This window comes from Carex rostrata, chromosome 29, assembly GCF_964058835.1.
Source record: "Carex rostrata chromosome 29, lpCarRost1.2, whole genome shotgun sequence".
NCBI classification, from domain to species: domain Eukaryota; kingdom Viridiplantae; phylum Streptophyta; class Magnoliopsida; order Poales; family Cyperaceae; genus Carex; species Carex rostrata.
Window position 1 is genome coordinate 6772920 of NC_135946.1, and position 108997 is coordinate 6881916.

Genomic DNA, 108997 nt, shown 5'->3' on the forward strand with positions numbered 1-108997 from the left:
ACTCTTGTACTATTTTACTCTTGTGATTATATATAAACTATAAAAGATTATATATTATATTAGAGCAAAACTAAATTTTGATTTGCTCATCAAGAGAGGTTGGTGAGCACACCTCCAAAAGATTATTGGATTGACTTCAAACTACGAATCCAAACTGTTGAAATTCATGTACTTCGTGAGTGATGCATGTACATGCAAAAATTTTAAAATTTCGAATCCATTTAGTATATGATCAAGCGGTCAAAAGAATGATGAAACATAAATAGATAAAACAATTTAAATTATAACTTATAAAATTTGCATTGTTTTGACCGCTTGACTACGTGCTAAATGAGTCTAAAACTTTAAAAATTTTGCACGTACATGCATCACTCACGAAGTACATGGATTTTAACAATTTGGATTCGTAATTCAAAGTTAATCGGATAATTTTTTAGAGGTGTTCTCATCAACCTCTCTTAGTAAGCACATCAGACGCTAGCTTTGCTAGTTTTGGTGAGCACGAGGTGTGTTCATTAATTGTTTTGACGCTAGTTTTGCTCATTATATAATTATAGGTAGGCATCTCGCCTGTGACATGACTTAAAATACTAATTGCCCATCATGTATTTAATAAGTCAACTAAACTAAATAATTAGGCTCAAAGATTTAACTAAAATGTGTTCTTGTCCTCATTTGTTTTATAAATTGGGCCAAGTTGGGTTAAAAAAAAATAATAATACCTTAAAAATTGATCTTCTTATTTCTTAAACTATTTTTTTAAGTTTATTGTAATGAATATTTCAATTTACAGTTAATGACCAAAAGCACTCCTTAATTAATTATGAGAGTACAAAAAAAAAATTGTATTGCATATCACAGCTGAAATGAATTGTAATGTTATGCTTTGTTTATATGTCAAGTGGTTTCCTTAAAATTAATTCACTTATTAATTACAACATCTTTTTTAGTTTTAAAATTATAATTTTCTTATATATAACTAGTGTATTAAATTTAATATAATTTAGAAACTAATTGATTGAGTTAATTGGTTTCTTATATATAACTATGTACGTATAACTACTGGCTATACATAGCTAGCTTGCAGTAACCCTCCACTCCAAAAAGTCTTTGTCCAATAATTTTTTTTCTTTCTAAAACACTTGTTGATTTATGTGTTTTATTGGATGGGCTTGTGGGCTTTAGTTTTGTATGTGTTTTAGGCCTCTCTATTTTTTCATGTGCATTTATCTGTTTTTTTTTTTTTTTTTTGAACTCCTAATAAATAATCAACTAATATTTGCATGACTCAGAAAGGACTAAATCATTCACTTTTCATTCGCACCATGCAAATTAAAATGTCAATAAATATACAGTAGTTTCTTAATACTGTTATGACTTTTTTTAGCATTGACTTCTTTTCTTCTTTGCGAATCGCCTCTTGTCTTCTTGTCTTCTTGTCCACCTCCATCACCACCACCGCGGCTCGACCACAACGTTTCATGTCACCACCTCCTACAGCTTCATTCGTTGTGGTCTCGCATATAACCATGGTATCACAGTCTATACCAGCAAGAACAGGTACAGTTCCGACGAAAACCGTACCGCTCGCCTCTAGGGTTTGATCCGTATTTGATCCATCACAACTTTTGACAAAAACAACTTGTACAAGTTCTCTTTTTTTTTCTTTTTTTTTTTTTAGAAAAACAACTTGTAGAAGTACCCGTCACAACTTAGTTAGAAGTACCGTCCAGTACGACAATAGACCAAAAAAAGAGTAGAGAATTAAAAAAGAAAAAATATATATGAATGATAAATTGAAATATAATTGCATTATATTCATTAGTTGTGCGTTTACATGTAAAATTTATAACTTATCGAATTTGTTTAGCATCAAATTAAGCGGTCAAATGTGCGAGTTTTTATGTTAATTTTAATACATTCATTTTTTAATATTTTTACCACTTGATTTGATACTAAAATAATTCAAAAATATAAAAAATTTGCATGTAAACACATCACTCATAAAGTAGAATCGGCTTGAACGGTTTGAATTAGTCGTTTGAAGTATATTTAATCAATTTTGAAATTAATCTCATATGATACCGATGTCATACTAGCTGAATTCTATATTGTATCGTGTCTCGAAATTATATATATATAGAGAGAGATGGGCTACGGTACATTGTAATGTATATGCATTTTTGTACATTGGACTATAAATTACCGGATTCAAAATCCAAATAACCGATCCAAACTGTTCATCTTGTTCTCCAAATTAATATGTGTTTGGAGACCAAATTTTACATTTAAAATTTTTTTTTTTTACTATTTTTTAGATTGATTGAAAATCGTTATTTTTTTTAATGATCCAGATTTGTCTGAAAACAACTATTTTCAATAAATCTAAAAAATAATAAATAAATTTTAAAAAATGTAAAATTTGGTCTTCAAACACATTGATATGAAGAACAAGATGAACGGTTTGGATCGGTTATTTGAACTTTAAATCCAGTGATTTATAGTCCAATGTACAAAAATACTTATATATACATTACAATGTACCGTAACTCATCTCTCTCTTTATATATATAATACTGTCCCCAAACATCAGCGGAGCGAGGGCATCCACAGACATATAATTTCATAATTTTATTTTTAGTCAAGTATTTTCTTATAATTTTTATTTGTAAGAGTATTGTTTTAGATGTATATTTAAAAAAATAATTTCTGGTGTTATTTACACAAAGTATTGTTTTTAAAACAGACTAAAGTTATATTTTAAATTGACACACGAAATATATAAGACAATTTTATATTTAGAAAAACACAGTACGTCTGAATAGTAAACGGAAAAATTCGAACATACCACTAAAAATAATAAATCAATCTGAAGTCAATTAAGAGCCATGTAATACTCATGTACAGATTCAGAATTTCAATAATAAAATTCTATTTTCAGTTCATCATTTCTCTTATTTCATTATCTTGAGACATAAAAATCAAATTCGCTCGCTCAGTTTGATCCACATACAAACTCATTATAAGTTTGGTCTAATTCACTCTTTAGCAACTCGTTGCCACCCTAAACTGTGTAACGAATCAAATTTGAATTCGGATCCCCTAAAGTAACGGAAAAATTGAGTTTTGATCTCGAGTTCTTGACCGATCTGCTCCACCACGGGATCCGGACTCAACAAATTTTCAGTACAGTCTACAAATTTGATCGAATTAGTAATAGTAACAGCAAAACTTATCACCAGTTTTGGGCCATATTTAATTATGATTAAGAAATTAGATAAACCAACTAGTAGGGTTCTCTGAAATTTTAGCTGAAAGACATCCTAGAAAGAGGCAATTATTAAAAAAAAAAAAAAAAAAAAAAAAACCTTGTTTCTTTATATTCCTTTTCTCCTGAAGCAATTAATCTAATATGTTATACCAAACAAAAATATGACTTTTGTGCATAATTGAAAAGACTAATTCGAAAATACCATAAAATAAGGTGTCCAAATTTCACTATGAAGTCAAGAGAAATTCAGCTTAATTTTTACACATTGCATTGCATGATATATATTTTTCGAAAACAAAAGAACAAAGAAAAGATTGAAGTTACCCCCACAATCCAGAAGCGAGAAACGCAGAGGGGACAACCCAAGCAGTCGGAAAAGGTACTGTAAAAGATTCTCCTCACTTTACGATTTCAGATTAACTTCTAATCGCTTTGAGATTCGAGGTAGATTCGGGGACAGTATTATTTGGCTTTGAGATTCGTGCCAAGTTAAAAAACGGTCCAGATCAACTAGCTGTAAGAGATTCTCTATTACGGTACCGAGGAGGATGTGATTCCAAGCAGCCTACACACACAATCGCCGCAACACATCCTTTTAATATCTAAATTGTTTTGGCCCAGCTGCTGTGATTAAATCAGGGCCGTTATTTCTATATCGCACTCTGAGTCTCAGGTACCTGACTACCTGGGCTGGGGAAGATGCGTATTCGGCGATCGAATCCAATTGCTCTCTCAACTCTCAACTCTCAACTCTCAACTCTGATTGATTTTATTTATATCTAATTCTTCTATCTATTAATTATTAATTTAGAGATGAGATGGAGATGGAGATGAAGATGAAGATGAAGATGAATTTAGGAGGCGGCGACAGCGCGGTGGTGTTCCGTGTGCTGTGCCCAGTGGACCGCATAGAAGCGGTGAGTCGTCTCTTAGTCGGAGGCACCGGCATCCGCTTCGACTGCGCCTCCGCCTCGCCTTTCCCTTCCGACAGGGTCCTCCTCATCTCTTCGTCTTCTTCTTCCTCCTCCTCGGCCCATTCACAGGCCCATTCCCAGGCCCAATCTGCTCTTCTCAACGTTTTTGACCGCATCGTCTTGCCATCTGCTCACCAATACCACCACCACCACCACCACCAGGTCATCTGTCGCTTGCTCTCTCCCACTTCTCAAATTGGCTGCATCCAAAGCATGCCCAAGGCCATCACCACCTTTGACCGCCTCCGTCAAGACACCGGCGCTCACATTCAAGTCTTTGCCAAGGATCGTGCCTTTCCTGCATTCACCGGCTCCTCCCAAGAGCTTCTCACTGTATGTAAATGTTACTTTGCATCCATCCATCCATCCATCTTCTTTCAATTTTATATTTTAATACTAAATAAATAAAATCTTGCATTGCATGACAGATCAGCGGCACCTTCACTGCTGTCAGGAATGCACTGCTAGCTGTCTCCACCTTCCTCCTAGATATCGCCGCCTCTGCTGCTGAAACCACAACACAAATGATCCTTCCTTCTCAATACCTCCCTTTTCTAACTGCCAATGATGCTTCCGACCTCTCTCACATCAAACAGGTACCTAACCAACTCAATCTTCCTTCTTCTTGTATCTTTTGGTGTTCAGTTTTACATATTGGGGATAACTTTAGCCTATGTTCTGTGAATTCAAGGAACAACTAGACAGCCTCATTTGTGTCTTAATGTCTAATGTCTGGAAACTAACTAACTAACTGTAAGCCATTGTCAGGTGACCATTAATTACATGAGATCTCCTCTCTAGTAATTAACCTCTCTGTTTAAACCACATTCAGATGTCAGGTGCAAATCTGACTGTTGAAGAACCAAAAGCCGGTGAAACAACAGGAAAGGTGATTATTTTGGGAACAGCTGAGCAAACAAAGACTGCACAGAGTCTTCTTCACGGCCTCATTTTCTGTGGTGTTTTCAACCCATCTTGAATCAACTGATTTTGTGTTACTTTTTTCTAAAGGTATGATAGTAGTGTTGTATGTTGTACTGTACATTATATGTATGGCCTGGCCTGTGCTCTCTCTCTCTCTACTCTTAATTAGGTTAGAAACTTTTGGTCCAATGTAGACTAGTGTATACATTTGTTGTAGTATCTATTGAACCCTTTCTTAATTTGTATTTCAGAGGTTCAGTCTTATGTAGAACAAAACATCAATTCCTCCAGTGGAGTTTCAAAAAATTTGAAATGCTACCGATATTGGTTGAAGATGTTATTAAAGGGTTTATGTAACTAGTATGATTTATGACAATGTTAAAACATCAAAAGAAAAAGAAAAAGAAAAAGGCATGCACAATTATTATTAGTTAAAACATCATAGTGATATCTACAGATATAGGGAAATTTAATAAATATCTTCATCTCATAGCCTTTTCCAACACTAATAAGTAATAACGCTACTGATAGAGTCATACACGTACAATATATATCGCTTTTACTGGTGGTCACATCTAATTTGTATTTTGTTTGTTTTGTTATATTGTGGGGTGGATTCTTATCCATCCAATGGCATGGTTATCAAATTGTATTGCTGTAACTCTTTTGTCTCTCTCTGCCGGAGTCCACTCCATCTTCTTTTCCCTCCTTTAATTAATTACGGTCAAGTCTTCTCGTTTGTCAACTGACAAGGAGGGGAGGGGCTTGTTTATAATTTATAATTTAATGCTGGTACATCTTTATATGGCGAGTGGTGACAATAACCCAAATTGGTTCTAGTAATCAATATATCCATTCCCTTAATCCCATTTGTTAGTGGCTTGACAGAAGTACGTTATCTCAAGTTAATTTCACATGGCCTTTTTTAATTTGAACTTGATCTAGCAAACCCCATTATTTTTATAGTACTAGCTAGGAGGATTGCGGTGCTGTATTATCTTAATTGAAACAATTAATAAAAAAACACAGGGACTTCACTTCACTCTGCAAATAAAGACATCTATCTCAATGGAAGAGACGAAGCATGCATGCAAGTTAAAAGTACATTACATCTAACTTCTTAATGAACAATTAAGAAAGGAAATTGAAGGTAATCATTATTCCATCCAGAAATGCATGTAAACGATAAATCCTATTCCATTGACAAATGCATGTAAATGATTCAAGTTTCATGCACCGAGACTTGTGCCGCATGCACCTTTGCATTTCCACCGGGGTTATTCTGAAACCTCACAATGCTAAACATCCCCATGTCGACTCCATCGGGCACGGTTGCCTCACCTTGCACGGCCATTTCTGCAAGAATCTTCCCTACTGCAGGGCCCATCTTGAACCCATGCCCCGAAAACCCACCGGCTACCACCACGTCCATCCCGAACTCTCCTCCCAAGAAATCAATGATAAAATCGCCATCTGGTGTCATGGAGTACATGCATGCCTGTGTCATGACGGGTCCATTATTGGCCTCGACATGCACAGGCATGAACTTGCTGATCCATTGCGCAACGGGATCCGCCAGTGTATTTGCACTGGGTTCCTTTGAGGACCCCACCTGCCAGTCTCTATGGTTAGGATCGCATGGGATTCCTCCGTGCATGGCAATTTTGATGAGGTTGGGGTACTCTATGCAAGGGGTGCCGTAGATGTAGGGGCCCCCATAACTCGCGAAAGTGGGGAAACCGGCAGTTGCCGTGAGCTCCCCTTCGTGCCCCTCTCTGATCTTCCAATAGCATATCAGAGTGTGCACCGGCTCTATTGGCAGCTCTATTCCGCTTACTGACCGGACTAATTTGTGGGTCCATGCGCCAGTCGTGATAATAACTTTTTTGCCATAAATCACCTCCCCGCGGGCAGTAAGCACCTGAACAGCCTCTGATGCTGCTTCCTTCTTTATGCCAGTGACCTCTGTACGGTCTTTGATAACTGCTCCGTGCTGTGCTGCCAGTGACTGGAACATTGCAACTGACTTGGTGGGGTTCAATACACCTGCATGTACATGCATATTTAGATTTTCACTAATTAAGGACATAACGTACTCTAAGTAATTAAATTGATGTATTGGCACTATATATGTGTGTATATATTCATACCTCCAAGTGGAGTTTCCAGAGCTGTCCATCCATCGGTCTCTGGCAAATCGAACACACCGGAGAACCTCTCCTTCAAGCTCTTCTTGTCCAACAAAGTGTGCTCGGTTGAACTTGAATTATCAATGCAAGATTTGAAACTCAGATCAGACAGTGGCCCCATATCAAGGTGAGGTGTAGGAGTGAGCACGGTGTACCCAGCCTCAGACTCAGCAGAGAGAAAGAGAGATCTAGAGAGAGAGACTAGAGGTGGGTACAAGGACTCCGGGTAGGTAAGCCGGGTTGTGCGAGAGTGGCCATGAGATGAACCGAGTGAATGGAGGAGATCAAACTGTTCCAAGAGAAGAGTCTTTTGGTTGAGTTTGGAGAGGTGGTACGCCGCACAGCTACCCATAATACCGGCACCGATCACAATCACATCGAAGTAACTGGAATTGTCCATTTTGATTTGTTTTTGAGCTAGTCTCTCTCTCCCTCCCTGCTAGTACTACTTGGGATGTTGATGTACTATTCTCAAAGCCAAAGGTATCTCTAACTAGAGCTATTCATCAAGTCATATGTTTGTTTTTCCCTTGTGGAGAGATATATATAACCCCAAAATACAGTTTTGGTTCTTTTATTGAAAACTGCTACAATCCAACCTTCATCTCTTTCTCTTTGTGTGGGGGTTTGTGTGGTTGAGTTTCTTTAATTTGGAGGTGTCCGTAACCGTGTCGCTCGCTCTCTCTCTTTCTCTCTGACAAACCATTTTTAGAGTACTAGCTAGTGGAATCACCTGAAACCTCCTTTTGCATTGAGAGTTGATATAGATTTGATCAACTTGCATGCATTGCCACAATGCCACATGCTAAGTCTGAGATCTGACTGACGTATTGCATCTTTAAATTAATATGACAGCAACTTGTCTTTTTTTATGGCAGTTATATGACAACATCTTTAATTATACAACTACCATTAATTAATTTAGAGAATATATAATTGCAACTTTTTTAACAGACTATTGGAGACTACATATATATATATAAATAGTTATTGTGTAATTACATGCACTGGTATATATATATATATATATATATATATATTAGGAATGTACAATTGATGAATTCATGTGCAAGTTTCATTTATTGGATCTTTGGATTCAAAGTAAACTTGATTTGCAAAAATTTCAAAGAGTATATACTGATGATAAAATGGTCCCTTTTTTCTGTTGTGTCCTTTTCAATTAAACAAGGGTTGATACAGGATATTGCATCCCCACTAGCTGCCAGTACTGTCAACATATGATATGGATCAGATTTTGATTCAATCCTGATATGATTTGAATCTGAACCATCAAAATTTTACTTATGAATTCATATTCAATAAATTAAATTTAGAGGATTTAAATGTGAATTGTATCCATTATTTTAGCAAATTTAAAATAAATTGAAATTATATTTGAAATGTTTCGGATAAAATGTTTAAAATATTGCAAATTACATTCATGACATGAATGAACATAAGAGTAGAACTAGGGTGTTCTTAAGTTCATTAAGTCCTTTCGTGAACTCAAATCTAAAATCTGTCAAATCGGCTTCAAATGATGAATCCGAACCGTCGAAACCCGCCTATCTTACGATTGATGCGTTTACATGTGAAAATTTTAAACATTCAAATTAATTTAGTATAAAGTAAAGCGGTCAAAATTAGAAGGTTAATAAATTAATTTTAATACATTTATTTTTTGAATGTCTTTTGACTACTTGACTCTATGCAAAATTAATTTTTTTTACATGTAGACGCATCACTCGTAAAGTAGGCGGATTCCAACGGTTCAAATTCGTCGTTTAAAGTCGATTCGATGGATTTTAAACTTGAGTTCATCAAGGAATTTGGTGAACTTAAGAATACCCTAGTTCTACTTTGAACATAATTGTTTTGTATTATATAATTGCAAAGTAAGAGCATGAATGGTGCCATGCGAATAAAATATAAAAGAGTACGTATAAAAGAATACTATATTATTACTCAAATTAATATAAAATGTATGATCATCATGTGATTATATATTATATTTAGACATGACATGTGCACTCTTGTACTATTTTACTCTTGTGATTATATATAAACTATAAAAGATTATATATTATATTAGAGCAAAAATAAAGTGTGTTGTGCTCATTAAGAGGGGTTGGTGAGCACACCTTCAAAAGACTATCGGATTGATTTTGAACCATGAATCCAAACCGTTGAAATTCATATACTTCGTGAGTGATACATGTACATGCAAAATTTTTAAAATTTCGAATCCATTTAGTACATGGTCAAGTGGTCAAAAGAATGATGTAAAATAAATACTTAAAACAATTTAAATTATAACTTATAAAATGTTCATTTTTTTGACCACTTGACTATGTGCTAAATGGATTTGAAAATTTAAAATTTTTGCATGTATATCCATCACTCACGAAGTACATTGATTTCAACGTTTGGATTCGTAGTTCGAAGTCAATCTGATAACTTTTTGGAGGTGTGCTCATCAACCTCTGTTGGTGAGCTCAGACGCTAGTTTTGCTCATAAATAATTATATCTAGGCATCTCGCCTGTGACATGACTTAAAATACTAATTGCACCTCATGTATTTAATAAGTCAGCTAAACCAAATAATTAGGCTCAAAGATTTAACTAAAATGCGTTCTTGTCCTCTTTTGTTTTATAAATTGGACCAAGCTGGGTTTTAAAAAAAAAAACCTTAAAAATTGATCTTCTTATTTCTTAAACTATTTTTTTTAAAGTTTATTGTAATGAATATTTCAATTTAGGGTTAATGAGCAAAAGCACTCCTTAATTATGAGAGTAAACAGAATTTTATTGCATATCACAGCTGAAATGAATTGTAATGTTATGTTTTGTTTATATGTTAAGTGGTTTCCTTAAAATTAATTCACTTATTAATTACAACATCTTTTTTACTTATAAAATTATAATTTTCTTATATATAACTAGTGTATAAATTTAATATAATTTAGAAACTAATTGATTGAGTTAATTGGTTTCTTATATATATATATAGATAGAGAGAGAGTTAGGCTGGGTGCTATGGATAGCATAGAGGCCTCTATGCTACGGCTCAATATTCGAGTTTTCAAAATCCAAACGGTCGATCCGAACCGTTCATCTTATTCTCCATATTAATATCTGCTTGGAGACCAAATTTTACATTTTTCTGAATTTTTTTACTATTTATTAAGTATTTTACAAAATTGTTAATCCAACGGTGGCTGCACAAAACAGTAAAACCGTTGGATTAGCGATTTTCAAAGTGGCTTAATAAATAGTAAAAAAATTTAGAAAATTATAAAATTTGGTTTCCAAGCAGATATTAATATGGAGAATAAGATGAACGGTTCGGATCGACCGTTTGGATTTTGAAAACTTGAATATTGAGCTGTAGCACGGGAGGCCACTATGCTATCCATAGCACCCCAGCCTAACTCTATATATATATATATATATATATATATATAACTATTGAGGAGTATGGCTAATATAACATCAGTGTCATTTCAGTCTATATAACACCAACTCCAAAACCTATCAAATTGAGTTAAAATGGTGAATCCAAACCGTTCAAACCGATCTACTTTATTAGTTGTGCGTTTATATGTAAAATTTATAAGTTTTTGAGTTTACTTGGTATCAAGTCAAGTGGTCAAACGTGTGAGTTTTTAAGTTAATTTTAATACATTCATTTTTCAATTTTTCCGCTGCTTGATTTGATACTAAAATAATTCGAAAATATAAAAAGTTTGCATGTAAACCCATCGCTCATAAAAGTAAATTGGTTTGAACGGTTTGAATTCACCATTTGAACTCAATTTGATAGATTTTGGTGTTAGTGTTATATAGACTGAAATAATACTGATGTTATATTAGCCATACTCACTATTGAGTTAATTGGTTTCTTATATATAATTATATATGTATAACTACTGGCTATAGATAGCTAGCTTGCAGTAACCCTCCGCTTCAAAAAGTCTTTGTTAGATTATATATATTGTTTTTATTTCCAAAACACTTGTTGATTGATGTGTTTGTTTTATTGGATGGGCTTGGGGGCTTTTGTTTTGTATGTGTTTTCGACCTCTCTATATCTTTATGTGCATTTATATATTTTTTTTAACTCCTAATAAACAATCAACTAATACCGATTTTTTTATATATATCCAAAACTTCAATCAAATTACAAAAAATAACCGATGCACCGTTGAAATTCGATTTTTACCCAATCCGGTTATCCAATAACCGGAATTTATAGAAATGTCCGGTTAACCACTCCCCGGACTCAAAATGCACAAATCCGGTTAATGGTTAACCGGATTTGTGCATTTTGCCTTTTTTTTTTTTTTTTTTTTTTTTTTTTTTTTGAAAACAGAAATTGTTTATTTTTTTTATTTTTTGTATTAAAATATTAGAAATATTGAATATATTTCTTTGAAAACAGATATAATACAATATAATTTGATTTATTAGAAAGACTGCAACAAATAACCCGGATCAATATTTTTCAGATCCGATTTTTCGCGGCTGTAAGAAAAATTAATATATTTCTTTATGTGTTATTGGAAAAAAATAAAAATAATTAGATTCCGAGTTATTGATCCCGGTTCAAAAGTCACTTCTAAGTAATTCAGAAAATATTGTGACCTTTCTAGTACATTTAATTAATAAAAAGTTGTATCTATTTTTGAAAAAAATCAAAAACTTTAATTTATTTAATTATTGTTTTTCAAAAAGAATTCTCAAAATAGATACAACTTTTTATTAATTAAATGTACTAGAAAGGTCACAATATTTTCTGGATTACCTAGAAGTGACTTTTGAACCGGGATCAATAACTCGGAATCTAATTATTTTTATTTTTTTCCAATAACACATAAAGAAATATATTAATTTTTCTTACAGCCGCGAAAAATCGGATCTGAAAAATATTGATCCGGGTTATTTGTTGCAGTCTTTCTAATAAATCAAATTATATTGTATTATATCTGTTTTCAAAGAAATATATTCAATATTTCTAATATTTTAATACAAAAAATACAAAATTTCTGTTTTCAAAAAAAAAAAAAGAAAAAAAAAAGAAGGCAAAATGCACAAATCCGGTTAACTGATCGCGTGAAAGCGCAACGCAAGTTTCGGTACGCTTGGGAGCGTACCTTTTAAACCGCGGTTACACCTTCCGATTAGGGTTGCAAGTGCACAACCCTATCGAGGAGTATAATCGGGTATCGATCCACAGGGACGGTTTCTTTATCTAGAATTTTACTTAGCTTAGCTAAAGACTAGAAGTGAGAAAAAGAGATTTTGGTGTTTAATTTTCCTAAGGAATCAACTCAAGCAATCACACAATGATATAGAATAGTAAATGTGCAAGAAAAGGTATAAACTGTGTTTTGATTTGGGATAAAAGGTGTTTCAAGGGTTTCAGACTTCATCTCTGATTTGCCTCTAGTGGTACGGCCCTTACCAAGTTGGTACGGCCAGGCCGCACCAACCTGGTATGACCAAGCCGTATGGGGCTTGGTACGGGTAGGCCGCACCACTCTTGTAAGGGCCGTACTGGTTTACCAGAACAGAGCTTACAAGTTCGAGTTGATGCATTTCTTGCTGGTACCTCGTATTAAACTCTTGATAAAGGTTCAATTGACCATACCCAAGGTTCCTAAACCTCAACTCTCGTGTGTTGGTTCAAGATCTAAGTTTTGGATTCAATTCTTTACCTTCTAGGGTTTCTAAACCTCAACTCTCGTGTTTTGGTCCAGATCCTCTAGTTGATTGATTGGAGATCTAAGGTAACCTCTAATCTGTCGATTAGAGGAGAATTCAACCTTTCGGCTTCAATTCGATCAAGTCTACCTAAAGGGATTGGTTTGGTTGAGAGAAGGCAATGGTCACATGACCTTGTTAGGGTTGATCTACCACTATAGGCACACCACATGCAATCACAGAAACACAAAGCAATCAAGACAAGCAAATTCACAATCAATTCAATCACAAGAGTTCATACAAGATCCAAATCAAGAAAAGCAACACAAATCAAGAAAATCCATCTACAAACCCTAGAAACGAAAGTCTACTACTCACAAGTCATGGATCTGTCCAGATATACAAGAAAAGAGATAGAGAAAGTCATGAAAGAACTAGATTGAAGATCGGGAATGGAGAAGGTGTAGATCCGTCGATTCTCGCCTCTTCCTCTTCCTTGATCTTCTCTTCTTGCTCCTTTGCTCTCTTTCTCTCTTTCACTGAGCTCTCAATCTGGAATAAAGTGGGATCCTCGAAAATGGAGAGATCCCCCGCTATATATAGCCTCTGCCAAGATTTGAATTCTGTCAGGCGGCACCTATGTACGGCCCGTACCAATTTGGTACGGCCAGGCCGTACAAGGTGGGAAGAAGGCTGAAACGGCTAAGTTTGGTACAGGCCGTACCAAGTTTGGTAAGGGCCGTACCAAGGTGTCCAAAAACGCCGTTTCTTCGTGTATTTTGCTCCAATCCTGCAGAAAACAAACAAACTCTCAGCAGTACCAAATTCTAAGAATATATCAATGAAATGCACATGGTTTTGACAATTTGGAACATGGATTTGGTATGAAATCAAGTCAAATATAGGCTAAATATGCGAGGTATCAAATTCCCCCAAGCTAAACCTTTGCTTGCCCTCAAGCAAACAGATTCAAACTTGGGTTTGAGGCTAGACTACTAAACCTAAATGCTATTACAAATCTAATTGTAAAAACTTACGTGAATCTGCTATGGTTAAGAATTTCTAGAATCATTTCAGTTGTAACTTGGACATTTCTTTATAAACCTTAATTCACTCCACCAATTGGTCAATTGGACTTCATATTTTGAGATGCTTTTAATGATTGTAAAGACTACATAATTAGGTTTGATCGAAACAATTTTATTCTTTTACCGAGCCTATGCTTTTATTCATATTGATTTTCAACTTCCCCCAAGCTTGAAACAAACTCAGGCAAGAAAATTGCGAACAATGTGTGTTGGTATATGCAAAAATTATTATTATTATTTTTTTTTTTTTTTTTTTTTTTGTTAATTAAAAAAATTTATTTTGGGAGACGAGCTCAAAGGCGCCCAATAGGACTTATTGCCAGTACTCTTATTTTCTCCATCTTTTTTTTTTTTTGTTTTTTTTTTGTTTTTTTTAGACAAGCAAATACCATGAATACACACATCCATTGGTATTCATTCATACCAACGGATATTCCAAAATTTCTCAATTGAACATCTCAATTCCTAAAAACATATTTTCAGTTTATTCAAATAATTTTGCTCGATGCAATTCTAAATTTTTCATCTTTTTCAATCATTAAAAACATCTCAACGTAAGCAGTTCAATAACCAATCATGGGTTAGTTCCAATTCATTCAGGGCTATCCTAATTACAACCAGAAATGTTTCAAAGTTACTCTAAATTCTAACAGTTCACGCAAATTTTCACCTAATAATGCAAGAAAATACGAAAAAAATACAAGTAAAAATAACGATAAAGTAAACATGACCTACATGCAAATGTCTCCCCCCCCAAGCATGTCCTGAGCATTGTCCTCAATGCTTCAAGACATAAAGATAAAGAAAATGTAACAGCTCGGGTAAAGGAAAACGAACCTGAGAAGTCTAGGGTGGTGGTGGGTCAGGCCAGTGACCGTGGTCCATGAAGAAACGCCAGTCAGTCATCTGTCGCTCCATACGCTGAATACTCAGGGCCTGCTGAGCGACATCGGCCCGAATATCGAAAATAGCGTCCCCCTGAGCGGCCTGCGTCCCCGGCAACGGCGCCAAAAACTTGATCGCGTGAAAGCGCAACGCAAGTTTCGGTACGCTTGGGAGCGTACCTTTTAAACCGCGGTTACACCTTCCGATTAGGGTTGCAAGTGCACAACCCTATCGAGGAGTATAATCGGGTATCGATCCACAGGGACGGTTTCTTTATCTAGAATTTTACTTAGCTTAGCTAAAGACTAGAAGTGAGAAAAAGGGATTTTGGTGTTTAATTTTCCTAAGGAATCAACTCAAGCAATCACACAATGATATAGAATAGTAAATGTGCAAGAAAAGGTATAAACTGTGTTTTGATTTGGGATAAAAGGTGTTTCAAGGGTTTCAGACTTCATCTCTGATTTGCCTCTAGTGGTACGGCCCTTACCAAGTTGGTACGGCCAGGCCGCACCAACCTGGTATGACCAAGCCGTATGGGGCTTGGTACGGGTAGGCCGCACCACTCTTGTAAGGGCCGTACTGGTTTACCAGAACAGAGCTTACAAGTTCGAGTTGATGCATTTCTTGCTGGTACCTCGTATTAAACTCTTGATAAAGGTTCAATTGACCATACCCAAGGTTCCTAAACCTCAACTCTCGTGTGTTGGTTCAAGATCTAAGTTTTGGATTCAATTCTTTACCTTCTAGGGTTTCTAAACCTCAACTCTCGTGTTTTGGTCCAGATCCTCTAGTTGATTGATTGGAGATCTAAGGTAACCTCTAATCTGTCGATTAGAGGAGAATTCAACCTTTCGGCTTCAATTCGATCAAGTCTACCTAAAGGGATTGGTTTGGTTGAGAGAAGGCAATGGTCACATGACCTTGTTAGGGTTGATCTACCACTATAGGCACACCACATGCAATCACAGAAACACAAAGCAATCAAGACAAGCAAATTCACAATCAATTCAATCACAAGAGTTCATACAAGATCCAAATCAAGAAAAGCAACACAAATCAAGAAAATCCATCTACAAACCCTAGAAACGAAAGTCTACTACTCACAAGTCATGGATCTGTCCAGATATACAAGAAAAGAGATAGAGAAAGTCATGAAAGAACTAGATTGAAGATCGGGAATGGAGAAGGTGTAGATCCGTCGATTCTCGCCTCTTCCTCTTCCTTGATCTTCTCTTCTTGCTCCTTTGCTCTCTTTCTCTCTTTCACTGAGCTCTCAATCTGGAATAAAGTGGGATCCTCGAAAATGGAGAGATCCCCCGCTATATATAGCCTCTGCCAAGATTTGAATTCTGTCAGGCGGCACCTATGTACGGCCCGTACCAATTTGGTACGGCCAGGCCGTACAAGGTGGGAAGAAGGCTGAAACGGCTAAGTTTGGTACAGGTCGTACCAAGTTTGGTAAGGGCCGTACCAAGGTGTCCAAAAACGCCGTTTCTTCGTGTATTTTGCTCCAATCTTGCAGAAAACAAACAAACTCTCAGCAGTACCAAATTCTAAGAATATATCAATGAAATGCACATGGTTTTGACAATTTGGAACATGGATTTGGTATGAAATCAAGTCAAATATAGGCTAAATATGCGAGGTATCATTAACCATTAACCGGATTTGTGCATTTTGAGTCCGGGGAGTGGTTAACCGGACATTTCTATAAATTCCGGTTATTGGATAACCGGATTGGGTAAAAATCGAATTTCAACGGTGCATCGGTTATTTTTTGTAATTTGATTGAAGTTTTGGATATATATAAAAAAATCGGCAACTAATATTTGCGTGATTAAAAAGGACTAAATCATTCATTTTTCATTCGTACCATGCAAATTAAAATGTCAATAGATATACAGTAGTTTCTTAATATTGTTCTCACTTATAATATATATGTTAGATAGAAAAAAACTAAAGATGCCAAGTGCTCAAAACTGTCAAATAAATAAATATTTATTTGCTTCATATCAAATATATAGTTTTCATGTTTAAAAATTAGGATAATATGAGATATTGGAGGCATACCAATTTATTAGATCAGGAGGGATATTATTGGTGTTCATCCTCTCCATGAATCAATCTATTGTATGACATAAAATTTTATTTTTATCTGTATTTGTTTCGACGAATGCGTAAAGAAATAAAATGTAGAACTGTACATAAAAACACCTGAAGCAACACATGCCCATCCAACAACTCTAACTCTTATATACCGTAAATTTACCAAATATTTACTATTAGTTCATGTAGATTATAATGATATATGATTTTTATTTAAAAAAAAAACAATCTGCCTTTGAATCTTTTAGAGGTTATAAAATATACTGAGTAGATATTTGTAAATGAATAAATATTATTAAAACAAATATTTTCAAAACTTCATCCTACTTCTCAATCTATATTATAGGCACTGACAAAATATCAACACTGGGTGAAATTTTTTCTAAAAGAAATCAAGACTATCCAACATGTTTAAGAAACTTTAGAAAAAAAAATGAAGAACATCTGAAAGCAAAATTTAAAAGTTTTTCAACAAACAATATTGGAAGTACTCTGTGAACAAAGCTGATTTCCAGACAATTTTTCCACGAGACATTATGTACTCTTTAAAATATCTTGATAGTCTATATGAGAAATACTTGGTGTACTATCAATATATCAATATATCAGTATAATCTTATACTTAGGGTAAATATATTCTATTGACCTCAACAACCGAAAAATTACAAATAATATCAAATAATATCAACAGAGAGAAAAACCTTGGACTTAGGTTAAAATGTACAAAAAAAAAAATGTAAAAAAGCTACCAAAATATACTATAATAATGCTAAATTTGAACTACACCTGATCAATTAAATCGAAAACCGAACTTTTCCAGTTCTGTTAAGAATCAAATAAACAAGACCCAATGAACACCCCCAAGGTATTTAGTAATGCTTGATACAATTGGTATGTCATGACTTTTTTTTTAAAATGTGCTGAATTTTTGTGATTGAAGGAGAGCAAAGGCGACATATGCAATTGCGACGGCTGTTATTGAATCGAAGAACTCGACAACAGAGAATAAAATAAAATTGTAGAACATATTTATTTATAAAATACTCACATGGCATTCCGATCACTGTATGTGGGATATCTTTATACGTATTGATTGGTGTAGTTATTGTGCAGATTTACTGATATAAGATTGACTGTTAATACAATAATAAATAAACTAATAAACTAAAAATGTGTGTGTGTATATCACCACTCAAACAAATATAAAATGTATGATTATCATGTAATTATATAGACATGATATGTGCACTTTGTACTATTTTAATTACTCTTCTGAAATATTAATTACAAGTCATGTATTTACTAAGTCAACTAACTAATTAAAAGTCTGAAAGATTTAACTAAAACGTGGTCTTATTTTGTCCGCTTTTGTTTTATAAACTGGACCAAGTCAACTATATAACTAATCGAAGAATGCGTTTGCGTTTGCGTTTGCGTTTGCGTTTGGGTTTAGAAAAGGTTAATACCTTCAAAATGGGTATTGTTACTTTTTAAAGTCTATTGTAATGCAATTTAATTAGCTGTTGGGTTAAATGTTAAACTTGTAGCCATTTTCAATGAATCGAGGATCTTTTAGATAATAGAAATTAAATCAACTCTTCTTCTTAGGGCTGCAAATGGATTGGATAATATCCGATCGTATCCGGATCTGTATCTGACAATTAGATTAATATCTCTGCAAATATATATATGGATATGATTTTCAATTTTAATTATCTGTATCCGAATAGTAGATATATAGTATATAGTTTAATATATATTATAAAAATATTTATGTATAAATTTACAGATATTCGATATCCAACCCGTATCCATACGTATCTATTTAATATCCGATCCGTATTTGTATCTAAAAAATAAAAGCAGATACGAGCCATTTTAGTTCTCTTTTTTTTTTTAACCGAATTGTCATTTCGGTTCCAGCCATTTTCACAGATTTCGAGAAAAAATACGTTGAAAAATTATAGAAATGTCTCGGACCGAATTGCTATTTCGGTTCTTATAATTTTTGTAAAAGAAATAATAATAATATGTTGGTTTCATAAAAATCTTTTTTCTAATTATGGTTTATAAAAAAAAAAAATCGTCTTAGACCTCTCTATTTTTTATTTTGACCTGTATGTTTTATTATTATTATTTACTCCTGATAAATAATCAGCTTATGTTTGCGTGATTTGGAAAGGAGTGAATCATTCATTTTTTTAATGTGTATTATGCAAATTAAAATGTCAATAAATACACAGTGGTTTTTTATTATATCCTCACTTACAACATCTGAAAAATATGTTGCACAAAAAAAGAAAAGAAGTATATTAACTGCTCAAAACCCCCACATCAATATAAATATTTATTTGTTTTAGATCAAAATATATAGTGACCATTTCTAAAAAATTTAATTATTATAAAATATCAGAGAAATATTAATTAATTAGGTCCTACTACTCGTAAAGTTGGTCTTCATTTATAGTGGTAAGTGTAGACATATATAAATAACATACCAAGGTTCATCTCTTGCAAGAATATATTATTTGATATTTATTTTAGTTGGAGAAAAATTAATTGTAACTATTTATCAATTATATTTATAATATATCAAAAAGACTTCATAAGCAGAACGTACGTACGGCAACGATTGCATTTTATAGCGGACAGGAGTCACAGGACACGAAGGGGTCAGAGAGAGATAGAATGGGTCGATTCTGACCCACTGCATTGTTTGGATGTTGAATGTTGATATTTTGAAGCTTAAAAACGAAAAATATAAAATATAAAATATAAAATATAAAATATAAAATATAAAATATAAAATATAAAATATAAAATATAAAATATAAAATATAGGAATCGCCTCGGTGCGCTTTATCTCCGCCATCTAAAACTAAAACCCTCGTCTTTCATATTTGATCCATGGAGACTGTATCATCACCGTCGCGCTCTCTTCTGCCGGAGCTGTTGGGTCCCACTCGCTCTCCTCCCACCGTCACTCTCAGCCTCAATCGGAATCGCCGCCCCGTCTTCTTCCCCGCCGCCATCACCACCACCACCACCTCTTCTTCTTCTTCTTCTTCTTCTTCTTCCTCCTCTTCCCCCATTCGACCTCCGAGGAGACCCGTTCTTCTTCAGGCGCTTCCAAATGGATCCTCCAGTCAGTCTGGTGCTGGTGCTGATTCTCCTGATTTCTCTCTCCCAATTAATATTCAGGTTCTTCTCTTCTCTTCTCTTCTCTTTGATTATCCTTTCCATTGCACTACTTTTTCTGAGTATTTGTGGCAACTTCAAATTTACTCTTAGGTATCCAACCCCAATCTGGCATCAACTGAGAGTATGGATCAGAGCACACATGTCAGCACCGGCTTGAGCGGGTCACGTGCTGGATTGTTCAGAACACCCATATCAGGTGGGGTTCACAGCGCCACGTCAGTACATGATTTACCACCTCCAGCACTCGCTGTGCGAAACTTAATGGAACAGGTGATGCAATTGCAAATGCTATTATATACTTATAGTTATTTTTCTGATGCAACTGCAACTGTAACTGTAACTGTAACTGATATATATTTTTCGATGAACCAACCAGGCTCGATTTGCACACCTGTCAACCACAATGTCAAAGATGCACCATCGTAGAGCGGGCTATCCATTTGGTTCACTTGTCGACTTTGCATCTGATTCAATTGGCCGTAAGTTCCCTTCAATCTTCTACTCTTCATAGTTTAGTTTAATAAAAAGTTTCACATCAACCCCTCCAAAAGTTTATTATTTGTTTTTGCTCCTGTGAGGTGTTGCTTGGGGTTTACTCGTGCAACCATGCAATTCCTTATCTTCTCTACTGGTTCATGTTTCCAATATTACTGAAAAACTCAATCTAATAAAAAGGCAATGTAAAAGTCACCTATAGCAATGATATGTGATAATAACATGAATCTGATGTATATATATTTTTGTTTATTGTCAATAGATCCAATATTCTCACTATCACCGCTAGCAATTCACACGAGAAATCTATTGGCTGATCCCAGATGTACGCTTGTCGTCCAAGTATGTTAGCTTTAGTGGTTTTATCAGTCTCATCAAAGAAACCGGGAAAATTTATTCATCTTTCTAACTTGTTTAATTTTTCTCAGATTCCTGGATGGAGTGGATTATCAAATGCACGTGTCACAATTTTTGGTGATGTCGTGCCTCTCCCAGCTGAGCAGCAGGTATGTTTTTGTGTACTTCACTATTGCTGTCTGCCTGTCTCTCTTTATTTAAGGTTATGGTGATATTAATCCTCTGATAACTCAGATAATGTAATAAAAATTAATATGAAAACTCAGGATTGGGCACGGCAACAGTATATAGCGAAGCACCAGCAGTGGGCTTCCCAACAATGGGGCAATTTTTACTATTACCGCATGCAAACCATCGGGTAAGGGAAATTACAGCGTGTGAATCCAATTTTTTAGTACTTTCATTTGGTATAGAGTTATTGAGAGAGGGAGAAATGCTTATGATTTTGTTGTGATTTCGTCCTGTACAGGTCATATATGAACGGTTTATTGTGATTATTATGGTGCTTTGATTTTTTTTCTTTTCACCTTCTAATCCTGTCCGAAATGAACTCTGAAATTTTCAATACTGGATTTAAATTTTGTTGAAATGAAAGTATACAAATGGAAATATGATGGAACACAAAAAGCATGGTCATTGGATCCCTCTATTTCAGATCTTTGCTACTACTGTATGTCATATGTCATGCATGCTAACGAGTAGGACATATTTATTTAGTTATATATAATAATCGCATAGTTTTGATTTGTTATTAATTTTGAGAATGCAGTGATATCTATTTTATTGGGGGGTTTGGTACGGTGGCATGGGTAGATGTGAAGGCGTATGAGACCACTTGTCCTGACAAGATAGCTGCTACTGGAGGCGAGCAAAATCTCAAGGTAACTACTTGTGCAACAAACTTTGGTATCATTATCTGGTTTTTTATCTCTATTATTGGACTATAACCTAAAATGACACCAGTCCATGAATCCTGAGTAGATGAAGGGTGTTTTTGTAAAGTTTCCTTTTTGTTTTATTGGATATAGGAGCTGAATGCAATGTTTTCAAAGCCACTAAAAGAGCTGTTGTCGGCTGAAGTAGAGATTGATGATGCGGCTCTTATATCGGTTGATAGTAAAGGCACTGATATTCGTGTCAGACAAGGTGCTCAGGTAATGATATCTTCATACTATTTCTTCTCCAACATGTTATTATATTTTTTTTGGGGAATTTTTCTTGTGTTCCCCTCAAAATTTTTGAAATTATGAATTTCATAATTACCCCTGTAAATTTTCAATACTCACAAATTTACCCAATTTCTTACCTTTTTATATTACAACTCATTTTGAAATTTATAAAGTGCCCATGTTACCTCTTATTAACAAATAAAAATTATGTCATCTGTGTAAGACAAATGTTTAGCCTTCTAATGAACCGGTTGTGAGGCAAATCAAATGGTTCGTTTTTTATTTATTTATGACGTGCACACAAGCTTATACCCAAATGTTACTATGTATGTGTCAGAAGTATAGAAATGAGCTATTTGCTCTCGAAGACTGACCAAATAGAAGATGGAACATTTTTCTTACACAAACTACATACTTATTTTTAATAAAGGGTAAAATGGCAACTTTGTAAATTTAAAATGAGTATTAATGAAAAAACCAATAAATTGAGTACATGTGTGAGTTTACACAAGTTTAAAGGGGTAAATATGATATTATGAATTTTAGAGGGGGGAGCAAGTTATTTTTGCCTGTAGCTGTTTTCAACTAACGAGGTATATTTTGTATTGCAGTTTAATATCCAGAGGCTGTCATTTGAAGTGGAGCATGCAGTCGACACCCTTGAAGAAGCAAAAAAGGCACTTGAGAAAATAATTAAGAAAGGCTCTAAACCAAAACCGCAGAAATAATCCAAAGTCAAGTAACTTTTAGTGGAAGTTATCTTGTTTTATCAAATCAAATTAACTTTCAGAGAAGGAGAATAAAAGATATGGTAGGAGGACATGTAATAAAAGATTTAAGTAGTTTTCCTCAAAAAAAGAAAAGAAAAAGATTCAAGTAGTTGCTTGTTTTCTTTTTGGATTCTGGTAAGGGACAGGGACATGACGTGTACTGAGATAAAATGTTGTGTATTAGATTAGTATGCTTGATTATTATTATTATTTTTTTTTTTCTGTGGAAGGAAGGAGGTTTTTCTTTAATTTTAGTATCTGATTGAAATTATTGTTTGCACATTTAGTACGTGGGTTTTTATTTTTTAATTTTTAATTTTTGAGAATAGCAGCACATTTGGTACGTGTGAAGGGAGATAAGAATGGTGATGCGTTGGCGCGTGAGGAGCAGCGACGAAAGACACTAAGAGTAAGACAGAGAGCATTTTGTTTCTACAGTAGCGCGTTTTGAATTAAAGTGTGGGGCGCTCGTTCTCTTCTCCTCCCTTTCCCTAGACAGAGAGATTCCCGAAACAGCGTACGGTTATTTAAATATTATATATTTTATATCATATCTCCTACATAACAGAGACAGAACATAACCCTTCCTACCATCTCCTACAAAACCTTAAATATTTCATACCAGAGATAGAGAGAGAGAGAGAGAGAGAGAGAGAGAGAGAGAGAGAGAGAAAGAGGGAAAGATCGATATCAGTTACCGTTCAAAACAAAATCAAAACAAGGAAGAAAGAACAAAGAAAAGAAAGAGATCAATCGTTGCGTTTGAAAAGGCGCTCCAAATTTAGGAGAAAACATGGTAAGTATTTTCCATTATTTCTTCTCAACAGAAATTGGTCACTAAAATTCCTTCCATTTCGTATTCAAAATTGTTACCAATGGATAAAGGAATTGATTCCGCCCAAAAGTGTGATTTCATAGTTGGACCCACCCCATCATTCTTTTCTTTTTCCCCCTTTAATAATTTTGCATTGGGACGCCTTTATTGTGTAGATAAATTAGTTGGTATCTTGAAAAGGTCATAGACAGTATATATAATAATCGCTTTCTCTTTGTGGATGCCACGCATGCATCTCTTTCTTTCTTTCTCACTAGATACTTTCTTTCGGCAAATATGATCCACAAATTAATTAAGACAGGTTTTCAAATTTGAAATTGTAAATCAATCATTTTTTTTTTCTTTTTTAAGAAAATATTTTGGTGGTAAGTAGTAATATTTTAATCCATAGGGATGCGAGAGAAGTGTGGGTTACGCGTGGCTTCATTTGTAAGTTTGGACATATATATATGTATAGGGATCGGATGACATCCTTCTTTGGTGACATCGGATGACACCATGTATTTTCAAAGTCTAAACGGTCGATCCAAACCGTTCAACTTAATAGATATGTTAAAATGTGCTTGTAGATCAAATTTTATATTTTTCTGAATTTTTTTACTATTTAGTAAGATGGGTACAAAAATTCAATGATCTGAATATAGCGATTTTGTTAAATACTTAATAAATTGTAAAAAAATTTCAAAAAATGTAAAATTTGATCTGCAAGCACATTTTAACATATCCATCAAGTTGAACGGTTTGGATCAACCGTTTGGACTTTAAAAACTTTGAAAATGCACGATGTTATTCGATGTCACCAAAAAAGGGTGTCATCCGATCCCTCCTCTCTCTATATATATATATATAGAGTTAGGCTGGGGTGTTATGGATAGCATAGTGGCCTCTATGCTACGGCTCAATATTCGAGTTTTCAAAATCCAAACCGTTCATCTTATTCTCCATATTAATATCTGCTTGGAGACCAAATTTTACATTTTTCTGAATTTTTTTACTATTTATTAAGTATTTTACAAAATTGTTGATCCAACGGTGACTGCACAAAACAGTAAAACCGTTGGATTAGCGATTTTCAAAGTGGCTTAATAAATAGTAAAAAAAATTCAGAAAATTATAAAATTTGGTCTCCAAGCAGATATTAATATGGAGAAAAGATGAACGGTTCGGATCGACCGTTTGGATTTTGAAAACTCGAATATTGAGCCGTAGCATAGAGGCCACTATGCTATCCATAGCATCCCAGCCTAACTCTATATCTATATATATATATATATATATATATATACATAGGACTTGGCTATGGTGCTATGGGTAGCTAAGAGGCCTCCCGTGCTACGGCTCAATATTCGACTTTTCAAAATTCTAACGGTCGATCCGAACCGTTCATCTTGTTATCCATATTAATATGTGCTTGGAGACCAAATTTTCCATTTTTTGGAAATTTTTTACTATTTTTTTAGATTTATTGAAAATCGCTGTTTTTCAGACAAATCTGGACCATAAAAAACAGCGATATTCAATAAATCTAAAAAAATAGTAAAAAATTTCCAAAAAATGTAAAATTTGGTCTCCAAACACATATTAATATGGAGAACAAGATGAACGGTTCGGATCGACCGTTAGAATTTTGAAAAGTCGAATATTGAGCCGTAGCACGGGAGGCCTCTTAGCTACCCATAGCATATTAGCCAAATCCTATATATATATATATATATATATATATATAGTATGGCTAACGCGCTTCCTCTAGCATATGGGCCGAAATGCTTCCGGTGGAAATTTAAAATTTCAAAATCCAAAAAGTCGATCTGAACCGTTCATCTTCTTCTCCATATTAATATATGCTTGGAGACCAAATTTTACATTTTTCTGAAATTTTTTACTATTTATTAAGCCACTTTGAAAATTGCTGATCCAACGGTGACTTACCAAACAGTAAAAATCAGAAGCTACCGTTGGATCAGCGATTTTCAAAATGACTTAATAAATAGTAAAAAATTTCAGAAAAATGTAAAATTTGGTCTCCAAGCAGATATTAATATGGAGAAGAAGATGAACGGTTCATATCGACTTTTTGGATTTTGAAATTTCAACTTTCCACCGGAAGCATTTCGGCCCATATGCTAGAGGAAGCGCGTTAGCCGTACTATATATATATATATATATATATATATATATATATATATATATATATTTGAATAAAACAAACCCCATTTGGCATAAGTTGATTGTGACATGTGAACTCTTTCTTTTTTCTAATCTAATCTACACTAATATAATATTTTTGTTTTCTTCATTTTAATTCTAACATGTAATTAATTAGGTGACGCAATGTATTTTAATTTTGTTTATTCTTCAAGACTTGTACAGTTGTACTCTAGCTAGCAGCTGAATACATCATTCCATTATTTTCCTTTCTGATGGTCACACACACACACACACACACACTAGGACTGAGGTATGCATCATGCATGCATTCTGTATATATATTTATATTATATACATATATAATTAATCTGAAACTTGGTTATGACAAATTAATGGGGGGATGTGGGGCCAGGTGGAGGAGACTGTATCGAGAGTCGTGCTGACGCCGCCACTGGCTTTGGAAGGTGGTCTGGCAGAAGAGATGCGACCTCCTAACATGGTCCAGCGGGTGCTAAGCCTCTTTCGCAATATCCGACCCGGATCCGATCTCACTCAATTCCAGGTTTTTTTCAACAACATATAATATATAAATATATATACTCTCTAGCCATTGCCATGCCAAAACTGAATGAAATATAATTAAATGTAGCTTCCCCCTCTATTCAACATGCCGAAATCGCAACTACAATGCTATGGAGAAGGAGTATATTGCATAGGAGAGGATTACCTGTGCAGGTGTGCCAGAGCAGAGACGAGCCGAGAGAGATTCGCCTCGGTCGTTGCCTGGAGCATATCCACCACACGACCCGCCATTTTTGGTTTGGCCCCATTCAATCCCATCTTAGGTGAGACTCACCATGTCTCCAGGGGAAACCTCAATGTTCTACTTGAGCAGGTAATTCCAATTTCAGTATTACCCCTGTAATTTTCATCAGTTTTAAAAGACACTTAATTTGATACATATCTTGTGTAAAATATACATAATTTAAATTTTCACATTATAACAGTATAAGCTTCAATGCACTAGGTTTCTCATCATCCTCCTGTCTCGGCACTTCATGCGACCGATTCAGAGGAAAACATAGAGTTGGTTTGGAGCCAACATTCAGTTCCAAAATTTTACGGTAAATTTAGAATAGTTCCAACTTGATCTCAGTTAATTATTCCGTGCATGTACAAACAAAAGACAAGTTACCATTTACATCCTTTTTTTTTGGTGGGACGGTATGATAACAGGTACCAGTGTCGAAGCGGTGATACATGGAAAAAGGCAATTGTGGCTGAAATCCCACAACGAGAAGTACGAAATGAATGCCCCAAATTTGGTGATTAGAATTTTGCCTAAACCATGCATGGAGTGGAGCGGCACCGTCAGAATAAAGTGTAAAGAGTCTGGTCTTGAGGCCGAAATATGTTATTACAGAGGCAACTCTTTTTGGGGATTTGGGGGCAATCCCAGGTGCATCAAAGGAAAGATCTTCAATACCAGTACACAAAAACTCGTCTATGAGATCAGTGGCCATTGGGACAAGTAAGTGTATATATATTATTGTTCAATTTTAATTTCTGATTTATATTATCTTATCTTTTATTAATTTAAATACTAAAAGTAAATTTGCATCTAGAAATGTGTCATTGAAGGATGTTGAAAATGGGGAGGTTCAAGTGCTCTATGATGCTAAGAAGGCGATATCAAAACTCGAGACTCCTGTCTTGAATAATGCAAAGGTACTTTTAAAAGCCGAGGAGTATTTTTCTGTTTAACATTATAGACTTTCATTTTTCTTAATAAATTGATTTTATCTTTTTTTAACTTAACTTTGTCTTGTTTCAGGGATTATCTGAGACGGAATCAGCAATAGTATGGGGTGAGGTGAGCGAAGCGATCATGAACAAGGATTGGGAGAGAGCAAGGGAAGCAAAGAGAAAGATAGAGGAGACACAGAGAGCATTATCTAGAGAGAGAAAGGAGAAGGAGCAATTAGTGTGGATGCCCAAGCATTTCTCTGTTTCTCAAACCAAGGAAAGCCAGTGGGAGTGCTCTCCCTTGAATGAATCTGTACCACAAGCCCCAATATTTGTACCAGTACCTCCTTCACCAATACCAGACTAATTCTAATTTTGTGGTGATCATGCATGTTAATTCATTAATTAGATTAGATTAGATTAGATTAGATATTTATAGCTAGCAGTGAGGAATTACATCATAATTTATAATAAATAAAGAACAAATCATGATATATGAAGTTTTTATTTTCTTTTTGTTTGAATAATATAAATGAAGCAATACATAATCTGTACATTTTAGCTAGATAGATCAATCAAAGTACTAGTAGAAATACAAGAAGGCAAAGACGAGAAATAACAGCAGATTATAATAAGTTGCACTTGCTGCTGAGCTTGTCATGTCAAAGTCTAACAGTTCACCACCTCTGCTGCTGCTGCTAGTACTGGTAAATGTACCTGTGGTGCTATTTTCCGGTGGAGTACTGCCGACTGTACCTGTGGTGCTAATTTGTGGTGGAGTACTGCCGACCAAAGTACCATCTGATCTCTTCATACTGCAATACAGTCAGGCAAGGTGCCCAGGTGATAATATCTTCATACTATTTTTTCTCAAAAATTTTGAAATTATGTATTGCCCCCTTAGAAATTCATAATATCATATTTACCCCTTTCAATTTTCAAAACTCACAACTGTACCCAATTCTTACCTTTTCTATTAGAACTCATATCAAATTTATAAATTTTATCCTTTATTAAAAAAGAAAAAAATATGTCATCTGTGTAAGACAAATGTTTAGCCTTGTAATTAACCGGTTGTGAGTTTACAAAATTTAAAGTGGTAAATATGATATTATGAATTTTAGAGGGGGGAATACGTTATTTTTTCCTGTAGATGTTTTCAACTAATAAGATGATATTTAAGTAGTTGCTTGTTTTCTTTTTGGATTCTGGCAAGGGACATGAAATTTACTGAGATGGCAAGGGACATGAAATTTACTGAGATAAAATATTGTGTATTAGATTAGTATGCTTGATTATTATTATTATTTTTTTCTGTGAAAGGAAGGAGTTTTTTCTTTAGTTTTAGTATCTGATTAAAAATTATTGTTTGCACATTTAGTACGTGTGAAGGGAAGTAGCCATAGGAATGGTGATGCGTTGGCGCGTGGAGAAGCGAGCAAAGAGCATTTTGTTTCTAATTAAAAGCACTTTTTAGTTGGCAGTTGGCAGCATAGTGATCAATTTTGCGTATTATATCTGAATAATTTGTTTTTTTTTGTGATGTCGAACCGAACGCTGAATTATTCTGTTGACCGAACTTTGACCGAATTAAATTCGAATAATTTGCAAATTTTACTAATTTTTTCTGAATTTTTACCGAAGTTTTCCTGAATTTTTCCCAAAAAATATATTTTCTTTTCTTTTTCTCTTTCTTATAGGATTGAGATCTTTGATTTAGATAATTCCGAATTATTTCCGAATTATATCCAAATTATTTCCGAATCACAAATTTTTCACCTCGCTGAATGGAACCGAATAATTCATAGTGACAAATTGGCAGTTGGCATTAGTGCATTTTGAATTATAAGTGTGGGGCACTTTATAATAACATTAACAACTTTTAAGTGGCTTTTAATCACTGTCAAATAAATATAAATAGTATCTTATGTCATCTATCTCATTCTACATATTCCCGAAACAGCGTACAGTTATTTAAATATTATATATATATATACATATATATATTTTATATCAGAGTAAAGCTAGGGTGTAATGTGCTTATCAAGAGAATTTGGTGAGCACAACTTCAAAAGTTCATCAGATCGACTTCAAACGTCAAATTTAAACCGTTGAAATCCATGTGAATGCAAAATTTTGAAAGTTTTGAGTTTATTTGCTACACGGTCAAAGAAATAATAAAAATTAACTATATAAAACAACTTATAAATTAACTTAATAAAATGTTCATTTCTTTGACCGCTTGATCGTGTAGCAAATGAACTCGAAACTTTCAAAATTTTGCATGCACATGCATCACTCATGAAGCACATGAATTTCAACGGTTTAGATTCAGCATTTGAAGTCGATCCGATGAACTTTTGGAGTTGTGCTCACCAAACTCTCTTGATGAGCACATCACACCCTAGCTTTACTCTTTATATCATATCTCTTACATAACCCTTCCTACCATCTCCTACAAAACCTTTCATATTTCATATTTCAAAGAAAGAGATCAATCGTTGCATTTGAAAAGGCGCGCTCCAGATTTAGGAGAAAACATGGTAAGTCTTTTCCATTATTTCTTCTCAACAGAAATTGGTCACTAATCAATCCTCCATCAAATAAAATTCCTTCCTTTTCGTATTCAAAATTGTTACCAAGGAATAAAGGCATTGATTCCGTTCGAAAGTGTGATTTCATAGTTCGACCCCATCATCCTTTTTTTTTTTTTTTACCCTTTAATAATTTTGCACTGGGAGACCTTTATTGTGTAGATAAATTAGTTGGTATTTGGAAAAGGTCATAGACAGTTAGGGGTGACAACAAATCAAACCGAATCGAACCTACTCTAATTTGAGTTTGATTTGAATAAGATTCGAAACCGAACTGGGTTTGATTTGTTTCGAATCGAATTAATTGCAAACTATGTATTTTTTGAATCGAATTACGAACTAATTTTTTTATACATTAATTTTCTTCTCACGGGACAATTCACACGGCTTTCTTTTACCTTTCACGAATTCAGACTAATGAATTATAGGCTAGTTTATTAGTTGTTAGCTGCTATAATTCTGCCAACTGAACATAGAAAAGTGCAAGACTGATAGTTGCTACATTAACTCTCACAATTGCCACTAAAATACTCAAAAAAGAGTTTCAGTGTGACATCAAAGTATGAAATTAGTGTTTTTAAGTTGAAAAATTGTTCATGAAAAAATACATCACAACAAATAATCATAAAATGAGGATTAAGTATGAGAACTGAAATATGCAGTAAAACAAGTAATCGTGCAAGAACTTAGTGTTTTGAGAGCCAGGGAGCGTCGGATATGTTAAATTATGACTCTCTATCTTGGATTTTAATTTCATTAGGTAAATGAACGGCCGATGTTATTATGAGATTCGAACCATAAAAGTTCGCGAATCCATTTCAATCGAACCAGACCTAGTTTGAATTTGGTTTGAATTAATTTCAAACCGAACCTGGTTTGGTTCGTTTCAGTTTAAATTAATTTCAAATTGAATTAATTCGAATCAAACCCAAATCAAACTCAAATCGAATCACGAACTACAAATTTTTTTTGCCAGCCCTATAGACAGTATATAATAATCGCTTTCTCTTTGTGGATGCCATGCATGTTCTTTCTTTCTCACTAGATACTTTCTTTCGGCAAATATGATCCACAAATTAAGACAGGTTTTCAAATTTGAAATTGGAAATCAATCATTTTTTTTTCTTTTTTAAGAAAATATTTTGGTGGTAAGTAGGAATAGTTTAATCCATAGGGATGCGAGAGAAGTGTGGGTTACGCGTGGCTTCATTTGTAAGTTTGGAGATATATATGTATATTTATAGGTGAATAAAACAAATCTCATTTAGGGAGTTGGCTACGGTGCTACGTGTAGCATAGAGAGTTTTCATGCAACGGTTTAATATTTGAGTTTTTTAAATTTTAACGGTCCATCTGAACCGTTTAACATGATATCTACCTATCTAAAAAATTCTAAAAATTCTAAAATTTGATTTGCAAGTACATATTCATATGGAGATCATATTGAATGGTTCGGATCGACTGTTAGGATTATAAAAACTCAAATATTGAGCCGTTGCACAGAGACCCTCCATGCTACGTATATCATATTAGCATTTTCCACCCATTTGGCATAAGTTGATTGTGACATGCATGTGAACTCTTTCTTTTTTGTAATATATAATCTCCACTAATATAATATTTTTGTTTTCTTCATTTTAGTTCTAACAAGTAATTAATTAGGTGACGCAATGTCTTTTAATTTTGTTTATTCTTCAAGACTTGTACTCTAGCTAGCTGGATACATCATTCCGTTATTTTCCTTCTGATGTCAAATTAAGATCACTTGATGGTCATATATACAACTAGGACTGAGGCATGCATCATGCATGCATTCTGTGTATATATTTATATTATATACATAGAGGTTGGCTAAGATCAAAGTGGTAGTTCCTGAGCTTTGGTGTTATCAATTCGTTTTTTATTTTTCAAAGTTCAAAACGTCGATCCGAACCGTTCAAGTTGTTCTCCATATTAAATTGTGCTTGGAGACCAAATTTTACATTTTTTCTGAATTTTTTTACTATTTATTAAGCCACTTTGAAAACAGCTGATCCAACGGTGGCTTCTGATTTTACTGTTTTGGTAAGCCACCGTTGGATCAGCTGTTTTCAAAGTGGCTTAATAAATAGTAAAAAAATTCAGAAAAATATAAAATTTGGTCTCCAAGTACAATTTAATATGGAGAACAACTTGAACGGTTCGGATCGATGTTTTGAACTTTGAAAATTGAAAAATAAATTGGTAGCACCAAAGTTCAGGAACTACCACTTTGATCTTAGCCAACCTCTATATACATATATATATATATATATATAGAGTACGGCTAACGCGCTTCCTCTAGCATATGGGCCGAAATGCTTCCGGTGAAAATTTGAAATTTCAAAATCCAAAAAGTCGATCTGAACCGTTCATCTTCTTCTCCATATTAATATCTGCTTGGAGACCAAATTTTACATTTTTCTGAAATTTTTTACTATTTATTAAGCCACTTTGAAAATTGCTGATCCAACGGTGGCTTGCCAAACAGTAAAAATCAGAAGCTACCGTTGGATCGGCGATTTTCAAAGTGGCTTAATAAATAGTAAAAAAATTCATAAAAATGTAAAATTTGGTCTCCAAGCAGATATTAATATGGAGAAGGAGATGAACGGTTCAGATCGACTTTTTGAATTTTGAAATTTCAAATTTCCACCGGAAGCATTTCGGCCCATATGCTAGAGGAAGCGCGTTAGCCGTACTCTATATATATATATATATATATATATATATATATATATATATGAGATAGGCTACGGTGAGTTGCGAAGTAAAACGCGTTTCTACTTCACGCCGTATTTTTATTTTGAAAGCCCAAACGACAGATCCGAACCGTTAGATGTTTAATCCATATTGAAATGTGCTTGGAGACCAAATTTTACATTTTTTGGAATTTTTTTACTATTTATTAAGCATTTTTGAAAACTGCTGTTTTGCTGTGAACAGTAAAAAACAGTAAAATTTTGTGAACCCTCAGATCAGCGGCATTCAAAATTGCTTAATAAATAGTAAAAAAATTCCAAAAAATGTAAAATTTGGTCTCCAAGCACATTTCAATATGGAGAACAAGATGAACGGTTCGGATCTACGTTTTGAACTTTAAAATCACAAAATATGAGCGTGAAGTAAAATAGTCGCTTTACTTCGCAACTCACCGTAGCCCCGCTCTATATATATATATATATATATAATTAATCTGAAACTTGGTTATGACAAATAATGGGGGATGTGGGGCCAGGTGGAGGAGACTGAGACTGTATGGAGAGTGGTGCTGACGCCGCCACTGGCTTTGGAAGGTGGTCTGGCAGAAGAGATGCGACCGCCTAACATGGTCCAGCAGGTGCTAAGCCTCTTTCGCAATATCCGACCCGGATCCGATCTCGCTCAATTCCAGGTTTTTTTCAACAACATATAATATATAAATATATATGCTCTCTAGCCATTGCCATTGCCATTGCCATTGCCATGCCAAAACTGAATGAAATATATATAATTAATTAAATGTAGCTTCCCCCGCTATTCAACATACCGAAATCACAACTTCAATGCTACGGAGAAGGAGTATATTGCATAGGAGAGGATAATTACCTGAGCAGGTGTGCCAGAGGAGAGACGAGCCAAGAGAGATTCGCCTCGGTCGTTGCCTGGAGCATATCCACCACACGACCCGCCATTTTTGGTTTGGCCCCATTCAATCCCATCTTAGGTGAGACTCACCATGTCTCCAGGGGAAACCTCAATGTTCTACTTGAGCAGGTAATTCCAATTTCAGTATTACTCCTCTAATTTTCATCAGTTTTAAAAGACACTTAATTTGATACATATCTTGTGTAAAAAATACATAATTTCAATTTTCACATAATAACAGTATAAGCTTCAATGCACTAGGTTTCTCATCATCCTCCTGTCTCGGCATTTCATGCGACCGATTCAGAGGAAAACATAGAGTTGGTTTGGAGCCAACATTCAGTTCCAAAATTTTACGGTAAATTTAGAATAGTTCCAACTTGATCTCAGTTAATTATTCCGTGCATGTACAAACAAAAGACAAGTTACCATTTACATCCTTTTTTTTTGGTGGGACGGTATGATAACAGGTACCAGTGTCGAAGCGGTGATACATGGAAAAAGGCAATTGTGGCTGAAATCCCACAATGAGAAGTACGAAATGAATGCCCCAAATTTGGTGATTAGAATTTTGCCTAAACCATGCATGGAGTGGAGCGGCACCGTCAGAATAAAGTGTACAGAGTCTGGTCTTGAGGCCGAAATATGTTATTACAGAGGTAACTCTTTTTGGGGATTTGGGGGCAATCCCAGGTGCATCAAAGGAAAGATCTTCAATACCAGTACACAAAAACTCGTCTATGAGATCAGTGGCCATTGGGACAAGTAAGTGTATATATATTATTGTTCCATTTTAATTTCTGATTTATATTATCTTATCTTTTATTAATTTAAATACTAAAAGTAAATTTGCATCTAGAAATGTGTCATTGAAGGATGTTGAAAATGGGGAGGTTCAAGTGCTCTATGATGCTAAGAAGGCGATATCAAAAATCGAGACTCCTGTCTTGAATAATGCAAAGGTACTTTTAAAAGCCGAGGAGTATTTTTCTGTTTAACATTATAGACTTTCATTTTTCTTAATAAATTGATTTTATCTTTTTTTAACTCAACTTTGTCTTGTTTCAGGGATTATCTGAGACGGAATCAGCAATAGTATGGGGTGAGGTGAGCGAAGCGATCATGAACAAGGATTGGGAGAGAGCGAGGGAAGCAAAGAGAAAGATAGAGGAGACACAGAGAGCATTATCTAGAGAGAGAAAGGAGAAGGAGCAATTAGTGTGGATGCCCAAGCATTTCTCTGTTTCTCAAACCAAGGAAAGCCAGTGGGAGTGCTCTCCCTTGAATGAATCTGTACCACAAGCCCCAATATTTGTACCAGTACCTCCTTCACCAATACCAGACTAATTCTAATTTTGTGGTGATCATGCATGTTAATTCATTAATTAGATTAGATTAGATTAGATTAGATTAGATATTTATAGCTAGCAGTGAGGAATTACATCATAATTTATAATAAATAAAGAACAAATCATGATATATGAAGTTTTTATTTTCTTTTTGTTTGAATAATATAAATGAAGCAATACATAATCTGTACATTTTAGCTAGATAGATCAATCAAAGTACTAGTAGAAATACAAGAAGGCAAAGATGAGAAATAACAGCAGATTATGATGAGTTGCACTTGCTGCTGAGCCCGTCATGTCAAAGTCTAACAGTTCACCACCTCTGCTGCTGCTGCTAGTACTGGTAGTACTGGTAAATGTAGCTGTGGTGCTATTTTGTGGTGGAGTGCTGCCGACTGTACCTGTGGTGCTATTTTGTGATGGAGTACTGCCGAGCCATGTGCCATCTGATCTCTTCATACTGCAATTACATAGTAATATACATATTATAGCATCAACATGCATCAGCTTGCATGATGTAAATAATTATTAACTAAAGAGTGCCAGAGAGCGAGAGAGAGTACGCATTGGTGGGAGGGCAGAAGGCAATGGTGTAATCGGAGGCGGTATTGCAGGTGAAAGTGCTGCTCTTGTCATCATATGCATAACTGTAGGCATGCGGGCAGGCCGCCTTAAATGCTGCTGAGTAGCGTGTCGGCTGGCACGTGCTCGGGTTCCCATACTGCCCGCTGCAGCAGAACTCGTCCTGCCCGAACGCTTCACATGCACTTCTGCACGCTATCACCCCTTCCCCGCAATCCACCTGCAGCTCCTTCGGACACTCTGTTCATTCATACATAAATTATGTTCTCATGTATAACTTACAACTAATAAACAGAAAAGTGATCGAATGGTGGTTCACCTTGGTTGAGATCGGCTATGCAACCGGTAGCATTGCACGTGCCGTGTTGAACTTTCGGGATGACAACAACTGGCAAATTGTATCCATCTACCAAACTGACGTCATAGAAATCAAGTTCGTTGGTATTCTTGCCGAGGGTGATTTCAAACAATGTGGCAGGTGGCAGTGCACCTGCTCCACTGCATTCCAGGCGGCCTCCACAGTCCCCGGTCTGGCAAATGCCGGTACCATCCTGGTCAAACTGGCAGCCTGTTCGAGCCCACATTCGGCCTGACCAACCTGGTGTGGCCTGGAGGCGAGCAGTTTGACCGGGCTGCAGCATGAATCCAGTAGAGGAGAGAGCAGGTGTACCAGCACCGGCTAGTGTGCCGGGCCAGATGGTTTGGGAACAATAGTTGGAAATGGTGAAGGTGGTAGAAAGAGAGAGGTGACAGATTGAGAGAAAGAGAAAGAGTTTGAACAATAAGGAGGATGCTTGCATGTTTGGGATAGGGAGGAGAGGAGAGGAGAGGAGAGGAGAGGAGAGGAGGGAAGGGAAAGAAAAGAGGAGGCATTGATGAATATTTAAACATAATTAATGTTTGTTACTTGAGGAGAGAGATTAATTAGTTTTGGTACCTGAGTCCTGTGGAGAAGGGTTTTTTCTTTTTCTTTTTCTTTTTCTTAGAGACAAGGTTAATTTCAAAGAAGGAAAACTAAAGGGTTAGTAACCTGTATTTACAAAGAAAGGAATAATATATAGAATCTCCATATACAATTACTTGACTTGTGTGGAAATAGAAATAGATAACAACATAATCCTTTTCACACCCATCTTCAATTACATTTACCTACCTAATTAATCAATCGTATTCTTTCTGACTGTATTATACTATATATATATATTACATACCGTTAAAATTAAATATAAAAATTGAAAATTTTGAATTCAAAAGCTTCATTATAAAAATAATATTTCTTTTTTTGAAAACTTGGTAGTAGCTACCAAGGTTATAAAAAAAAAAAAATCATATTTGAAGAATATTTGTAGAATAATATTAAATATTATTTTTAACACTTTTTTTTAGTTTTTCACCTGTTTGTCAAAAAAAAGAAAAAAAAAAAAGAACCAAAAACAAAATATAATTGGTGAATTATAAAAAATTATAAAAAGAATGAAACAATTGCAAAGGAGAGGCCCTTGGGCCTTAGGCCTTGGGCTGCTGCTGATAGAAATTGATGAATTGATGAATTGATTGATGATCAAAATTCAATTCAGAAAAGGAGAGATTAGATTAGATTAGATTAGATTATTAGTGGTTGGACTTGGACGGCATCTTCTCACTAGTCACTACCTTCACTAATTAAAATACCTCATACCAATCATTTAACACAAACACAAACACAAACACAAACACAAACAAGTGGGTACTAGCTGATTCAATTGTACTATGTATCTCGTTAAAGATATGCATGAATCACAAAAAAAAAATTCAACTTTTTTAAATATATATCAGATCATTTAGTTATAATTCCCAAGTTTTAAGACCAACCTATATTTAAACATAGATATATATAGTCAGACTGTTTGTTGAAATCTCCTTATTTGTTTGGCAAACACACTTCAAAATTGTTAAAAAAAACTATCACTTTCTAAAGTTGTTAAATATTGTATTCCCAGCAAAAGTAATATAATGATCACTTATCACTAATTCAAACGTTAGAGCATCTACATCCCTGAAACTCTTGGAGTTTCTAAATAACTGTTAACTAATTTTTAGAAATTTTGTCTCTGAAAGTTTCTAAACTCCCACATCCCTGAAACTAAAATTAGAGTTTCTTAATTGCCACATTAGCAAATAAATTACAAGAGAAAAGAATTTCAGCGAATTATTTGACCACGTCAGAGTTTATAAACGGTTTCTTATTAAGAAACTTTGGAGCAAAGTTGCTAAATAAGAAACTCATCTGCATTACTAAAACTGGTTTAGAAACTGTCACATCAGATTAGAAATTCAAAGAGTTTCAGAGATGTAGATGCTCTTAGTTAATTAGAATTTTTCTACATTTTAAATTTATTCTATACAATCAATGACCAAAAGTATGGGTGGAAATGACATAATTAATAACATTGATATTTCGACAATCAGTCGTCATAATATCAAAAGAGTACATTTGGGACACAAAAAAAAAAAATCTCTTAAAAGATAAGGAGGATGTTAAAAAAAAAAATTCTTAGAGGCAACAAAAGATCTTGAAACATTCAAGGATGCCTCCATATTCAAGTATTATTTGTTGTTTTAATTTCATTTCATTTCATTTCATTTCATTTCATTTCAATTTGATAAGATTGATGTAGATGTTTGTATGGTGTTAGTATAATTACTCATATATTGTTGGTTTTTTCCATTGTCTGGGTAATTTTAATATAAGAAAAAACTATTATTTTACTAAGACTCAATATATTAGATTATTATTATTATTATTATTATTATTATTATTATTATATATATATGGGATGGGCTACGCTACTTCATGAGTTGGTGCTCCACGCCACCATATTTTTATTTTGAAAATCCAAACGACCGATCCGAATCATTAGATGTGATCTCCATATTGAAATGTGCTTGGAGACCAAATTATATATTTTTTTGAAATTGTTTTACTATTTATTAAGTATTTTTGAAAATTTTACTGTTTCAATGTTCCAGAAAAATTTACTGTTTACAGCAAAATAGAAAATTTTGAAAAATGCTTAATAAATAGTAAAAAAATTCCAAAAAAATATAAAATTTGGACTCCAAGCACATTTCAATATGGAGATCACATCCAACGGTTCGGATCGGTCATTTGAGTTTTCGAAATAAAAATATGGCGTGGAGTACAAACGCATTTAGTAGCATAGCCCATCCCTATATATATAGAGAGAGAGAGAGAGAGATTTATTGAAAATTGTTAAAGCTTTCTTTATGTAAGTAATATTACATATGAGCAAAATATATATATGTGTTGTTGCTCCATATTATTGAAATACAAACTATATTTATAATCATAATATAGAAGTTAATTCATGATGTAGTTGTGAGAGGTAATACATTAATTATTATATGGATGATAAAAAAAACACTAATTTATGATGAATGATCCCATGCAATAAATTAGCATGACAGAACGTATGCGACTTTAGATTGGTTGCTATGATATTTTTAATTTTTTATCCTTTCATATGACAAAAGATATTAAAACAAGTGCAAAGGAGAGGGCCTTGGGCTGCTGATATAATGAATGTTAAGAATGTGGAGAGAATTGAATTGAATTGAATTGAATGAATTGATTAATTGAGAATTGAGAGTAGGAGAGTAGGACGGAGGTATTAACTACCTATTAATTAATAATTAATAGGTTGGGCGGCATCCATCTACCTTTCTCCCTTCTTTCTCACTAATATATATATACATTCTAATCTCATACCAATCATTTAACAAAACCAAAACACACAAATACAAATTAAAGAGTAGCTCATATCGTCACAAAATTGAGAGTGAAACGTCACATAATTTTCTATATTCTTTTTTTTTTTAATATAAGAGGTTGAAAAGTATATGCGCCTTCAAAATTTTAAAAATTTAAATTATAAACTTTTAAATTATAAAATGGCCAGGTCTTTTTTTTTCTCAGTTCGCTCCGTCACTATCTACCACAAATTAATTGTCAATCATATTTTGTTCGTAATTATTAATCAAAGCAATGCGATAGTTTCTTATGAATGAGAATTTCCAAGTTTTAAGATCAAGTTATGTTGGAGAAGCTGACTCCAGAGGCGACTCCAAAGGCGACATGGCTTTCAAGGGAGAAAGGCATCAAGTTCGACGCCGCCGGCGTTTTTTGAACTCCTGGCGCACTCCGGCTGACGAAAGAATATACATGGTGCGTCCTTACATCCCCTACAGCCGCTCCTACTCACAGGTGGTTGCTGCTGCTCCTCTCTCCGGTAGTGCCTCTGACTCCCAATCCCTTCCTAGGACCTCACCTCCCAGCTCCAGGCCACCAACTTCTCCTCTCACCAAACCGCCGTTGCCACCTTCGACACAGGTGCGCTACTACTCTTTCCCTACTAGTCCAAATTGGATCTGACAATTTTTCATACGGCCCGTATGACATTCCCTACGGACCGTACAAGATCTGCCCAACCACACAGAAGGTTCCACAACAGAGGCACAAAGTCTCCAAGACAAAGCACAGGCATACGGCCCGTACGGGGTCCCCTACGGGCCGTAGGACGCTAATTCAGAAAATCCAGCTGGAATATGAAATGAGCATAATTTAAGGAGGCCGAAAAGGAAGCCTCTTGGGACGTGACCTGGGGCATAAAAGGAGATATTCCACACCAAAAAAAGGGGGGGAGATCATTCTGCATCATGGGGGGATCAACCTAGGGTTTGGGAGCGAGGGCTTGGCTCGGAGAGCGAGGGCTTGGCTTGGAGAGCAAGTAGAGAGGAGGAAAACGAGAGTTTTGTGACGGATCTTCTTCCTTCTTCGAGTTTTTCCATGAGCTCCCTTATCATTATCTTTACTTGTTTTATTTGCTTTCTTTTCTTTTAGTTTCTAGGGCTAAGATGTAGTTTCTAGTTTGGCTTTGTTTGCATGCTACTTGGATTTTGTGTTGAATGCTTTGTTTTTACCTTGTTGCGTAGTATTTTGATTGCTTTATTTGTGCTTGCTTGAATTGATTAGTCATCCCGTTAGATGAATGCGCACATCTAAGTGTTAGGAGTCAAGTATATGACATTTAATCCAACCGAATAAAGTATATGAAGTAGGGTGAAACCAAGGAGTACCCGAAAGGTGAAACTTTCCTTGAGGCGAAAGTCCTTGGATACTTTTAGTAAACCGACAAGTAACTTGGATAAATTAGGCCAAAATGCGAAAGTTGAGGTTTAACGCATCTAAGAGGGAAGTATTTAAGTCCGGTAATCGGGTACTAGGCCAAAATGCGAAAGTTGAGGTTAGGTATCTAGATCTGGTCGATAGAAACCCTAAACGTTAGCATCAACGCAGAAAACAGTAGCTGCAGCATTAACTCGGGGTCCCCTACGGACTGTACGGGAATTCGTACGGGCCGTATGCCTCGGGGCTGAATAGAAATAAAATATGAACCCTGGAAACGCCTTTTTATTCTTATTAAACAAAACCCCAAAAATATTTATTGTTTTGAATATTATTATTTATCTTTTTAAAACACCAAAATCACATTTTTCAACTTCTAGAGTTTATTTAATTTAAGTAAAATCCAGTTAAGTTTCAACCGTCCCTGTGGATCGATACCTGATAATACTAAGCGATTAGGATTGTACACTTGCAATCTGAGTCGAAAGTGTAATCAAGGTTAAAAGGTACAGCTTGCTGTACTGAAACTTTGTGCATACTTTTGTGTGAACACCAGGCGATGAAATGATTCACTGTTCTAGACGTGCTCTCTTGGAAATTTGTAAGGGTTTAGAGTTACAGACAATTCCGCCGGAAATAAGAAGCATCATCCCCGGCGAGACAAACAATGGTGAAGTTTCATTGCAGGCTCTTAGAGACATGGTGGAGGATGCCACTGTGCGGTGCGTTGCACAACGTCTCAATCCTGTAACGGGTCAGAATTCAACTGAAGTGAACTTCGCAACACAAAGTAACATGAATGAGAGCCACAGCGAATCAGATTCTCATGGATCAACGACACTCTCCAAGGAAGATCAACCTAGGGATCTAGGGAGGCGCTCCACGACAGAAATGAGAATTCCAGAACCTGTCACGATTGCAGACGAAAGGGTATCTCCTCAGAGACAGGAGAAAGGCAAAGACAAGAATTTTGTCTTATTAAAAAAGAAGCAAGGATCGCCTGTGACGAAACATGGTGAAAAATGAGGAAAAGAAACAGCAGATCGTGAAAAAGGGTCACATAAAAATTGCAACGTGGAAATAGATGGTCTGCCACCTGTGCAGGAAAAACATAAACTCAAGGAGAAAATTGTAACGGATCATTTGCGTGATACACATACGAGTTACAAAGAAGGAAGGCCACACATCTAGTCGCAACAGATCCAATACCTGGATAAAAGGCTGGCGCATGCGAAGAATCAAGGACGTGCCAGCTCCAGCCATCACATATGTACATCCAGCCACATGTGGTTCAAAAAGGGTGTGGGACAGTCTAAGGGGAGAGTCTCTAAGCACAGGATGGGAGCGGGTCGTTATGTGTGCGCAACGGGTCAGAGAAGATCTATTTCACCAATTAAGGCGCCGCAGAGGATCCCAAGGAGAAGGGCGACACGTGCTAAGACCTCAAGACTTATAGATGTACCTATTCGACTGGCCTCATGCCCAATTCAACAGCCCAAATGCGTTGGGCCCATTATGCAACATAAGAGGAAGCCTACAGAACAAGTCTTTATTCCAAATAGGCCTACAAGCTTACAAGAGATCAACCACGGCTGATGCAAATCAGGCCAGAGTGGATTTAAATCCTGAAGGCTTCTTCCAGATCCATATCAACAAAGGCCATTGTGAAACAATAGGGAGGGGCTGTGGAGTCTCAACTGAGGATGTAATTCAGTTGAACCAGACAGATAATGAGGAACCCAGGAGAGCACAACCACCCCAGGTGCCGCTGGAGCAGGGTATACAGCTCGAAAATGATTGGGAGATGGACGCAAGGTTTGATCCAGACCCAGCGGATGAATTGGAAACTGAAGAGGAGGACTGACTGTCGCAGTCGAACAGTAAAGGTTTTTATTTGTTGTTTGTGGAAGTTGTTTTTTTGTTTTTAAATGAATTACAAAAAAATTAAAATTTTGTCATGGAATTGTCGCGGCCTAGGCCTTTTAGAAAAATGTAATGTGGTGCGCGAGATCATTCGATCTTCGCAGTGTAATGTTTGCTTGTTACAAGAGACTAAATTAAATGAAATTCCTTTTGAGTTACTCGCTATCTTTTCTCCCCTCCTATTTTGAACCTAATTGTGTTTTCAATCTTGCTAATAATTCCAAGGGTGGTATTCTTATTGCTTGGAAATGAAGGTTTCAGTTGGTTAATTGTTGGTCCACTGCACACAGTTACTGCCAAACTACTCGACAATACATCGGGTAGAAAAACATACTATACAGTGGTATACGGTCCCAGTATAGAAGGGGAAAAACCAGATTTTATTGTTGAACTGCAAAACCCGTGTGCTATAATCCAACCTTGGCTTCTGGCGGGTGATTTTAACCTAGATCGTTGGTTCATTGACCGATCGGGAGAAATAAGAGACTCACCCTTGATGGATCTTTTTAATGACTTCATTGAAGGTGCTAACCTTATGGATGTTCCTCTCAAAAATAGAAATTATACGTGGTCTAACAAGAGGGAGAGTCCAGCTCTATCTCGATTGGACAGGGTCTTTACATCCCCTGATTGGCAGCTCAATTACTCGATTATATCTCTTGAGGCACTGGGAATGTTAGTATCGGACCATGTTCCCTTGGTACTGACTTGCAAACATAACGCGCCAGGGGCGCAGCAGCATACAATGGAGACATTCTGGTTCAAGCATGCTATGACAAGAGAAATGGTGCAGCAGATGTGGGATCAGCAAGTTGGTAGCCAGAATATCTCCCTTCAAAGTTTCTATCAGAGAACAAGAATTTTGCATAAAGCCCTTTCAATATGGCATAAGGAGAACTTCTCAGACTTGGATAAGAGGCTAATCTATTGCAAGAGTGCAATTCTTTTTCTTGACAGAATTGAAGAGAAGAGGCCCTTGGCAGTACATAAGTTTAAGTTGAGGGCAAGGATAAAGGAAAAAGCATATGATCTTGCAAATATAATAGAAGAAAGATGGAGACAAAGATCAAGATGTAATTGGCTAAAACAAGGCGACAAAAATACGAGATTCTTTCATGCTTTTGCTTCTTCTAGACAAAGCATAAATAGAGTTTCTTCCCTTCATATCAATGATCAGCCTACATCAGATCCTAATCAGGTCCAAAATGCATTCCTTCAACGGATGAGGGAGGGGTTGGGATCATCTCTGAATGTGTTAGATTTCAATCCAGGGGCGCTTTATCAACGGGACGAATCTCTGCAAGCATTGCAAGACCCTTTCACTATCCAGGAAGTTGACAAGGCTGTTCATGAGCTAGCCAAGAACAAGGCTTCGGGCCCGAATGGGATCCCGAATGAGTTCTTGCAAACTTACTGGCCAATTGTTAAAGGCAAAATTATGCAGATTGTTGAGGGTTTCTACAACAACACATAGATTTGACTAAGGTCAACCGGACAAACTTGGTCATGGTGCCGAAGAAGGAAGTCACAATAGTAGTGGGAGATTTTAGACCAATTAGCGTCATAAATATAGTTCCTAAATTGCTCTCAAAACTTTTGGCAAATTGTCTTAGAGAAAGACTATCTGACTTTATTCATCCGAACCAAACTGCCTTTATCAAAGGAAGACAGATCACGGATAATTTCGTGGCTACAAGGGAAATGTTACAACACATCTCGGCCTCTACAAATCAGGCTATCTTCTCTAAAAGTTGACTTTGCCAAAGCCTTTGACTCAATAGAATGGGAGTTCATATACAAGGTGTTGGAGGCAAGAGGTTTCCCCGACAAGTGGATAGCTTGGATTAAGGTACTCCTTAAGTCAGCATCCTCTAGGGTACTCATCAATGGAGGTATGTCAGATTTTTTTACACATAAGAGGGGGTTGAGGCAGGGCGACCCCCTCTCGCCAATGCTTTTTAACTTGGCTGCAGATAATTTTCAAAGGATGGTACTGGTCATCAATCGGGCCTCGACTGGCAGAATTTCTAGAAATGTCAACCAAGCAGTCATGGCATTTCAATACGCTGACGACACTGCCGTTATTGCTTCGGCTAGCAAAACAGCCTTGGTTTCCTTGAAGATTGTCATACGCCTCTTTGTTGCGATATCCGGTTTGAGGGTAAACTATGATAAGAGTATATATGTGCCTGTCAATGTGAGAGGGTGTAATCTGCGATGGGTTGAAGCGGTGCTCGGGTGTGGCAGAGGTTCCTTTCCTGTTACTTACCTAGGTATGCCGTTAACAATGAAAAAATCGACAAGGTCCTTGTTCATGCCTTTGATTGAGCGGATGGAAAAGAAATTGGGAGGTTGAAAAGGGAAATTCATTTCAAAGGGAGGTTGGTTACAACTTGTACAATCGGTTCTATCATCTGTGCTGGTGTACTTCATGATGTGCTTTAGGCTCCCACAGTGGGTAATTGGTGTCATGGATAAAATAAGAAAACGCTTCTTATGGGCCAATGCTGATCATAACACAAGGTCCATATCACATATCAATTGGCCTAATACATGCATGCCTAGGAGGAATGAAGGGCTGGGGGTCTCTAATTTGAACTTCCAAAACATTGCACTATTATTGAGGTGGTGGTGGAAACCGTATTATGAGCCGGATTCACTCTGGTAAAAAACAGTGATCACTATTAAGAGCAAAAACCAAGGTCAACTACACCAACCTCTATTATGGATCAGGTTGGGATCCTTTTTCTGGAATATGCTCATATCAATACATAGATTGTTCATGTGGAGCATATCATGGTAGATAGGAGATGGCTGCTCAATCTCCTTTTGGTATGATCCCTGGAATGGGCAACCTTTGGCCTCCAATCTGGATCAAATTCCACAACAGCCTAGTATATCACTCGAAAACGCATGGCAAAGGTTAGATGAGTTGCAGCATGCTGGAATTCAAGGGTTACACATTGCTTTCAACTCAGAAAGGGACCAGGTAAGATGGAATTGGTCCCAAACGTGAACCTACTTCTCTAAATCCATTTACATGATCCTAACAGAAGGGGGAAAAGTGAGATGAAATTATAATTTTATTTAGTCTTGTAAGGTCCCCCCCTCTGTGAAGTTATTTGCTTACTGTTTGCTCTTTGGAAAATTGTTGACAAGGGATGGTTTAAGGCGTAGAGGTATGCTACTAGATATGGGATGTGAAATGTGTCAGAATTGCCCGGTTAAGTCAGCCTTACATCCTTTTTTCTTGTGCCCTTTTGCTGTGACAGTATGGTACCATGTTGGGAATATATTAGGGCAACCATTGATGAAAATTGGAGGTTCAGTGCAAGCAATTTGGGATACTTCCTGGGTAATGGTCAAGAGCACGGGAAAGATGAAAAAGAAAACATGGATGTGTCGTTTTCTTTGTGTGCTGTGGAACATTTGGAAGTGCAGAAATGAGATCATATTCAGAGGGAGGCGCACTGATGCAATGGCTTTAGCGCGCAACAGTGTTCTGTGCATGAAGGAATGGATTAAATACTGCTAAGTACATTCACTCAGTGTAGCTTGCAGCTGATTCTGTTTTATTCTGGTTGTAAGTGTAAATAGAATGATGTGTGTAGACAACAGACTAGTGAGCCGCACCTAGTGTATGTCTCCTTTGTAATATTCTCTGTTTAATAAAATGAATGGCAGCTCCTGCGAGTATTTCAAAAAGAAAAAATATCAAGTTATGTTTTAAAATAGATATCTCCTTAATTTGGTTATGTTAGACTTCAAATTAGTTTTATGATGTTTACCTATGTTACACAAGGTCAAGCTATATATAAACATATATAGCTCATTGTTTTTTTTTTAATATAAAATAAGAAAGTTATACATAGTCAGACTATTTGTTGAAAACTTATACATAGCAAACACACTTCACAAGTGTTATATATATATTATCATTTTCTAAAGTTGGTAAATTTTAAATTCCCAACAAAAATAATATAATTATCACTCATCACTAGTCCGTTCAAACGTTAATTCAATAGAATTGTTCAACATTCTAAAATTATTATATACAATTAATAAATAAAAAGGTAAAGGTTTTACACGGCACCATCAATAAATTACTTAATTATTTTATTGGTTTTGTGGGTTGTTTGTTTATCCAAGAAAATAACAATTGGACATGATAATGATATTGTGTAGCGCCGTTGAAATAAATCTTTTTGATGAGATGATCGATTAAATGCAGATTTATTTTTGTGGCTTCCATACAGCAGATGTGAGCATCAGGTATTAAACACTAAATGATTGCATTTAAAGCAATGAATTAATATTTTTCATGAGATAATTATGTATAGACGCTATCTAAAGAACGAATTCAATTAGATTTCGTAATCAAACAATAAATGTGAATTTTAATGCGTGGAATTTTCATTTTCATTTTCATTTTCAATTGATTACAATAGATGAGGAGACAAAAAGGAAAAAGCAGTGGCCAGTGGGCGGTGCACAATTGCACATACATACAAATATTAATTTTATTATTTACATTAACCAATTAACAATGTACTATGCGTCTATGCCGATGCTGACTCACAGTGACAGGTGACAGCTCAGCTTCGTCGCTCTTTATTTCTCTCTCTCTCTCTCAGAAATTGCCAAAAAGGGAATCCAATCATTTCATATTTTCATTTCATTGCTTGTGTTTCTGTTCTTCCTCTCTTCTCCTCGCCTTCTGCAAATCATTTCAATTCAATTCCATTCAATTCATTTCATTTATGATTTGTCCCCAATTTTAAACCAGGCAGAGGCAGAGGCAGAGGCAGGCTACTCCACCACACCACCAGACCACCTAACCAATTATCATTTATCTCTCCTCTTTTCTTTTTCTTTTTCTTTTTCTCTTTCCCCTGAATTTTACACGCGCAAACCAATTTCGCGACTCTTCTTCTCTCTCTCTGCCAGAAAGGGGAGATTGATTTAAATTGAAGTAGGAAAGTAGGAAACGACGATTATCGGACATCGGATCATGTCTCTGCCTCCAATTGAAGCGGGAGAGCAATCTTCCACAAGATTTTGGAATCTACGGAGCTTAAGGTGGAGAATCGATCTGGGAATCCTCCCCTCTTCTCCTCTCGCCGTCGATCATCTCCGACGAGCCGCTGCTGATTCCCGCAGAAGGTACAATCCCTCCCTTCCTTGCTTGGATTTTAATTTAAAAAAAAAAAAAAAAAAAATGTTATTTGGATTAATTTTTTCAATTGTTTGGTAAAAATGCCAAAACTCTTCTGAGTTGATTGGATCATAAATTCATAATAGTTAGTTAGTTAGTTAGTTAGCAGCATCCTTTGAGCTTATGCTTGCTACTTGTTTCTTTATTTACATTTATTTTTCTGCCAGCTTACTTAGCCGTCTTTTCACATTCCTTTGACAGATTCATTGGCCACATTTTTTTTTAATTTTTTTTCTTTTGTGTCTTTCAGAAATTATTTGACGCAATCATTTCTCAATAATTGAGAAAATGATACCACAGTAATTAATTTCTAATTAAACAAAATGCAATTTTGCCATTGACAGATATGCTAGTTTACGGCGGAGACTGTTGATGGATCCTCTACCAGCAAAGGATGAAGATACCACCTCTGACCTCTCCATTGATAACCCTCTTTCTCAAAATCCAGGTACCATCTTTTTCTTTTTCTTTTTAATTTTCAAAATTTTTGTCTTTTTCAAAACTAATTTGTAAAATTCTCTTATTCTGAACCTTACGAAAGGTCTATATATGCAATTAATATGATGAGTTATCTTACGACTTCAACTTTCATATTATCAACACGCTTTGAAAGGTCTATGCAATTAATATGCACCCCCATACCTATCTCTCATTGATTTATATATATCTGACTGTTTTGTTGTTTTTGGAATGGTGCAGAGAGCACGTGGGGCCGGTTTTTCAGAAATGCCGAGCTGGAAAAGACGGTTGACCAAGATTTGACTAGGCTGTATCCGGAAGATGGCAGTTATTTCCAGACGCCGACGTGTCAGGCCATGCTTCGCCGAATTCTTCTCTTGTGGAGCCTTCAACATCCTCAATACGGTTACCGCCAAGGTAACTAACTTTCTTTTTAACTTGTACTCTTTCTACTATGTGTTTAACCATAAAGGATTATTGAATAATAAATATACTGCTTTATATTAATTTCAGGAATGCATGAACTGTTAGCTCCTCTTGTGTATGTGTTGCACGTGGATCTTGACCATTTATCTCAAGTGCGCAAACTCCATGAAGACTACTTCAATGACAGTTTCGATGAATCTCTGTTCCCTTACAACACAAAACAAAAACCAAAAATAGCAGTAGGAAACATTAAAACAGCTGATGATTCCAGTTTGAAATTGACCACCTTTGCCGACCTTGACCCTAAGACAAAACAACTGCTGCTGTTGAGCGACCCGTATGGGGCTGAAGGGGAGTTAGGGGTAGTATTGTCCGACAGATTTATGGAGCATGATGCTTACTGTATGTTTGACAGGTTGATGGATGGTGGGTCCCGTGGTGCCGTGTCAATGGCCGCATTCTTCTCTCATTCTAACCTTATCGGGTCAGGAAAGGGTTCACCTTCACCGCCTGTTATTGAGGCCTCATCAGCCTTGTATCACTTGCTCAATCTTACCGACCCATCTTTACACTGTCATCTGGTAGAATTAGGGGTTGAACCACAGTACTTTGCTCTTAGATGGTTGCGGGTTTTGTTTGGTCGTGAGTTCAATCTAGAAGAGTTGCTGACGATTTGGGACGAGATTTTTGAATACCCAAACAACACTTGCACGGATCTTAAGGCAGCTGATCAGGGGTTTCAGATCTTTTGTTCGGATCGTGGTGCATTTATTGCTTCCTTTGGGGTTTCCATGATTCTTCACTTGAGACCGGCTTTGTTAGCCACAGAGAATGTTACGGTCTGCCTCCAAAAGTTGTTGAATTTCCCAATAAATGTGGACATAAAAAGATTGATAGAAAAGGCGAGGTCTTTGCATGTCATAGCTCTTGAGGCCAATGAGAACATATATGGCAGTCAAAGTCAAAGTCTATCTAGGTCGGGTTCTAATAGAACACCTCCTCATCACCCAATACCCGATAGCTATTGGGAGGAGAGATGGCGGGTCTTGCACAAGGCTGAGTCGCTACCTGAGCCAAGCAACAAAGACCCGGTCCATGGTAGACCGGTGAAGAAAAGGACGTTTAAAGAGAGACTCGGTCTAGTGCGCACTGAATCAGATCCTTTGGCTGCAGAGAACAGACAAGCCGAGGCCGAGCACACTGTTAGACGACAGCTCTTCAGTGGTTCCTCATCTCGTCAAAATGAAAATTGTGGGGGGTTAAATAAAAGTTTGTTGTTGAGTGAAGAATCTGTACTTTTCTCAGACCGAAATGAGTTCATTTCAAGGGAGGTCAGTGCATCAAATTCCGTGACAAATGGTATTTTAAATGGGAGTGCATCGAGATCTGTGCAGGGAGAGGACTCGAGCACTTCTTCAGTGAATAATGATAGAGAAAACTATGAAAATGACACCGATAAGAGCAGCGTGACTTCGAATTCATTCGTAGGTGAGTGTGCTGAGAACGAGGTGGCTTTTACAAATGGTAATGCAGCAGACGAAGTTGTAAAAAACGAGAAAGAAAACCCGGATCCAGCTTTGAAGGAAACGAGATCAGTTTCAGGAAAATTTGGGTGGTTCTTTAAATTTGGAAGGGGATCGATGAATGGCGAAGGTACTGATAACAATACGGAGAAAAGCAGAGGTGAAACTAGAATAACAGACAAGGATGCGCCTGTTTCCGTTTGCGTTTCTAATTCCATTCCTAATTCAAATTCAAATTCAAATTCGAATTCAGTTGGTCACGTTGCAAGGGCTGAGAACAGTGGGGATAAAAAGGTGATGGGTCCTTTGAAGAATCTGGGTCAATCCATGCTTGAAAATATTCAGGTACCATATGAGACACATTTTTTTTCATTTTACAAAATTTGTTTAGAAAATGTATATGTTGGAATGTTGGAATGTTGGATTGGATTAATTAAAGTGTTTATAATTAATAATGTGATGGATGAATCAGGTGATAGAGTCGGTGTTTCAGCAGGATCGGGGGAAAGGACAAGCCACGGCAATGGCCGCATTAACAGAGCTACGTAACATCAGCAGTCTTCTCAGGGAGATGTAATTAATCTTAATCTTTTTTTTTTTTTTTTTTCTTTCTATTCTTCTCAGCAACACTGCCATAAGTAATAATAAATTTCTATTATATGATTACAATAATACAATAGTAGAGTTGTAGATTCTACAACACGGGGTATATGTATATAGTATATGTAATGTGCCTTGTCCATTTTCCATTCATTTCTCACACTACATATCATTTAATTTTGTAACAATTAAACAAAATATGTAAATAACATGTATCTATCTATCTTAGAAAAAAGAAATTGGAATAGGAATAGGAAGAGAATTTTTCTTTTTGGTAGTTAATGCAATTAGAATTAGAATTAGACAAGACAAGACAAGACAAGTCAATAATGGCGGCAGCTGAGCAGTCGCCTATCCTGTTACTGCCAATCAAATTTTGTTTGCTGGGACCCTTTACAATCACAATCATGCTTTCCTTTGACTTTGTCTCTATACATTATTACTTGGAAATAGCGTTTTTCTTTGTTTGTAATTTTCATGTGGAGAGGAGAGGAGAGGAGAGGAGAGGAGAGGAGAGGAGATGAGCTTGTCGGTGTGATGTATTTATTATATGACGTGTCAGATGATACCGTGGACCATGAGCTTCTTTCTTATTCGCTGTGTTTTCACTTTTCAGAGCAAGATAAAATTAAAAAAAAAAGGTTTTAACTTATATAACCAGACAGGTTCATGTTATCTTTATATATAATAGAACTAACTCTATATATAATACGGTGAAAAAAATAAATAATAACGAGTGAAATGTGTAGGGAGACACAGCGAGTTTTAATTAAAGATTGATTGATGTAAACAACAATTATTCAATAAAAAATGTTGAAAATTGTGAGTGAGATGATCAGATGAAGATGTGATAATGTACAAAACAAACGTGGATAAAAAGTTTTCTTGTACGTATCTTGGTTTGTGGCTTGTAAGAATGGTAACCTCATTCCTCATTTATTAATTATTGCCAATACTAAATTAATTTACGTATGCCAGCTCATCTACTTCTTCTCTCTATATAAATAATTAAATACAAACCATTTTTCATTTGTTTTTGGACATATTATCGTTTTCCAGCCCACCCAGAGCCCAAATTAAATTCTATTTTCCTCACTGGGCCCAATTATACAAAGCTTATCTTTCTTTATTACTTGGCACTTCGGTTTACAGAAACTAAAGTAAAAAAACAAATTCAAAATAAATCAGAATCCGAGCTGCTGATTCCGACCTAAGTTACGGATATGCAGTTCAGTTTGGCATATGCATGCTTGTCCCATAAGTTACGGATTTAGGAAACTTGTCTGTAGCTAAGCTGCCTAGCTATATATATATATATATATATATTCCCTTATAACTTCTTTTTAACACCAACTTAATGCGCCAAAATGCAATTATAAATTCTGATGGAATTATGAAGCAACCAGTCCAAGCTGATCAGCAACAGGAGACTATAATTAAATAAAAGAGAAAACAAAATAAGTTAATTAATATGATGAAGTACTCCATAAGTTATAGATTAGTTAGATTATGGATTGGAAATTAAAGGATGATTCATCTAGAGAGAGATAGTTAGCACTTAGCAGCTAGCTGCTCCTAATTAAGTCTAGAGCGATGGATACAACGGTGATAATTAATTTAGGGAAACTCAATAGCAGGACTAAAAGCTTAATTAATCATTAATGTATAATTGATTAAATTCCTCCTTGCAGCGCGATAATCGTATCTGTACGAACATTCCATAAGGACATTACTCTTTCTGAAAAGGAAGAACTGGGTTCCTATAAGTAGTTATTTTAATAGTAGTTTTATTTTATAGAGACAAATCCAGCAGTAAGTACTTAAATAATTGAGATTATTTTACCTTGAAGGCTCTTTATAACTAACTAGTCATGAATATAACCATGAAATGAAGTTACATATATAGGATTAATAGTTGAATTGTCTTTGACAGTGTGAAGAACACGATACCAGGAAAGATGGCGTGCCGGAGTTTCCCACAAACAACTTTGATGTGCTTTTAGAGTTATTAATTAGTACTAGTTATAGAATTCAGTTGTTGTTTGGAGACTAATATCTAAACAAGTTATTGGCTTTTCACATCTCGACTAGTGTAATCGAAAACGATTTGACCGGTCTTTAACAACTATAGTCTGAAGAATTGACATATAATTCAATCTCTAATCACTTGTACCTATATGTTTAGAGCATTGTTTGATGTTTCCCTCCTGCTAGTTGGTAATGATTCAACTAATGGTATTTTTTTATGTGATGCTCCAAGATTTGATGGCAATGTAGAGATGCAGGTGTTCATTAATTAATAACAACAAATTGTAGAATTTTAATTGAAGTGCTTGACAAGAAATCAAATCAAATTAGTTTAGTTTAGTTTATTATTTTGTATCTTGACTTGCCAGTTGCCACCTTGTGTGGACATATATACGTATATATGTACATGAATACCCAAAACAACATGCAAATTAATTAATAGCAGCAGCTATACGTATATATGTATGTATGTATATGTAGTATTAATAAACTCTTTTTAATGTATACTTTTAATTGTAGTTAGCTAGCAACATCCTCCAACAAATGAGAGATATATATGATTGTACGTATATGCTAATTAATTAGCTTTAAGCAGCAATATAATATTAATAATTATAGATTATTAGGCATTCATGAATACATAAAAAAAAAAAAAAAAAAAATACTATGATCTGTGCACACAATATATAATACAACTGACTTATTAAATCTAACAACATTTCTAAATCTGTCTGATAAACTAATACAAAAGAATATAATGGACCTTGAATATACAACAAAAAATATCTTCCTTTTCAAAAGAAAGTGCATTTTATAGGACTTGCTACTCTAAAGTTAGATACATATATAGGACCACAAAGGTGTTGTACCAAACACATTTTTTTTGGGGGGTTAATATATTTGAAAGTTCTGCAGTCACCATGCATATATAGATTCTAGGATTCAGTATTCAGTAATACACACGTACTACTGGTAAAACTAAGATGTGCAGAAAGTTTCTATGTATAGGTTCGGTCTATTTGCAACAAATGCATAGATTTCCTTGTCAGAGTGAAACATTTCCAGGAACTGAAAGCCAATCTCACAAACTGAATATTTTCACTTAATATTGCTTTTATATTATATATGTTCTCTGATAACTTGAAAGGTCTAATATTTTGTTGGGGCTTTAGCGCATGAATCAAACAGGGGAAATTCTCTCTCTATATATATATATATTAAATGTGAAACTAGTACTGAATTACGAAAAAGATTCCCCCATCTCCAATCCTAATTTAGTCAAACAAGTCGAAATATATATATATATATAAATATATATATATTCAAAATAAAGAGTTAGATGTGAAGCTTCCATGAATAAGCGTGGCAGAGAAGTTTCGCGTGTCTCTGACGAAACTCTTTTAGAAAGAGTCGTTTAAGACGGCGACACAAATATGATCATGATCTTCGATCATTTTCAATAAAATTATAAACTAAAAGCATTAGTTGTGTAACCTGCTATCACAACCCCTTTGAATTATTGCTTAAATGGTAGATGAAGGCTAGTTAGTTAGTATTTCTTTCTTGCAGTAGAGTACCAATAACCAATTTTAACACCTTGGAGGAAGAAAGAAAGGCAAAATGTAACCTTTTCATACACAAAATTTAGAAGATTGGCGGCTCTGTGGAAAATTAAAATATATAATTCAATAATGCTAAAATGAGGTCGTCACATCAAATCAATTACATATTTGGAGCTTAATTTGTTATAAGATTTATACATAAGCATAGGTTTATGCTAGTAGAAGAAAAATTAATGATCTTAAAAATAAACTACTTTTTGTAATATAAGAAAATAAAACTGACACATGCAAATGCAAAGAAAGGCTAATTGTAGCAACTTAATTTCTTTTGATTCATTTAATAACTATTTGGAAGAAATGCAGATAAAGAAAATTAAATTGAGCTAGCCTTTTTCATGGAAAGATATATATATTAATAAATATTTTTGATCAACATTAATTAAAGTGAAATACGTACCTCGATCAATGATTAGGTATCTCAAAATTGATTTTAGGGTAATTATAATTTCCCCCACCTATCCATCCCCTATTTCATCCCTCAACTAACTTTCTATTTTAACTATAACTATAACTATTATTTCTAACAACATTTATTTCTTTTCTCTTTCTCTCTTTCTATTCCACCTTCATTTTCCTCCTTCACCTCCATCTTCTTCTCCCACCTCATTCTCCCACCTCCGCCTCCGCCTCCCTCTCCCACCTCCCTCTCCCACCTCCACCTCCCACCTCCCTCTCTCACCTTCGCCTCCCACACCTCACCTCCGCCTCTACCTCCCTCTCCCACCTCCAACCCTCTCCCACCTCGAAATGGTAAATACAATAAGCTCCCTCCCTCTTACACTTTCGCATCGGTTTTTTTCCTCTATGCCTGCTGCTCCCGCTCCAGCGAACGTTCTGCCGGAGATCATCCGTGTATGAATACTTCAACGTGTATAAATATATACTAGAGCACGTCTCTACCGAGTCAGATCCGTCACTGTCGATCGTATCAAAATAATTTTGTATATGTCTATGCAATTAATCCCTTTCATGTTTATGTTCTCATTCCTTATAGAGTAGTGAGTTTTGCAAAGAACAAAACTTTATTAATTGTGAATTAGGCCACTGCGTATTAAATAAATGACATAAAAATAAATTTTGAAAAAATAGAGATATATGAATGAATACTTCAATGTGTATAAATGAATACTTGCGTGACAAAATATTAATACTTGTGCAACGGACAACTCAAAAGTATGTTATCATGGATCTCATTTAAAAGATAAAATTGTGTAGAAAACGTCCGTGGTTTTAGATTTGTAAAATTCTTCACAGATCGTCAGAAATATTGGTTAGATTGAACGGAGAAAAAAAAATCCACCTCTAAAAACGTGTAAAAGATGGATGAGTGATTTGTCCAGTTTTTATATTTGCACTTACACGACGAGAATTAATACTTTCTCGATAAGAGATGAATACTTGTGCAATGGACAACTCGAAAGTATGTCATCATGGATCTCATTTGAAAGATAAAATTGTGTAGAAAACGTTCGTGGTTTTAGATTTGCAAAATTTCTCACAGATCGTCAGAAATATTGGTTAGATTGAACGGAGAAAAAAAATCACCTCTAAAAACGTGTAAAAGATGGATGAGTGATGTGTCCAGTTTTTATATTTGCACTTGCACGATGAGGATGAATACTTGTACAACGAACAACTCGAAAGTATATCATCATGGATCTCATTTTAAAGATAAAATTATGTCAAAAACATTCGTTGTTTTAGATTTGCAAAATTCCTTACCGATCGTCAAAAATATTGATTAGATTGAACGAACAAAAAAAAATCTCACTTCTAAAAACGTGTAAAAGATGGATGAGTGATGTGTCCAGTTTTTATATTTGCACTTGCTCGATAAGAATGAATACTTGTACAACGGACAACTCGAAAGTATGTCATCATGGATCTCATTTTAAAGATAAAATTATATCAAAAACATTCGTGGTTTTAGATTTGCAAAATTCTCACCGATTGTCAGAAATATTGATTAGATTGAACGAACAAAAAAAAATTCCACCTCTAAAAACGTGTTAGTTTTTTTTTAAATACTTGATATATTAGGTATGAATACTTGATGTGTTATAGATGAACACTTGATGCATTATAGATGAATATACTTACGTGTGCCAGTTGTAAAATTTTTCAAATATTATGTGGTCCCCAAATAGTAAGTGTTCCCCTAGGTAGTTAGTAGTTAATGACTGGGGGATGAAATGGAGAATTGTTACAGGAGATAGCTAGGTGCTCCCTTGATTTTAATATGTTAGGAAGTGCAATTAGTTGTTACTGCTTTTAAAGAATAGATCAAATTAAAATAAGGCCCTGAAAGACGGATCTCACCAAACATAGTAAATATAATTGTTTTGTTATGAAACTACACAATTAACCAGCTGCAAGGAACACAAGCAAGCAGCTATATATATATATAGTCAAATTAAAATATATGATTATAATCCCCTTTAGGTACAAAGTGATGCAAAATTCCATATAAATGGATCACCTCCGCCGTAATTAATAGACCAAATCAAAATGAGGTGGCCGATCGACCCCTGATCGATGCATTTATATATATTTACATCTTCTATCTGTCAGTAGAGATTATTAATTAATTATCAAAGGAAAATGGAAATCCTTGCTCAATATATATATATGATAATATGAGAATATATATATTGTATGAAATTAAAATCAGACACATCACTAATAATAATATATGACAACTAACTATAGATGGACAGTAATTAATTAAGTCGGTCGTAATTTTATTGAATTGAATACAAATGATCAAGACAACATGCATGCATGACAAATTTCAATTATATATATGTATATATATATATATGTATCTCATATATAGCTAGCTAGCTAGTAATAATTATATTAATAGAGAACAGCTAGCCAAGATCCAGCTCCAATAAACAAAATTAATAAGAGAAGTAACTAAAATCACAGTCAAGGGAACTCACTGTTTGCTGCAAGAAACCCTAGTTTTAAGCAACTATATATACATATTTTATTTATTTAATATATATATATAAGCTAAGGATATGCGCGCGGTGTGTAGTCTGACGACACCAAGCTGAAAATTTAAACACTAGCTAGCTCTCCATTACAAGTGTCAAATCGAGAGCTGAAAATTTAAACACTAGCTTGTAATTAGTACTGTGCTAGCTAGTAATTTTATATTTTTAAATTTTGTATTAAAGAAATTAATACATTAATTATATTAATTGGGTTTGAAGAAATAATTAAATCATGAGGAGGGTTCAAATGCCTCCATTTTTTGTGCCTCCACCATGTCTCCATTTTTTAAAACTTTAATAATTCAAAATTTAAAACTTAAAAATCAAAATAAAAACGTTAGATATGATCTACATCATTTTATCTATGCACATGTAAAAAATTATGACATTTCAATTTTATTTTGATTGTCATCAAGAACTTGTAAAAAATGCACTAATTTGGATGATTTCTAGACGTTGAATTTTGAACTTATTGATTTACATAAAAGCAAAATTGAAATGTGATAATTTTTTATGAGCACATAGAGAAAATAACATAGATCACAACTAACGGTTTTATTTTGACTTTTAAGTTTTAAATCTTGAGTTATTAAAGTTTTAAAAAATGGAGGCATGATGGAGGCATTTGAACCCTCCTCTTAAATCATATGGACTTATGTTTTTACTCCAATTAATTATATATATATAGAGAGAGAGAGAGAGAGATGGGCTATGGTGCATTGCAATGCATGGAGGGGTTTGTGCATTGGACCATAAGTCTAAAATTCAAAATCCAAATGGCCGATCCAAACCGTTCATCTTGTTCTCCATATTAATATGTGCTTGGAGACCAAATTTTATATTTTTCTGAATTTGTTTACTATTTATTAAGTATTTTACAAAATTGTTGATCCAATGGTGGCTTAACAAAACAGTAAAATCAGCAGCCACCGTTGGATCAACAATTTTGTAAAATACTTAATAAATAGTAAAAAAATTCAAAAAAATGTAAAGTTTGGTCTCCAAGGACATATTAATATGGAGAACAAGATGAACGGTTTGGATTGGCCATTTGAATTTTGAATTTTAGATTTATAGTCCAATGCACAAACCCCTCCATGCATTGCAATGCACCATAGCCCATCTCTCTCTCTATATATATATAATTAATTGGAGTAAAAACGTAAGTCCATATGATTTAATTATTTCTTCAAACCCAATTAATATAATTAATGTATTAATTTCTTTAATACAAAATTTAAAAATATAAAATTACTAGCTAGCACAGTATTAATTTCTTTAACATAATATATATGTATATGTATTAAGAGGAGGGTTCAAATGCCTCCATGTTTTTGTGCCTCCATCATGCCTCCATCTTTTTCCATCATTTTCAAAGTTCAAACAGTCGATCTGAACCGCTCAACCTAACCTCCATACTAAAATATGTTTGGAGACCAAATTTTATATTTTTAGGAATTTTTTTACTATTTTTTTAGATAGATACAAAAATACAGTTTTTAGATGGTTCAGATTTACTGATTTTGTACCTATCTAAAAAAATAGTAAAAAAATTCCTAAAAATATAAAATTTGGTCTCCAAACATATTTTAGTATGGAGGTTAGGTTGAGCGGTTCAGATCGACTGTTTGAACTTTGAAAATGATGGAGAGAGATGGAGGCATGATGGAAGCACAAAAACATGGAGGCATTTGAATCCTCCTCGTGTATTAATCCAACTATCATTTTTTTTAAAGGTTGAAATAATCCAACTATCACTGTCTTCCTATAACTTGTATATATTATAGTCAAAGGGCCGGGCATAGAGAAGGAAACTAGGAAATTAAGGATAATATTTTACCAAATGTGGTCATACACATGCACAATGAAGCCCATATGTGCTCATATATATATATATATATATTAATTAGTACACACTAGCTAGCTAGGTATATATATAGGGATCTCCTATATATATACATATGTGACAAAAGGTACCAATAGCTATATATATATATATATATATAGCCACAAGTCAGGTAAAACAATTAAACTTAATTAATTTCCAACTTAACTGATTAATATAATAAAAGGACCATTTTGATGTGTGTGTGTGTGTAGCAAATTTTACTACTAACTAATTGGATTGGATTAATTAGTTGCCAATCAAATAATAACAAGTAATTAATTAATTAATTAGTGTTTAAATAGAAAAACAAGACACTTAATTAATTGAAAAACAATATAATTAGATGTAATAATTTAAAATTGGCGCGGTTTGGGGTGGAGGAGACCCAGGCCCGGAGCACCTGACCGACTGCTTCACCGGGTCAAAGGGATGCCCGGACCCACTGGGCCCATGGTGACGTGGCATTAGACGAATGGCTGCCTTTGCGGGGGAACAGTATGGCCCTACACCACACGTCACACGTGCTGTGTTGTTGACTGTGTCTCCAATTATGTGTGTGTGAGTGCATGTGAATATATATATATATATATAAAGCCCACCTGATATATTAATATTATTCCTTTGTGTCTTCCCTTCTCTTCATTTCAAAGACACGGTTTTACAAACAGCTAGCACAAGGAAAAGGAAAAACAAAAAGTTAGACAGACATAAAAATACATACTCCCACTGGTTAATTTTTCTTAACAGGCATAATTAATTAATTAATTAAGTGGAACCAACAAATAATATAAGACATCTTTTCCACAGAACTCATATCACCCAAGTAATCTCACATTAAAAAAAGAAAAAGAAAAAAGAGTTAGATATATATTAACTCACATTTAGCACCAAAAATTATATATAAGCATCAGGTTTTACCAGTGTTGTAAAATGCGGTTTTGTTCATGCATACTGTATATGTAGCATGCAGCTGCATATGCAGTTTTATTATGCTTTGTTAAAGAAATATAGATAAAATAAAAGTAATTTATATCTAAAGACTTGTTTAGTCTATTAGTTTGTACTCTTTATTATATCATAAAGGTTACAGATTATAATATCATTTACCGCAAAATAATTTTTAGACTTTTTTCAAGTCCACATGGACCATATATGTGTCCGTATATTCAAAATCACATGAAATTGATTGTCTGAGATTCTGTATGCGAAAGACCACATTTGGTATAAACCATGAATAAACAGTAATTTTCAAAAAGATATTCGAACGGATATCGTCAGATATATATGTATGTCAGCTACAGCTAGCTAGCCACCATGGATATATAATATAATATAATATTTGAATTTATTAACACCTGGCCACAAAATGAACCTTCTAAATGAAGCTCCATAGTAGTTGGTACAAGCTTCAGAAACACAGTACTTTAATTTTTGACTCATGCAAGGCCTTGAAATAAATCTACATATATCCCTCTCTTCCATAGATCACCATTTTTTTTTTTTCCGGGTGCCTCATAACTAGACACCAAACCGTAGAGATCGAGTTCCGTGTTCTCGACACCCGATCAAGCATCTAGCTAGCCTTTTATATATATATTTTACCTCTATTAATTACCCATATATGCTATATCTATCAAGGCTGTTATCCATATATATATATATATAATTCACATCTCTCTCTCTCTCTCTCTCGATCGGTACATCGATCTTGTTTCGGCAATCTGTAGTGCATATATATATTTCCATCTTGATCGTGAGGTCGGAAAGAAACCAATATAATCTTCCTGATCGATCGAGCATCTCTTCAGTGATTGAGTTGAAAAGCTAGTTGATGTTGATATAGGATTTGCTTTCTAATTCAAGTAAACCAACCATTCTTAACTTCTCATACAGGTCATGAAATTATTGTTTGTTTGGTGTTTTTGCCACACATGCTATATACGCATGCACTAAGTGAAGCTTTGCACCAAGTGAAACTTTCCTGAAATTTTCCTCTTTTCAAGATTTTCTTCTTTTCGGTATCGATTATATATATACACATAAAGTAGAAAAATATATACACAGAGAGAAATGGAAGGAGCATCAAATAAAGAGGAGGGTTTGCCTCCTGGGTTTCGATTTCACCCAACCGACGAAGAGCTCATCACTTACTACTTGCAACACAAAATCACTGAAGCTGACTTCACCGCAAGAGCCATTGCTGATGTTGATCTCAACAAATGCGAACCATGGGATTTGCCAGGTAATATTTAACAAAATTTTCTACTTCCTTAATTCAATTCTATTTATTCATGATCGATATTTATTTTTAGTTAGGCTAATTCATGTAGGCGATTGTCAAATCGGTACAATATAAATGTATTTAAATTTTGTATGATGTCAAATAAACAGGCATTAATTGTTAAATAACTTTTTACAAGTATGATGTCAAATACAACATATATAATTATAATTATATTATACGAATTAAACACTGCTTTAATCCATATCAATTGTTGTGTACCATTTGCTAATTATGTTAAAGCAAATTAAAGTACTAGAGATCTAAGGTATATATATTTCAATTAAATCAAATATCTTCCCTTAAACATTAACTAGAAATAATTTATCAATTACTTTGTTTCTTTTTAGCATAGCTTTACACCGTTATATGGTGTTTTCCAGTTTCAGGTTGTTTTGTTAATTTAGTAAAAAGAAAGGCTAGCTAGGAGAAAAAACCAGGAATATAAATAAATTAACTAATATTATTAAAAGACATTTCAAGTTCAGAAAAGCTATGCTAAAATTAAAGATAATATATATATGAGTCCTTGTACACATTTTCTGACAAACTTATACATATATGCACACTATTAGTTATAACTAACACAAGGCACTAGAGATTAATTATATATCTGAGGGTTACTTTCACTCTTCCTCCAAATCAATATATGTATTAATTGCAAAGACTATATATATATGAAGCTTCAACTTGTAAATTAAGCGAACTTGGTACGTTATTTCTTCAATTGTTCTCTTAATTCTTCATTATTTTCCTACCAAATCAACCCCGGACAGCAGGATGCAAGTCATCCAAAAGGGAATAATTGAATTAATATATATAGATCGATGTTGTTACTTGCACGTATACAAAACTTATCATAATATATATGATATAATTAGTCCGTGCGTGCCGTACGTAGTGTGATAACTTCACTTAATATATATATCATAATATATATATATATAGTCGTGTACAGGAGATGATGCATGGATGTGATAATTTTTCATTTTGTGTTTATAACAAACTACAGAGAAAGCGAAGATGGGAGAAAAGGAGTGGTACTTCTTTAGTTTACGAGACCGAAAGTATCCTACGGGGGTGCGAACGAACCGAGCAACGAATTCAGGGTACTGGAAGACGACGGGCAAAGACAAAGAGATATGCAGTGGGCAACACTCGGATGTAGTAGGCATGAAAAAAACCCTTGTTTTTTACAAGGGAAGAGCACCCAGAGGTGAAAAAACAAATTGGGTCATGCATGAGTATCGCCTTCATGCAAAAGCTGCCTCCAAATCCCACAAGGTACATATATATCCTCAATTAATATATATATATATACAATCACATATATATAATTATATGCATGTTGAGATTCATGCATGACTGATCGATCGATGTGCAGGACGAGTGGGTCGTATGCCGTATTTTCATGAAAAGCTCTAGTGTAAAGAAGTATCCATCCAATACACACCACCGGTCCCACCCGTACACCCTCGACATGGGCCCACCTCTCCTTCCTACCTCATTACTCTCCAATGACCCCTTCTCGCGTGGCCCCTATCTCACCCCTGCTGATCTGGCAGAGTTATCTCGCTTCACAAGGGGTACCCCGGGTCTGAACCCCCACATCCAACCCCATAATGGTTTTGGACACCATTTGCCTCATCCTCATCCTCCTCCTTTTGCATTGTCGGGTCTAAATTTGAACTTGGGTGCATCGACTCCACCTCCGGCTTTGATGCGATCAATGCCTGTCCAGTTAAACTCAGCCGGACATGCATTGTCAAATTTGAATGAGCCGGCAATGGCATTACCTAGCTCGGTCATGTCAGGTCCCGAAGGGATATTTCATGGTTCCTACCAACAACAAAATTTGGAGCCCTGTGTGGAAGCACTTCAGGGGTATTGGCCATCTTATTGAAACTTAATTGTATAATTAATTAAATATAGGTTGAAATTTTCTGTGGTTAATTAGATATATATATATATATATATATATAGTTGTGCTAGCTAGTAATTAATTAATGTACTTATTATTAGCCTCTCCTCCCTCCCTCCCTCCCTCCGCTCTTAATTTGTTTGTTTGGAAAAGTTGATGTAGAAACCTTGAATCTTAATTAGTTTGTATACGCGACTGCAAGCAGTTATGTAGCATTTAATTAGAGTAACAACCCCATTTGCAATTTTACATGAATTAATTAATTTATTGGTCTTCAAAATTAACCGGCGGTATGGATATATAACTACATATATATATATGTTCACTTCGGTATCAATTTTTTAAGATGTTTGTTGGGGAAACTGAATTTGCATCTACAATTAGAGAGCTAGCTAGATCTGTATATAAATTCTTATAAATTTATATTTGCATGCGTGTGATCTCATGGTTGAAGCAACTAATTAACTATACAACCTCGATACTTAAGCCCAAGGCCCAAGGCCCAAGCCCAAAACCAAGAAAAGAGTAGGCCTGCAAAATCCGATAAATCGCCCAATATATATTATATACTAGGCGTCTTGGCCAAGGCCAACACATCACATTTTTACTAATTCATATTCCTTATTTTGAGTAAAATTATCAAGTTTTAAGCTTAACTCTAAAATTATATGTCGGATTCATTTCAAATTGAAATCGATCTAATTTTATAAATTTTTCAATTAATTTAATATATAATTAAGTACTAATCAAAATTACTTATTAGTTTTAAACTTTTAATGTATTCATTTTTATCATATTTTAATCACTTGACTTTACATTAAATTAATTCGTAACTTAAAATTTTTACATGTATATAAACACATCAACCACTAAATAGGTTGGTTTCTACAATTTTAATTGGTCATTTAAAGTCAATCCAATAAATTTTACAAGTTAAACTCACCAAAAAAATTTAAAAACACCATAGTCTTACGAGCACCCCAGAAATGCTTTATATTTACATATATACTAGAGTGAAATTCTAAATATCACTGAGTTGTGGGTCCCAACAAATACATAAATACTTAAAACTGCAAAAGGCCTTTTAAAGTTGTGCAGAGAATTATTCGGGTGATGATATTAACACAATAATATTTTATTTTGACACAACAATTTCAAAAATTTGTAATTTTGTAGACAATTTTGTCCCTCCATACATATAGCTTTCCAATGTCATTTTTGTTTCCGGGAAATTACGCAATCTTCTAGTACAAAAACTATTTATCAGTTACTACATACTCTTCATTGTTAAAATTTTATCTTATTTAAAAGAACTACAAAAGGAAAAATAAATCACGTATCTTTGAATGTACATCAATGATTTTATCTTTAGTTATATATGTATTTTGGTCCTATTTTGTTTGAATATATTTAGTAGAAGAAGTATAAATTTAATTTTACTATATTGCAATTATGTTTAACAAATTGAGCATGATTAGTTTGTTCTTACTATGTTATTAAAGCATAGGCAAATTCAAAATAACACCAATTGAAAAACATAAGATTATTATTGCAATGGAGTTTTTTTTGTTTCAAAATAATGTTGAGATTAGTCGGAGGTTGGACTCTTTTATTAATTAATTTATGTTAAGATATTATTTCCAGCATTTCATATTTCTGTCCATCTGATGTAATTTTTATATTACCGCATTTATATTTAGATTATTTTTCAAAAACTATCCATTGTTTTTTAATATGATTATATATTATGTTATTATGTAATTTAATAATCTATTTTAGTCTTATTTCTAAAATTGAAGACAAATTATTCATTAATATCATATACAAATGATTAAGATTAATTTTAGTCCAAATAAGAAATCACACACAAATAATTTTGATTATTCTATCTGCCAGTGTAGCAATACTTTTCAAAATTTTGAGAAAAAAAAAATTAAGAAGATTGCATTACACGTTTAGTTATGGAAATAATATAATAAACATGACTATTAATATAAAGAAACTACATCTTAAAAAAGATATGAAATTTAGATCCATACAAGTAAAATATTTGAATTTGTTGTGTTAATAAAAACATTGATGGTGTTAGTATCATGACCCAATTATTCCTTTCGTTTGATCTGAGCTGTTACTCTTCACTAATTTTAAATGGCAAGTAATTGACCGACAAATTAATGTACCCAACTCAGGCAGACAGTTGTAAATAATTGATTGTCATCAGTACATAATATTTCCTACTAATTTGAGTTGGAGACAAAGAGGTACATGGTATAATTTAATTTTATATTTTAAATGAAACAAAACATATGAAAGATAGATAAATCTGATTTATTTTAAAACTACCAGTGAATTGAATGGGCTTGTACCTGTATTTTCCTGATCATACAAGTAGCCCGTCTCATGGTAATTTCTAACAATATTCCTGTCAACACAACCAGCAGTAAATAATAAAGAAATTAAATCTAGGTTAACAATAAAGTTTATAAAGAAATTAAACTAACAACAGACAAATAATATAATATTATTGTACCTTATGCAAGTTTGACCTTAGTTCTTAATTCATACAACCCGCCAGCCCGCTCCTTGTATGGTCCATCCACTGCCATGACAGGACATCAAAATGGTAACATATATATTATTATTATATACCAACAAGGTACGTACAACTCCTACTTGGGTCAGGAAATTAAATAAGAACATAACATGGTACCTTGAGAGTAGTGATGAAGGGAGGAGAGAATCATGTAGTTCATGTTTATCCAGATAGCATAGCACCCCTCCAGTAAGGCAAGTAGTGCTCTGTATTCTTTCTCATATACAAAGTGCTACACAGCAAGAGAGGAACTCTAAGCAAGCTTTATCAGTAATATGAGGCTGTACTGGTAATGATGTAACAGTTAAACAGAGATTACCTTCTCTGTATGGTAGCCAAAATCAAAGTAGGCACCAGACTTCTCATCCAAATGCATCTTTCAAAAAAAGAAAACAATAAACAAATCAGTATAAAGATAAAGAGAATCACAATTTAGAGTTAAAAGAAAATGCTACAACCCCTGAAAAGACGGTACTTGATAAGACCTATCATACCAGCTTAAGGCTTCTCTGTTGATTTCTTCTCAATTATTCTAATACATAATATCATGATATGAGGATGCACATAATATTTTTACATTATTATTTTTCAATCAAAGATTATTCAACACAAAGCAACTCAGCAAAATTATAGAAATAAATAAATAAAACACTAATGCTAGCTGGTAACAGCACGTTATGCATTGGTATCAAGTGGTGCCTATAAATTTCCTCGGAGAAAAAAGCCACCAATATTAACAATTTGTTGCACTTAAAAAACCACCAATATTAACAAGATGCCAGACATAAATTTTCCTTGGAGAAAAAAGCCAAGAACATAAACGGTCCTTTCTAAGTAAAGATTAATAGCAGCTCCAAAACTACCCTCAAATGATCAAATCTCAATTGATGTTGAGCCAATAATATAAAGCATTGAAGAAAGTATAATTCACCAGACTGTGGTATTGAACCATTGAAACCATGCATCCAGGCGAGCATAAGCCCTTTTGAGGAATGTAGAGATTCTTCCGCCTCTTCCTTGGAGAATTCCTTAGAATATATATAGGGCTCCAGATAAGTCTACAAAATGCAAAAAGATAACCCAAGTATATAAGTGAAAAAACTGTACGTAGTCAACTCTAAATAGAGAGTTCATGGGAGCCCTTATTTCAAAGAAGAAGAAAAAAGAACTCATAGAAACAGAAAACCAGTCTTCACTCGTCTCTCTCTCAACTATCTCCCACAAACACAAAAAGGTATTTAATACATTTGATGCAAAATAGAATAGAGAATGAGAGGTCATGGATACAATGCATTTTTGGCCAAAGATACAATTGGAAGTCAATATTTTTACCAGGAACTTAAATGGAAACTGGTGGGAAAATCATTTTAAAAAAATGATTGGGTTCAATTGGGGTTGTAACCATTAAAAAAAATTATAAAATAAATATGATACTACCCATGTTGGTATTGTAATGAATACTGGTAGTATTGAAATACTCAAACGTAGTAAATTCATGATGGATACACAGTTTCACTCATATATGAAGAAAAGAACTCATAGACAAACCTCTATTTTTGACTTCTTCACAATGCATAGCGCATATCGGATTGTACTATTGATCCGAATCTCTATTTTTGAAGTTCAAATAGTCGATATGGACCTCTCAATATGATATCCATATGAAAATATATTTGGTGGCCAATTTTTATATACGAAATATTTACTAATTGTTCAAATAGGTAGAAAATTACTATTTTTGAATGGTTCATAATCTTTAGATCAAGAGGAGGGTTCAAATGCACCCAAATTTTTTTGCACCCAAATGCACCCTATCTTTTATCTCTATTTTCAAAATCAAAACAGTCAATCCGAACCGTTAGATGTGATCTATATATTAAGATGTGGTTGGAGACCAAATTTTATATTTTTTGAAATTTTTTTACTATTTATTAAGCCACTTTGAAAATCACTAATCCAATGGTCCAGAAAATGTAAAATCAGCAATTTTCAATGTGGCTTAATAAATAGTAAAAAAATTTCAAAAAATGTAAAATTTGGTCTCCAAGCACATCTTAATATATAGATCGCATCTAACGGTTCGGATTAACTGTTTTGATTTTGAAAACAGAGATAAAAGATAGGGTGCATTTGAACCCTACTCTTAGATCAAATGATTGTCTACCTAGGTAAAAACAATCTAAAAAATGTAAAATTTGCATGCAAGTATATTTTCATATGAACATCATATGAAGATGTTTTGATCGATTGTTTGAACTATAGAAATAAAGATACGGATCCACAATATGAACCAATGTGTGATCCGTATCCTCCCATGGAACTGTGTCCATATCAAATTATCTGTATCCACATCTAATGCGGTTTGGATGCGTATCGGACGGATAATTTTTCATTTTATTTTCAGGCCTACAGACCGGGTGTACGAAGCAGCTGAGCTAATTAACTTGAAATCTGAACTGACCAATACTTCAAAATAAATAATACAAATATAGAAGTATACTGTATATATATATATATATATATATATATATATTAGGAGCAACATTTACAAATTGTTGTACTTGAAATTAAAGCAATTTGTATATATATTGTAGGAACTGTTGCCGGTTTTTTGGGTTTATCATTTCTTGGATTTGTTATATATGTGGTCCTGGAAAGAAGAAAATTTTGTCAAGTACAAAAGAAGTACTTTCAACAACATGGAGGAGGATGGATTCTGTTGGAGAAGATTAAATCAAACCAAGGGTTCGGTTTTACAATATTGACGAAACAACAAGTAGAACAAGCAACAAACAATTTTGACAGTGCAATTAAACATTAATTATTGGTCATGGAGGTCAGGGTACTGTTTATAGAGGTACCATAAGAGATCAAACAGTTGCTATTAAAAATTCACGTATCATCTCAGGTACCTGGGGTGATACGGATTCTATGAGAGCCAGGTTAATTATATATGTGAGAGTTCGGCTGGCGTGCAACTTAATTAATTATTAATTTTTCTTCAAATTAATTAACGTGAAAAAGTTAATAGATCTGGACCGTGCGTTATAGACGTACGTGGCCGGGCAGGATATATATATAGCTAGCCTCCGATATCCTAATTAATCAGACGGCCGAGATTCGATCATTAAACTCAAACGTACGATCCTCTTTTGAGTTAATTATATTGTAGGGCTTGTTGCTGGTGTTGTTGCTTAATTTATCAATATTGTAATTAAATTATGTGAAAAATTAATTATTCAATAAACTGTGCTAATTTTGTTAATTACCTGCTTAACATTATAGAAGCAGCAGTAACCAAAATACAGCTAGCTGTTGTTGCATGCTCGATCTACTACAGGCCTGCAAATAAATAAATAATTAATTAATTATACGGCAGTAGTTTGAGGCCGGCTGTTGTTGCTAGCTAGCTCTTCGGCATATTCATTAATTGCTAGCAAGGCTAGCTACCGGATGATGATGATGATGATGATGATGATCTAAGTGTAAAATTAATTATTAGATGGATTCACATAATTAATTAATGTAATCAAAATAAGTTATAGGTGGCCGTATATATATATGGTCATTAATTGGGGACCATGCATGATGAAAATAAGTTATAGTTGTAAATTAAAAGCACTGTTTTAGGTCACCGAAAAAACATATAGGAGAGAAAATCGGTCATTCAATTTGGTTGAGTTGGTGGTCGAACAAAATAAATAAATAAATTATCCATCTATTTGTGCTGTGCTGCTCTTCTCTGCTCTGCTCACAATTAATTAATGAATTAATTAATTAATTAAGATTGAATTAGTTGAAAGTTAAGAACAGTATATAGTTTACCTTGAATGGATATGGATATATAAAAGATCAAGGTACATATGGAGGACATATCCGCAAATGTATCTATCTACCATATAATATTTATTTCTCTTTTAATCATTGCCGTCCGATCGGAATCCAAAGAGAAATATTGTGATACGAACTCCGTACGGTAAATGTTACGAATAATCATTGCCGTCCGATCGCAAATGTATCTACCACGTGTCCCCGTACCAACGAATCCATATCCTCTGAGGTAACATAATATTTCTCTTTTAATCTCTTCCGTTCGATACGAGGTGGAACCCATGGAACCGCTCTAATAGTCGTGAGGATTCTGATTGAACGGTGGATATCGAAAGAGAAATATTGTGTTACTTTAGATAATGTTACGAATACCGTACCAACCCCCCATCCCTTCCCTTCCCTTCCCTTCCCTTCCCCTCCCCTCCCCATTTGATTTGATCTCTTTTGGTCTGTTTGTTTTTGTCTCCGCCGCTCCGCTCGGTGCATCCATCGATCCATGGCAACTTTCAAACTCCTCCTTCTCGCCTTTTTCGTCGCTCTCTCCGTCTCCGTTGTCTTTTCCGATGAAGCGCCAGAGGAGGAGGTCACCATCAAGCTCCCACTCGAAGACTCGGATCCGGGTTTCAAACTCCAACTCGACCAACTCCGATCCAAGATCCTTTCCTTAGGTTAACTTCCTTCTCCTTTTCATTTCTACACTGTGCTTTCTTCCTATGCTATGCTATGCTAGCTTTGTTTCCTAATCTCAAATTATACTGTTTTTTCACCTTTAATTAATGTTGGCATGTGAAGAGTCGAGCATAGAGGAGAGATCAAAGGAGCTGAAGAGCAAGGATGAAGCTGCTTCCAAATTGAACAAAATTATCCAAGAAAAATCTGACAAAATCGCCTATTTGCAAAATGACATTGCTTTGCTCCAGGTTTACATCCTTTCTTTCTACTACTAACTTCCTACATCAATCATTCATAACTTACTAATTACTGTTCAACTACAGAAACAAGTAGCGGCCGATGCAGCTGAGAAAGCCGGCAAGGTCGATGCTAAAACTGATCAACTACAACAACAGGTACCTCTTCAAATAACATCAAACACTTTCTTTTGCATCTACATTTACTCCATATAATGCATTAATACAAAATTCATTCCCTTTGCCCATTTTATAATTGTTTGTGAAGATTGAGGCTCTGAAAAAGGAGGTAGAATCTCAGAAAAAGAAGCGAGATGAATTGGAGGCCCAATCAATTGTGGCTGAGGACAAAGCACGACAGCTATCTGCCCAACTGGAATCTGTAAGTACTCTCTTTTGCATCCTAAATGGTACACTGATGTAACAATTGATTTTAGATGCTATTTACAAATATGAGAGAGAGAGAGAGAGATTTGGGGGGGAGGGGTGAGGGAGAGACGGGGAGAAATCAAAATGGCCTAGCACATGCAGTGTAACTTGTTTTACCATATACCATTACTATCTGACCAAAAATATATCGAAGTATTTTTTTTATTATGTCTCAGAATAATTTGTATAAGAAGGGCTAACTTTTGATTGTTTTGTAGTTCAAAAAGACAAATGAAGAGCAGAAGAAAAGGATTCAGAAAACAGAGCGTGCTCTTAAGGCAGCTGAGGTATTTCTCTCATTTTTTAGTAAATTCCTGGAATTGGCCTTATTCCTGACAAGTAAGAGTAACTGTTCCCAGGCATTCGCTATATTTATTCTTCTCACGCACACTCTCTCTAAATTTGCTACCAGGAGGAGTTAATGAGGGCGCAACTAGAAGCTTCAGCTAAATTGAAGCAACTTCATGAGGTCTTTTGTCTTTCTAATGTTGAACTCCTCTTCCAGTTATTGTTCTTTTAGAGATAAATGACTCTTCTTTTCCTTTTTTTTTTCAATTCCTGCCTTCTAAATGGATAAATGATATATAATCGTGTAATGTTCATCATCTTCTCATATATTTTTGTTTCTCTTTAAAATTATCTAGGTGCATGGTGCATGGTTGCCACCTTGGCTAGCAACAGAAATGGCCCGTTATATGGTTAATTGCCTAGCACTATTATCTCTTAAAGAATTTAAACATTTTACAGAAAGCATTGCCTGATTTGAGGATTTTTTTTTTTTCGGTGTGGGTAGGTAGTGATGTCTGCTGAATGGAATGAGCATGGAAAACCTGTGATGGACAGCTTCCTCCAAAAGGTTCATTGTTTTTTTGTCAATCTTTCCTCTCGTTTTCTTTTATTTTAAGTATCAGCACTTAAAGTTCCTTATGTGTAGGCAACAGAGAAATCAAAACAAGCGCAGAAATGGGCTGAACCCCACCTGGAGACGGTAAAAACTGTAAGAGTTCTTTACTTATTTTAAAATATGTTTAATAAATTCATTTGTTGCGATTATTAATTGGATTAATCAAATAATCCTATCAGTTTATTATGTGTGCTAATTTTGGGTATTTTTAATGTGAAATGAAGAAATGGATACCAGCAGCACAGGAGAAATGGGTGGTGCTAAAGACAAACACTGAGCCATACATACAACAAGTATCATCTAAATCGGTGGAGTTGTACAAGACAGCTAAGATCGCTACTGCACCTCATATTACCAAGTTTCATGAAGTTACTGCTCCACACGTTCAGGTAGTTAAACATTGGTTTTTTTTTATTGTAGTAGAAGTCGAAGCCAAAATAAATAACTGTGTCCCTTTACTTTGGTACTGCAGAAGGTGAAGAAAATATCAAAGCCGTATATTGACCAAGCTGCTGACCTCAGCCGGCCCCACGTTGAGAAGATCGCAGTTTTGATTCAACCCTACACGAAGCGGGCCGTGGCGACTTACACCACTTTTGTCAAGTCTGCCACCACATACCATCACCGGGTTTGCACTATTATCTTGTTTAATTAATAAGATTTACTGTGGCTTGAAATATATGTAGTTTATGGTGTGTTGTATCTTTTGAATGATTTGAAGGCTCAAGCTAATATAGGGGAATATCTAAACAAGCATGAATTCACAAAGCAGCTTGTGACCAAGGAGCTTATCTGGTTTATGGTAAGGAAGAGTGGCCTATTAGTTCTTAAAGTTTTTTTTTTTTTTTTTATTTTGTATTTTGATCCCTGTTTTATTAGTTAATTGTTATTCTCCTCTTTATCTTCTGTAGGCATCTGCTCTACTGGCCTTGCCTTTTTTCTTCATGTATCGCATCTTGTCTCAGATTTTCTGGTATGCTCTCTTCTGGCTCCTGAAATTTCTTTTTCTTCTGTGTATCAGTATGTAGTGTCATAATGCCATTGCAGCAACTTGCTTTATTTATATTTGTATTTTTTTTTATTATTATTATTAATTTAGTGTGAAGAAACCAAGGAAGCAGACACGTAGTTCACAGGGAACCCATGGGGCCCGTCGACACAAAAGAAGGCATGCTGACAAGTAGAATTGGAACTATGTATTCCATTTGTATTATTAGATAAATATTATGTAAAGTTGTATCCACCAGCGCCAGTATTACAAAGGTATTATTTTCTAGTTGTTTTTACCAAGCTACATATTCAAAATGGTTTATTTCAAGAAGACAAACCAGAGATATTCTGGATGTGTATTAGCTTGAAATGAAGAGGAGGTGCTGTGTGCTTGAAATGAGGAACTCTTTTTTGCTTTTTTGTTTTGTTTTGTTATTTTTTGATTTGGGTAGTCAGTCAGTCAGTCAGTCAGTTTTGTTGCCTTTATAAATCACATAGGCCTTGACATTCTTTGTTTGTTTGGGCTTGATTGCAATACTTGTATTATTTTATTTTTTTTGGTTCCTGTATTTGGTAGCTACTTGTTCCATTATTAGATTGTTGTTGCTTTGTTGTTTGTATTTTCATATAAGACGGGATAATGGTGCACTGCCAGTGTTGTTAGTTGTGTAACGGATCAGGTCAGGTCGGGGAACAGCTATAAAACCTCCTTGTTGAATTGTGTGGTTTTGGTAGTTCCCCGACCTGAACACTCTTTCACTCTTTTCTGATGGATGGCACTGATTTGACAATTCGTATCTTTTGTGACCTTATTTATGGTCTCCGTTTTGTTATTATTCGATGATTACATCAATGGACAATCGCCCCACCACCTCCCCAGAAAAATTAAAAAGCACAATAACAACAGATGCTTCTAATAACTTTTTTTTGGTTCAAAAGGTATCATTTTTTGGAATTTTTCATTTAGGTTACAATCCCTAACTTTTTCCAAGTATATATTTTCTAAAATACTAATGCTAAGACGGACTTGAAAAAAAATTTTAGCAACTATTTGAAACAAGAATAAAAAGGTAGGGGATCAATCCTAGTTGATCACCAACAACAAATAATTAACAGAATACACTTCTCTTAGATTTTACAATTTAAATTGAGGACTCAACAATATTTACTTTTATGTCTCAATTATCTTTTCTTTTTCTTTTCTGTTTTTTGGAAAACTACAATAACTCAACATATAAAACTTAAATATCAAAAATAAAACTATTAACTATACTGTATGTCATATTTTTGCACATACTTTGATTATGACATTTGAAGCTTATTTTAAAAAACATAAAAAAAAATTATTCAAAAGTCTCTTATTTGAGTAATTCCAAAAATTGATTAAATTTTGTATTGGGATTAAAATAGTGAAAAGGTTGTAATCATATATTTATATTGTATGGGTTGGAGAGAAAATAATATTATGAGCTCCATTAAATCCTCTCCGTTTTATTATTGACAGTGATTAATGAGAATCAAAGAATAGAAGGAAAGATAGTTGAACCGCTTCCGCCCGTTCGTGTCCCTTTCTTCTTTCCTACCTCTCTCTTTTTCTCCTCTCTTCTCTCTCACTTCCAAGTTCCCAAGGCCAAATTGGGTATGTAATTATCTATTGCTTCGAAGAATAATCAATTATTTCTTTCTTTCTTTCTTTCTTTCTTGTGCGTGCAAATAACAACCACAAACCTCTTTTTTTGTTATTTTCTAAACTGATTGGTAAACCAACGGAGTATCTCTTCTCCCTCGATTCAATGAATACAATACCACTTCTGATTGCTATCCTTTGTAACAATATATGAGGTCACTTAAATTTGTTGCCTTATTGATTGATATTAGTGTTATGAGAGAAGAATACGGCGAAGAAGAAGTGATCGGAAAACTTCCGGATCATATCCTCATAGAGATTTTTGTCCGGTTGCCGGTCGATCAGTGGGGCCCAGTTGCCAGTGTGAGTAAAAGATGGGGTGGTATTTTCAGAGGAGACCATCTGTGGCAAACTGCTATAGCCCGTATGTGGCCTACAGCAGTCACCAGGAAGAGATGGCCTGGTCCCATCCCTAGAAGCTCAGGTCGCAGGTCCGTTTCCTAATTTCTCTCCTCTTTCTCCTATCATATCAAGTAAGAAAGAACACTGTAAATTCAATTCAATTCAATTAAAACAACCAAATTGAGTCTCAGCTGTTTTCTACCAGTCCGGATTACCAGACTCAGATCTGGACTGATATCAATCAATGCATTCATTTCCTGCTAATCAATGTATTTCTTTCTTCAACTAATTTATTTTCTATTGTAGGAGATTTATGGCATTATATGTAAGTAAAAATATAGTTGCATCGGGCAGTGAGACTGATGAACTCATTGGCCATGCTTATCTCTATTTGAAACAACAACTGGACCTCTCCAAAGCTCCTCCTCCTTCCAGTATACTTCATGGCACAATGATAGGTTTCTTTTTTATATATTTAAAAGCTTGTAATTCAATTTCTCTATATCTTGACTCATAACTGGTTTTTTCTGTTGCGTGTACATTTACTACGCATGGTTCATTACATGACTTATTTTGATCTGATCCCTTTCGGTGTTTGTTGTTCTTCTTTTTTTACAAAAATAGATCAATTTATAGCATGTGGAAGATCGAGAGATGGTGCCCACAAGGTGGTGTCGGAAATATGGGTAGCTGTGATAAACAATTTAGAAGAAAATCATCATACTTTCCTACTCCTAAAACACCTCGCTCAAGAAGGAGACGTAAGTTTTACTTTACATGCATCGGTTCTTTACTGTAGGAACTCGAAACAAAAGTCTCTCACTCACGGTTCTAACTTTCTTTCTTTCTTTCTTTTTTTTTTTTCAAAAATTTCATGTAGCTGTTCCTACCATACCCTTACTCAAGGTCATATGAAGTGCTTTGGAGAGTATATGACAAACTATTCACAGATTTTAGGGATTGCTTTAGCCATACCGATTACTGCAACTTGCTAGGTTTTGCCAAATCGAGGTTCCAAATATTGCCTTCTACTTGGCTGGGTTATTAGTCGTTTGTTTGGGGCCCGCTTGGCTGTCTGACTGATATGCGATCCATGTTTTTGCAGAAACATTTCACATTGCTAGATTGTGATATCAGATAAGGTTGAATGTAATTAAAACTTCATCAGTAGATTTTAAGGAACTGGTTAGTACCAAGTACCAATTGGAACATTGAAGAACTTCAAGCAGAACAGATGAAAAATATATTTACAATAGCATTAGTTAATTTGTCTAATGTTAGTGCTGATATGAAAAAAAGAAAGAGGATATGTAGTTGGTCTTGGTATATGCGGCCACATGTAGGACCCCTATTACGGATTTGGGATTGCATCATGCCATCATCTATAGTTATTTTTCCTTTTCCTAATGCTTGCATTGCAATTGCTGCTCTCTTAGGGAAACAAAAATTCAGTTTTCAAGCACAGTTCCAATTCTAATGGTTAGTTGGAATTGTGAGCTCATTCAAACATCTGACAGTGACCAAAAGATGAATATATAGATATTTATTGAAACTGATGGTCATGCTTTAATTGCAATTGAAACCGCAAGCTGAATGAGTTTTCATGTGAAACTGATATGAGGTCTCGGCTTTCAACTAAAAGTAAATAAATGAATAAAAAATAACTTTTAATTGGTTTCCAAATTAAAATGAAAATTTCGATTGATCTAGTTAGATGAATGCTTGGTTTTGGTTTGAAACAGAATGTTGAGATTCAAGTTTTCTATTGAAAAGCCAAAAGATGGAGTTGTATTCTTAGTTCCAACTGAAAGTTGAATTTTGGTTCTTTAACAGTTGGGATGCCATGCCAGTCTGTAATGTACTGAAACTTGGAATTTTGGTATAAAATAAATATGCTTGTAATAACTTGTACTTTTGCGACTCGGTTGTTTCGTTCAAATTATAATTTTTATGGTACCTATAATGAAAATATGTCAGCAGATAAGAGTACAGTTTTCTTCTACTTGTTGTTTTAATCTACTGTTCCATTCTATAAACTATTAAAAAATAAAAAAAAAGCATTGAGATCGTGCGGTTGTATGGTATTCATTGAATAATTAATTTCCAGTATAAATTGTCTATATTAATTATACAGATTAATATTAGTAACGATAAACATTACAGTGGTATAACATAAATATTTGATTTCTCCGCCAAAGTATTTAGTTAATCAACCATGCACATGCACAGTATATATTCATACAAAAATAGCGAGCACTAGAGTATAAGATAAGAATACAAGCATCAGGTGAAAAAATATATATACATCAGGATTCAGGATGTTCCAGAATTCAATGAATTTGTTTATCAAAAGCATTACAAGTTTTCTATATATTCATTCTTGTCTGAAAAATTAAATATTAATAGTCCTGCTAGAAACATAAATCATATTTTTACGAAAAGAAACCAATTATTTGCAAGAAATCCCTAAGTCTAAGTCTAAAGCTGAGTATTTGGAACATAACCTTGTAATCTCATATCCCAAACCAACAAATCAATCATTTGATAAATATCCCCAACCCGACAATGCAATTCATCGCCTGCGTAAAACTCGTGAATTTTACCAGAAGTCTCAATCCAGCTACAACCCGGTGTTTTAGTGACACCTCTTTCTCTCATCAACCCTCTCATTCTAGCACACTCTTCCATCCTATTAGACCCCTCATACATCCTCGACGAAACCACATAATTCCATGAATTACTCGGTTCAATCTCCAAAAGCTTCTCCATCACCTTTTCCCCCACTTCCAAACATCGCCGCTTACGGCAAGAGGCCAATAGCGCACCCAATACTACAGCATCAGCTTTATCCCCCATTTGTTTGATAAAATGCCATGCTTGCTCGAAGTGACCAGCCCGAGCCAATAGATCCACCATGCATGAATAATGCTCCTTTTTGGGACTTATATGGAATTCGACTTGCATTCGATCAAACCATTCATGACCTTCTTGTACCAAGCCGGCATGCACGCAAGCAGACAATACACTGATAAATGTGATATCATCGGGGCAAATTCCTTGCTCAATCATTTTATGAAACACTCTAATAGCATGTTCCCCTCGACCGTTTAGTGCTAAGGCAGATATGAATGCGTTCCAAGTGGCATCATTCTTACGGAGCATTTTATCGAACACTTGAATGGCACCATCGAGGTGCCCACACTTGCCATACATGTCTATTAAGGCTGTACCAACAAAGACATTGTCATAGAGGCCATTGTTGAAAGCATAAGTATCTAATTGTCTGCCTAGGTCTAGGGCTCCAACCGATGCGCAAGCAGACAAAACCCCAACAAGTGTTATATTGTTAGGGTTCACATTGCATTCTCTCATGGTATGGAAAAGAGCAATGGCTTCGTTGGACATACCATTTTGTGCGTACCTGTTAAAATCTGATCAAATGAAGATTAAGTTTTGCTGTAAAACTAAAAAAGAATGAAAAATGCAGTAAGCAAGCATACATACCCTGTGATCATCGTGTTCCAAATAAAGTTGTCTTTGTTACGGACAGAATCAAAGACACGTCTGGATTCCTCCAGAACGCCGCACTTGGAATACATAGTGATTAAGGCAGACCCGAGAAATGGTCCAATTTCAAATTTTTTATGTGGCCTGTGAAGATAGGCTTCGAGCCATTTCCCGGTTTGTAAATCACCGAGGTCGCCACAAGCAGCCAGGACGCCTAGTAGAGTGACATCATTGGGGTCCCAGCCGTGAGAGAGCATCTGGTTGAAAAGGCACATGGCCTGATCGGGTAAACCCATCTTGACATAGCCGGAGATAATTGAGTTCCATGAGACCAAATCCTTGACAGGAATTTGATCGAAGACCTTGCGTGCGGAGAGGGGTTGAGCGCATTTGGAGTACATGGTGATGAGGGAATGCAGGGTATGAGGGTGGGAGAGGAAACCATGCTTTGCAGCGAGGGAATGAGCGGATTGAGCGAAAGGCAGATGATTAAGATTAGCACAGGAGAGAAAAAGAAAGGGGAAGGTGTAAGAGTTGGGAGAAAGAGAGGAACGGAGGAGGAGGAGGAAGTAGCGAAGGGAGAGGAGAGGAGAAGACCAAGAGGTGTTGGTGGAGGAGAGAGTGCGGATGAGGAGGTTGTAAGAAAGAGTAGAAGGAGGAGTAAGTGTAAGAAGGGAATGAGCGTAGGAAAGAGAAGAAGAGGTGAAAGGGAGGGAGAGGAGATTGGAGAGGATCCTAATCCTAATCCTGATGTTGTTGTTGTAATTAGAGGAATTAGAGATGATGATTAGTCGGGCGTGGATCTGCCGGAGAGAGGAGAGGGACAGGGATTTGCTGCACTCGGTATGAGTATCTGCTGCTGCTGCTGCTGAAGCGTAATCGTAACCGTCTGATCTAAATTTAACCGTTCCCATCAATCCCATTTGATTTTGGATTTTGGATTTTGGATTTTGGATTTTGCTTGCGCAGGTTGAAGAGAAGAGAAGAGAATTGAATAGTATTGAAGAGTATTGAGTGAAGAAGAAGAGTAGAGTTGACCCAGCATTTGAGGGGTGGGGCCCTTCCCTTCCCTTCCCTTCCCTGAATTCGCATCCTCTGAGATATCTCATATTTTGCGTGAATCTCAAAGCTCAACAAATACGTCACCCCCGAATAGGCACCGCACACGTCGGTCACGCAAAATATGAGATGAGATGAGATATCATTAATTTTGATTTAGAAAATGGGATTTGTGGAGTACTAAAATAGTACGGTAGAAATGAGAAAAACCCCACCTTCACCTCCTCTCCCTCTCAGTCTCAGTCTCAGTCTCTCCTCTCCTCTCCTCTCACACAAGAAAAACCCTAGTACTGAGTACTGACCCCCCTCTTCACTCGTCCCCACATTTCATTTCCCTTCCCTTCCCTTCCCCTTCCCCTTCCCCTTCCCAAAGATTGCCACCATGGATTTGTTCAAGATCGCCAGATTCAAGAAAGCACCCAAGACTCCCATTAAAGGAAATGTCAATTCAACTCCTAATGGAACTGACAATGAGATTGAAACCCATAATATTACCGCCCCAGCAATGCAATCCAACCACACTGAGGAGGAGGAGGAGCATGATGAAGAGGAGGAGGAGGATGAGGATGAGGAGGAGGATGAGGATGATTTCATCACCAACGAGGTGCAGAGGAGGCTCAAGGAGCTCAGTAAGAACAAATTCATGGTTGCCATCCCCGAGGTTGCAGGTGAGGCTGGAGAAGATGATCCTGACGACGACGGTGAGGACCAAAGCAGCTCCGGCACTGCCAGAGATAAAGACTGGCTCGATTCTACCGACTTTGGATTCGGATTGGAGGGCTTGAATGCCTGGCTCTGCGGCTTTGATTCTCTCTATGACAAGTACTGTCAAAGAATGCTCTTCTTTGACCGAACCATTGCCCAACTCCTCCAACAAGATTCAGGTATCAAATACTTTTACTTTCACTTTCACTTTCACTTTCACTTTCACTTTCACTTTCATTGCTTAATTAGTTAAAATGCTTTCCAACATCATTAACTAATTAAAATTAAACGATGTATAGGAGGATCACTTAACGTCCCCAGAAAGTCCCCAAGATCCTCCTCCTCCGCAAACAAGCTTGCATCTACCCTCCGCAACCTCTCCTTCAAGCGAAGAGACCAGTCCGAAGACACAAACCCACAACCCGACCAATTAGACTCACAACCCGACCCGTATCAAACCCTAGAAACTGCCTATGTGGCACAACTCTCCCTCAGCTGGGAGGCATTACACTGTCAATATGCCCACCTAAAGCTCAAGATTTCATCTCAGCCTGACAGCTGCATCTCCTATAGCCATGCAGCTCAAGCCTTCCAGCAGTTTCAGGTTCTCTTGCAACGCTTTATAGAGACTGAGCCGTTTGAACCCGGTTCACGTGTTGACATTTATACCCGTTCGCGCGCTCATCTCTCCAAATTGCTACAAGTCCCAAATTTTCAAGGTTAACTGCTATAATTTAAATTCACCAGGTCACAAATTTGTAATTCATGGTGTCAAAATCTGAGCCAAACACATGCATTTGGTTCTAGTGGAAAGCTGATGGTCAAATTGTTTACACCCCTACCCTACATATTTTGAGTTACAAGGGTCTCAACAAGTATATATTTTCCGATATTATGTATGTAAATAAGCATGCATGGAATAAACAAAGATACCTGACGTAACTTTGTTACCTCTAGTTGCCTTTTCTAATTCCTTCCTATACAGAGAAAAACATTGTTGAGTTTTGATGTTATCTATAATTACCAAATTAAAGAGAATTAAAATGGGTTCTTATTCTTGATGTCTATTTGGGATACAATAAATTTTGTAATGTGGTTTATGATCGGAGTGCAGGTCTGGATCGGGAAGATCGAGCAAGAGATGAGAGTGAACCTGCTATTGTTGCAACCGATCTTGTCAAAGTACTGGAGGAGTCCATTTTGACCTTTCGGCTCTTCTTAAAAAAAGATAAGACAAAATCAGGTGTGCTTTTGGGGGCCCATAGCACTGCTGGGAGCTCTCTTCACCAGGTTCAAGCTTCTCTTGACAAGGTGTAGCTCTTCTCCTCTTTTTATCATTACTGGTATTAATTGTGTTCAATTTCCTTTTCGCCTTCTTGTTTAGCCAGTAACATATACTAAACCAAACAAACAAGCAAATAATATTTACTTGAAATGATGCTGCATGTGGGTACTGAAACCAGCCAGCCCTTTGTCAGTATGAGGTGATTTGAACTGCTGTTAATTTAAATTAAATATTAAAAAAGAGAAGGGGGGACTGATGGTTTGAATTATGATGATACTGTACATTGGCAGAAGGAGATGAGGGTGAAGGAGTTGTTTAAGAAAAAGAAAGGTTGGAAAAGCAAAACATGGCCAGCTTCGTCAGAGGAGGTGGAGCTGGTATTTGCATTAATCGACATAAAAGTTGTTGCTAGGGTTTTGCGAATGCCTCAGCTTAGCAAGGAGCAGCTGCTCTGGTGCGAAGAAAAAATGAGTAAAATTGATTTATCGAGGGATAGCAGCAAGCTGAGAAGAGATGTTTCTCCCATTCTCTTCCCTTGTTGAATTAGTGAGACTAGAACTGTTGTATTTCTATTTTGATCCCTTTGGAAAGTGAAATAGCTTGTGAAAGCCCTTTTGCAACCAGCCTCCTAATAGCTTAATGTCTACTTGTCTTTTTTGTGTCCTGCAAAATTGGTTTTGGCATTATATATTTGTAGCAGGACTTGTTAACTGGTAAGGGAAAAAGAAATGCACCAAATCCTTCTTCTGTTTGTAATTAATTGATTTCAGAGAAGTTAAGAAAGGGGTTGAATATATTTGCCATGAGATTTACCCCTCCCTCCCCTAGTCCCCTTGTATAAGGCATGTAGATAAGTTGGTTATTTTGAATTTAGACTGAGAGAACTGAGATAAGTGGGTCCCAACTACTGACAAGCTTTATTTTGATACTGTCTGAGTTGAGTTCTGACCTGACACTAAATTAATCAAAAGAGAAGACTGAGAAACTAACATATGATATCCCGTGCTTGTATTTATTGTTACAACTCAACTCCCTTAAATGTAAATTTCATCAAGTCTGTCAGTGTACATGAATTTCATGTTCTCTCATTTCATGTTTATTATTTATTAATATTAAGCATTAGCCGGAACAAATTTTGCAATCTAAGTTTCAGCAATCATATGCCCAACATATATATAGTATAGACTATAAAGATTAGATTAGAGAATAAGCCATTTCTTTCTTGGATATAGGATATAATATGAGAGTTCAAATGGAGGCACAAAAAATGGAGACATTTGAACTCTCATATAATGTTTTCTTTTCTATTTTCTGGGGGTGTTAAGTGTGAGGAGAATGAATCAATATATAAAAAGCAAAAGGTAGTAAGGTAAACTGGTAAAAGTGAAAGGCTTAAATAATTAATTAACTGTTAGCATTTCATAATCCAAGGACAGATCTAAACCTGCACCAGCACCTCCGTACGCTAAGTTGTCTATTTTGTCTTTCACTTGATAAATTTTAATATATTTTATATACTGTCTGTCTGCTATACGAATGTACTTTTATTATATTAAATGAAACATCGATATTATCAAAATCATATGGCACGTCACGTATCATGTATATATGTTTCTAACGGTTCAGTTTGTTCGGTTTTCAACCCAATTGATAAATTTCAGTTTAATTGGTGCGTTTTTTTTGGTTTAAAATTTTAAATAGATCGGTTTGGTTGAAAAATTTCGGTTTAAATGGATCGGTTCGGTTTAGATTTTTCAAAATCAAATAAATTGAACTGATCGAATTATATTGGTTCAAGTATGATTTATAATATTTTGTTTTGTTCAATCATTGCTTAATTTCTTTCATTTTAGTTTAAATGTTTTAGAACATCTACATATTTTGTATGGAACAAGACAACTTGTGTATGTTCATGTGTAATTTTTGTTAATAATGACACCAATAAGTTTACTTCGGTTTGATTCTTAATCGGTTTATAAGGTTAATCGGTTCGATTCAGTTCTATTTTTGAAAACCGAAAAAAAAAATTGATTTAGTTATTTTAGTTCGGTTTCAAGTTTCAACAACTGAACCGACCGTTTGAACTTTGAACACCCCTACATGTACTGTTACTTTGTTTCCCGTTATTATTTCCTCAATTTTAGTTTGTTCTGTTCTGTTACGTTGAACTCCTAGTAAATTTCTCTATTTTGAATAAACACTGCACGCGAGGAGTTTAAATCAAATAGAAAATTAAACAAAACAATCAAGAGAATTTCCAAAAAAAAAAAGCGCTCCAATTAATGTCATAACAACTCTTTTATTTATTATAATATAATGTCAATGATAAAATTAATTTTGCCTCCGTCTTTGTTCCATTGTGGAATAATTTGATTACACTCCTTTTTTTTTGCTAAAATTTATAGCTACTTATTTAAATTTTAAGAAGCTATCTTAAAATATTAATTTGTGTTTGTTATATCGTATAGCCGAGATTTTTATATTTACCCAAAAAAAATATTTTTTATTAAAAATAACCACGGTTCGGCGAAATTTTTCAAAATACCCAATCCTCGGCCCGGGATTTTTTATTCCACCCCGTGGAAAATATCCGTGACCCGGAAATTTTAATATTTTTTTTGGAGATTATGCTGTTCAGTTTATTTGAAATTTAGATTAGTTTTAATTGTTAAGTCAGAGTGCTTCTGAATTCAATTTTGCACCTCTGGTTAACATAGCAAAATATTTTCAAAAATCATGAAAATTGACCGACATGCAGTCTTGACATCGTAGAACAAAACTGTAAAGTTTCATACAAAATCTTAAAACAGATCGCGAGATATTATCTCTCAAAAATTGCCCGAACTGCTGAAGGAGTGCTTCTGAGCCTAACTTTGCACCTCTAGTTAACATAGGTAAACATCTTCCAAAATCATGAAAATTGACCGACATGCAGTCTTGACATCATAAAACATGACTGTGAAGTTTCATACAAAATCTCAAAACAGATCGTGAGATATTATCTCTCAAAAATTGCCCAAACTGCTGAAAAAGTGCTTCTGAGCCCAACTTTGCACCTCTGGTTAACATAGGTAAACATCTTTCAAAATCATGAAAATTGACCGACATGCAGTCTTGACATCGTAGAACATGACTGTGAAGTTTTATACAAAATCTCAAAACAAATCGCGAGATATTATCTCTCAAAAATTGCTCGAACTGCTGAAGGAGTGCTTCTGAACCCAACTTTGCACCTCTGGTTAACATAGGTAAACATCTTCCAAAATCATGAAAATTGACCGACATGCAGTCTTAACATTGTAGAATATGACTGTGAAGTTTCATAAAAAATCTCAAAACAGATCGCGAGATATCATATCTCAAAAATTACCCGAACTGCTGAAGGAGTGCTTCTGAGCCTAACTTTGCACCTCTGGTTAACATAGGTAAACATCTTTCAAAATCATGAAAATTGACCGACATGCAGTCTTGACATCATAGAACATGACTGTGAAGTTTCACAAAAAATTCCAAAACAGATCGCATGTCAAGACTGCATGTCGGTCAATTTTTATGATTTTTGAAGATGTTTTGCTATGTTAACCAGAGGTGCAAAGTTGGGCTAAGAAGCACTCCTTCAGCAGTTCGGGCAATTTTTGAGATATGATATCTCGCGATCTGTTTTGAGATTTTTTGTGAAACTTCACAGTCATGTTTTACGATGTCAATACTGTATGTCGGTCAATTTTCATGATTTTTGAAGATGCTTTGCTATGTTAACCAGAGGTGCAAAGTTGGGCTGAGAAGCACTCCTTCAGCAGTTCGGGCAATTTTTGAGATATGATATCTCGCGATCTGTTTTGAGATTTTTTGTGAAACTTCACAGTCATGTTCTACGATGTCAAGACTGCATATCAGTCAATTTTCATGATTTTGGAAGATATTTACCTATGTTAACCAAAGGTGCAAATTTGAGCTCAGAAGCACTCCTTCAGCAGTTCGGGTAATTTTTGAGAGATAATATCTCGCGATCTGTTTTGAGATTTTGTATGAAACTTCACAGTTTTGTTCTACGATGTCAAGACTATATGTCGGTCAATTTTCATGATTTTTGAAAATGTTTTGCTATGTTAACCAGAGGTGCAAAATTGGATTCAGAAGCACTCTAACTACAAATAAAATTCATACAAAACTCCAACTTAACAATTCAAACTAATCTAAATTCCAAATAAACTGAACACCATAATCTCCAAAAAAAAAAAAAAAATTAAAATTTCCGAGCCGCGGATATTTTCCACAGGGCGGAATAAAAAATTCCGGGTCGCAGATTTTTTCCGCGAGTTGGGTATTTTTAAAAATTTCGCCCAACCGTGGTTATTTTTAATAAAAAATATTTTTTTTGGGTAAATATAAAAATCTCGGATCGTATAGTATGATATTAAGTTTATACGTAAATAAAATAGATGATGTAAAAATGATTGTGTTTGTGTGAATAAGTTACGAGAGGTTTGAAAATTGAAACTATTTACCTTATTATAATTAATAAAGTAGAGAAATGAGAAATGGCAGTATATGAAAGAAAGAAGCATTAATTAGATGAGATGAGTACATGTGACATGGGATTTTTTTCATAAATCATAATTAATAAAACGTTTTTTACGGAACCAATATGATTGATTTTTTTTTTTCAAAAACCATAAGGACCGTGGGAACCCCACAGTCTCAACTTTTTTTTTTTTTTTTTTTTAAAATTTTTTTTTTCCGAGACCGTGGGGTTCCCACGGTCTCATTTTTTTTTTTTTTTATAAAACAGAATTTTTTTTAATTTTTTAATTTTTTAATTTTTTGTATTAAAATATTAGAAATGTTGAATATATTTCTTTGAAAATAGATGAAATATAATATAATTTGATTTATTAGAAAGACTGCAATAAATAACCCGGATCAATATTTTTCAGATTGGATTTTTTGCGGCTATAAGAAAAATTAATATATTTCTTTATGTGTTATTAGAAAAAAATAAAAATGATTAGATTCTGAGTTATTGATCCCGGTTCAAAAGTCACTTCTAGGTAATCTAGAAAATATTGTGATCCTTCTAGGACATTTAATTTATAAAAAGTTATATCTATTTTGAGATTTTTTTTTTTAATAACAATCATTAAATAACTTTTCATTAATTAAATGTACTAGAAGGATCACAATATTTTCTAGATTACCTAGAAGTGACTTTTGAACCGGGATCAATAGCTCAGAATCTAAGTATTTTTATTTTTTTCTAATAACACATAAAGAAATATATTAATTTTTCTTACAGCCGCGAAAAATCCGACCTGAAAAATATTGATCCGGGTTATTTATTGCAGTCTTTCTAATAAATCAAATTATATTATATTTCATCTATTTTCAAAGAAATATATTCAACATTTCTAATATTTTAATACAAAAAATTAAAAAATTAAAAAAATGTTGTTTTATAAAAAAATAAAAAAAATGAGACCGTGGGAACACCACGGTCTGAAAAAAAAATCTATTTAAAAAAAAAACAAAAAACAAAAGTTGAGACCGTGGGAACCCCACGGTCCTTATGGTTTTTGAAAAAAAAAAAAATCAATCATATTAGTTTCGTAAAAAACGTTTTATTAATTATGGTTTATGAAAAAAGCCCTGTCACATGTGCATGTACATGTACTGTTTGACAGATGGACACATGACGATGACGATGGACTTGGATTGGAGGGAATCAGATACATAGATTGATAGATAGATAAATAATAGAATAGGCATCAATCAATTAAGGTCTCTATTCTATTCCTTATATATATATATATATATATATATAGTGGAACGGGAGATTCCTTTTCCCAAGTAGCAAGTACTCTAACAAAAAAAAAAAAAAAGATTTATTACTATTACTATTACTATTACTATTCTAATCATCTTCTCCTCTCCTCTCCTGTCAAAATGTACAAAATGTAGAACGGAGGAGAGCAAAGAGACACTAATAAGAGATATATATATATAGTACGGAGGGAGTAATGATGAGAACATTGAGAAAACAAACAAAGGAGATATAGATAACATGGAATAAGATTCTTCTTGCTTTCTAAGACCAACATGGAATGGAAGAGAAAGAGAACACCCTCCTCCCTTCCCCCTTCTTTTATATTATTTCTATATTTATAAAAACACCCACATTTTTTTAGCAATAAGTTTCATCATCAACAATTTTGCTTCTTTATTTATTTTTTAGCTAGGAAACTAAGAAACACACATATATATATATATATATATATAATTGCTTTTAATTTGTCTTATGCGGCCGGTGAGGCTGTAAGCTGTAAAGCAAATGAAATGAAATTATTTTCCATACGTAACCTAGAACATATAATGTAAAGACTAAAGCTTGTTTCCATTGATTAATAAAAAGATATGAGTAAGATTTAAGTGTTATGGATAATATATAAGGTCTTTGGTATTATTGTATTAAAAATCTATCATATAAACTTCAAACTTTAATCTAAGAGCTCAATAAATTAGTTAAATAATGAACTTGTAGAATACTAATTTTTACTATTTTGAAAAAAATTCTTACTGGTTTTTATGATTTAAGAAAGATATAAAAAACATGACTTAAAAATAAAAGAAATTTTCAATATTTTAGATTATTTTTTACCATAGAGAATGTCTTATATTATTTATAGCACCTAAATATTACTCAAAAGATATTTCTAAAAGGTTTGAAGTCCTAAGGCCAAGTGTATAGGTAGAATAAAGTATGGTGGAGGGGTCAAATGGCAATTGTAAAGGACATGGAAATGGACATCTATCTAATTTATCAACTAATACTATCATTTTGTTTGTTTCAAATTGCATGCAGCAGCAGCAGCAGCATCTTCTTTTTCTTTTCTTTTCTTTTCTTTTTCTTTTTTATTGGAGGACCAACCAACTAATATATGACTTTTATCTTCTCTTTTGGAAATTCCCATGCTAATGTCTAATGTCTGCTTCCCTTTCATTTTCACTTCCTACACTTTCTTGATACCACTTTCCACTTTTCATTTCAATAAATATCAATCAATCAATCTATCTATCTATCTATCTATCTATCTCGGTTTTCTGTCTGTCTGCGTGCATTATTTCAAATTACGATTGTTCCTATTTCTTTCAGAACAAATTAAATATTCATATTAATAATTTTTATTAAAATATCTTCACACAAATATATTTTGTTAACTCTAATAACTTATATCATTAAAAAAAAAATACAATTTACAAGTGAAAATTTTATACAAAAATATATTTTGTTTTCTCATATTTTGTATTTTTAATTAAGTGAGAATATATATATATATATATATATATATATATATATATTCTCACTTAATTAAAAATACAAAATATGAGAAAAATATAAGAGTTCTGATCATAATAATTAATAAATAAGAAGAGAACATAAAGGCAGATGTTGATGATGTAACAATAGGTAAAAAAAATTAAAAGTTGTAGTATAGATTTGACTATTATACGATTACGTCATCATAAGAGGCTAGAAACATAAAAATTAGGGGTGGCAAAAAAGTTCGTAGCTCGTAGATTGATCGTGACTCGCATCTGACTTGTTCGTTAGTAACTCGTTTGTTAGTGGACCGAACTGTTAATGAGTCAGCTCATTACTGGCTCGATCCAAAATTAACAAGTTTGAGCTGGGACCTAACTCGCTCGCGAGTTGACGAGCTAGCTTTGTCCAAGTATGAATTTGTGAATTGGTATGGATTTATGTGAATTTAGTATACATTAATATATTTTGTGAATTATGTTTGTATGAATTTGGAGATATAGTATTTTAGTATGTATAAATTTAGTTACAAACTTAATTTATGATAGTTGATTTTATAATAAATTATCTAATACATTTGGATCATGTTTGGTTGTGGACTAAACAATGGAATAAGGGCTTTAGGCCTCACTTATTCCACCAAACGTGGTTTAATTAAGCAGGACTAAGACGGAATAAGCCGATCTTTAGACCAGACTAAATTGGCCTAAACTAAACTACCCCTCTAGGTGGTTTAATTTTAATTGAGTATGAGGCCTAACTTTTCATTTTTTATTTTTATTTTTAATCACTTTTTAAGAAATATAAAATAAGCAATTATTTTTTTTTTCATTTACGTATAACGAAACTTATAACTTTATCAATTATAAAATCAATATTGTTTTTTTAAATGGCATAACTTTTAAAATCAACAAAATATGCAATCTAGAAATAATTAAATAAAATATTTTTTTCTAAATTGTACGACAAAATAATAAAATTTTTGTTCATCAACATAACATATTTTTGATAAATAAATTAGTACACATATAACTTTAATTAAATAAAATTCATTAAATGCAATGTGCTTCTCTAAGATATATAATTAATTTACACATAACTCATTTTCTTGTACAATTTTTTACAATCAAAATGAAAAGAAAAAAATACGAAGAATAGCTTTATTATTGTTATTATAAATTTTGTAAGACAAAATAATTTGTAATATCAAATCATGTCTTAAGCCATCAAATTCTTATCAAACAAGAAATAATTTAAGTCAAGGTATAACTTTAGATATCAACCAAACATGAATAATTTAGATCGACCTAAGTTGAAATAACTAAGTTAGGCCTCATTAACTTTAGTCCACAATCAAACATGAATTTGAACTTTTGGCACACGAGCTTTCACGAGTTGGCTCAACTCGCTCGTTGCCAAAACAAGATCCATGAGCCACTTTTTTAACTCGGATCTGAATGTTGACTTGCTCATAACTAGCTCGTTGCTAACATGAGCGAGCCATGAGCTTGATCTAGCTCGAACTGAGCCGGCTCGTTGCCAACCCTAATAAAAACAAAAACATATATAGTTGAGAAGCAAGAAAACATGCTATCTTTTTTTCTTTTTTTCTTTTTTTCTTTTTTTTTTAGAAAAAGCCCGTAGGCATCTTCTTTTTTGATATGGAAGAAAGGCACATATATATAGAGATATATGTTCCCTTGTGTTCATACGTGTAGATATAGATTGAACTTTAAATGATTCTAATTAAATCAAATTAAATTTGATAATAGGAATGAGGAACATTGAAGGGTTGGTGCAAGTGGTGCTGTTTTAGCATTTGGGATCCGTCCAAGGGCTAATGAGAACAAACAAACAAACATTGCAACTATTACTCCCATGAATGGTGAACCCCGAATTCACATCCTCTCCATTACCTGATAAGGGAATCTTTTACAATTACTAGATCTGAACCGTACTTTTTAACTTGGCACGAATCTTTTGCAATACCTGAGAGGATACGGATTCGGTGAACCCCTCCCCTGATCCCCTCCCTTGGTATTCTTGTAATTTTACATATTTCAGGGGCTTTTAATTCAGACACGCTTATTCTCTTTTTACCTTTTTTTTTTTCTCTCCTCTGGTTGGTCTACTACTACTGCTAGTACTAGTGTACCAGTACCAGCACCAGCGCCAGCGCCAGCACTACCTCTCTCTTTTCTCTCTCTCTCGTGTAAATTTCTTTTTGACCGTTGCGCTACCTCTCTCTCTCTTCCTCGTTCTATCTCTCTCTCTCTCTCTCTCTCTCTCTCTCTCTCTCTGTGCAAGTGTGTAATAAGCTTCGTTCCATCTTCACAGCTCTGTGTGTGTGTGTGTGTGGGTGTGAAGGAAGACCCAGGCCAAACTCAAAGTCAGGTACAAAAATAAAATAAAATAAAATAAAATAAAATAGCTTTTCTCTCTCTCATATTTCTTTATTTTTGTAACAAAAGATAAGATACGATAATAAGATAATCACTCACTTTACCATTTTTTAATGTGAAACCAATTTCCCATCTTCTCCTTCATTCACACCATATATATATATATATATATATATAGATATATATATATATTAACATACATTCTTCCTTTTTCTTTTCTTTCACAACAAGAAGAAGCTAGAGAGCTTAATTTGCTTTACTTTTTACTTTTGATTTTATCAGTTTCTAGGGATAATTTTGTTTTGAATCAATCAATACTGTATACAGTTATTACATTTCCTTTGCTAGTACAGTAGCCTGCCAGAACCAGAAACAGTACAATTCAGAATTCCAAGATTTCATTCATTCATTCATTCATTGTCAATTTAAGTTCTCTCGGACAGGACCCCCCCTCAACTTTTCTCACTTCACAATAGTTACATCTCAGCCCCTCAACTTTTCTTCAATTCTCTGCTCTGTCCTTTAGTGAATGTCATTTAATTAATTAAATTGTTGTGTTGTGTTGTCCATAGAAGAACATTAAAAGCTCTCTCTTGTTTGCTTCTCTTTGCTGCTTAGCTACTCTACTTACCTGATTAGCAGCCTTTGTTCCCACTACCCCTCTATTTTCTTCCTATTATTCTTTTGCCTTTCTTGTTACTTCTGTCTACTAAAGAGGTACTTCACTTTTCTGCATGCTATCACCTACAGATCCATATATTATCATCAATTACCTTTCTTTCAAATCTTCAATTATAAGGTTTACATTTTATAATCCTATGTTGCTCTGCATTTTTTTACTTATTTTTTAGCTTTTGTTTATAACTTCCCCTGCTTACAATTACAAAGTCACAATATGAAATGGTTACTGTTTTTTTGCCCTTTTCACTTGTCCTTGATTTTTTCTACTTCAAATTTCACGGCTTACTTGTGAAATGAAAACTTGACCATCTCAATTCACTTAACAGGCAACTCCAACAGCTATGATGAAAACTTGAATTTTCTGAAAAAGGAAATGGGATGTTCCGCTTCAAGGCTAGAAGACGCGGAAGCAGTGCAACTTTGCAAAGACCGAAAGAATTTTATAAAAGAAGCCCTCGAACAAAGATCGAAATTCGCATCAGGACACATTGCATATATTCAATCCTTGAAAAGGGTGTCCATGGCTATTAACAGATTCATCAATGGAGATTACAAACAGGAATTATTGTTACCTTTTGATCCATATATAACACCACCTCTCCTTTCAAAGAAGCAACCAACTCTTGAAATTCACCCCGAAAAAAGGAACTTTCATGTAGCCAAGTACTTACGGTCAGAGGGTACTACATCAATCAGCGTGCATGAGCGGCCCCCGCCGGTTGAGACCATAAGAGTTGAATCTCATTTTGCAATGGGTAATGGCAATGCCGATTTTAGGTACATGAGGTCTAGCAGCAATGCACCGGTAACTGTGCAAGAGAGGCACCAACCAGCCGAGGCCATAAGGATCGAATCGTACTTCCCAATGGAGAACAATTATGGCATTGATGGTTTCTTTGATGCGTCGAGTTACAGTACTAATATGGCAGCTTCTTCTTCGTCTTTTGATAACGGGTCGGGTGTGGATAGCCATCCTCCTCCTTCGCCACAAAACTCACAATGGGACTTCTTTTGGAACCCGTTCACTTCTTTGGAAAATAATTACACATACCCTAACCCTAGTTATAGTGGTTATGACAGGATTATCAGCGATGATGATGTGGCGGGTCTGCAGCGGGTGCGGGAACAAGAGGGTATACCAGAATTAGAAGAGGATATAAATTCAGTTGAAATGGAATCAGCTGAAGAATCACATGAGGAGGAAGAGACAGTAGAAGATGAAACTGAAGGGGAGTTTGATTTCAGAATCAACAGTCGAGAATCGGGTTTCAAATCAAAACCTAGTGACATGTGTAACGGTGCTACTCGTAATAAAAACATAAAGCAAGAGATGAAGGGGTTTCAGAATAAAGGCATGGATAGTGTGGAGGTGGTATCAGAGGCAAGTAGAGGGGTAGATGTCAAATTAAAGGGAGAGGAAAGAGAAAAGAAGGAATTGGTAAGAGACAGTAAAAAACAAGTAGAGGAGAGTAAACCAGGATTTACGATTTACATGAATAGGAGACCTTTATGTTTGGCAGAAGTGATGAGTGAGATTGAATTGCAATTTGAGAGAGCTTCTGATGCAGCTCATGAGATAACGGGTTTGTTGGAAGCGGGTCGGGTTCAATCCAATCAACTCTGTTCAACTCCAAGTGATCTTGCTGGTTTGTTTTTTACATTACTTTATTTTTGGACCTTCATTTCATCTTTTATGCATGGCTTCTTAGTATAAATATTATTTATGCAATATTTTGGATTCTAGTACCAGTATCAGTAATCGGATGACAGAATAATATCTTATTGGTACAAAAACTAATAATAAGCTAAAACCAAAGTGCAATATACCAGTTACCAGGCAATGATACCTATAGCAGAACTAAGCCCGGTGCCAGTTTTAGTTTGGTAACCTATGTAAAGGTCATATGCCCGTAAACAAGATTTTCTCTATATCTTGTCTGTTCATATCTGGCTGCAATAAATTAATATAAGTTTTATTTTTTTTTATTATTTAATTGAAGCTAAAATGTTAAATCCGGTTGCATTGTTTCGGTCGGGTTCATCTCGTTCATCATCTTCTCGTTTTTTTATGGGGTCGACCAGCTCCAGAGAGGATGCATTTGATACGAGCAGCTGCTTCTCTGACACCTCATCAGTGACATCCACCAGTCACCAATCCACATTGGATAGGCTCTATGTATGGGAGAAGAAATTATATCATGAAGTCAAGGTGCATACATGATATATAATATATATATATATATTTAAGCAAGCATTCAGATATCCATCTAATTTTATGCATGTATGCAATGAGTACTCATTGGAATGATTTTATTTTTTATGCTTAATAATTAGGCAGGAGAGAAAATAAGAATAGAGTATGAGAAGAAGCTGCACCAATTCAGAAACCAAGATGTGGCTGGAGTAGAACCATCATTGGTCGAGAAAACAAGAGCTGCACTACAAAATCTACAAACAAGGCTAAAGGTGTCATTTCACTCAGTTCAATCCATATCGAGACGTATCGAGACTCTAAGGGATGAAGAGCTGTACCCTCAGCTAATGGACTTGTTGCACGGGTACTACTTACTAGTGATGTTCTTCTAACAAACTTTTTCCTTCTTCTTTTTAGGTTGATTTATTGGTACCAGACATTGAATGACACCGAATGGTATGAAGGTGCCCAGATGCATAAATCCTAATAAAAAAAAGACAGGATTTCTTTATTTGATTTCGGTTTATTTGGGTTTGTTTGGTACAGGATAGAGAGGATGTGGCGAGCCATGTCAGAGTGTCACCGAATCCAAAAACGCACAATAGACGAGGCAAAACCCCTCATATTTTCCTCCAACGCCTCCTTGTTTGCATCCACCCTGGACCCTGGCATGTCAATCCCGCCTCATGTGGGCCCAGCGGCTGCAGTTCTAGAGGCAGAACTGAAGAGTTGGCGCCGGGCATTCTCAGGCTGGGTCTATGCACAGCGGGCCTACGCCTCAGCACTATTGGGCTGGGCCCAGCGGTGTTGTGGGGCTCGCCACCAGGACGAAAGCATGCTGCCTTTGGGGTGTGATAGCAATGGCGATGAAGCGTCAAGGATGTTGAGGACGTGTTGGAGGTGGGTGCGGGGGATGGAGGGGGTGAGTGGGGCTCAGGTGATGGATGGGCTAGACTTTTTCGCTGCGGGCATTGGGTCGGTGTGCATGGGGATAGCGAAGTCGGCAGAGGAGAGGAAGAATCAGACGATGCCGGGGCCAGGAGGAGTAGGAGTAGGAGTAGGAGTAGGGATAGGGGAAGGGGAGGAGGTGTTAGTGCAGATGGCGGGGCGGGTGGTGTTTGCAGGACTGTCGGTGGCTGTGAGTGCACTGGGGGAGTATGCGGCGGAGTCAGCGGGGAAGTATGAGGGGGTGGTGAGGAAGTGCAAGGAGGAGGAGGAGGAGGGTTTAGGGGCTAAGCCACTGAATTTGTAAATATGTATTAGTGACTACTAGTTAGGTTGAGCTTCCTTTTCTATTAATTGTTTTACTTTTTTTTGGTGGTTTTTTTACTATGAGGGGATTGGGAAGAAAGAATTCTTTCAATTATTATTGTTTATGTATGTTTGTGATTAAACAGATCAATCATTTAGCTAGATTGAATATGTGATGTGATGGATCAATGATCATCGATGGGTGGATGTAGCAAATAAAAAGGAGAGAACGTTGCATATTAATTAGCTATTTAGCTTAGCTTATCATGAATGGATGGAAGTTCGCTTGGAAGCCCAATAAATAAGTCAATAGACTGGACCAAAACCCAAAATGAATGAATTATTTGTTGATTTGGGCCTTGGAGGGCCCAGTCAGCCTGTCGCTGTCAACGCCATTGCCTAGTCATCCGGGATCGGGTCCCGGTTCTCTGACACGACACGTGCCTCTCCTCTCCTCTCCTCTCCTTCGTCATATAACTGACTGCCACGTGTCAATCCCACTTCTCTCCCCTGCCTGCCTGCCTGCCTGCCTTCCTGTGGACCCCACCTCGGATCAATTGTGATTTCGATAAAAATAACGAAAGGACAGATTCGATAGTGTTTACTTTTTGCACCATCTACTGTTATTTTTATATAATCTAAACATATGTCTTTTTCTTCAAAATATTGTTCACTGTTCATTTAATATTTTATTACTAAAATTAACACTTTTTAGAATAAATAAAAGGGGATCAATTGTGATTTTTTTTTTTTTTATCAGAGTCTTAACAACCTTAAAAAATGAAACTTAAAATTCAAAATCTAACATTATGGACATAATTTATCCATAAAAAAGTAAAAACATGAAATATTTTATAAATGTTTCACTATGCATTGAAGTAACATTCCGAATTAATTAAGGTCGTTGAAGCATCATCGAGTATACAAACAATTTAATTTAATTTAATTTAATTGTTAGGTTATCTACACGTTCACGTTCAATAACTTACCTGTAAATTAAATGTACTTGTCATTTTTCAATTTTATTCGGCTTTATTTAAAAAAAGAAGTCATTGCCGAAATCGTCAAAATAATCCCTTATCTTTAAAATGACACGAGATTTAAACTCTTCTCGCAACAGATTTTTCACAAAATTAAAATGCTCTTATCAATGTATTCATATAGGAAAACAGTGATGTTTCTGTGTTTTTTAATTTAAGATAATTCTCAATTTATTTTAAATATTGATCTTAAATCTGTAACCTCTTATATGTATATGAATAGGATAGTGCCCTGATTTATTTAATTGTGTCTGACATAATTCTCTAATGATGCATTATTTTTATTAAGGTCTAAAATAACTTGGTCAACTGTTATTCAAATTTTTAAGTCATATTTTTTTGTCAATTATGTCAAAATAAAAAAAGGGAGCTAATATGATAACAGTACTTGTACTGTATCTGTGCTATAACTACCATAATTATTTGGAAGCACCGCGAAAACTTCAACACTAATTTTTTTTTCTAAAGTGTTAATACCTATACAAAGAAGTATTTATACTTATGAGGTGAATAATTTTATGTAAATAATTATATCTCCAATCAAATCTCACAAACGTACTCGTACCATAAATATATGTGCGGGACCACTCAAACTACATGGAGGGGAGCATACACGTTTTTAGATGTGTTTTTCTTTCTCCATTCAATATTATCCATATTTCTGACGATCTGCGGGGAAATTTTGCGAATCTAAAACCACAAACGTTTTATACGCAATTTTCTCTTTCAAATGAGATCTATGATAACGGACTTTCGGGCTCATCGTCACACAAATTTTTATACCTCGTTGTACAATTATTTATACCTATACTTGCAAATATTTTTTATATATGACATTGGATGATGTCTGAAAGTATTAATATCAAGTATTGCAAGTTTCTATATCTGTGCACTAAAGTATTTATACTTATGTGGTCAACTATTTTTGTTGGAGAAATTAAGATTGACACGAGAACGATTGGAGAACTGAAAAAGGAACGATCGTAACAAGTTACATATTAAAATATTAATATCTTTTTTTTTTCAATTGTTAATATTTTATCTTTCAAGTATTTATATCTATCTTTCAAAGTAGAGAAAAGGTAACGTCCCCCGGGCTACAGTCTCCCGAAAATCCCCGTGTATAAAAGCCTTCCCTTTTTAGCTTAGTTCTAACACGCTTTCAACTGCCACAACTGCCATAATTTCAAGTACAATATGTATGTTCATAGGATAATATGTGGATATTTATAGGATAATATGTGCATGTTTATAGGATAAGATGACCAAGTCGGGTATATAATCTATCAGTTACCAATTCTTTATTTTGCAGCTATGCTCAGTTCTTATTTATACCATTTAAATCACATAAACAATTTATATGTTTTAAAATCAGATATTCTTTTCGGTCCATAAAGCAATTTGGTAACGTGACAAAGTTCCTTTTGGGCCAGTCATTAGGACACGTGAAAGGGGCTCCCAGGAAAGATTGGGGTCACGAGGACCGCTTAGACTCAATCTTTCCTAGACAGAACCATCTCTTTCTTGTGTGGAAATGACAGCTCTTACTCAGGTACTTTATTGCTTCATCACATTCTTCGATGAACTTTACTTATCCGAAGGTTTTCGAAAAGGCGAAAAACTTACACTAAATTTTGTCATTTCAAAAGCATAGAGTAATTTGGTAACGTAACAAAGTCCCCTTTGGACCAGCTATCAGGACACGTAAAACGAGGGTTAGACGAAAAGTCGAGACTTTTCTTGTCATTAACCTTGTCGTTTATGGGTGGAGATTAGCAGTTCTTACTTGGGTACTTTATTGCTTCATCACATTCTTAGATATACTCAAATGCAGTTGAAAGTTTTGAAAACGAAAACATAAAGAAAACATAAAATCCTATTTTATCTTTCTCGGTCGGAAAACTGATCTAAGAAATGTAAAAGTTTACATTTCATAAGAAAGCATAAAGAAATCTTAAATCTAATTTAACTTTCTTAGTCGGTAGAACCGATCCAAGAAAATCTCATTTCTAATCGGTTTTGGACTTAAGCTGCAAATGTAAGAATTAAACTGATATGCGGTATATGCACCTAATTTGCATAAGTTATAACTTTTAGAAAATCAATCAGCGGGAGAGCCTTGTGCTCTGATACCACTGTTGGGGGTTTCGCGGTGCTAACCAAAACCCCTTTTAGGCTTAAGATGCAGAATGACCGTAGAACAAAATTTTCTATGGCCAACTTAAGCTTAGGATTAACTGGGTATGTCAGGAAACTTTCCAAGGCGGTCCACCTTCAGTATTCCTTTGGCATCAAAACCCAATTTAATCCTTTTACAGATCTACTCCATGATTGATTTCTAAAACTTTAATCTACTTACCAATTAAATAGATTAATATAGCATATTTATACCTTGTTTCCAAATCACAGTTGGAATGCAGACCGAGCGAGTAGAGCCTCACCAGGGAAGGAATCGACTCGGAGCATCAGACGTCTGATGCCTCTATCGGTTATCCACCAGGACTAACCGGAGAGCGGTTTATTTCTTCTGCCAGAAATACCGTAAACCGCGGAATTCTGCAAAAACACTATTCATGGGGAAAAGACGAAAACCCGTAAAGACGAATTTTCGATTGCTCAGTTTCATCAATATGCAAAACTGACATACCGTGAAATTCGGTAAAACACTATTCATCGATCCCGTAAATATACTCCACAACAACCCGCAAGATTATACGTCAACTACGTATAACTTTCTTTTCTCAATCGAAACACTATTTGGGAGAGAAACCGAGAAAGAGAGAAAATACCGATTCGATTCTGCACGAAACGATACAAGTGAATTAGTGATTTTTCTCTCTACCCCTCCACCCCTATTTATAGGGTTTAGGGTCGGTTGCCAAAAGACCAAAATGCTCTCCAAGTTCGGCCTATTTACAAGGTATGCCATTGACACCTCATCCTTTTATATGTGAAATAACCAAAATACCCCTTCCACACTCTTCTCCATGTTTCTACACATGCAAGGTGGCATAGGTGTGAAATGACCATTTTGCCCTTGTGGATAGGATTGATGACATGTCATCTGGATAGGATCAATGACATGTCATGCGGATAAGGACGAATCTGAAAAGACCCGAATGCCCTCGGCTCGAACACAAATAATATTCGTATAATTATTCTGAACAATTATATATATATTTTTCTTGCGATTTGTTGTTTCGGTAATTTATACAACGTGTCCTGCACATTTATAAATTAACCGGTTAACTTTTATACAACGTGTCACACACGTTTATAAATTAACCAATGTTTTTGCTTGTTATTTTTACATAACATTTATAATTTAATTATAACACGTATAATTAATTATAACCATCTTACTATTGATCATAACCAATTTATAATCAATCACAATAAGATTCTCCGATTAACTCCTATATGGTGTGACCCAATAGGATCTGTGTTATGTTGGTAAATAGAGTTAAAACTGTTTTAACTTCTATAATCATGGGTGGCATCTGGCAACACATCATGACCATCCAATTACACAGATGATGTTGTACTGTACATACACAGATGATGCTGTACTGTACAATATCACGATCCAGTAAACAATTTACTTGTGTCTGTTCTTCTGTCTCATAGCTATCAGATCAGTTTCAAGGTAGATGTGTGCAGGGGCGGACGCGGGATTTTTGTCAGGGTGGGGCAATAATCAGATGCAAATAGCTTATCGGGTTCAAACCCAATAGCTTATCGGATACAATTCAACATAACAAAAAAAAACCAATCAATATAATAAAAATCCTAAATTACTTGAAAAAAAATAAAAAATTCAACATTTATAAGGAATTTGAAATCAACATTTTGGTTCAACTTGGCAGCCTCTGCCTTTGAATTCAAAAAAAAAAATAAAAACATTTTGGTTCAACTAATTTTCGTTATTTGGGATCAGTGCCTATTTGGGCTTTGCTAATTTGTTTCGCTCAGAATTTATATGGGTCTCGTTCCGTCTATTAGACTTCCAGAATGGACTACAGGGGGGAAAATTGAATTCCAGGGAGGGGCAGAGGTCCGAAAAGCAGATTTTTAGCACTATTTTTGAAAATCCAGCGTGGGGCAGCTGACCCCCCCTGTGCTACACTGGATCCGCCCCTGGATGTGTGTCATCCTTGCTAACTGAATCTTTTCTTGATCTTGAGCAGATTATCAAATATAATTACTCTTGTAATTATACCGCTAGCAGATAATCTTACTCTATCAAGGGGCCCAGTGATGCTATAGCTCGTATAGAGATACGAGGGACAAATAGTATTCTTGGTAGACTATCACTTCCTCAGCTAAGCTATACATATGGGAATGCTACCGTTATGACTGCTTTTTACGGACAGTGTTAGATAACAATCACACATACATATTTCTCAGTGGGAACGATAAATACCTCATACTGTAGAACGTGACACTGAATGAAAACATAAATAATACGAACACAATTCTATTTAATGTTTCATTCGGGGTCTGTCAAATACCATGTTCCTAGAACATGTATCTATGTGATTAAAATGACATCTCGTGTCAGGTGGTTTGTAAAACTTAACCATCTTTTAATCCACATACTAACCTTATCGCGGTAATTAGTGTTCCTGCTAATTACCTTGGTCAGTGACTTTTTAAGAGTATATATTATCTATATTATGGAGTTTCACAATTTCAGTCATGAACTCGAAATGATCCATAAATTCAATAATATTCAAGGCAACAAAATGATATTAATCATCCAATTCATGAACAAAGCTTTATGAGAAATTATCGTATTATTGACTTCTAGATTATTACACTAACAAATATGTGTATGTTCACACACTACAAGAATTTATGCCTTTTCCGGCGCTTAAAAACGCCACCAGATATACTAGAAAACGCCAGTAAAGACATTTCCCGGCGCTTGGGCAAGTGCCAGGAATACTGCCGTCGGCAAAACCCTTTCCCGGCGCTTACAAACTCTTATGCCGGCGTTTACGAAACGCCGTCCGAAATATGACCTTTCCCGGCGTTTTAAAAACGTCACCGCAAGTTTGTGACCTTTCCCGGCGCTTGCATACCCTTTCCCGGCGCTTCGGTACCCTTTCCCGGCATTTAAAAAACGCCGGTAAAAGTGTCAAAATATATTAAAAAAAAAAATTCCTGGCGTTTTCCAAAACGCCGGTAAAAATCACAAAAAATTTCAAAAAAAAAAATGCTGCTACAAAAGCAGCATACTGAAAAGTAAAGCATTGCATATCTATGCTTTTTGTTATTGTCAATAAACTTCACATTAGTTAGCTACAGAAAGATTTATATATCATAATTATAATTTTTCATTAAAACAGGCAAGCATCATTTCCACTGGATTTACAGCAACATAAGAGACAACAAAGATTAAATTGAGGAGACCAAATTTAATTCTTATCAACTATAAATTAACAGCCTAGTGATGCTTTGAGTGATGTCACAGAAGTTAAAAGCCCCCCACACTGAAAAATCAAAAGTTATATTAAGTGCCTTAAGTGTACATAAGGTGGTCCCCAACAGCTGTCACACGTTTTCAACAGCTGCCATGCGTTTTTAACAGCTTTCACGCGTTTTTATGTTGACAGGATTTGTTGAATTAGTTTACAGGATTTAGTATTGATATTTACATGATTTAGTATTGATGTTTACAGAATTAGTTGAAAATATCCGGGAATTTTTGGGGAACTGGAGTTTGAGGACTGTTAGCTGCTTCCTTCAAAGTATTAACACGTGGCTTGACATAAGGACGAGTGCAAAAACTGTGAAATGAGGAGACTATATAATTAGTGGGGACCATAGCACATAATTTTTTTAAATATGATGAGAGAATTTTGAAGAATACTGGAGTGAGGTTACTAGAATAATTATTCAAATAAAAAAAAATGAAATTTGTTTGGCTAATTCTGCAAAGATAGATATTTTGGTTTGGCTGAATTATAATTTTAATAGTAAAATAAGGTAAAGAAAGAAGAAAGGATTGAAGTATCCGTTTACTATCTATGCCGTTGCTGACGTCATCAGATTGGCACTAACCAACCGAAACGCGCAATTTCATTTTATTGTTCTAAGAAAAATTTGCCAAAGAAATAACAAAGGAAAGAAAGGAGAAACTCACCACGTGGCTGACAAGATGCCATGTCAGATATAATAGGGTATTAACGGAATATGGAATACAAAAGAAAAATCATTTATTTATAAGACCTCGCAATAAAATTTGGTAAGAGTCAAACAGAACAGAACAGAACAGAACAGGCAATATATAGGAAACAAAAAAAGAAAAAAAAAGAAGAGATGTTAGTGTTGTCAACTCGTGTTTGGAACTATTGAAAATTGAGACGTACCGTACGTACCGGTAGCCGGTAGGATAGATAGATAGATAGCTAGATAGATATTATATCTTTCTTATTCTTATTCCATTTAATTAGAATATAAAGGACTACTTCTACTTGTTTTTGTGTTTCATTATCAATTTATCATTACACTACATTTCACTATGTTTAATTTCCAACAAATCATGCACTTATATATTCACTAATTTTCAACACAATCATAGGAATAAGGAACTATCTTTACAACCTTCAAGTAAAGAAAAATATTATTAAAACATAAGAGTTATAATACCTTATGTTTTTCATACCTCATATTTTATATCTTTGTTTTTAAAATTCAAATTCTCGATCCGAATCGCTCAACATAATATTCATATTAAAAAACATGTCTGAGAATAAAATTTTATAATTTTTAGATTTCTTTTACTATTTTTTAAAATAGGTAGAAAATCACCGTTTTTGGACCGTTCAAAAACTATGATTTTCTACCCATCTTAAAAAATAAAAAATAAAATCCAAAAATTATAAAATTTTTATGAATAAATATTAAATGTGTGGATGTCATTCATATTGTAACTCCCATATTAACCCTCAATTTATTTTCCAACTACTCCATGCATATTGATGCCCACTACTATTGGAATTCATTTCTCCATTTATTATTTGTTTGGTTTTCATTTACAATTTGTAGCCTATAAATAGAGGCATTGTAATCTTGTATTGTACACACATGAGAAATATATGAATAAGAGATACTCATTCTTTACATTCTCTCCTTCTTGTTTATTATTGTTTATGCTTGTTTATCTTTATTTTATAAAACGTTATCAGCACGAGAGCTCTATTAGTTGAAGATTCGAGGTAATTTTAATAACTTTTATTTCAATTTTATTTATATAAATAATACTTTCTAGTAATTGCTAAATGGAATAAGTTATCAATTTATTTATATTTATTTTGAGATGTTTAGTATGATTCATATAATTTTATATGAGGTGCAATTTTTTTTGTCTTCCTGAAGAAGATATATATGATATAGAAAATTAATATGAGAAGATTTTAAGAAATCTTTCTGAAGAATTATATGATGTACAAATTTTGTATGATGTTCATTTTGTTATTTTTTCTCAATAGTTTAATCTTTTTGAAGAAGATTTCAAAAGATATTAAGGTCTTTCTGAAGAAGATTTCAAGAGATATTAAGAAGTTATTCTTGAAGAAGATTTCACAAGCTACTGTGGAATTAACATTAGCTGAAACCACAAGCTGCTTGTCTAAGCATAAAATTGATTATTGCTTGGTACCCAAAAGAAAAATCTATTTGCTCCTTTGCTCGAATTGAGTGGCCTTTGGACAGCCATCTATGGTTTGTATATTAAGCCTGCCTTTTATTATCTTGTACCGAGGCTGAGGACAATATTACTTATTTTGAGTAAACTTTTTGTTTCTTTGTGGTTGAACAAAAACATCGAGCTGTTGATGAAAAATTATGAATTTCGTCCAATAAATTATGCTTTATTCCCTGAAGTGAATGTATCAATATATAATAATTTATAAACAAATTTGTAGATGTGGACGTGATAATGAAAAAAAGACATATTTCCACTGGAAGTGGAGAAATAATAAAAAGGAGAATAATGGACATAATAGTAAATAAGAGAATTCATGTTATCGTTGTGAGGATAGATGTTATTGGTCACGTACCTGTTGTACGTTGAAATATTTTATTGACCTATATCAAGCACCAATAATAATAATAAAAAAATGAGACAAATTGGTGAAGGTAATCTCAATATTATTCAAATTGATGTTGCTTATTTGTATTTTTGATAGTAATTTGAAAAAGAAATATAATAATCTCTTAATTAGTATCTAAAATAAATAAATTAATAAAACTTAGTTTTATTAAAGTATTATTTATTGTAGAGTCAATTATTATATGACATCAGATTAGCTCTTGTATAAAACATAATTGATTGGTTATATATTTTATAATTTTCTTAACTTTGTAACTTAGAAATAATTAAGCGATTATGAGTGTTGTGATCCTTATATGATATTCTTAATTTGAGTCTTCGGCATTGATTTATTTTTCTTTTATGTTTCAATGAATGTTGAAATTATTTTGATCAATAATTTTATTAATAATGAAAATATATTTTGTCGATAGTATAACTCTCGAAATATATCAGTTTTTTTTTTTTTTAACCGACAGAGGCTGAGTAGATGTATCAGTTTGTTATTGATCTGAAACAAAATCCAATAAGATCCAAATCCATTCCAGAATCACTTAAAATAAGGATATGAAACTGCATTAAGATTTGTTGACGGTTACCGAGAATTTATGATTCATAATCATTAGCTGAATTAAAAAAAAAATATTTTGTTCCATGGTATATCATATATGATTATGAATTAATAATTACTCATTTCGTACTATATCATAAAGTTACAGAGATAGTTTTTTTAAGCTATACATAGTTTACATTTTAGCTCTTTAATGTTTTATTGTTTATTTGCTTATACTTTATTTATTAGTTTAAATAAAATAAAAATATTATTTTATTTAGTAATTCAAGAAGTCAATATTAGTACTATTTTGGATAGTGCAAAAAAAAAAAATTGATTGAAGGCTCCGAAAAAGTTATCTTGTTGTTATTTGGAGGAACACAAATATATATTGATGTTGCATATATTATTTCAAGTTTCAAAGAAATTTATTAAGATTTAAGAATATCCGCTGAAATGGATATTATGCTGAGACAAATAATGTTGAATATATGCTTATTGAAAACAAATTATATATGTTTTCCTCCGACTTGTACTACTCGTATATTAGTACAATTGAAGTACATGTTATTGTAAACCAGCAGTTTATAGATAAGAATATACTTATAGTTTGGCATGACCGGTTGGGCCATTCCGGATCAATAATGATGCGAAAAAAATAGAAACTTAATGTGAACACTCATCAAAGAACCAGGAGATTCTTTAATCTGATGAATTTTTTTTTGTGTGTTGATTTTATTTCTAGAACGTATACAATATGATATTTGTGAAACATTATATCCACCATGTGAATCATTTGAATATTTTATGATTTTAATTGATGCCTCAACAAGATGGTCACATGTATATTTATTATCAAATCGCAACCTGACGTTTGCGAGAATACTTGCTCAATAGATTTGATTAAAGAGCATAATTTTATGATTATCCAATTATGAAAATACGTCTAGACAATATCAAAATTAATGTTGAACATCCTGTAGATGTCCGTATATAAAAAGAAGATATGATATTTTACATACAACAAAACTAATTCGCATCATGCCAACTAGCTATTATAAAGCTTCCCCTTATAATTGGTTTTTGGTCACATACCTAATATTTCCCATATAAGAATTTTTTGAATGTGCGGTATATGTTATAATTGCTCCACCACAATGTACTAAAATGGGATATCAAAGAAAGTTGGAAATTTATATTAAATTTGAATCTCCATATATAATAGAGTATCTAGAATCATTGATGAGAGATTTATTCATGGCTAATTTTTCCGATTGTGATTTTGATGAATAAAAATTTCCAACCTTAGGGGGAGAAAACTATCAGCTGAAAAAAAATACATTAGTATGAATTATCATTGTCTTATTTTGATCCTCGTACTAAAGAATGTGAACTAAATGTTCAAAAGATAATTAATTTACAAAGGTTAGTGAATCAATTGCCAGACACATTTACAAGCTCAAAGAAAGTGACCAAATCACATGTACCAGCTGCTAATGCTCCAATTAAAGTCGATGTCCCTATTGGACAGACTAATTATAACACGCATGAAGCGTGGAAAAGCAATCGGTTCCAAAGATTAAAAAATATAAATCCTCGAAAAAAGAAAAGGAGCAAAGAATGAAAATGGTCAAGTCGAGGATATGATAATTTCAGATAAAACTTTAGAAGAGAATAAAATGATAAGTAATATTGGAGTTCCAGCAGAAACTCAGGTATCTGAAATTCATGAAAATAAAGAGATCTCGATAAATTATATCATGAATGAAATAAGATGGAACCGAGATGAAATTGATACCAATAATATTTTTGTATATCATATAGTGCTAAACATAATAAATATTGAGGATCATGACTAGAAGTCTATTAAAGAATGTCGACAAATAAATTATTGGCCAAAATAGAAAGGTGCAATTGAGGTAGAGTTAAACTCTCTTGAAAAATGAAAAGTTTTTGGACATGTAGTCCTTGTACCTCAAGGTATAAAACCAGTAGGATATAAATGAATATTTATGATAAAATAAAATGGAAAAGGTGAAATTTTGAGATATACTCACCTGTGGTGGATGCAACAACTTTTTGATATATAATTAGTCTGGCAGTCCATGAAGGACTTAATTTGCACCTAATGGATATAGTTACAGCCTATTTAAATGGCTCGCTTGATAATGATATTTATATGAAAATCTCTGAAAGATTTAAGATGCCTGAAGCATGTAATTTAGGTTCTCGAGAACATTATTCAGTTAAATTGAATAAATATTTATATCGATTAAAGCAATATGGACGCATATGCTATAATCGTTTAAGTGAATATTTATTGAAACATGGATATAAGAATGATACGACCTGTCCATGTATTTTCTTAAAAAGATATAGAAATGATTTTGTTATAATTGCAGTTTATGTTGACGATCTAAGTATCATTGGAACTCCTGAAGAGCTTCCAAAAGAATAAATTATTTAAAGGAAGAATTTGAGATGAAAGATCTTGGAAGAACAAAATTTTGCATTGGATTGCAAATTGAACATTTAAAAATGATATTTTTATGCATCAAGAAAATTATATTGCAAGAGTGCTGAAATAATTTTATATGGATAAATAACATTCATTAAGCACTCTGATGGTTGTAAAATCATTAGATGTGACTAAAAATCATTTAGACCTCGAGAAAATGATGAAGAACTATTTGGTCCTGAAGTACCATATATTAGTGCAATATGAGCACTTGTCTTGATGGGCATACAATACATGATATATCATATATAGTAAATTTATTAGCAAGATATAGTTCTTCTATCACGCGAAGATATTGACATATAAATAAACATATATTTCGTTACCTATGAAAAATTTTAGCAATACACAAAAGCAAGTCAAGTATGTGTTTGGTTAAGATCTGTGATTCAACACATTCGTTAGACATGTAGATTGTCTTTTAAAAAAATAATCCCGTAGATCATATATGAATATAATATTATATGTATTGCTCAATGAAATGAATGATACATTAAAGGAGATATAACAAAATATATTTCACCAAAATTCTTTTTCACATATGATCTCCAAAAGAATAATGTTATTAATGTTCAGCAAATCCGTTCAAGTGAA

At 34.6% G+C, this 108997-nt stretch overlaps 13 protein-coding genes across 21 annotated transcripts; 10 read left to right on the plus strand and 3 right to left on the minus strand.

The window, feature by feature from the left end:
• The first annotated feature begins 4074 nt into the window (after positions 1–4074).
• On the plus strand, positions 4075–5499 carry LOC144546435 (uncharacterized). Its single transcript, XM_078294975.1, has 3 exons — positions 4075–4578; positions 4674–4841; positions 5078–5499. Exons 1-3 carry the CDS (start codon positions 4090–4092, stop codon positions 5222–5224), a joined length of 804 nt encoding a protein of 267 aa, XP_078151101.1. The 5' UTR covers positions 4075–4089; the 3' UTR covers positions 5225–5499.
• A 755-nt stretch (positions 5500–6254) lies between these two features.
• LOC144546274 (putative sarcosine oxidase) lies at positions 6255–7874 on the minus strand. The gene is made up of 2 exons (XM_078294827.1): positions 7320–7874; positions 6255–7215 (listed from the first exon to the last, which is right to left on the minus strand). The coding sequence occupies exons 1-2, from the start codon at positions 7756–7758 to the stop codon at positions 6392–6394; spliced, it is 1263 nt and encodes a 420-aa protein (XP_078150953.1). The 5' UTR covers positions 7759–7874; the 3' UTR covers positions 6255–6391.
• Positions 7875–20006: 12132 nt separating this feature from the next.
• Positions 20007–29151, plus strand: LOC144546436 (non-canonical heme oxygenase HOZ, chloroplastic-like). Of its 4 annotated transcripts, none has more exons than XR_013508781.1 (10): positions 20013–20345; positions 20436–20615; positions 20722–20824; positions 21103–21182; positions 21269–21346; positions 21464–21555; positions 21967–22078; positions 22226–22351; positions 22978–23199; positions 29042–29151. XR_013508781.1 is itself a non-coding variant. In XM_078294977.1 (9 exons), exons 1-9 carry the CDS (start codon positions 20052–20054, stop codon positions 23092–23094), a joined length of 1182 nt encoding a protein of 393 aa, XP_078151103.1. In that variant the 5' UTR covers positions 20007–20051; the 3' UTR covers positions 23095–23404. The 4 variants fall into 4 exon arrangements, 1 of the variants encoding a protein (XP_078151103.1); XR_013508780.1 differs by lacking the exon at positions 29042–29151 and adding an exon at positions 23241–23404 and having other exon boundaries at positions 22978–23203; XR_013508782.1 differs by lacking the exon at positions 29042–29151 and adding an exon at positions 23226–23404 and having other exon boundaries at positions 22978–23189.
• LOC144546438 (oxysterol-binding protein-related protein 4C-like) lies at positions 23726–28440 on the plus strand. The gene is made up of 7 exons (XM_078294980.1): positions 23726–23932; positions 26532–26681; positions 26769–27014; positions 27147–27243; positions 27356–27650; positions 27745–27847; positions 27954–28440. Exons 1-7 carry the CDS (start codon positions 23930–23932, stop codon positions 28230–28232), a joined length of 1173 nt encoding a protein of 390 aa, XP_078151106.1. The 5' UTR covers positions 23726–23929; the 3' UTR covers positions 28233–28440.
• A 1202-nt stretch (positions 29152–30353) lies between the features above and the next one.
• On the plus strand, positions 30354–35611 carry LOC144546437 (oxysterol-binding protein-related protein 4C-like). Of its 2 annotated transcripts, XM_078294978.1 has the most exons (7): positions 30359–30408; positions 33722–33871; positions 33985–34233; positions 34366–34462; positions 34575–34869; positions 34964–35066; positions 35173–35611. In XM_078294978.1, exons 1-7 carry the CDS (start codon positions 30406–30408, stop codon positions 35449–35451), a joined length of 1176 nt encoding a protein of 391 aa, XP_078151104.1. In that variant the 5' UTR covers positions 30359–30405; the 3' UTR covers positions 35452–35611. The 2 variants fall into 2 exon arrangements, with proteins under 2 accessions (XP_078151105.1, XP_078151104.1); XM_078294979.1 differs by lacking the exon at positions 33722–33871 and having other exon boundaries at positions 30354–30408.
• A 54-nt stretch (positions 35612–35665) lies between these two features.
• LOC144546439 (pathogenesis-related thaumatin-like protein 3.5) lies at positions 35666–37062 on the minus strand. Its single transcript, XM_078294981.1, has 3 exons — positions 36355–37062; positions 36017–36275; positions 35666–35913 (listed from the first exon to the last, which is right to left on the minus strand). The coding sequence occupies exons 1-3, from the start codon at positions 36833–36835 to the stop codon at positions 35673–35675; spliced, it is 981 nt and encodes a 326-aa protein (XP_078151107.1). The 5' UTR covers positions 36836–37062; the 3' UTR covers positions 35666–35672.
• A 10968-nt stretch (positions 37063–48030) lies between these two features.
• LOC144546223 (uncharacterized) lies at positions 48031–51443 on the plus strand. The gene is made up of 5 exons (XM_078294768.1): positions 48031–48306; positions 48703–48806; positions 49058–49234; positions 49331–51111; positions 51239–51443. Exons 1-5 carry the CDS (start codon positions 48155–48157, stop codon positions 51341–51343), a joined length of 2319 nt encoding a protein of 772 aa, XP_078150894.1. The 5' UTR covers positions 48031–48154; the 3' UTR covers positions 51344–51443.
• Positions 51444–61539: 10096 nt separating this feature from the next.
• LOC144546482 (NAC domain-containing protein 100-like) lies at positions 61540–64393 on the plus strand. Its single transcript, XM_078295034.1, has 3 exons — positions 61540–62148; positions 63200–63471; positions 63572–64393. The coding sequence occupies exons 1-3, from the start codon at positions 61977–61979 to the stop codon at positions 64088–64090; spliced, it is 963 nt and encodes a 320-aa protein (XP_078151160.1). The 5' UTR covers positions 61540–61976; the 3' UTR covers positions 64091–64393.
• A 6575-nt stretch (positions 64394–70968) lies between these two features.
• Positions 70969–74358, plus strand: LOC144546070 (uncharacterized). 2 transcript variants are annotated; one of them, XM_078294610.1, is made up of 14 exons: positions 70969–71200; positions 71325–71452; positions 71528–71599; positions 71709–71822; positions 72088–72156; positions 72282–72338; positions 72514–72567; positions 72663–72725; positions 72804–72866; positions 72998–73162; positions 73246–73401; positions 73495–73575; positions 73685–73746; positions 73873–74358. In XM_078294610.1, exons 1-14 carry the CDS (start codon positions 71029–71031, stop codon positions 73955–73957), a joined length of 1341 nt encoding a protein of 446 aa, XP_078150736.1. In that variant the 5' UTR covers positions 70969–71028; the 3' UTR covers positions 73958–74358. The 2 variants fall into 2 exon arrangements, with proteins under 2 accessions (XP_078150736.1, XP_078150737.1); XM_078294611.1 differs by having other exon boundaries at positions 70977–71200; positions 73022–73162.
• Positions 74359–75273: 915 nt separating this feature from the next.
• On the plus strand, positions 75274–77003 carry LOC144546423 (uncharacterized). Of its 2 annotated transcripts, none has more exons than XM_078294962.1 (5): positions 75274–75402; positions 75642–75881; positions 76099–76250; positions 76417–76553; positions 76673–77003. In XM_078294962.1, exons 2-5 carry the CDS (start codon positions 75646–75648, stop codon positions 76838–76840), a joined length of 693 nt encoding a protein of 230 aa, XP_078151088.1. In that variant the 5' UTR covers positions 75274–75402; positions 75642–75645; the 3' UTR covers positions 76841–77003. The 2 variants fall into 2 exon arrangements, with proteins under 2 accessions (XP_078151088.1, XP_078151087.1); XM_078294961.1 differs by lacking the exon at positions 75274–75402 and adding an exon at positions 75583–75605.
• Positions 77004–78247: 1244 nt separating this feature from the next.
• Positions 78248–80532, minus strand: LOC144546398 (Pentatricopeptide repeat (PPR-like) superfamily protein). Its single transcript, XM_078294932.1, has 2 exons — positions 79297–80532; positions 78248–79213 (listed from the first exon to the last, which is right to left on the minus strand). The coding sequence occupies exons 1-2, from the start codon at positions 80406–80408 to the stop codon at positions 78271–78273; spliced, it is 2055 nt and encodes a 684-aa protein (XP_078151058.1). The 5' UTR covers positions 80409–80532; the 3' UTR covers positions 78248–78270.
• Positions 80533–80608: 76 nt separating this feature from the next.
• On the plus strand, positions 80609–83160 carry LOC144546399 (DUF1666 family protein (DUF1666)). Of its 2 annotated transcripts, none has more exons than XM_078294933.1 (4): positions 80609–81242; positions 81363–81782; positions 82178–82374; positions 82639–83160. In XM_078294933.1, exons 1-4 carry the CDS (start codon positions 80741–80743, stop codon positions 82888–82890), a joined length of 1371 nt encoding a protein of 456 aa, XP_078151059.1. In that variant the 5' UTR covers positions 80609–80740; the 3' UTR covers positions 82891–83160. The 2 variants fall into 2 exon arrangements, with proteins under 2 accessions (XP_078151059.1, XP_078151060.1); XM_078294934.1 differs by having other exon boundaries at positions 81366–81782.
• Positions 83161–91903: 8743 nt separating this feature from the next.
• On the plus strand, positions 91904–96365 carry LOC144546349 (uncharacterized). Of its 2 annotated transcripts, none has more exons than XM_078294893.1 (5): positions 91904–92060; positions 93076–94395; positions 94750–94958; positions 95084–95307; positions 95490–96365. In XM_078294893.1, exons 2-5 carry the CDS (start codon positions 93123–93125, stop codon positions 96193–96195), a joined length of 2412 nt encoding a protein of 803 aa, XP_078151019.1. In that variant the 5' UTR covers positions 91904–92060; positions 93076–93122; the 3' UTR covers positions 96196–96365. The 2 variants fall into 2 exon arrangements, with proteins under 2 accessions (XP_078151019.1, XP_078151021.1); XM_078294895.1 differs by lacking the exon at positions 91904–92060 and adding an exon at positions 92664–92785.
• Positions 96366–108997: the final 12632 nt, after the last annotated feature.

What these genes read in the sequence shown, in the direction of transcription:
- LOC144546435 (XM_078294975.1), top strand. Translation starts at nt 4,090, where the DNA reads ATGGAGATGGAGATGAAGATGAAGATGAAGATGAATTTAGGAGGCGGC. An exon ending in CCTCCCAAGAGCTTCTCACT is followed by an intron (nt 4,579 to 4,673) that starts GTATGTAAATGT and finishes ATTGCATGACAG; the next exon opens with ATCAGCGGCACCTTCACTGC. An exon ending in ACCTCTCTCACATCAAACAG is followed by an intron (nt 4,842 to 5,077) that starts GTACCTAACCAA and finishes AACCACATTCAG; the next exon opens with ATGTCAGGTGCAAATCTGAC.
- LOC144546274 (XM_078294827.1), bottom strand. Translation starts at nt 7,758, where the DNA reads ATGGACAATTCCAGTTACTTCGATGTGATTGTGATCGGTGCCGGTATT. An exon ending in TCTGGAAACTCCACTTGGAG is followed by an intron (nt 7,216 to 7,319) that starts GTATGAATATAT and finishes ATGTACATGCAG; the next exon opens with GTGTATTGAACCCCACCAAG.
- LOC144546436 (XM_078294977.1), top strand. Translation starts at nt 20,052, where the DNA reads ATGGAGACTGTATCATCACCGTCGCGCTCTCTTCTGCCGGAGCTGTTG. An exon ending in TGCGAAACTTAATGGAACAG is followed by an intron (nt 20,616 to 20,721) that starts GTGATGCAATTG and finishes TGAACCAACCAG; the next exon opens with GCTCGATTTGCACACCTGTC. An exon ending in GAGGCGAGCAAAATCTCAAG is followed by an intron (nt 22,079 to 22,225) that starts GTAACTACTTGT and finishes TATTGGATATAG; the next exon opens with GAGCTGAATGCAATGTTTTC.
- LOC144546438 (XM_078294980.1), top strand. An exon ending in ATCAGTGGCCATTGGGACAA is followed by an intron (nt 27,651 to 27,744) that starts GTAAGTGTATAT and finishes ATTTGCATCTAG; the next exon opens with AAATGTGTCATTGAAGGATG. An exon ending in CTGTCTTGAATAATGCAAAG is followed by an intron (nt 27,848 to 27,953) that starts GTACTTTTAAAA and finishes GTCTTGTTTCAG; the next exon opens with GGATTATCTGAGACGGAATC.
- LOC144546437 (XM_078294978.1), top strand. An exon ending in CCGATCTCGCTCAATTCCAG is followed by an intron (nt 33,872 to 33,984) that starts GTTTTTTTCAAC and finishes AATTAAATGTAG; the next exon opens with CTTCCCCCGCTATTCAACAT. An exon ending in ATCAGTGGCCATTGGGACAA is followed by an intron (nt 34,870 to 34,963) that starts GTAAGTGTATAT and finishes ATTTGCATCTAG; the next exon opens with AAATGTGTCATTGAAGGATG.
- LOC144546439 (XM_078294981.1), bottom strand. Translation starts at nt 36,835, where the DNA reads ATGCAAGCATCCTCCTTATTGTTCAAACTCTTTCTCTTTCTCTCAATC. An exon ending in CATAGCCGATCTCAACCAAG is followed by an intron (nt 36,276 to 36,354) that starts GTGAACCACCAT and finishes ATGAATGAACAG; the next exon opens with AGTGTCCGAAGGAGCTGCAG. An exon ending in TTCTGCCCTCCCACCAATGC is followed by an intron (nt 35,914 to 36,016) that starts GTACTCTCTCTC and finishes ATGTAATTGCAG; the next exon opens with TATGAAGAGATCAGATGGCA.
- LOC144546223 (XM_078294768.1), top strand. Translation starts at nt 48,155, where the DNA reads ATGTCTCTGCCTCCAATTGAAGCGGGAGAGCAATCTTCCACAAGATTT. An exon ending in GCTGCTGATTCCCGCAGAAG is followed by an intron (nt 48,307 to 48,702) that starts GTACAATCCCTC and finishes TGCCATTGACAG; the next exon opens with ATATGCTAGTTTACGGCGGA. An exon ending in TCAATACGGTTACCGCCAAG is followed by an intron (nt 49,235 to 49,330) that starts GTAACTAACTTT and finishes TATTAATTTCAG; the next exon opens with GAATGCATGAACTGTTAGCT.
- LOC144546482 (XM_078295034.1), top strand. Translation starts at nt 61,977, where the DNA reads ATGGAAGGAGCATCAAATAAAGAGGAGGGTTTGCCTCCTGGGTTTCGA. An exon ending in CGAACCATGGGATTTGCCAG is followed by an intron (nt 62,149 to 63,199) that starts GTAATATTTAAC and finishes AACAAACTACAG; the next exon opens with AGAAAGCGAAGATGGGAGAA. An exon ending in CTGCCTCCAAATCCCACAAG is followed by an intron (nt 63,472 to 63,571) that starts GTACATATATAT and finishes ATCGATGTGCAG; the next exon opens with GACGAGTGGGTCGTATGCCG.
- LOC144546070 (XM_078294610.1), top strand. Translation starts at nt 71,029, where the DNA reads ATGGCAACTTTCAAACTCCTCCTTCTCGCCTTTTTCGTCGCTCTCTCC. An exon ending in CTGATCAACTACAACAACAG is followed by an intron (nt 71,600 to 71,708) that starts GTACCTCTTCAA and finishes TTGTTTGTGAAG; the next exon opens with ATTGAGGCTCTGAAAAAGGA. An exon ending in ACCTGGAGACGGTAAAAACT is followed by an intron (nt 72,867 to 72,997) that starts GTAAGAGTTCTT and finishes TGTGAAATGAAG; the next exon opens with AAATGGATACCAGCAGCACA.
- LOC144546423 (XM_078294961.1), top strand. An exon ending in CCTAGAAGCTCAGGTCGCAG is followed by an intron (nt 75,882 to 76,098) that starts GTCCGTTTCCTA and finishes TTTCTATTGTAG; the next exon opens with GAGATTTATGGCATTATATG. An exon ending in ACTTCATGGCACAATGATAG is followed by an intron (nt 76,251 to 76,416) that starts GTTTCTTTTTTA and finishes TTACAAAAATAG; the next exon opens with ATCAATTTATAGCATGTGGA.
- LOC144546398 (XM_078294932.1), bottom strand. Translation starts at nt 80,408, where the DNA reads ATGAGATATCTCAGAGGATGCGAATTCAGGGAAGGGAAGGGAAGGGAA. An exon ending in TGGAACACGATGATCACAGG is followed by an intron (nt 79,214 to 79,296) that starts GTATGTATGCTT and finishes AGATTTTAACAG; the next exon opens with GTACGCACAAAATGGTATGT.
- LOC144546399 (XM_078294933.1), top strand. Translation starts at nt 80,741, where the DNA reads ATGGATTTGTTCAAGATCGCCAGATTCAAGAAAGCACCCAAGACTCCC. An exon ending in ACTCCTCCAACAAGATTCAG is followed by an intron (nt 81,243 to 81,362) that starts GTATCAAATACT and finishes AACGATGTATAG; the next exon opens with GAGGATCACTTAACGTCCCC. An exon ending in TTCAAGCTTCTCTTGACAAG is followed by an intron (nt 82,375 to 82,638) that starts GTGTAGCTCTTC and finishes GTACATTGGCAG; the next exon opens with AAGGAGATGAGGGTGAAGGA.
- LOC144546349 (XM_078294893.1), top strand. Translation starts at nt 93,123, where the DNA reads ATGGGATGTTCCGCTTCAAGGCTAGAAGACGCGGAAGCAGTGCAACTT. An exon ending in AATTATATCATGAAGTCAAG is followed by an intron (nt 94,959 to 95,083) that starts GTGCATACATGA and finishes CTTAATAATTAG; the next exon opens with GCAGGAGAGAAAATAAGAAT. An exon ending in CTAATGGACTTGTTGCACGG is followed by an intron (nt 95,308 to 95,489) that starts GTACTACTTACT and finishes TGTTTGGTACAG; the next exon opens with GATAGAGAGGATGTGGCGAG.